Genomic DNA, 144,179 nt, shown 5'->3' with positions numbered 1-144,179 from the left:
AAACAGCAAGTAATACCATTTTTAACCATGAAATTCCACCCCGAATCAAGTGCAGTCAAGGATTTTATAATTTGGGCTCAAAAAAAAATTTGGCCCCCAAAGCACACTTTTTTCTGACCGCGGGATCAGGAGTTTTCCTCCTCTGGGTGCAAAAAGCTTGATTTTTAAAAACAGCAAGTAATACCATTTTTAACCATGAAATTCCACCCCGAATAGAGTCCAGTCAAGGATTTTACAATTTGGGCTCAAAAAAAATTTGCCCCCCCAAAGCACACATTTTTCTGACCGCGGGGTCAGGAGTTTTCCTCCTCTGGGTGCAAAAAGCTTGATTTTTAAAAACAGCAAGTAATACCATTTTTAAGCATGAAATTCCACCCCGAATCAAGTTCAGTCAAGGATTTCCCAATTTTGGCTTAAAAAAAATTTGGCCCCCAAAGCACACTTTTTTCTGACCGCGGGGTCAGGAATTTTCTTTCTGTGATTGCAAAAAGCTTGATTTTTAAAAACAGCAAGTAATACCATTTTTAACCATGAAATTCCACCCCGAATCAAGTCCAGTCAAGGATTTTATAATTTGGGCTCAAGAAAAAAAAAGGCCTCCAGAGCACACTTTTTTCTGACCGTGGGGTCAGGAGTTTTCCTCCTCTGGGTGCAAAAAGCTTGATTTTTAAAAACAGCAAGTAATACCATTTTTAAGCATGAAATTCCACCCCGAATCAAGTCCAGTCAAGGATTTTCCCATTTGGGCTAAAAAAAAAATTTGGCTTCCAGAGCACACTTTTTTCTGTCCGCGGGGTCAGGAGTTTTCCTCCTCTCGGTGCAAAAAGCTTGATTTTTAAAAACAGCAAGTAATACCATTTTTAAGCATGAAATTCCACCCCGAATCAAGTTCAGTCAAGGATTTTACAATTTGGGCTCAAAAAAAATTTTGACCCCAAAGCACACTTTTTTCTGATCGCGGGGTCAGGACTTTTCCTCCTCTGGGTTCAAAAAGCTTGATTTTTAAAAACAGCAAGTAATACCATTTTTAAGCATGAAATTCCACCCCGAATCAAGTCCAGTCAATGATTTTACAATTTGGGCTCAAAAAAAATTTGGCCCCCAAAGCACACTTTTTTCTGACCGCGGGCTCAGGAATTTTCCTTCTGTGATTGCAAAAAGCTTGACTTTTAAAAACAGCAAGTAATACCATTTTTAACCATGAAATTCCACCCCGAATCAAGTTCAGTCAAGGATTTTACAATTTGGGCTCAAAAAAAAATTTGACCCCAAAGCACACTTTTTTCTGATCGCGGGGTCAGGACTTTTCCTCCTCTGGGTTCAAAAAGCTTGATTTTTAAAAACAGCAAGTAATACCATTTTTAAGCATGAAATTCCACCCCGAATCAAGTCCCCTCAAGGATATTCCCATTTGGGCTCAAAAAAAAAAAAGGCCTCCAGAGCACACTTATTTCTGACCGCGGGATCAGGAGTTTTCCTCCTCTGGGTGCAAAAAGCTTGATTTTTAAAAACAGCAAGTAATACCATTTTTAATCATGAAATTCCACCCCGAATCAAGTCCAGTCAAGGATTTTCCAATTTGGGCTCAAAAAAAATTTGGCCCGCAAAGCACACATTTTTTTGACCGCGGGGTCAGGAGTTTTCCTCCCCTGGGTGCAAAAAGCTTGATTTTAATAAACAGCAAGTAATACCATTTTTAAGCATGAAATTCCACCCCGAATCAAGTCCAGTCAAGGATTTTACAATTTGGGCTCAAAAAAAATTTGGCCCCCAAAGCACACATTTTTCTGACCGCGGGGTCAGGAGTTTTCCTCCTCTTGGTGCAAAAAGCTTGATTTTTAAAAACAGCACGTAATACCATTTTTAACCATGAAATTCCACCCCGAATCTAGTCCAGTCAAGGATTTTACCATTTGGCCTCAAAAAAAATTTGGCCTCCAGAGCACACTTTTTTCTGACCGCGGGGTCAGGAGTTTTCCTCCTCTGGGTGCAAAAAGCTTGATTTTTAAAAACAGCAAGTAATACCATTTTTAACCATGAAATTCCACCCCGAATCAAGTCCAGTCAAGGATTTTACAATTTGGGCTCAAAAAAAAATTTGGCCCCCAAAGCGCATTTTTTTCTGACCGCGGGGTCAGGAGTTTTCCTCCTCTGGGTGCAAAAAGCTTGATTTTTAAAAACAGGAAGTAATACCATTTTTAAACATAAAATTCCACCCCGAATCAAGTCCAGTCAAGGATTTTACAATTTGGGCTCAAAAAAAATTTGGCCCCCCAAAGAACACTTTTTTCTGACCGCGGGGTCAGGAGTTTTCCTCCTCTGGGTGCAAAAAGCTTGATTTTTAAAAACAGCAAGTAATACCATTTTTAACCATGAAATTCCACCCCGAATAGAGTCCAGTCAAGGATTTTACAATTTGGGCTGAAAAAAAATTTGGCCTCCAGAGCATACTTTTTCTGACCGCGGGGTCAGGAGTTTTCCTCCTCTGGGTGCAAAATCTTGATTTTTTAAAACAGCAAGTAATACAATTTTTAAGCATGAAATTCCACCCCGAATCAAGTCCAGTCAAGGATTTTCCAATTTGGGCTCGAAAAAAATTTGGCCCCCAAAGCACACATTTTTCTGACCGTGGGGTCAGGAGTTTTCCTCCTCTGGGTGCAAAAAGCTTGATTTTTAAAAACAGCAAGTAATACCATTTTTAAGCATGAAATTCCACCCCGAATAGAGTCCAGTCAAGGATTTTACAATTTGGGCTGAAAAAAAATTTGGCCTCCAGAGCACACTTTTTTCTGACCGCGGGGTCAGGAATTTTCCTTCTGTGATTGCAAAAAGCTTGATTTTTAAAAACAGCAAGTAATACCATTTTTAACCATGAAATTCCACCCCGAATCAAGTGCAGTCAAGGATTTTATAATTTGGGCTCAAAAAAAAATTTGGCCCCCAAAGCACACTTTTTTCTGACCGCGGGATCAGGAGTTTTCCTCCTCTGGGTGCAAAAAGCTTGATTTTTAAAAACAGCAAGTAATACCATTTTTAACCATGAAATTCCACCCCGAATAGAGTCCAGTCAAGGATTTTACAATTTGGGCTCAAAAAAAATTTGCCCCCCCAAAGCACACATTTTTCTGACCGCGGGGTCAGGAGTTTTCCTCCTCTGGGTGCAAAAAGCTTGATTTTTAAAAACAGCAAGTAATACCATTTTTAAGCATGAAATTCCACCCCGAATCAAGTTCAGTCAAGGATTTCCCAATTTTGGCTTAAAAAAAATTTGGCCCCCAAAGCACACTTTTTTCTGACCGCGGGGTCAGGAATTTTCCTTCTGTGATTGCAAAAAGCTTGATTTTTAAAAACAGCAAGTAATACCATTTTTAACCATGAAATTCCACCCCGAATCAAGTCCAGTCAAGGATTTTATAATTTGGGCTCAAGAAAAAAAAAGGCCTCCAGAGCACACTTTTTTCTGACCGTGGGGTCAGGAGTTTTCCTCCTCTGGGTGCAAAAAGCTTGATTTTTAAAAACAGCAAGTAATACCATTTTTAAGCATGAAATTCCACCCCGAATCAAGTCCAGTCAAGGATTTTCCCATTTGGGCTAAAAAAAAAATTTGGCTTCCAGAGCACACTTTTTTCTGATCGCGGGGTCAGGACTTTTCCTCCTCTGGGTTCAAAAAGCTTGATTTTTAAAAACAGCAAGTAATACCATTTTTAAGCATGAAATTCCACCCCGAATCAAGTCCAGTCAATGATTTTACAATTTGGGCTCAAAAAAAATTTGGCCCCCAAAGCACACTTTTTTCTGACCGCGGGCTCAGGAATTTTCCTTCTGTGATTGCAAAAAGCTTGACTTTTAAAAACAGCAAGTAATACCATTTTTAACCATGAAATTCCACCCCGAATCGAGTCCAGTCAAGGATTTTCCAATTTGGGCTCAAAAAAAATTTGGCCCCCAAAGCACACTTTTTTCTGACCGCGGGATCAGGAGTTTTCCTCCCCTGGGTGCAAAAAGCTTGATTTTTAAAAACAGCAAGTAATACCATTTTTAACCATGAAATTCCACCCCGAATCAAGTCCCCTCAAGGATATTCCCATTTGGGCTCAAAAAAAAAAAAGGCCTCCAGAGCACACTTATTTCTGACCGCGGGATCAGGAGTTTTCCTCCTCTGGGTGCAAAATCTTGATTTTTTAAAACAGCAAGTAATACAATTTTTAAGCATGAAATTCCACCCCGAATCAAGTCCAGTCAAGGATTTTCCAATTTGGGCTCGAAAAAAATTTGGCCCGCAAAGCACACATTTTTCTGACCGTGGGGTCAGGAGTTTTCCTCCTCTGGGTGCAAAAAGCTTGATTTTTAAAAACAGCAAGTAATACCATTTTTAAGCATGAAATTCCACCCCGAATAGAGTCCAGTCAAGGATTTTACAATTTGGGCTGAAAAAAAATTTGGCCTCCAGAGCACACTTTTTTCTGACCGCGGGGTCAGGAATTTTCCTTCTGTGATTGCAAAAAGCTTGATTTTTAAAAACAGCAAGTAATACCATTTTTAACCATGAAATTCCACCCCGAATCAAGTGCAGTCAAGGATTTTATAATTTGGGCTCAAAAAAAAATTTGGCCCCCAAAGCACACTTTTTTCTGACCGCGGGATCAGGAGTTTTCCTCCTCTGGGTGCAAAAAGCTTGATTTTTAAAAACAGCAAGTAATACCATTTTTAACCATGAAATTCCACCCCGAATAGAGTCCAGTCAAGGATTTTACAATTTGGGCTCAAAAAAAATTTGCCCCCCCAAAGCACACATTTTTCTGACCGCGGGGTCAGGAGTTTTCCTCCTCTGGGTGCAAAAAGCTTGATTTTTAAAAACAGCAAGTAATACCATTTTTAAGCATGAAATTCCACCCCGAATCAAGTTCAGTCAAGGATTTCCCAATTTTGGCTTAAAAAAAATTTGGCCCCCAAAGCACACTTTTTTCTGACCGCGGGGTCAGGAATTTTCCTTCTGTGATTGCAAAAAGCTTGATTTTTAAAAACAGCAAGTAATACCATTTTTAACCATGAAATTCCACCCCGAATCAAGTCCAGTCAAGGATTTTATAATTTGGGCTCAAGAAAAAAAAAAGGCCTCCAGAGCACACTTTTTTCTGACCGTGGGGTCAGGAGTTTTCCTCCTCTGGGTGCAAAAAGCTTGATTTTTAAAAACAGCAAGTAATACCATTTTTAAGCATGAAATTCCACCCCGAATCAAGTCCAGTCAAGGATTTTCCCATTTTGGCTAAAAAAAAAATTTGGCTTCCAGAGCACACTTTTTTCTGACCGCGGGGTCAGGAGTTTTCCTCCTCTCGGTGCAAAAAGCTTGATTTTTAAAAACAGCAAGTAATACCATTTTTAAGCATGAAATTCCACCCCGAATCAAGTTCAGTCAAGGATTTTACAATTTGGGCTCAAAAAAAAATTTGACCCCAAAGCACACTTTTTTCTGATCGCGGGGTCAGGACTTTTCCTCCTCTGGGTTCAAAAAGCTTGATTTTTAAAAACAGCAAGTAATACCATTTTTAAGCATGAAATTCCACCCCGAATCAAGTCCCCTCAAGGATATTCCCATTTGGGCTCAAAAAAAAAAAAGGCCTCCAGAGCACACTTATTTCTGACCGCGGGATCAGGAGTTTTCCTGCTCTGGGTGCAAAAAGCTTGATTTTTAAAAACAGCAAGTAATACCATTTTTAATCATGAAATTCCACCCCGAATCAAGTCCAGTCAAGGATTTTCCCATTTGGGCTCAAAAAAAAATTCGCCCCCAAAGCACACTTTTTTCTGACCGCAGGGTCAGGAGTTTTCCTCCTCTTGGTGCAAAAAGCTTGATTTTTAAAAACAGCCAGTAATACCATTTTTAACCATGAAATTCCACCCCGAATCTAGTCCAGTCAAGGATTTTATAATTTGGGCTCAAAAAAAAATTTGGCCCCCAAAGCACACTTTTTTCTGACCGCGGGGTCAGGAGTTTTCCTCCTCTCGGTGCAAAAAGCTTGATTTTTAAAAACAGCAAGTAATACCATTTTTAAGCATGAAATTCCACCCCGAATCAAGTTCAGTCAAGGATTTTACAATTTGGGCTCAAAAAAAAATTTGACCCCAAAGCACACTTTTTTCTGACCGCGGGGTCAGGACTTTTCCTCCTCTGGGTTCAAAAAGCTTGATTTTTAAAAACAGCAAGTAATACCATTTTTAAGCATGAAATTCCACCCCGAATCAAGTCCAGTCAAGGATTTTACAATTTGGGCTCAAAAAAAATTTGGCCCCCAAAGCACACTTTTTTCTGACCGCGGGGTCAGGAATTTTCCTTCTGTGATTGCAAAAAGCTTGATTTTTAAAAACAGCAAGTAATACCATTTTTAACCATGAAATTCCACCCCGAATCGAGTCCAGTCAAGGATTTTCCAATTTGGGCTCAAAAAAAATTTGGCCCCCAAAGCACACTTTTTTCTGACCGCGGGATCAGGAGTTTTCCTCCCCTGGGTGCAAAAAGCTTGATTTTTAAAAACAGCAAGTAATACCATTTTTAACCATGAAATTCCACCCCGAATCAAGTCCCCTCAAGGATATTCCCATTTGGGCTCAAAAAAAAAAGGCCTCCAGAGCACACTTATTTCTGACCGCGGGATCAGGAGTTTTCCTCCTCTGGGTGCAAAAAGCTTGATTTTTAAAAACAGCAAGTAATACCATTTTTAATCATGAAATTCCACCCCGAATCAAGTCCAGTCAAGGATTTTCCCATTTGGGCTCAAAAAAAAATTGGCCCCCAAAGCACACTTTTTTCTGACCGCAGGGTCAGGAGTTTTCCTCCTCTTGGTGCAAAAAGCTTGATTTTTAAAAACAGCCAGTAATACCATTTTTAACCATGAAATTCCACCCCGAATCTAGTCCAGTCAAGGATTTTACAATTTGGGCTCAAAAAAAAATTTGGCCCCCAAAGCACACTTTTTTCTGACCGCGGGGTCAGGAGTTTTCCTCCTCTGGGTTCAAAAAGCTTGATTTTTAGAAACAGCAAGTAATACCATTTTTAAGCATGAAATTCCACTCCGAATCAAGTCCAGTCAAGGATTTTTCCATTTGGGCTCAAAAAAAATTGGCTTCCAGAGCACACTTTTTTCTGACCGCGGGGTCAGGAATTTTCCTTCTGTGGTTGCAAAAAGCTTGATTTTAAAAAACAGCCAGTAATACCATTTTTAACCATGAAATTCCACCCCGAATCAAGTCCAGTCAAGGATTTTACAATTTTGGCTCAAAAAAAATTTGGCCCCCAAAGCACACTTTTTTCTGACCGCTGGGTCAGGTGTTTTCCTCCTCTGGGTGCAAAAAGCTTGATTTTTAAAAACAGCAAGTAATACCATTTTTTTTTTGAGCCCAAATGGGAAAGTCCTTGACTGGACTTGATTCGGGGTGGAATTTCATGCTTAAAAATTGTATTTTTTGCAACGGTTCTGTGGGTGTGGCTTGGTGGGCGTGGCAGGGGAAGGATACTGCAAAACCTCTCACTCTGGGGCTAGCCAGAAGTGGCAAATGCCAGTTCTCCAAACTATTCGAAATTTCCACTACCAGTTCTCCAGAATCTGTCAGAATTGCTGGATTTCACCCCCGTTTTGTACTATTGATAAATGAATGGTTTGTAAGTTAAGGACTTTCTGTTAACTAAACTTAGGATGTTGCTTCTCAAATTGCCTATTCAAGCCTGCAATGGGCAGTTGCTCTATCATAACATTTGAGGCTTCCCTGGGATATATAAATTAAAATGTCCTTATTAAAAGTGTTATGTTTATTTCTTGCCCAGCCCTAATATGTATGAACTCGTCAGTTTCATCTGAATAGAGGTCACGCAGATTCATTTACCATTTTAAGCATTTGCAATACTGCAATTACTATAAGCCACTGAATTAAGCGAGAGTCAGACGATTGGGACATGTAGAAATGTTGTAAAATAAAAATAAACAAATGAATAAAATATCATGGGGGTTTTCGTTTTTAATTTTATTTTATTTACTTATTCATTTCTTAATAAGTTGCAGAGAAAGAAATTGAATTATAAATTATTCAGAAAGAAAAACAATTCCTCAAAAAGCTACAAAACTAAAAACAAATAGCAAACTAAAAAAAGATCAGAAAAGGCTAAAAAATGATATATCAAATACTAATAAAATGTCAAGTATTTCCAAATCTACCTCAGGAATCATCATCCTGACCAAGGAAAATAAGGTGTACAATGTTGCATGTTGAAGCGGGGAAAAAGGGAATTAGAAAAATGTCTGAAGGACAGTGAAGAAAGTGCACTGGTATCAATACAATACAATACAATAGTAGAGTTGGAAGGGACCTTTGAGGCCTTCTAGTCCAACCCCCTGCCTAGGCAGGAAACCCTATACCATTTCAGACAAATGGCTATCCAACATCTTCTTAAAGACTTCCAGTGTTGGGGCATTCACAACTTCTGGAGGCAAGCTGTTCCACTGATTAATTGTTCTAACTGTCAGGAAATTTCTCCTCAGTTCTAAGTTGCTTCTCTCCTTGATTAGTTTCCACCCATTGCTTCTTGTTCTACCCTCAGGTGCCTTGGAGAATAGTTTGACTCCCTCTTCTTTATGGCAACCCCTGAGATATTGGAACACTCCTATCATGTCTCCCCTAGTCCTTCTTTCTCTTAAGCTAGACATTCCCAGTTCCTGCAACCATTCTTCATATGTTTTAGTCTCCAGTCCCCTAATCATCTTTGTTGCTCTTCTCTGCACTCTTTCTAGAGTCTCCACATCTTTTTTGCATCATGGCGACCAGAACTGAATGCAGTATTCCAAGTGTGGCCTTACCAAGGCATTGTAAAGTGGTATTAACACTTCACGTGATCTTGATTCTATCCCTCTGTTGATGCAGCCTAGAACTGTGTTGGCTTTTTTGGCAGCTGCTGCACACTGCTGGCTCATATTTAAATGGTTGTCCACTAGAACTCCAAGATCCCTCTCACAGTTACTACTATTGAGCAAGGTACCACCTATACTGTACCTGTGCATTCCGTTTTTGTTGCCTAAATGTAGAACCTTACTCTTTTCACCATTGAATTTCATTTTATTAGATAGTGCCCAATGTTCAAGTTTGTCAAGATCCTTCTGTATCTTAAGCCTATCTTCTGGAGTGTTGGCTATTCCTGCCAGCTTGGTGTCATCTGCAAATTTGATGAGTTCCCCATTTATTCCCTCATCCAAATCATTGATGAAGATGTTGAAGAGTACTGGGCCTAAAACAGAGCCTTGGGGTACTCCACTGCATACTTCCCTCCATGTGGATGCAGTTCCATTGCATTGTATCATAAAGATCTACTGAATATCAGAGCCCAAACTGTCTTAAAGAGCAAATGAAGAATAAAACGTAGATCTCATGAGGTAAAGCAAGATAAAGCATAACATGGTCAGTACATTTTTAAAAACATCAGTCAAAGCAGATAACAATAAGATTTGGTGATGGCTAGGAACAGGACACTGAAGAATGAGACAGACGGGTTAATTCTGGCTGCATAAGACCAGGCCTTAAGAACAAATGTATTCGAGTTCCTTCCGGTTCCGGCGGCTGACGGCGACGGGCAAGCTTTGCTCGCCCTGCGCTTTCCCGGTGGGCTCCCCACTCCTTGGGGGGCAGAGGATGCCCTATAGAGGCTCCTGCCGGAGGACTGGCACTGCAGGGGATCCCCTGGATCAGCGGCGGCCAGGGGGGGACCCCCGCATCGCTCTAGGCATCGGGGAGCATGATGGGGGACGCTCTGGCGTCTTCGCTGCGAGGCTGACGGAAAGAAAAAGACGAGCTGAAGGACGCAGCTGCGGTGCGGTGAGGCGACAACTCCCTCCTATCCCTTTCATCAACTTAGAAAAATTGCCAGCAGTTTAAACTTGATTTTCGGCTTGGCTGGAGAAGCGCGACTAGAGGGAGGGGGATTTCCCCCCCCCTCGGACTGGCAGCTAGAAACAATCCTGCTCTCAGCCCCAAGGGAAGGAGGAGGGGGGAGAGCCAACCAAGGATGCCACGCTCCTAATAATGGTGAATTTTTTGAACTTAAAGCTACAAGGGAAGGATGATCTGAAAAGTTATTGGGAACTTTGAAAACTTTATTATGCCTCTAAACCCAAAGCTGGCAGGGCAAGATGGCACACTTCCGTTGTCTTTATGAGCTTTGAAATTTGATTCCATCTTTGAAACTTCAGGCTTCCGGTCTTTGTCTCTGTGCTACTCAGACAAATCTCTTGTTGATTGCTACCCTTTGATCTCCCTGGAGTGGAAAGTTTCACTCTGCTGCCAGGCTGATTAGAAAAATCCTCTTCTGCCTGGACCTTCTGTCTCCTGGACTCTCCTGGCTGTTTCACCTTTCTGACTGATCACTCTCTGTACTGACTGATTCTCTTATTCTACAAACAATGTCTCCTAAAAAAACCACCTCCTGGAAAACCTGGCTTTGCTGCCTCTGCCCCGACATCTGCAACGTCTAGTCCCAGTACACAATCAATGATAACAGCTTTAATGCAACCTAAATCTACAGAGACTGACTTTCAACAAATGTTTCAACAACTTCTACAGGGACAAGAGGAAATCAAAAAACAACTGAAAGAGATGAAAGAAGAAATCAAAGAGAACCAGGCCCAAATTAATAAAAACTCACAGAGACTGGATATTTTGGAGGGTGGGACGGCTGAGATGAGGGAGGGGATGGAAGTGATGCAGAAGGGAAACAAAGATCTTGATACCCAGCAGATGAAAACAGAATTTGAGAGAATGTCCTTTTATCTTAGATTTCAAAATGTGGTGGAAGCAGATGATGAAGACATAAGGGACATTATGACAAGTATTTTGGCTGAATACATTCACAGAGAGAAACAACAGATGGGATGGGAAATAGACCTGGTCTATAGAGTTAACTCAGCGTATGCTAGAACACATAATGTACCCAGGGAGGTACACATTAAATTTCTCAGAAAAAGTACAAGAGATGAGATTCTGAGCACACAAAGGGGGCAAGAATTGAAATACCAGGACAGGCATATGACCATTCTAAAACAGAAGGGAAAAAAGAAAAAGTTACTCGCAGTTAGCAAAGAAACTATACCAGAAGGGGGTGTGGTTTAGATGGCAGATGCCTGAAGGCATGTTAGCATTCTGGGAGGACACAAGAGTTAGAATTAATACACCCATAGAGGCACAGGCCTTTATGGACAAAAACAAAACACTCTTAGAAAAACCAGATGACCCTATACCAGATACACATGACACGGGAGGGGCCGGAGCTCTGCCAGCGGGGGGAGATGGGGCGACATTGAGAAAACTCAGATTACAAAAATGAACAAGAAAACTTGATTGACATAAGTTGATCGAATTTATTAATTGAATTTACATGCTGACTATAAACTATTTAGTAATGAAATTTTTTGCAAATGTATACCTTGAGTATGGAGGGAGAGGACACCTACCACACATTGCAACCGCCAAAATTTGTATCTACCCACTACCTTTTTCCTTGTAAAAATTTTTAAAAAACCAATAAAACATTGTTTAAAAAAAAAAAAAAGAACAAATGTATTCAAAGCCAGAATTGGGAAGATAGCAACAGACAGTGAATGTTGCTTCTACAAATAAGATGAAGAAACTGTGGGTCCACCTAGTTAGCTGTTGCAAGAAGATTGCACAGATTATGACAGAGTGGCGACAATGGTGCATTGGAAGATCTGCAAGAAACACTGTTTGCCTGCAAACAAGACCTGGTGGGACTACAAAATAGACCAAGTAATAGAAATGAAGAAACTAAAGTGCTCTGGGACTTTAGAATTCAAACAGACAAGCACATAACCCCCCAAACTTAATAAACCCTGGTTAACAATACTATGGATCAACCACTGTGTTCAGTTCTTTTCATATCAGTGACTATAATGCTAGCACTGGACATCACAGGTACATGATGTGAAATAAGACTCAAATTGGGAGCCTTTTTCAGCAAAAATGCTGAATCAGGATTCCTGTACATAATATTTCATCTGAAGCTTGAGGAAGGATGTCTCTGGGGAAAATCCAGATTGGTACATTTTGAAAGATGTTTAAGAATACAGTCTTGCTGAAAATTCCTACTGGTACTGGCCTCATGTTAGGAACGTGGTGGCTCAGTGACTAAGACACTGAGCTTGTCGATCAGAAAGGTTGACAGTTCGAATCCCTAGCACCGTGTAATGGAGTGAGCTCCCGTTACTTTCCCAGTTTCTGCCAACCTAGCAGTTCGAAAGCATGTAAAAATGCAAGTAGAAAAATAGAAACCACCTTTGGTGGGAAGGTAACAGTGTTCCATGCACCTTCGGCGTTTAGTCGTGCCAGCCACATGACCATGGAGACATCTTCGGACAACACTGGCTCTTCGGCTTTGAAACGGACATGAGCACTGCCTCCTAGAGGTGGGAAAGACTAGCACATATGTGCAAGGGGAACCTTTACCTTTACCTGGCCTCATGTTATCCTATAGAGTAGAGGTGTTTTGTTTTGTTTCATTCTTTATCGGGTAGCACTTCAACTTATTTCTCTGCTCGGGAACATTCTTCCAATCCTTTTGCTCTTAAACGGCCAGACTTTTTCAGAGCTTTGGTGCTGTTGCTGCAGTCATCAAGTTGATGTTGTATACCTCACAGCTCCTTTGTTGAATCAGGTGTGGAATCTGGCCTGTTTGCAAGAGGAAAAGAATTTTGCTTTATCAAAATAGCCAGCAATACCTTTGCCAACCCTCACAAGTAAGTTTATATAGTAAATAGATTTTCTCTCCTTTGCATCCAACTATGTGACCTTTATCTATTTATGAAGCTAGATGAAGCAGTGCTTTAGGATTTCTTATCTGGAGAAAATTATTTATCTTAGAGTGTAATTCTCAAATATGGCCAAAGTGAGACTTCTCAAAGATCAGCAATCTATAGATTATTTCCACCTGAAACATTATAAGTATCTTTCATGTTGGATTGGTGCTCTCTCTTTAATAACACAAAAGTTGAGCCCGGCACATGAATTACTGCTGCTGCTGCTGCTACTACTACTACTACTATTACTACTACTACTACTACTACTTTTTCTTCTTCCTTTTATTATTTATTTCTTTATTTATTTTATTCATTAAACATGAAACTCAGTCAACTGAACATTCAAAAATGCATCACAAATACCATTGACTGGTACTGATGGTTGATACGGGTTGCTGCCAGCATCCTAGGTATCAACAAAGTACCTTCTTAAAATAGATGATGTTCCTAGTAGCGCATCTTTTTGCAGTTCTGCTGGTGTTATTGCAGGAAGCTGCAATTTCTTTATGTGCTTTGTAAAATTCTTGGACATGGTACCAAGTGCCCCGATGACAATGGGTATCACTGTTACATGTTTCATCCATAGCCATGTAGTTTTGATGGCCAGGTTGTGGTATTTCATGATTTTTTCTAGTTCTTTTTCTTCGACTCTGGCATCTTCTGGTACAGCGATATCACTAAACTGTACGCTTTGGCTCTTTACAACCACAATATCTGGCATGTTCCAAATGATGATCTGTCTGTATTCTAAAGTTCCACAAGATCTTCACCTTCTCATTTTCGGTAACTTTTTCCACTTTCTGCTCCCATGATTTTTGGGATACAGGTATTTTTTACATGATGACCAGTGGATTAATTTAGCAATTCGGTTGTGTCTAGCTTTGTACTCAGTTTGTGCAATTTTGCTGCATTCACATATTAAATGTGATTTATTGTTGTTGTAGCTGACTCACCTTGCAAAGTGTGATTGTAAAGATGAAAGTAAAATGTGGAGTACTGCTGCCACTGGCACCCTTGGTGTTTTATTTATTTGTTTGCCAGGCTGCTGTAATTGATGCTGATGAAGTACAGTTTATATAACTAACATATGGAAGCAGAGTTAAAACAATAAAGCTGAATAATGGAACAAACAAACAACCCTACCATGTGCTTTACATGCACCTGGGTACAATAATAATAATAATAATAATAATAATAATAATAATAATAATAATAATAATAATAATAATAATAATAATGAAATCAACAGACAATCCAAGTGAAGGAGGATATAGTTCAAAGCCTCTCTATCTCTAAGGCCTTTCTACATCCTGTTAAATTTCCAGGGGAATGCTGATCCATAGAAGGAGGCAGCGACTTTAAAGGCTTGTCTCCACAATCCTTTTATATTGCTTTTAGAGAATCTGTCTCTTCTGATCTTATTCCAGGGCAACCAAAGAAGAAACTCCAATCTTTAGCCTTGAAAGGTTTTAAAGATGACAACCAACTTTTTGAAATACACCCAGAAACCCAAAGGTTACCAGTGCTCATCTCAAAGTAAACGTGTTATATGAGGAAAGTGTGGAGACTCCTCAAATTGCTTCATCTGGACCTCTTGTACTTTCAAGGCGGTCTTCAGAAGCAGTCAATTGCAGAGCTCATTGCAATAGTCCAGATGAAATAAGTGACTGTAGGAGTGACTTTTGGTAAGGTCTCCTATTCCAGAAAAAGTCATAATTGGCACACAAGTTGGTGCTGTGCAGAAACTTGGGCACTGCAATTGGCATTTCAACCTGTTCAACTTGGGGATGAAATGTGTAGTTGAGTACCACTTGCATATTGGTGACACTTAATCTCATGCCACTATATGACTTTGCCCAGCAACTTCATACGGATGTTAAGAATGGGGAAAGTTTTGAGCCCTGTGGTACCTCATCACATAGGTCCCTAGGGCTTGAGTTTTCCTGTCATTATCATGATAAACTCCTATAGGAAGATCCCCGCCCTTCTCAACTCTCAGAGGTAGACTAGAAGGATGACAGAATCAAAACTTCTAAGAACAGGACCGAAAGGACATACCTTCTGTTTCTGGCAGGAGTCATCCACAAGCCTAATCAACAAAGGTATCAGTACTGTACATGGGTCTCTGGCAAAGTGATCTAGATAATTCACTTCCACCAAGATCCTTTGGAATTAAAAATCCATTTCCTTCTCAACAGTCTTTGCAAAAAAAGAAAAGGAAAGTTGGAGACAATATATCTATGTTGAAAAAGGGTACAACCTGCCTCCTTGATGGCTGATGGTGTCACACATCTTCCTCTCACCAATGGTGAAAGACAGAGATCCAAGACAGACAGAATTCATGTCGCAGAGAACTTTGTCCCTTTCTTCAGGACCAATAGAACTTGAACTTTCTACAGATAATTTTGCAAGAAATGACTTTCCTTAACCCGACAGTATTTGGTCAGCTGCAGATTTAACTCCAGAAGAATATGGATGATTTTTTATCCTCCAGCCGACTAGAAGAACCCTCACTTGAAGTACCTGCTCTTTCACGTTGAGAAAAACACCTCAAAAGGAAACAAGAAAATGAGACAACCACTCTGTTTTCAAAATTGCAGACAATGAAATTCCTACCTCATTTGAACAGCGTATTTGATTATTTGTTTTATTTGTTGAACGACAGAGAATCAACACTCCAAAGTTTAATTCTGATTAGCTATCGTAACAACTGAACCTTTAAAAAAAAACAGAGGGGGAGCATTAAGCATGTCAGAAAAATGCAATAAAGCACTTATTTTGAAAAATTTTAAAGGAATAAAGAATCCACCATCAAAAGTGGGAGATTTTAGACCAGATGCAATCCTTAGAACTCTTGTGTATATGTGGTTTAGTATGCACTTAAATGTGGCAACAAAAAAAATGCTGGTTTTTGTGGATAAACCATTTTTGGCTCTTTATTTTCTGATGGTGATTCTCAAGGCTTTGAAGAAAAACAGAGTGGATCATCCATGTCTGTCTAGCCTTAGATGCCTTATGAACTCACTTTTATATTTCAACTCAGGTAGATTGTCTCTTTGTCTAATGTCTTAAACAAGTGATAGTGAATTCAAATGTTGGGCAAAACCAGGAAGCTATGATCACTGCAACCTGAAGAAAATCTAAATTTGATCTGTGCTCCCCTGTTTTCTATTATTTCTTGAAATCCATATGAAAATATAGACTACAATCTATCATGACAAAATCTGAGGGAAGAGGAATGATGTTCTGGAGTTTCCCCGGGGAATAGGCTTCCGAATCCTACAATAAACAGTACATCTGCCTATTTTAAGCTTTTCATTTTGTGCACCTCTCCCAGAATTTTGAGAAGTGGGAGTAGGATTACTGATTGTAGCATTTAGATCAGCTCTTGTGTGGATTCTAGCAAGTCACGTAAACCAAAGCCATGGATCTCTTTGGGCACAGGAGCTACATGCATGGAAATTATCCAACAGACAGAAAGAGAATGTTGCAGATGCTAGCAATCTGTCTCCTCTTTCATAACTGAAGCTGTAAACAAAACCTTTGCTTTGCTCCTTCATTCAGCTGAATGTCATATCTTGTGTGAAGATAGCAGCAGTCCTGTTTTTAATTTATTTGATTCATGGGTCAAATCAAAAGTAGCACAAAACAGTTGCTGCTTTCCTACCTTCAGTACAATGGCTTCTGTTTCCCATCAGAAGGTCAGCTAGCTTGAACTTTCTCAAATATAGCATTCCTGAGAAGACCCACAGGTATGATTCAGACCAAATCTTGGTCTGGTGTAAAGCTAGAGGGAACAAATATTTGCTAGAGCTTCATTCCCAAGATATACCTGTCAGGGCAAAATTGCATTGGTTTGATAAGCAAAATACTTATAATCAGGAATGCTAAACACTGTAAAATCTTTTTTTAAATCATTAAATCAGCATTGCGTTGTGCAATTTTCCTTATATAGCTCTTTAATCTATTTAAACTATATCCTCTCATGGGTCTAGGCATCAGAGTGAGTGCCACATAGATCTGAAATATTTGAGGTGCTGTCACAGAGAAGAATGGGTGAACGTAGTCTCCAAGGCAGGACAAGAAATAACAGATAGAAGATTATCAAAGAGAAATCCAACTTAGATTTAAGGAGAAATTTCCTGACAGTACAATTAATCAGTGGAACAGCTTGCCTTCAGAAGTTGTGGGTGCTCCATCTTTGGAGGTCTTCAAGAAAAGATTGGACAACCATTTATGTGGAATGGTATAGGGTCCCCAGCATGAGAAAGGAGTTAGACTAGAAGATCTCTAAGGTCCCTTCCAACTCTGTCATTCTGTATACTACTAAACTTTAATGAGCCAGGTTCATTATACACAGAGGTAGATTCTGGATCTGCTTTTAGGGCTCTGTAAAACTTACCTCTTCCCCTGGGCTAGGTTTTTGCTTGTCTGCCTGTAGTGACAGAGTCAGCAATGCCGAGCAAAGCTCCCAGAGTTGACTCCCACCTCCAATAGATATGCATTAAAAGCAGAAATGTCATAAGACCAAACATTGTCCCGCTGATGGGCAGAGTCCTGTTTAGTTCTGTTGACAAGCAAGCCATCCAGATTCCACCACAACCACGCAAGCAATGATTCCAGTCTTAAGCCAAATCAACTACCCAACTGATCCATGAGCCTATATTGTGGATATGAGCAACTGAGCAGTAGAGCAGGCACCATCAAGAGTGCAAGGCAGTTGGAAACTGTTAGATATTAGCATATATCGTAGGAAGTCTCCTCTCTGGTCCGCTGCCACAGCGGGAAACAGGTATCGCTCTGATTGGTCGAGAGGCGTACCCGAGTCCTATAAAAGGGGAACCCTCCGGCCACAGAGCAAGCTGGATCACTTCTTCTACTAATAAAGAGCTGTTAAGTCACTTCGTGTCCGCAGTCTGTTCTCTCGTTGCCCAGATTCAACATTGGCGACGAGGGTGGGATCAAGAGACAGATAGGACGAAGAACGCTACTTCAGAATCCCCGGATTCGATCCAGCCAGGAATTCGGCAGAAATTCCGGCAGCCATCTCAGGACACCGCAGCACGGCAAATTCAAACGAGGGAAAATGGCGATGCACACTCCTCCAGCCCCATTCGACCCAATCGCTGAGCATTGGGAATCATACATGCTCAGGTTCGAGTGTTTTCTCGAAGCAAACGAATATACAGGAATACCGGACTCTCGAAAGAAAAATATATTCCTGAGCTACTGCGGCCGAGAAGTTTTCGAGACGGCCAGGGACCTCTCTGAACCAACCCCCATTCAGGCGGTATCATGGACGGCGCTGCAACAAACGCTGCAAACCCATTACGCGCCAAAACCTTCCCGCCAAGTTTGTCGCCAAGCATTCAACACGAGGAACCAGAAGGCGGGAGAATCTATCAACCAGTACGTTGCAGCTCTACGAAAAGCAGCCACACATTGTGGATTCAGAGACCTGGACGAGCAAATTCTGGATCGACTCATATGCGGGCTGAGAGACATTTCCCTACAAAAACGGCTGTTGGCCAAAACCAATTTAAGCCTGCAGATTGCACTCGACGAGGCAAGAGCTTCAGAATCAGCAGAAAGATCAGCGGAAACAATTCAACGCAGGTTCAACACAAGCCAGCCAGCGCCAAGACACACCAGAGTCCACTACGAGGACACAATTCCAGACTTCGAGGATCCCGAGCTCGAGGAAAGTCACCTGATGCGGAGCAGTCACGTGAGACCTGGGGGGGAGACCCGGATTCCATTTGCCGCCCTGCGCAAGCTGCGGAGGGAATCACCCCCGGTCTACCTGTAGGTTCAGGAACGTTGTTTGTTCGCACTGCAACAAACTTGGGCACATCGCACGAGTGTGCCGGAGCGAAGTCCCTGCCTCACGGCAGCCACCCATGTACCACCAACAGAAGCCCAACCCAGGGGCTTGGCGAAATCAGAAAGGGCGCCCAGAGAGAAATCCACAAGTGTTTACTCAGAGAGAAAATTCCCAAAGAGCTGAGCGAGCGTATTCCCAGAGAGATTACTCGCAAAGAGCTGAGAGAGCGTTCTATCAAGACGCTCAACGAGAGTATCTTCAGGATACAGATGCTGAGATAGAGTTGACCCAGAGAGAGGAATTGCGAACGTATCTCACCACAATAAGTCAGGTCCGCACCAAGCGGCCTAAAAAGCTGAAAGTCACTGTCCTCTTGGAGGGCTCACCTTGCGAGCTAGAAGTTGACACAGGATCGTCCCTGACGATCATTTCATGGGCATCCATGAAACAGGCTATCCCTAGCCTCAAAAAGAGCCAACTACGTGTTCCAGACATCCTGCTTCGAGACTACCAGGGGAACCAAGTCCCCATCGTGGGCCAAGGCACATTCCAGATCTGCTTCAAGGACATCGTAGCCCAGCTGCCCATGACCGTCGCCAGCGCACCGTTACAGAACCTTCTTGGACTAGATTGGTTTGAAGCATTGGGGTTAGAAGTCACCGGAATCAACGCCGTGGAAAACAGCAGCGCTGAGCAGATATTTAAGGAGTTCGAGGATGTGTTCAGCCCCGGTCTTGGTAAGTATGTGGGTAAACCAATCTCATTTAATTTAGACCCCAAAGTGGCGCCAATCCGACTTAAGCCGAGACGAGTGCCTTTTGCACTCCGCCCAAAAATAGATAAGGAGATAGATAAGTTAGTGGAGCAAGGAATCCTTGAGCCGGTGGATCACGCGCGTTGGGAAACTCCCATTGTGACCCCCGTTAAGTCAGACGGGTCAGTCCGCATCTGTGCGGACTATAAATGCACAATTAATGTCGCACTACAACAAAGCGCATATCCTGTGCCAGTAGTAGAGCACTTATTGCACTTGTTGGGGCCAGGAAAGATATTTGCTAAATTAGACATGGCACAAGCTTACCAGCAGTTGCCCGTAGATAGCGCCACAGCGGAGGCCCAAACCATAGTGACGCATAGAGGAGCATTCAAATGCAACCGGCTACAATTCGGTGTGAGCATTGCTCCAGGTTTGTTCCAGAGCGTCATGGAACGACTTTTGCAAGGGATACCGGGAGTCGTCCCCTATTTCGACGACATCTTAGTGTCCGCTGCAAACGAGGAGCAACTAAATAAAAGAGTCAGAACTGTTTTGGCCAGAATCAGAGAGAAGGGTCTCCGCCTTAAAAAAGAAAAATGCCAAATTAACGTGCCTAGCGTAGAATTCCTGGGTTATAGAATCGATGGTCAGGGAATACACCCCACTTCAAAGAAAATTAAGGCGATCCAGGACGCCCCCGCACCACGAAATCAGACCGAGTTGCAGGCCTTCCTCGGACTACTTAACTTCTACAGCGTTTTTCTGAGACAGAAGGCGACCGTTGCTGAGCCGCTACATCGACTACTCCAGAGGAATGCACCATGGAGATGGGGACGATCCGAAGCAGCAGCTTTTGCGGGGGTAAAGCGCCTGCTCACCACTGACTCGCTGTTAGTCCAATACAGCCAGACACTACCGCTGGTATTGACCTGCGACGCATCACCCTTTGGAGTTGGCGCAGTCCTTAGCCACAGGATGCCAGACGGAAAAGAAGCACCCATCACCTTCTACTCCAGAACTCTTTCATCGGCCGAGAGGAACTACAGCCAGATGCACAGGGAAGCGTTAGCTGCTGTAGCTGGAGTAAAACGTTTCCATGAATACCTCTACGGCCGTGATTTTGAACTAATTACAGATCACAAACTGCTGTTGGGACTTTTGGCGGGAAACCGCCCCACTCCGGTCTCCCTTTCTCCACGCATGACCAGGTGGACTGTTTTCCTGGCTGCGTACTCCTACAAGTTAATTCATCGACCGGGCTCCACTCTAGGACACGCAGACGCACTCAGCCGTTACCTACTACCGGACCTTTTGCCAGACCCCACTCCCGAAGTACCGGTGTTGCTCATTGACTGTTTGGACTCTGGACCGGTTTCTTCCTGCGACGTTGCAAGGTTCTCCTCTAAAGACAGTTTAATAAAGCAAGTTCAAACTTGGGTTTGGAGGGGGTGGCCGAAGGGAAACGTGGGCCCGGAATTCAAAGTGTTTTGGTCGAAACGGGACGAACTCTCAGTGTTACAAGGTTGTTTATTGTGGGGGGATCGAGTTGTTATTCCTTATGCGTTACGTAAAAATGTGTTAGATGCATTACATGTCGGGCACCCGGGGATCGTTAGGATGAAGGCGTTAGCGAGAAGTTACGTTTGGTGGCCAAACATGGATAAAGAGATAGAGGAGTGGGTGGCCACTTGCGATCCATGCCAAGAATCGAGACCAGCACCCCCGGAAGCGCCCGCCACAGAATGGGAAAAGCCTAAAGCACCCTGGTCGAGAATACACATCGACTTCGCAGGGCCAGTTCAAGGTCAGACGTTCCTTATAGTTGTGGATGCATACTCCAAATGGCTAGAAGTAGTCCTAATGACTTCAACCACGGCAGAGGCAGTCATTAAGGTTCTACGGCGACTTTTCGCCACTCATGGCCTGCCCGACCTCCTGGTCTCCGATAACGGGCCCCAGTTCACGGCCATGCAATTTGAAACATACTTAGCAGGTCAGGGAATTCGGCATGCCCTCGTCGCACCATTCCATCTGGCATCAAACGGACAGGCGGAGAGAATGGTGCGATCCGCAAAAGAGGCCCTCGCTAGGATGGGTCCAGGTGATTGGCAAACACGCATTGACCATTACCTATTAATCCAACACATTACCCCCAGCGCAACGATGGGTAGGAGCCCCGCTGAGCTACTCATGGGCCGCCGTCTACGGTCTCACCTGGACCGTCTTCACCCAAATTACTCTGCCACAGCACCCCCAGACTCCACAAGCAAAATTCGGAGTTTTAGCATAGGGGATTCAGTATACGCCCACAACTATGCAGGGGGAACATTGTGGATGCCAGCAAGGATCATTGACATCACGGGTCCATGATCGTATCTGTTAGAACTGGAAGACGGGCGGAACTGGAAAAGGCACATCGATCAACTTCGGGGTTGCCTGGCACACTCAGACCTACGAACCGAGGACGAGAGCTACCTACCAACGCATAGTCAGCCACTCGAGAGCCCCAACACAGAGAACTACGACACCTGCGAGCCCAGGTCAGAACAAGAGGCCGAGCACGAAACGGAACAACCCCCAAGCAACGTGAGCAAGCAGACCCCCGAACACCCGAGCAACGAAAGCATGCAAACCCCCGAACTGGAAACTGAGAAAGCAGCCGATCCTGCAACCACTCCTGACCAACCCGAACTGCGACGCTCCACTCGAGTAAGGCAAACTCCAACATACCTTAAGGACTACATAACCAACCGCAATGTTCCATCTAAGAGGGGAGGGGTGTTAGATATTAGCATATATCGTAGGAAGTCTCCTCTCTGGTCCGCTGCCACAGCGGGAAACAGGTATCGCTCTGATTCGTCGAGAGGCGTACCCAAGTCCTATAAAAGGGGAACCCTCCGGCCACAGAGCAAGCTGGATCACTTCTTCTACTAATAAAGAGCTGTTAAGTCACTTCGTGTCCGCAGTCTGTTCTCTCGTTGCCCAGATTCAACAGAAACACATCCAGCCACGTGTTCCCTTGAGCTGTGCTAATGGATTTCTCCACCTTCCACAGTTTTTGTTTTAGCTATTGGTATTCAGGCTGTTTCTGCAAAAGCTCACATTCAAATAGATGTGTGAGGTGTCAGTAGCCACCAGCTTTCAAAAGCCATTGAGCAAACACATGTAGCTGTTCATGTTTGAACTAGAGAAAAGCTCATCTTCTTGTATGAAGCCTATAAAAATATTCAGTCCAACCATGTCCCACTGGTTGATCTGCCAGTTCTCATATTGTCTAACATTGTTAGGCTCATCTGTCTGCAGCTTTTCCCAAGATAATTGGGGCATAGTAAAAAAAAATCTACATGTTTGTACTGAACAATTTCGCATCCTTTGCCCTATCAATAAATCCTACTGCAGTTAAAAGATCTTTCCCCCCCAAATAAACATAAAGAATTGTACAGTCAAGGATGAGATCACATCAGATTCTCAAGTCCTTATTTGTTCCCCTTGAGTTGCAGGACTGTTCTTTCAATTGTGCCAACTCATGGAATATATTTTAGGCAACTCTCCATAAATGCAAAGCAGAGGAAAAAAGAAAGAGACATTTATCACACACCAGCTGTTCTGTAAATAACCTACTATACAAACACTACTAAATTTAGCTTTCATGTTATATACCGATTCTGTAAATGATAGGAATTAAATAGGGCACCTGAGAGTTCTCATTTTATTTTTAGGTGAGTTTCCAACAAATCCCTTCTTCAGTGTGAATCATAGCAACTGAAAGATAACCTTGCTTACAACTTAAGTTTTATTGTAAAGAAAATAATATTTTGGCTAGGGTTGCAATCTTCAATCAATAACCTGGAGACAACCTGGAACTACACTGCCTACAGTCTGACCTAAGCATAGTACACAAAATTGTCTGCTACAATGTCCTACACATGAACGACTACTTCAGCTTCAACCTCAATAATACACAGGCAAACAATAGATACAAACTCAAGGTAAACCGCTCCAAACACGATTGCAGAAAATACGATTTCAGCAACAGAGTGGTCAATGCCTGGAATGCTCTACCTGACTCCATTGTTACATCCTCAAATCCCCACAGCTTCAACCTTAAACTGTCTACCGTGGACCTCACCCCATTCCAAAGAGGTCTGTAAGGGGGCGTGCATAAGCGCAACAGTGTGTCTGCCTTCCCTGTCCTACTGTCCCCATTTATTTGTACTCATTTTCTTTGTTTATGTCCATGTTTATACTTATATCTGTTATCATGTACTGTACATGTTTGACAAACTAAATAAGATAAATAAATAAATAAAAGGCTTGAAACTCACTCCTGATTTTTTCTGAAACATGTTTAACTTGATTACTAAATTAACCATTTTTCTGGTTTTGCCCAATATACTGAACTAACCAGACAACATACTTAGCATACATCATCTTCTAACCAAGATTATCCATAGCCACTTAAATGGTGATTGTGTGAACACAGATATTGGCTCGCAATCCTACTGCATAAGTGATGGGGTTAAGTTTTATTTGGGAAAAGGACCATTTTAAATGTCCCTTTCCACTTTCTAAAGAAGAGGAACATGCCTGTGTTAATTTTTCATATACTTCATGGGATTTGAAGACTGTGGGGAGCATATAAGTGTGAAGTGCCCATAATGCAGGATGTCAGCTTAATTGCTTGTCCATGGGAAGTGACTCCCTAGATTTGACCAATATCCATTTAATCTAACACCCATTCAGCTCCCAAATTGCATTAGTTCATTCTCAGACCAACACATATTCAGACGATTACAGTAGGTAAACAGACAGATATAAGCATTCAGGTTATCAGCAAAAAGACCTACTCCCTCTCAACATCATAGAAAAGCTTTTAGAAAGAAAATCAAAAAGCCTCCATTCTAAAGTGTTTAGAGCTACGTTTGTTCTACATGAGCAATAATTCAGTTGCTGGAATTCTTGAAGCTCCATACTTTTTCTTCTAAGCAAAGCTTGCTAAACTTCATAAGAATCGTCTTTGGGATGAGTAACCTTGAGTTTTAGGCATCTGCCAAAGGATCTGTCAAAAATCTGTTGAAATCTCGAAGGTAGATGATAGACATTGTGCAGGATTGTTGGGTTTTTTTGGCCCCAGCATTTGGCTTAAAAAAACCTATAGCAGTGAAAACGTACTGATGGACTTATTTTATATAAATTCTCCTTAATTGGTATATGAGCTGATAACCTGGCGTTGCCCAGGTATTTATTTATAGAGGGAAAATGTCTGGACCAAACATAATTTCTACTGTTGGATTTTTTCCTTGCCAGAGGGAGCCCTCTTGTGGAGTACTGTGCTGCTGTTACCATGGCAATTCTACTGCGCTGCACAGTAGAAGCCATTTTAAGGCACAACAGACTGTATCTTAACAGAACACACACACCAAGGGGTTTTAAGGGTGCCTTACCCCCACAATATTTTTTCCAGAGAGTAAGTCATCTGTGTACCAAGTTTAATTGAAATTGCTCAAGGCATTCCAGAGTTATGCTGTAACACACACACACAAAACTAGGTAGGTAGGTAGGTAGGTAGGTAGGTAGGTAGATAGGTCTTTGTACAGTTGTCCAGGCTACTGTTTTCCAGCCCTCTGAGGTAGGCCAACTCAGGAAGCAGATACCATGTTTCTCCATGGCTCAGCTCTTCCAATTGCCCATCAATTATTGCAACAGTTCTTCCAACTTTTCTAGTATGCCTCATTTTCCACTTCATCGGCAAATCTTTCCTGGAACTGGTCAATTATAGCAAGATCATTCCACTCCACATCACTGGTATGTAGCTGAAAATCTGAAACGTACTGGCAAATTTGCAACCATGAAGTTGTTGTTTCAGCTGACAAATCTCTCCATTTGCTATTGACTCCTAGCCACATCATCAAATGCGTGAAGTTGCATGAATTTGTGGTAATTATTCAGCCATGGATCACCGCCCTCAGTGACCTCCACTATCTATTTAGCTGCCCCTTCTTTCAGCAGACTCAGAACAAAAGTGAACCTGGAGCAATTTGTAGGAAATTCTGACTAACCCAGAAGAATTGTGAAAGTCAGAAAATGATACAGTAATCTCAGGCATCTTTGGCAAATCTCTGCGAGAATGAAGCACAATAATTTGGGCTGCAAGGCTTTTGAACTGCTCCTGGCTGAGGCAGGGTTTAAACGAAATGTTGTTTTAGTTATACCAAGGCATTGTGGTGATTTGTTATACATATATCCACTTGTTCCTGATGTTGTCACACACAGTGGTTCAGTGAGTTGTTCTGCAGACGAAAGGGTGCCCCAAGGAACTGATGCAATCTCCAGGATGAAAAGCAAGGTTCAATGCTTCTATGAATTGAGTGAAGTGGGGCACTTTCAAGTTTGATGTCAACCCCCCAGTGTAGGACAGGTCAGGAAACAGGCACCAGAAAGGCTACTGAAACTCTACTGTATTATTTTAGGTAAAATAACAGTAAAAATAACTGGAGTTTCTCTCTGACCCTTCTCGTACAATCAAGGTTGAGTTTTTGAGACTCGTTCTCATGCTCCCAACGTCTCCAGGGTTAGGATGTCTTTCCTGTCACTTTTATCTGCCAATGTTTCTTGCATTTCTATCAGGATGTAAATTAATTACAGGGCTATCTTAGTGTTGGGTTGCTAGCTGGTTTACTACTGGTTTGCTCATGCTCGTGTGCGTGCGCAATGCTTCTGCACATGCGCAGAAGCGTCCGGGTGGGTGGGCAGAGCCTCCCGCCACTGCCATTATCGGTTCGGCTGAACCGGGCTGAACCGGGAGCAACCTACCTCTGGGCTATATGTTGAACTGGAATCACAGTGCCTACGGTCGATTCTTTTACATAATATCCGTGGTGAGAAGAATAGTTTCCCTCATGAAGGTTGAAAATTTAATAAAGAACTAATCTCACAATTTCATGCTAATAAACATTTCATGCATTTTCAGTACCTTAACAAACTATCATTCCCAGAATCCTATGCTTACATGGACTACTATATCTGGACTGGAATCCATTTGCTCTCATTGAGTAGTTGTCTGTATTGTTGCAGCACACCTTTGGCAACAGCATCGGTGTCTAAATAGAGATGTGAAGGCCTTGGAGGAGAAGCAGAATGTTTCCCCCCCCCAAAGTTTCTATCCCAAGCCCCCAGTTTGGAAGATATACAATCACATCTACATATCTATTACTAAACACATTTTTAGTTTCCCTGTAGTAAGATGGATGGCCAATAAATTTAATCCATAAATAAATTTTCCCTGTAGACACACACAGACAGAACTTTGGTAAACAATTTAACAAAAGTATTATGAACCCAGTAGGACTTACTAAAATTACAAACTTTTGACTGTATAGATGTTGCCAAGGCAAGAAAGGTCTGCTGGCTTTGAAAAGAAGCCGCATTACACTAGAAGTCTTGCAGAGAAAAACAAGGACAATTGTTCAGAGATCGTTGGCAGTCTTGACAAGGTGGCAAAGCCAAACAACCTGTGGCAAGAGATGTGTGAAGAGAACCAATGCCTTACACTTCCTTTGAATCTGGAAGCAGTGTTTTGCTTGTGCTGAAATGGAATGGAGAGATAACCATGGACCCAGGAGTGGTTTTCACTTACTTTCCCTACCGGTTACAAATGTGTGCACGCACATGTCCACGTATGCGCCAGAACTTCCATGCATGCATGTTGCTCAAAAAAACCTTCCATAAATAGGACAATATAGAGCCAGGGTGGATGGGCAAGGATTTCCGCTACCAGTTCAGGCAAACTGGTCCAAAGAGGCAGAATAGCATCTCTGCATGGACCCGTCTAAAACTGCTTGGGCAAGGTCAATTTCTTACCCTAATCTTGGTATAACACATCAGCTGTTTGTTTGAAAAATCATTTGAAATAATTATTTTGCAATAGCCATTATAAAACCACACCCAGAATGTCACGATGTTAAAAAGTTTGCTAGGCCTGAACTGCCTAAACTGACATTCAAGAGTTAAACTAAGAAAGCTTTATTGCGCAGGTCATAAAACAAAAAAAGGTTCTTATCTGAAAGTGATTTATTGCGCACGCGTTACACATTCCAAAAATTCCTCTCTTTTTTGTTCGGCAGCCAACTTTGGCAAACGTAGCTTTCATTATCAAAATGTAACCAATTAGTTATTTTCTGTTTTCATCTACTTTTATTATTTTATTATTAAAGTTTGTTTATTAATTAGAATACTTTTAAAGACTTATTTTTCTCAATATCTCAAAAGATATGCAGAAGGGAATCAGCCACGGTTCATCGATCTCTAACAGGGTGTTTTTTTTTCCCTGACAACTTGGTAGCAGAGTTTTGGCTTTTGATGATACAAGCTGAGATGACTACAATTTATGGCTGTATTTTCCCTTCATGCTATCTAAAGATAACCGACTAAGCCTAATTAGCAATGTCGAAGAAGAGAAAGAAAAAGAAAGATGGGGCGAACACAGATGAATCAGCTTCCTCTGACAAAGAGGCTCCCTCGGACACAGAGAAGCAAGATCAAAACGTGCTTCAGGAACAACAAATTCCTTCAGGTGCCGAGCCAAATATGGGAGAAGGAGCTACAGGACGCGACATCCACGAAACGAGGTCAGTGGTTCCTCCTTCTAAAATATCTCCAGGAGATTATGAATTTTTGGGGGCCAAGCCAAAACTTCCCACTCTGCCAGAGCCACTCCATTCCCAGACCCTCGCAGATTATCAAACGATTGATGAATGGCAACTGCCGGCACAGAAAATATCCTCCCACGCAGAAAGCAGATTTTATAACATCTCCCCAGATGGTGAGCAAGAAATGCAAAGCTATCTATATCAAATAGAACGTTTAGAAAAATATGCTAGGGAGGCGAGAGTGTGTTTTGACGAAATAAAGCGAAGTAGAAGAAGCTCCCCCACTCCCAAAATGTCTGAGGACGCCATCTTGTCTTCTTCAAAACAACAGCCTAAGACACACCCCACAGAGTTCATTGGTCAATTAGAACAAAGAGACATGTACACGTCACCGAGGTCACGTGGTCCCTTTGAGCCCATTGAACTTCAGCATACGTATAGAAAGGAGAGGCAGCCAAAAAGTGAAGCTGCACTGCCATCTGCTGGCGGAGAAAAATTATTACAACAAAAGGTGATGAATTTTAAAGAATTAGCTATGAGTCCTTTAGAAGCCAAAACTTTGTCTCCAAAGGTTAAGTCTTCAATACCCCCTGGCGGTGTGGAATTCTCCCTAGATGGAAAAAGGCAAAGCCAGAGGCAAATTCGAGGAAGCCAATTTGATGTTGCCACGCAAAGGCCAATGATGCAACCCCAGCATCCCCTGGTTCAACAACCAGCTTTGCAACCAGAGCAACAAATTGTTCCTCAGCAGGTATTCACAGTCACCCCCTTGACTGGTGAGTCCAAATTAAAGGAGTCAGGAGAGAATTATAAAGCCTGGGTCAGTGAAATTGCGCTCTTGCTTCGAAGAGAAGGCACATATTCCATGTTTTTTGATCCTCCCCGTCAACCCTGGACACCTGCAATAAGAAACCTTGAAAACAGAGCTATCACGACTTTACTCATGTCAATGGAAATTGAGATCCAAGGTATCTTTCCACCTGATGCAACTGCCCAAGAAATATGGGCTATTTTGGAAGATTGCTACAGGCCCGTTTCAATTGAATCCTCATGTTTGCTCATGTCTGAGTTCCATGGTTCGAAGTTGAAACCTGGTGAACGAATTGGTGGACATTTGACCAAACTGAAAAGAATGAGAAGTGAATTGAGACAAAATGGCCATGTAATCGATGATATCCAAATGATTAGCATCATCATTAACTCATTGAATTATGAATGGAAAGATGCTGTTGCAAAGATTAACTACGTGCCTATTGCTCAACGCACAGTTAACCACGTTTGCAGACTTTTAGTGGAAGACGAAGCTATCAGGTTAGCTACCCCACATCTGCAATGGCCTCCAGCACCAAAGGCTCCAGCCAGACGTCCCTTCCGAGGAAGAGGCTACGCTCCAAGGATGCCAAAATGCTACACCTGCAACCGTGTGGGACATGACACCCGGGATTGTCCCCAACGAGTTCCAGCTCCCGCCACGTACCAGCCCAGAGGAACAGATTCCAGAGGCAGAGGTAGAGGCGGAAGACAAGGTCGTCGTGGTCCAAGGCGTGATCCACAAGCTCCGCTTGCAACACTGGCCATAACCAACGTTCCACAACCTGATCCAAAGTTCGACAGACGTCTTTTGTGGACTTTAGACAGTGGAGCAGCTGTGCACGTTACCCACAGAAGGGAACTTTTCACAGAGATGGGCGAACCAGAGCCCGAGTATCGAGAACTGTATTCCTTCACCAACCACACTTGCAAGGTTATGGGAAAAGGAACTGTTTACATTGAAGAGCTCGATACACACATCCCTGATGTTTATTACATACCTTCAGCAACCAGTAATTTGCTTAGTCAAAGTCACTTGTCTAGAGATTTAAAGTTCCAGGTTCACCACCTCGAAAAAGCAAGTTACTTAGTTAAAGATGGTGATATTGTTGCTGAAACCATGCTGATTGGTGGTGTTTATTACTTAAAGCCAAAGCCTAAAGGGCAAGCACAGGCAAGTATGCAAACTCCAAAAAGGCACAACGCAGACCCAGAGAGAGTTGTCCCAGAGAGAGAAAGCGTTACTGTGCCAAAGGCTCCTAAAGCCAACAAACAGAGAAAACAGAAACAGATTGCTCAAAGCAAGCCTGAGGGTCCTCATGAAACTGTTAATGTTGAGAATTCACTAACTGGTAAACCTTTGCATTCCAGGTGTATTCACAAGTGGCACAGAAGATTGGGGCATGCCAGTTTCCGTGTTCTTAGAAAGATGCCGGAGTTCGCAAAAGGTTTGGATCTAAAGGGGTGTAAGGTGTTTTTGGATTGTGCGGTTTGCAAAAAGGCTAAATCCAAGGCGGCTGCAATTCCCAAACACGCTACACGCCGGTCAACACGCATTTTTGATTTGGTACACACTGACATAGTGGGTCCTTTCCCACCAACACTTGGTGGCAGAAAGTATTTTTTAACAATTGTAGATAATCATTCTAGATATGGATTTGTATATCCTATGAGAGAGAAATCTGAGACCTTTCAGATCTTTAAAGACTTTGCAGCATTTGTTTCTACACAATACCAAGTTCGCATCGCCAGAATCCAGAGTGACCGTGGTGCAGAATTCATGTCTCAGCGTTTCCAGGACTGGATGCGTAAGAATGGAATTCTTCATCAGACATCTGCTCCATATACACCGGCTCATAACGGAGTCGTAGAAAGAAGACAAGGGGTTCTACAAACCATGATGCGTTGTCTTCTAGAAGATGCCAATCTCAGTAACGCATACTGGGGTGAAGCAATCAAATATGCAAATTACATTGTCAACCGTACTTGGAGCAGTGTAATCAATCAAACTCCTTTCTACATGCTATATGGCTACAAGCCTAATCTCAAGAACCTCCATATTTTTGGTTCATATGCTATGGTGAACACTCCCTTAAGTCAAAGAAGAAAGGGAGGTACAGTAGCAAAGAGACTGAGATTTATGGGTATTGATGATAATTCAAAATGGTACAAATTCATTGATACTAAACATGTGATTGTCATTTCACAATCTGCTAATTTTGAGGAAGACATTGACTGGTCCAGGATTCATTCCAATGATCCTGAAGTTTATTTTCCTAGAGATGGTGTTCCAGATGCCACGCAGCCTGATGACAATTCGCAGGCAGATATTCCTTCTACCAGTTCTTCACAACCTGATGTTCCGTCTTCTCAAGCCGCGGATGCTGATGCTAGCGACGAACGTGAGGACGAGGATGATGAAGAAGAAGAAGAAGAAGACTGGTCTGTTGTTCCTAGACGCTCCAAGAGGGCCACAAAAGGAATCCCTCCACAACGTTATTCATGGCAACTGACAAAAACACCATTACCTTTGATTTGCAACGTTACTCTTCCTCCAGAGACATTCACACAAATCAAACAGCTTCCTGATTCAGAACAAGACAAATGGTATGATGCAATGCAGGATGAAATGGACAGTTTGAAGAAACTTAATGTATTCACACCTGCAAAACCTCCAGCAAACAAGAAAGTCATTGGCACCCGATGGGTCTACAGAATCAAGAAGAAACCGAATGGTGAGTCTTTATACAAAGCCAGACTGGTAGCTCAGGGTTTCGCTCAACGTTATCCTGAGGACTACACAAACACTTACTCACCAACAGTCAGAACTGAAAGTGTAAAAATTGCTTTAACCACTGCAACTATTCTTGGTTTAGAAGTTTTTCAATTTGATGTGGACACAGCTTATCTACATGCAGACCTAGATGAAGAGATCTACGTGAGAAGCCCTCCAGGATTCCGAAAGCAAGAAGGGGATACCTGGTTCCTGAACAAAAGTCTTTATGGTCTGAAACAGTCAGGTTTAATGTGGTATTTATGTCTTACTGACAAACTAAATTCAATGGGCTTTATTAAGTCCGAAACTGATGAATGCGTGTTCACAAAAAGATCTAACAATGCATATGAGATAATTCTTGTTTATGTTGATGATATTGTTTATATTGGTCCAAATAAGAAAATGAGTGAGATTTTTGCTAAAAGTTTGCAGAGATACTTCACACTAAAATCTTTAGGACACATTAGCACTTATTTAGGTGTTCAAATTGAAAAGACACAGAAGGGGTTTAGTCTTTCACAAGAGGAGAAAATTGACCACATTCTACATCATTGCAACATGAAAGATGCTAGCACAACAAAGACACCCATGCAAACAGATTTTCACAACTTAACACATGAACCAAGTCCTGAGTTCGAGGATCAAACACTTTATCGTTCAGTCATTGGTTCACTATTATACATTAGTAGTTGGACCAGACCTGACATCGCACTTAGTGTTAATCTTTTATCACGACACGTAGGTAAGGCAACACAATTTCATTGGTCATGCATTAAGAAGTTGTTGAAATACCTAAAACACACTAAGCACATGAAGTTATTGCTAGAACCAACACACACTGATCAACCAAAGCTGATTTGTTTTGCCGACGCCGACTGGGCGAGCGACAAGAAGTCACGCAAAAGCACTTCTGGTTACATGATGTTCCTAAATGGTTGTCCTGTTTACTGGCAAGTGAGAAAACAGAGTTTTGTTTCATGTTCATCTACTGAAGCTGAATATGCTTGTGTTTCAGATGCTTGTAATTCTCTAACGTGGTTTGATGCTTTGATCACAGATATCTGGACACGTCCGATTCGACCAATCACTGTGATGGAAGATAATGTATCTGTTGTTTATATTTCTGAGTCACATTTTACAGGTTCTAGGTCCAGACACATTGACATTCGTTATCAAAACACAAAGCAATTAGTTAAGCAAGGTTTTGTTAAATTGCAATATGTTTCTACACATGATCAGATCGCAGACATGCTTAACAAACCACTCGCCGCAAATCAACACGAATATCTGCGAAAGAAGATGTGCCTTAATTGATGATTTGATGACGTCAGCCCAGACTAGCAAAAGAAGGGGTGTCACGATGTTAAAAAGTTTGCTAGGCCTGAACTGCCTAAACTGACATTCAAGAGTTAAACTAAGAAAGCTTTATTGCGCAGGTCATAAAACAAAAAAAGGTTCTTATCTGAAAGTGATTTATTGCGCACGCGTTACACATTCCAAAAATTCCTCTCTTTTTTGTTCGGCAGCCAACTTTGGCAAACGTAGCTTTCATTATCAAAATGTAACCAATTAGTTATTTTCTGTTTTCATCTACTTTTATTATTTTATTATTAAAGTTTGTTTATTAATTAGAATACTTTTAAAGACTTATTTTTCTCAATATCTCAAAAGATATGCAGAAGGGAATCAGCCACGGTTCATCGATCTCTAACAGGGTGTTTTTTTTTCCCTGACACAGAACGTAGATTGTGATGATTTTTTTTGGTGGGGAGAGGTGGGTGTATCCCAGTTTCCAGCCTGGAGCTTCAATGTCCACATCAAAGTGGTTCCATGGTGAAATTAACAACCCATTTAAACAGGTGGGGAGGGGTACTTCCTGCCTACCACTCTTTCCCATTGTGTATGAGTGTATCTGGTGTTAATAAAGAGATCAGTGAAAGGTACAGACACACATTTCACCGACTATAAAAACAATTATCCATGGCGCTGGCCAGAGATTAGGAAAGTAATTTCCCTTCATTAGAGCTCCTACTTTTTCCCATTAAAAAGCGGCATTGCAGTACGTAGAAATGGGAATCATCAAATGCATGGCTGAGGCAAGCATGGAAGGGCAAGGAGAGAGTTTTACTGAATTCACAGCATTTACCGTATTTTTCAGAGTATAAGACACACCTTTTTCTCTCAAAAAAGGCTGAAAATCTGGGTGCGTCTTATACACTGAATACAGCATTTTTTGCCTCCTGAAACCCCGCCCCTTCACCCAAATGGCCGTGCATAGCTTGTAGCAGGCTTTCAGAGAAGTCCTGGGGGGTGGGGAGGGCAGAAAGTTGCCCCCTTCAGCCCCCAGGAGGCCTCTATAAGCTTTTACAAAAAAAGGGCCCGTTTTCGCAAAAAAAAAGATTGTTTTTTGCTCATTTTTGGCCTCCCTGCCCCCCAGGAACACTCTACATGCCTCCTAAGGGCTATTCATGCCCTTTTTTTGAAGAAAAAAAAACGGTCCCGTTTTCGCAAAAAATGGGCCATTTTGGGGAGGTTTGCAGAGTGGGAAAACTTTTTTAAAAAATTTGCCTCTTCAAAACCTTGGTGCGTCTTATACTCCGGTGCGTCTTATACTCCGAAAAATACAGTACTTCTCTTTGGCATTAGACAGGCCTTCATAAACACTTTCTTCTTCAATGCTCAAGACATCCTTCAACAATGGTTAAGGATGTTGGGGGGAATAAGTAAAAGGGTTTTTTATGTTCTTATATTTTTTGGATTCTAAAGCAAGGTAAAGAGAGATGGCCACTATTGGAAAAGCAGTGGAAGAAGGGACGAGGAGATCGCTGGCAGATCAATCAGCTGGGATGACCCATGAGGTTCTGCAGAAGAAAAAGATGGGAAAGACTGCCACAGTCTCAGCTGTGGCTGTGAAAGCATTACTAAAGGAGAAATTGGTGAATCTGGAGCGGGATGGGATCCTACCGGTTTAACAACTGGTTTGCTGAGCATGTGCTCAGTCACTCTCCACTCAATCCACTCTGCCATGCCGATCAGCTGGGCTTCGGTAAAGGAAATATAGGTGAGTATTGCGCGGGGGCGGGCGAGCGCTAATCCACTTCAAAGTCGGAACGAACTGACTCGCTCCCAGCTGATAGTCAGAGCTACCAGTTCACTCAAACCGGTAGAATCCCACCCCTGATCTGAAGGGAGGAATAAATAGAAAGTTTGAAGAATCTGTAATACAGGTGAAAAGGGAGGTTTAACAAAATAAGGAAAAAGTAGACATTCTGGAAACGTATGGTTGGTGTGTGACACCAGACATAATGTCTAAAAAGGTAAAAGTACTTCTAATTATTGCTGGAAATTGAATTGACATTCAGGAATGGTGCTTCTGATTCAGAAAGCCAGGTTTTCCCAAGAAAATCTCCATTGGGGGAGGTAGGTTAGAACAGAATCTGGCAGGTAGAAGAAAACGTAAGAAGGGCTATTTGCTTCAGTTTGGTTCCTCTTATTAGGTGGAGTTGCCCCAGCAACAGCTACAGCAGGGAATGCTGCTGACCTTCAAAGCTACTCCATCCAGGTGCTACACCATTGGAAATACTTCTTAGTCCTGTGTCTATTTGTACTTAGATACATATAGGTTGGCAACCACTCTGATGTAGTGATTAAAGCATCAGGCTAGAAACCAGGAGACTATGAGTTTTAGTCTATCTTGGACATGAAGTCCATTGGGTAACCTTTGACCAGAGGTGCATTCCTACCAGTTTGGTCTGGTTTGGCCAAACCGGTAGTAGTATGCCGGCCTGGATCACAGAATCGGCAGCGACCCAGACTGGCCACACCTCCGAACCAGTTCCCCAGTCGCCTCAATTTCTATTGAACTGCGCATGAGCAAGTGAACTGGCAGTAACGCCTGCTAGAACCCACCCCTGCCTTTGACCCATCACTTTCTTTCTACCCTAGGAAGGAGACAATGAGAAACCACTTCTGAAGAACACAAACAAACCAGGAGGGGAAAAAAACCATACTGTAGGTTACTCACATATACTGTACATGTGAATGGATAACATCGGGCAATGTGATTACAGGATGTGATGGGAATATCTTTCAGTTAGTAAGCCCTGTTGTGTCTTCTCAGCAACTTCACGACAATGCTAAGGCATTGCTATACCATCACAGGTGAGAACAATGCTGTTCCAATGGCAGCTTACAGCTCTTGCTTGTGCTGTGGGCATATTGATTTTTCTCCCTGCTGTTCTAACTTGGCAGGTGTTTATTGAACAGTGAAACTATCTGAACCTCAGAACACTGGAAATGCCACATAAAGGTGGCATTTCCTCTGATGTCTTGAAATATTGCTCTATCATCCTTTGTAGTAATAAATGTGTGGAGCTGATCTGGAACAAAATGTGATGGGCGGTTTTATCAAGTAATCATGCTACTTATCCACAAAGACCCAGATAACTTTGGATTCCCTTTGTAAACCTCTCAGGTTTTCCCAATGCATTTTTTTTCTTACTTAGAAAAAAAAAAACCAAAATCATTAAGAAGAAACAGATGGAACAGTTTCCTTTTGATAGGTAAAGTTACAGTTCCTCCATCTGGGAACACCCAAAATCTGCCTCAGGAATAACAACATTTTAGAGCTTTAAGGCTGTAACCCAGTAAAGTTAATTGTTCTTAATTTTGAGAGGGAAAAGTAAATTTTATGGGATGTGCTGTTGAAACGCTTATCTGACAGCTGTTTAATCTTTGAAAAGAAAAGGGCTTCTGCACCTTTGTCTTGTGTGAGAAATATGCCTTTCGGTTTTTAAAAGACTGTATCAAGCCATAATCATGTCTGCATGTTTGTTGCATGGATGTATGCATATGGGAAACAATACTAGCTGAGACGAAGACCTGGAATTGTTATCACCTGCCCAAGATCATATTGCTTAAAAAGGTATCCTATAATGATGTTAAGTTGGAAGACTGAACCCCTTTTCTTTTCTTCTCAGAAGGTGAGATCTGTGATCTCTTAGAAAACAGTTCAACCATGGTCCCTGGAAGGATGACCAACATCCAGGTGTGACCCGAAGGTCCTCTCAAACATAAAGTTGCTTGTTGCTTCGGGCTAGAAGATTGTTTAGAGTGACATTGATTCACAACACATCTAACTAGAAGCTAAAAGAGGGTTTTTTTGTGTGGGTTGGGGAGAAAACCTGTTGCTGGACTGGCTAGGTTGAGAAAAATATTGACTTTGCCATCAAGAGGTGTTGTAGAATGTTTGTATGGCAAGACTTGTGTGGAGAGAAAAGAAACTCTACTTGCAAAACTGAACAGCTGAAGACTGAATTGTGTCTGTAATGGTTGGGAAGATGATGGTTGTGTTGTGAGGACCTCTAAAAATGGTTCACAGGGCATCTTTAGGATATTGGCAATGGGATTCCATCTCTTCCTACTTTTTCATTCCTCATTTCAACATCTATCAGAATTCTGGAAGCTTTGAACATGCTTCCTTTATATTATGTTATGTTTGAGTCTGAGAAGATGGATTTATTGAACAACAACTGATGACCTCCTTTTACTGGTCCACAATAGAAAGCGTCCTCACTTACTGCATCATGGTATGGCATGCCGGTTTGACAGCCGCGGATAGAAAAACATTACAAAGGGTGGTGAGCACAGCCCAAAAATCGTGGGCTACCCCCTGACACCATTAGATGAGATAGCTAGAGCTCGCAGCCTTAGAGGAGTGAGGGAAATGGCACTTCTTTACCCTCCTACCATCGGGAAGGAGATGTAGAAGCATAGCCAACTACACAAACAGGTTGAAGAACAGTTTATTTCCATGGGCTGTCAGATTCCTGAATGCGAACTACATAACTACATAGTACGATGGACTTGCAGGGCCGGCACAACGTGCAACATGTTCACACTGGTGTAATGGGACTGGGTGTTGATTAATATGATTTATTAGGTTAGGGATTTTCTGTCTTCACTGTGAGTTGTATTGTGTTGGGGGGGGGGGTGCACTGAGGGAACTCAACCAACCTCATTGTACATATGTTGTGCACTGACAAAATAAATAATTCAATTCAATTCAATATAGATACTCCCCAACCTATGACCACAATTGAGCCCAACATTTCCACTGCTAAGCAAGACCATGTTTAAGTGAGTTTTGCCCTCATTTTACGATCTTTCTTGCCACAGTTGTTAAATGAATTACTGCAGTTGTTAAGTTAGTAACACTGTGGGTAAGTGAACCTGACTTGCCCAGTTGACTTTACTTGTCAGAAGGTTGCAAAAGGTGGTCCCATGACGCCCTGGGACACTGTAATTGTCAGAAATATGAGCCAGTTGCCAAGAGTCCAAATTTTGATCATGTGACCATGGGGATGCTGCAATGATCATAAGTGTGAAAAATGGTTCTACGTCACTTTTCTCAGTGCCATCATAATTTCGAACTGTCACTAACCGAATGGTTGTAAGTCAAGGACTACCTGTAGTTGCTTTCTTAGCTGATTTTTCATAGCACTCAGTGAGTTAAGAATGGGAACACATATTTCAGTCCAGTCAATGTAAATGAAAATCAACGTAAATGAAAATCTTCCATTTCTCCATGGATACACCCTGGGGTGGGTTCCGGCTTCTTTTACTGCCGGTTTGCTCTGGGACTCACTTCGGGTGTGCTTGTGCTTGATGCGTGCTACACGCGCATGCGCAGAAGTAAAAAAAAAACAGAACCAGTTTGGGTGCGTGTCCGGCCGAGTTACTACCTACTCAGCTGAACTGGTCCAAACCGGTAGGAACCCACCTCTGGATACACCTGAGGATGTTTTAACATAGTTTCTTAGCACAAATCAGGAAACGAAATATTGAGACCTTGAATTGAATCGACTTGTCCCTTGTTCATGCTTGTGCACTATCCAGAGTGCACCATAGAGGGCGGACTAGCTCCACACTCATAAGACTTGATGGCATTCTATATAGGGACATCTGTGGCTTTTCCCACAGTCACCATGCATTTAGGCATTGCATTTGGGCAGGTCCAGCACCGGTTGAATTCATACTGCTGCTCAAAGTGCTGTTTGTTCTCACTGAAGTGATATCTATTTATTTACCTGCATGTAACATGCTTTTTAGCCATGCCGGCCACCCGACCATGGAGACGTCTTTGGACAACGCTGGTTGTTTAGCTTTGAAACGGAGATGAGCACCATCCCCTAGAGTTGGGAACGACTAGCACATATGTGTGATGGGACTCTTTACCTTTTTAACATGCTTTTGAACTGCTAGATGGGCAGAAGCTGCAGTCAGTAGCGGGAGCGCACTCCATATGCAATGCTGGGACTCGAACTGCTGGAGTACAGACCTGCTCCAGTGTCACCAGTGACGTGCAGTCAGGTGAGGCAGGTGAGGCACAGCCTCACCACTCTCATCATGAAAAAAAAAAGTAAAAGGAAAAAGCTGAGCTAGTTGCTGCCTCACTGTGGATGACTCTGCTTAACCTCACTGGTGCTCTCCCTCCCCAAGTGTAGTGACTTCCTCCCCAGGCCCCCATTCATTTCTCTCTCACACACACACAGCTGGATAAAACTATATAAAAATCTAGCCCAGCTTCACTGATTACAAGTTTGAAAAGGCAACGTGGCTCCACCTGCAATCAAACTACACTTGGGGAGGGAGAGCACAAGCAAGCACTGAGCAGACCACAGGAGGAGGCAGGAAGCAGGCAAAGAGCCATGCTGTAGTACACACACTTCCCCCCAGCCTCTTTCTTTTGGAAGGCTCGGCTCCCCTCCGGCTTCTCTGCCTCTCCTCTCACCCCAACCTGCCAGCAGGAGGTGGTGGGTGGCCTTTATTGTGTTCCAGGCATTTCCCACCCACACAGCAGGCTGCATTTGCAATGGTGGAGGTGTTTGGGAAAGGCAGCAGGGGAATGGGGGGGATGGCAGAGGAGCTGCTTTCAAGCCACTGGAAAAGATATCCAATCCAACTTTTGTGTGTGGGGGGGGTTTGTTTGAGAGTGAGTGAGAGAGGGAAGGGGTAGGAGAGATAGTCCAATCCAACTTGTGTGTGTGTGTGTGTGTGTGTGTGTGTGTGTGTGTGTGTTTGAGAGGGGGAGGAAGAGAGAGAGGGAGGAAGGAGGGGAAGGAGAAGAAAAAGAAAAAGAAAGAAGGAGCAAAGGAGAAAAACAAATGCTGTCGCTTTAAATTGGAACTGAGCATGCCTGGCTGTGGAATTCTGGGAGTTGAAGTCCACAAGTCTAAAAATATTTGAAACCCAGCACTGTGTCAGTGCCTCACCAGTCATAAACCTCACCGCACGTCACTGAGTGTCACTAAGTCACTGAGCCACCAAACCTCTTCACCTGGAGTTTATTTATATTATTAATTCAGTGCTGGCTCAAGGGTATATAGTGCTCTATGCCACCTTGCCTGGTAGTGTTACCTCTCATCAAGGCAAATATTTGCATAAATTAAGCTTGATAAATTAGATCTGCTTTCATCCAACAAATGTTACTATTGTGGGTGACTTCTTCAAATAATGATAAGTTGCTCCTACCATTGAAATGAGCTATCATTTACACTGTATTGCCAAATCTTCCACCTGGAGCGTTAAAAGATGAAATAGATCTCCTTGACAAAATAGAAACTCCACATAGAAATAGATCATAGAAAACCATCTGAATTTCAGCTATAGAGAAAAATGAAGTGAAAAATGACACCTGAATCCTAGCTCTAAGTGTTTTTCTATTGGGTGTTATGCATATATATTGGTCTAGAAATCTATCGTGTTTCTGATTAAGGCTGTTCCTGTTTTTTCAGAAGGTGGAGTAATATTTTGGGAGCAAAGCTACCATGCTGATCATATCATTCTTGAAACAAAGCTAAGCACTGCTGTTATGTGAACATTCTGAGACAAGCCCACAAAAACAATATAATTTACACTTCAGAGAGAAAATCCCAGGAGTACCATTCCAAGATTTTTTTAAAAAAAGAAACATTATTGACAAGATAACTTTGCTTTATCCTGTTGGTCCATGTGGGAATGGGATAACTTGCCACAGCCAACGCGCTGCGACAAACTCACTGTGGCCAACTCGCCACAGCCAACTCACCATGGGCAACTTGGCGCAAGGCAACTTGCCACAGCCAACTGACCACGAGGCAACTCATTGCGGGACAATTGAATAATTCTGCTTAATTATTTAAAATAAATAAACATTATTTTACTTTTTGCCATTCACATTTCATTCTGTCTCTCCTTTTGCATCCTTTCTTTAATGATTCTATGCGACCATTTCTTTGATATTAATGTAACTCTTCTCCTGCAGTGAGTTAACCTGTGGCAAGATTGCTGTGGCAAGTTGGCTGTGGCACATTGGCTGTGGCAAATTGTTATAGACCCATCCATATAGACCAGGAATGACCATTCAGATATGCACAAGCTTTGAGTGACATAACAAGGACCGCAGTTCTCCACATAGAACAAAACATTAGTATAATGTAATGAATCGGTCAACAAAATTTAATTCTAGCTAAAATTAACATGATTTCATGCATGTGTATTTAGAATGGTCTCCCTCTATTGCAGAGATGTCAAACCCCTCGGCCCATGGGCTGGATGCATCACATGCTCCCCCCCTAGTTTAGTGAAGGGGGGAAAGTTCCCGATACGCCATGTGACACCGCCGTGACACCCCAAGTTTGACACCCCTTCTCTATGGCATTAAATATCACGATTCAGAAACAATTTTTGGAAGTGCTCTGAAGCCCATCTCAGGGGCTTGGAGATTTTTATGTGGCACCGGTTATCAATTGCTACTGTTTAGGTCTCAACCAAAAGCCATTCTCAGTCCTTGGATATCCCGTTAGCAACAAAGGCACTTATCCCAGATTTGTGAGCATCCTATAAAAAGATTATTGCAGTAAGTTATTACGGGGATTCTTTTTTTTTTTTTCATTTGCAGCCTTGCTTCTTGTATTTATCAAGAGGTTTATCTCATGCAGTTAAAAGCACCAATATACCAAACATGTTTAAATTACAAAACAGCTGCTTTCTTGCACTTAGACTTTATGCTGTGTGAGATCATACATCTTCATCTAACTGTCACCACCCCAGCAATACTGCAAGAAGATGCTCAGAAGCTGTTGCTCCCATCGTATTATTATTTTTATTAACTAGAACTTTTTGGATCATCTAAACGCAATACGCTGCATTTATAAAGCTGTCACAGGCTTTGAATGTGATACTCGGAGCTCACAAATTGAAACTGGAAGAGCTCGCAAATTGAAATCTTCCTTTTTTAAAAAATTGCAGCTCTGCTCAAGAAGGAAATAGGATGGGATCCTATGAAACCAACCAACAATAATCATTTGTCATGTTTGAATACTGCCAATGCATATTAAAGGTGGTAAGCATCCACTAGAGAATTGTTTCCAGTGAAGGATATCTTATACTAACAGGGCTTCAACTATTTTATTGAGGGGGAAAGTAATATAACATAATACACTTGGGGGGGAAAGACACCTACCTTCTGCCTCTCTCAATCATATAAAAAGAAAGCAAAAAAGACCTGTACTATACCAGAAACCATGTTGGGTTTGTTACATTATAATACAATTATAATTAATATAATTAAGGTGATTTAGAAATATTTTCTTTTTTCTTGGAAAATGGCTAAGTGGTCCTTGAAAAGTGCTTCCCATTATCACAAGCATGGGAGGGAGGTGTGAGGAGAAAGTCAAAATTGCCAAGAAGGTTGAACTATCCACAACCACAACACTAAATGCATACAAGCATACATATACACTTTTCACCTAATGCAACTTATCCTGGACCACTCTTACATCTTTGGGAAGGTAAGCAGTAGTGGGATTCAGCCAGTTTACACCTATTACGGACAACCAGTTGTTAACTTTCTAAGCAGTTCAGAGAACCGGTTGTAGGAAAAAATCTTATTTTGTTTTTTTCCACTTTACAGGGCTAGTCCTGGAAGGAAGGCAGGAAGGAAACATTCCGGTGTTGTTTCTAGCCTAATCTTTATTGCCCTGCTTACAGAAACTGCCTCTCTAGTTAACCCATTGTAACAGCTAATGCGAAGTGCCCATCGACATGAGTGATGTTGAGTTGGCCATGCCCTCCCAGTCACATGACCACCGAGCCATGCCTACCCAGCTGGTCATTAGGTCAGAGAACCGGTTGTTAAATTATTTGAATCCCACCACTGGAGCTAAAGGTTTGGAAAGTGAAACTGAACCATAAAGTAAGTTGGATGAAAGTTAGAAAGTTGCAACCATCGGGAACTTTTCTTGGGAATCTTTTTCAAGATTGTTGTAATGGTAAAGGGAAAATCAGGGTATGGAAGGAAAGGTGGAGTACAAATACAGGTCGTCCTTGATTTATTACTGCAATTGAGCCCAAAATTTCTGTTGCTAAGCGACACATTTATTAAGTGAATTTTGCTCCATTTTACAACCGTTCTTGCCTCAGTTGTTAAGTGAATCATTGCAGTAACAGAATTGATAAATGAATCTGGTTTTCCCATCGACCTTGTTTGTCAAAGGGGACCTCCAGGACTCTGCAATCGTCATACATATGAATCAATTGCCAAGCATCTGCATTTTGATCGCATGACCCTGGGATTCTGCAATGGTTGTAAGTGTAAAAAACAGTCATAAGTCACTTTTTTCAGTGCCTTAGTAACTTTGAATGGTCACTAAATGAACTGTTGTAAGTCGAGGACTACCTATAATAAATGCAATGGGTCAGTTCAGCATTTTAGTTAAAAACAAAGTTAAAACATTGAAACATTGTTCTGCTAGATTGAGCCCATCAATATTAGACTAAAATATATTGCCACGTTATGTTCTTAGAATATAATTATTCTGTTCTGCATATAGGGATGTGGGACGTATATAAATAATTTAATGGCGAGAAAGGTAGGAAGACCTTTTAAGGAAACGGACTGAAAATACCCCTTTTAAAATTCTAGTTGTTGATATTTTTCTGCCTTTGATTTGGGTTTGCTTTCTTCCATCACTCATGAATTCAACTCACATGACTTTAGATACAGGACTCTAAGAAAATCAAGAGCTTCAAGGTAGGTCAGGCCAATGGCATCGTTTTTCAAAGCAAGCGCAGAAGAAAAAGTAAGACACAAAACAACAGAAGGCAATTCGATTGGCTGTTTGTCTTGCAGGGGTGAGGTGGAGTTGGTCTTCTCAAGTGACCTCTTGAAAGGACTGTGCACTGAGATTTGAACCATTTCAACAAGGAGAAGGCTCAGTGAAGAGATGGCAAGGAGAAAATTTGCTGTCTGAATGCAGCCTTAACAGGTGAACTGACTTTGTCTCTTTTTTACTTTAAGGAATGGGACTTCTAAGGCGTGAACAGTTTTGATTGCAAAACTCAGCTTGTGGAATTGGGCCCAGAAACTCACTGTAGTGTACTATACACAGTATAGCTAGTCCTCAATTTATGACCAAAAATTGAGCCCAAAAGTTTTGTTGCTAAGTTAGACAGTCGTTAAGTGCCCCATTTTACGGCCTTTCCTGCCACAGTTATTAAGTGAATCACTTCAGATGTTAAGTTAGCAACATGGTTGTTAAGTGAATCTGGCTTCCCCATTGACTTTGCTTGTCAGAAGGCTGTAAAAAAGGGTATCACGTGACCCCAGAACACTGCAACCGTCACAAATATGAGTCAGTTGCTCAGCGTCTGAATTTTGATCACATAACCATGGGGATGCTGCAACGATCATAAGTGTGAAAAACGTGTTGCAAGTCACTTTTTTCAATGTCATTGTAACTTTGAATGGTCACAAAATCAACTGTTGTAAGTCGAGGACTACCTGTAGATGAGCAACCTTTGGTGGGCATGTTTGGAATTTTGTGAATGTCAAAATTTTAAATTTTGAGAATGAGGAACGTACCATATCATACCATACTATACCATACCATACCATACCATACCATACCATACCATACCATACCATGGTGTTATGTACCAAGAGCGTCCACCAGCAGGTGGCGCTCAGTAGCTCGACCAGCAGCTCACCCCTGATTGGCCCAACCGAGCAATCTCTGTGGCGGGACAAGCCTAGTGCTCTTATTGGTTGCCGGTCTGACAGCTGTCAGTATAAATAGCTGTCAGCCTGGTATGTTCTTGTTCTGTTGTACTAGTGTTCAATAAACAGTTAACCGTTTCAGTAGCCTCTTCGTCATTTACCTCAGAATATAAAACATACCATACCATACCATACAGTACAAAAGGAGAGTTGGAAGCGACCTTGGAGGTCTTCTAGTCCAACCCCCTGCCTAGGCAGGAAACCCTATACCGTTTCAGACAAATGGCTATCCAACATCTTCTTAAAGACTTCCAGTGTTCACAACTTCTGGAGGCAAGCTGTTCAACTGATTAACTGTTCTAACTGTCAGGAAATTTCTCCTCAGTTCTAAGTTGCTTCTCTCCTTGATTAGTTTCCACCCATTGCTGTATGTTTGACCACAAAATACTTTTAAAGGAGCTGCTGTACTTCTTCTTAAAATACCAGATAGACTGAATAGACCTAGCTTGTCGCAAAATATCTATTTATCAAAAGATAAACTTTGAGGATATTTCCAACTACTGCAGTTTGTCTTTTTTTTTTCCTGGGCAAATAGGCATATTTCTAAAATAACCATTATCAAGAATGCCTCTCTGGATTACATGAGCACCAGAAAACTCTCTGAAAATACAGATGATGCCAAAGACTGGGGTTTGTTTTATAGCCTGCCTGCTTCCCACTTAATTAATTTTTTAATTAAAAGCATTTTATTTAAAAAAGAAAAAAAGACAGTTCAGTGAAGGAATGAAGACTGGGGCCTGTCCATGGCCTGCAGCTATTGTGGATAATTACGGCCAGGAGTTGATTGAGAAATGTAGGCATATAAATACCATAGCATCCCACATTAAGCAAAAAAATACTCCTAGCTCATGGTTTTATTGACGAATCACTGCTTAGAAAAGCTAGATCATAAAGTTTAGATTGAATTACCAGACATTTTCCCTTTGAGGATTAAAAAAATGTCTGCAATCAAGTATCTCTTTGGTTGCTGAATATCTTTGCCTGCTCTTACAGAGGGAGGGAGGGAGGGAAGGAGAGAGAGAGAGAGAGAGAGAGAGAGAGAGAGACAGACAGACAGACAAACAGACAGACAGACAAAGGTGATGACGATAGGATCGATTTTGTGTGCTTCTTCAAAATGCATTTTCAATTCCATGTCCTGAAATAGAGTTATGCCTTCCAGAGCTTGTGCCCATAATCAAATCATAGTGTCTGAAAAGTTCATCTAGACCAAAACCTCCAATCTTCTGCTCTTGTACTGAGATTCTGAGCTAAAACATTAGTAGCTGGACATTCAGAATCATTTTATGTGTGGAGATAACACACCAGCAGGAGTTTTAGAATAGAAAGACATTGATGGGGGAAAGCAGCAGCATCTTGATAGTCACCATATAATATGTTCATGGAGGACAGAAAAACAATGCATTTTGGATAGTAGACAGGTACAACAATAAACAAAAGGGAGCTCCATGACCAGTGCCCTGGGAGTTTGGGTTAGAAGGAGCCTTAATGGGCTCTCAGGTCTAACTAACTTATCTGTCTCTTCGCTATAAACAATACAGTGGTTAGCAATCATGACTTGATGGTGGGCCAAGAGCTGAGTGCCAAGATCAAGCTAAAGAACAAAATGAAAGAATAATTTTGGCTGCTGGATTGGTGGAAGTCTCCACCTGCCCACCCACCCCACCCCATTTTCTGCTCTACCCCTCCAATTTTCTTTTCAGTCATCATACATGTATACAGTAGTTGTATTTCTCGTTCTATTCTTTTTTCATTCTGTACACACTAATTTTCATTTCTTCCTTTTTATTATTGTGAGCAGCACAGAGCAATGGTGGGATTCAATTTTTTTTTACTACGGGTTCTGTGGGCGTGGCTTGGTGGGCGTAGCAGGGGAAGGATACTGTAAAATCCCCATTTCCTCCTGACCAGCTGGGACTCAGGAGGCAGAGAATAGATGAGGATGGGGCCAGTCAGAGGTGGTGTTTACCGGTTCTCTGAAGTACTCAAAATTTCCACTATCGGTTCTCCAGAACTGGTCAGAACCTGCTGAATACCACCTCTGGCCCAGAGTAACTCTCATGGCGAGATAGGTGGCAAATAAATATGTATTTATACAGTGTGTGTGTGTGTTGTGTATACACTCACACACACACACACACATATACAGTATGTATGTATGTGTGTGTGTATGTATGTGTATGTATATATGTATATGTATGTGTGTGTGTATATATATACATACACACACAGACATATTTGTGTTGTATTTGTGCTGATAAATAAATAAAGGGAGACTAGTATGGGCATACCAGGGGTTGTAACACAAATACATATATACATACATACATATATACATACATACATACATACATACATACATACATACATAACCAAACTTGGTACATAGATGACTTACTCTCTGGAAAAAAGAGGGGTAAGACACCCTTAACACTCCTCGGGGGTGTGTATTCTGTTAAGATACAGTCTGTTGTGCCTTTAAATGGCTTCTACTGTACAGTTGCCATGGTAACAGCTTCGCAGTACTCCACATGAGGGCTCTCTCTGGTAAGGGGGAAAATCTAACATTAGAAATTACATTTGGTCCACAGATTTTCCCCCTATAAATAAATACCCGGACAACGCCAGGTTATCAGCTAGTTAACAAATAAATAAATTGTTGGTGGTATCAGAGTCATTTTTTCTCCACCGCTCCCCTCCCCCTTCAATTTCCTCTTCTTTCTTTTATCTTCCCCTCCAACCTGAGGTTCTAGGTATTTCGATCACAGTTGGGAAATGGCTCTAGTGAGACAATTGCTTGTATATGTTGCAGGTATAGCAGGGAGAAAAAGATGATAGAAGAGAGATGAATAGACTTCTAGAGAGAAGCAGACTGACAATTGAGTTTTTTGTACTTTGAAGAAAAAACTCCAGCCCCAAGGCTTAGACTTTCAGTAGTTAATTACTGTTTCTCTATTTCTGATTTTGTTTCTAACCCACAGTCTCATCACAAACTGATTTGAAAAACTCTGCTTTAAAGCAGCTTATCAGTATTTCACATGGTAGAGCCAGTACAGAAGCCTTGTAGAACAATTGATGTTACTTCAGAAAAATGAACTTTTGATTTTTAATAAAACACCTCATTAATTTTTGCATCTTTTATTCCCTTTACCACTAGTCTAGATGGCATTTTCAAGGAAGAGTAAGACAATGTAATACATTCATTTGTTTGTAAAAAATATATAGTTCTATTCCACATTACTTAGAATCCAGAAGTAGTTTATAATTTCTTAAAACAAAATAAAAACTAGAAGGGGAAAAAAACTACATTAAACAATCCAGTATAAGACAAACAAGTGAGAGATAGACTAGGGAGGGCCAACATAAAAACATTGTGTAACACAGATAGGAGATGTCACCTGTTTATCTTGGAATATCTAAAGGTAGGAGATGCTTTTGAAGATAATGTACCATTCTATTCTGACAGACTATGGGACTTGAGGTTAGAAGGGAATATGATGGCATGCATGCAATGAGACTTCTTGTCACATGTAAGCTACTAGATCCACATGGATAGAGTTCAAGTTAACTACTTTATTATAGTCTGCCTACAATACGGGAATTCTCCCCAGACTGCTTTGCCTTCTATAAGGAAGAGATATGTAGATACCTCTCTATGAAGCTTAGGTGGGTGGATGCAGAGGTAGGTTCTGACCAGTTCTGGAGAACCGGTAGCAGAAATTTTGAGTAGTTTGGAGAACCAGCAAATACCACCTCTGACTGGCCCCGGGCCCCATCTAGTCTCTGCCTCCCGAGTCCCAGCTGATCAGGAGGAAGTGGGGATTTTGCAGTAACCTTCCCCTGGAGTGGGAAGGGGATGGAGATTTTACAGTATCCTTCCCCTGCCACGCCCACCAAGTCACGCCTACAAACTGACAATAATTTTTTTTGAATCCCACTACTGGGTGGGTGGTGTCAATTCTGGACTCTTGTAATTGTGCATTGTAAAAAGGTAAAGGTTTCCCTGTCAGTCCTGCCCAACTCTTGGTTTCTTGGCTGAGGGAGCCAGCATTGTCCGAAGACAACTTCTGTGGTTGTGGTCACAGAACCAAAGCCACATGAAGCACTATTACCTTCCCACCCAAGTGGTACCTATTAATCTACTCACATCCGCATGCTTTTGAACTGTTAGGTGGGCGGGAGCTGGGGCAAGTAACAGGAGTTCACCCTATTGCGTGGAGCTTGGGTCTCAAATTCAAGCTGTTAGCTCTCCAGCTGACAAGCTCAGGGTTTTTAACCACTGAGCCATTGCTCAATGATTGAAAGCTAATTCCTCACTTGAATCCTCCTCCCTACCTGGCTGGGTGTTTGGAAGTGGAAATAGTTTTCATCCATTTATCCATATGTTGTTAAAAAAAATTAAGTAAAGCTCAGTTCTGGGAGCCCTGTTGAATGTGGCCACGTTGTTTTCTTCACAATGCCACAAAAGAGGTTAGCCTTTGCCTCCGTTCACAATGCTTGTTCAGCTTCCCTAGCCTATAGCTCTGGGATTTTAGCCAGGCTGCCCCAGCTACATTAGTTTATTTCAATGAATATCAGCAAAGTGCTTGTATTTCAGATCAAAATTTATTTGGGGAGGGGGGGGGAGAGGACAGGAGATGGCAGTAAACAAGACTATTAGGTTAAAAAAAAATCCGAGAAAAACAAGAACAAATGGCAAACCATTTCTCTTTAATTCTCTGTAGAAAATTACAGATGTTTCCAGGAATCGAGCTATTTTTACAGTAAATGGACAAAGAACATTTCTGTTTGTCACACTCCATGCATGTCACCCTGTTCCTTCCCAACTTCACCTCCCAGTGATGCAGTGATTATTAAGCTGCCAGGGCAGAATTATACATTAGCTTTAGAAACATCTCCACATTTGGAGATAAAGAGATGGAACCTCCTGTCTTGAAGTTATGGGGATTGTAGTCCAGGATGGAGTGTACGTCTATCTCATTGTAAAATTCCTAAGAAATTCCCATTCCATCTTAAAAAGGTATAGCCTGTCCCTTGTGCTTTCCATCTATATCCAAGTATATAAATGCAATGATTATAACCTTATTGCTTCTCCTATAAAAATATATGTTGTTTATATTATTCTTCCATTGTCTCTGGTTGATTTGTTAGACTGTCCGGTGGCTTGAATAACCCCCAAACCTATTCCATAATAAAATAAAATTAACATCGTTTAATCACTCCGCTAAATTATCTGCAGAAAATTATTGTGTCACCATAATAGAGTCTCTCCTTGAAGAATCGCACTGTAGAAGAATACTTCCAATAATTCCTCCCCTACAAGTTATGTGATGTGCCATAATTTAACTAATATGGTCACAGAACAGATAAGAGCATCTCTTTAATATTTCATACTGCTTTTTCAATACCTTGAAGCATCCATTTTAAAACCAATTATGACTAGGTTTTTATTAGTATTTATCTTCCTCACTCCACAGCCATGTCAATATTTTTAAGTCTCCAAAATTAAGCACCTCTGAAATTCTCAAATGAACATCTTGTCTTTTTCTTTCTTTCTTTCTTTCTTTCTTTCTTTCTTTCTTTCTTTCTTTCTTTCTTTCTTTCTTTCTTTCTTTCTTTCCTTCCTTCCTTCCTTCCTTCCTTCCTTCCTTCCTTCCGTCTGTCTCTCTCTTTTCCTTTTTATGGTATTTCTGCCTTTTCATTTGAGAGCTGAATATAACATATGGGTGCAGGGGAACTTCCCAATTTTTTAGTCCTACAAAAGTCATCTATTGTATTTCCCCCAAAATAAGACCTAACCAGAAAATAAGCCTTAGTATGATGTTTCAGGATGCTTGTAATGTAAACCTTACACCCAAAATAAGCCCCAGTTAAGATTGCCTGCCAGATGGATGCATTTAGTTCTGTATTTCCCCCAAAATAAGACTGTCAATGTCCGAGACAGCATGCCATTCGAAGTGGCCACAACGTACAATTTTGGAGTTGCCACACACACGTAGGGGGATGCCTGGGGCCACAGATAGGTGTCGGGTGATGGGACTCATGCAGGGAGAGGAGCCAGGAAGGAAAGCCAGCTGCAGTTGGTTCAGAAGTCATCCAGGCCTGAAGATGTGGTGGCCCTCACGGACAGTGAGGAGGTTGGGGAGGAGCACAGGCCAGTCCTGGAGGCTGGGGAAGGCTTGGACGAGGGCTCTGCATCGGAGACAGAGATGAGGCCGAGGCCGTCTGGCAGTGATCAGGTGCCTATGGCGCTAGACAGCAGTGAGGTAGAGGAACAGCTAGAGCCTATTCCCAGTGTGCGCATGCACAGAGCTGCCAAGAGAAAAGAACAACTCAGAAATTGGGAGTAAAGTCACAGGTGGAAGGTGATTGGCCCCTCCCATAGACAATAAAAGAGGAGTGAAAGGGGAGTGGACCTTTGCAGGACCTTTGCAGGAAACAATTCATTTGTTCATTAGATCCGTTTCAGGAGTGTGACGATCTGTCCCTGAATCTCAGAGACTCTGTGCCCAGTCTTTCCTTGCACAGCACCTCATTTGGAAAATATTTACATGGCAGCTTTCCAAGATAGATAAGGTCTGTAGTCATAAATATTCCTTTGAAAGATTGTTTGCCAGGCCTTGCTGAATGTGAATGAGAGGAATTCACAGTCGTTTAATAAAAGGGGTTTTGTTGGGACCAGGACTCTGCCTCATGCTTTTTGGAGAAGCCTAGGTCAGAACAGACACAAGCCAATGAGAGAGCAACCAGGAACAGGAAGGCTAGCAGAAGCCAGTAATGCTGGCTAGAAATCCTTTTACTTGTATTGTTCACCACGTGCCAAGCTGAGACTCCATTAAAGAGACCTGTTCTGCTCATAGTGTGGCCTCTTCTTTTGCTGGCCTGGTTTGGTGGCAAAGACCTTACCAGAAAATAAGTCCTAATGCGTCTTTTGGAGCAAAAATTAATATAAGACCCAATCTTATTTTATACAATACAATACAATACAGTACAATAGTAGAGTTGGAAGGGACCTTGGAGGTCTTCTAGTCCAACCCCCTGCCTAGGCAGGAAACCCTATACCGTTTCACATAGATGGCTATCCAACATCTTCTTAAAGACTTCCAGTGTTGGGGCATTCACAACTTCTGGAGGCAAGCTGTTCCACTGATTAATTGTTCTAACTGACAGGAAGTTTCTCCTCAGTTCTAAGTTGCTTCTCTCCTTGATTAGTTTCCACCCATTGCTTCTTGTTCTACCCTCAGGTGCCTTGGAGAATAGTTTGACTCCCTCTTCTTTGGGGCAACCCCTGAGATATTGGAACACTGCTATCTTGTCTCCCCTAGTCCTTCTTTCTCTTAAGCTAGACATACCCAGTTCCTGCAACCGTTCTTCATATGTTTTAGTCTCCAGTCCCCTAATCATCTTTGTTGCTCTTCTCTGCACTCTTTCTAGAGTTTTTTCAGTGAACTAGGGTAGTGTGCACTGTGATCATGTATGAATCTGGACTCACTGGCTTTTATTTTATATTTTATTTTACACATTAAAGAAAAAAAGTAGGCCCTAGCTAACTGGTCTGAAAAACAAAGAACGGATGTAAAAGAACTGATGCAAAAATCCACCAGGCAAGGCATTTCAGCTGGTGGGATTCAGAAGAGGAGCTTCTTCTATGTGGCTCCTGTCCTTTAGAACATCATAGCGCCCCGAGAGGTGAGATCACTGGTGGCATTCAGCTGGCTCTCTCCGGTTCAGGTGACCTGGTAGCAGTTGCCCACCCACCCCAACATAATGTGTGCACACACTCACATTTGTGAACTGGTAGGGAAGGTAAGTGAATCCCACCACTGGGTGAGATACATTCCCACTCTTCTGATCTTCTGTAAAGGTCTGAAGCCTTGGTTCTGACACTTGTCCTGAGCCCCCAGTGGGGATGCATCACCCTGGAGGTGGCTGGTGTAATAAGAGAATAAGAGAAGACACCCACCTCTCCCCGTGCGCATCTTGTTCCCTTCCTCCCCAACGTTTAGTTGTAAATTATTACTGTTATTTATTGTGTAATGTTTTGCTGGATTTTAATATTTTAATGTTTGAAAGTCACCCAGAGTTGCCTTTACGTGAGATGGGCAGCTTACAAGTCAAACAAACAAACACACCTCTAAATAAATAAACAAATATATTTTTTTTGTATTTTGTGATATTATTATCATCAATCTTGTATTTATAATTCTTTTCCTAGACGAAGGAGAATCCAGGCTTATAGTTTAGAAAGAACATACTCTTTTTTTTCAGAATTTTCTCTGATATGTGTGCAATCGCATTAATATATATGCCCTTTTTGTGAGCAAGAACAAACTCAGTTACCCAAAGCTACCAAATCTCTTCCCATGTCCAGTGGTTTATATTTTATTACGGAAGCAAGCACAGGGCAGTTGAAAAAATAATACAGGCAATATTTTCAGCAAGACGTGGAGATTTGTTACTGATATACTCAAGGTCAAACCGTGAGTGATTTGCTTAGTTAGAGGTTGCAAACACAGGAAGAGAATTTTCTCCTTCTGCTGTTTAGATTTTATAGCAAAGTGCTTGGTGCCTTTAGTTCATAGAGTTAATTCAGGGCCTATTTTGCTTTTTTATAACAAGAGTTAAGAAGAATAGAATAAGGGAGGGCAAATTTCAGTGGCCACGACAGCTGCTTTCAATCTTACATGACATATTGAGTTAGAAAAAGTGATTGTGAGCAGGAAAAAGTGTGCAAGGTGTAAAAGGAGAAAGTGGATGTGGAATGATGTATATTTCAAAGGACATGGTATTTTCAAGAGGACAGAACGAAGGGCATGAAATTAAACTCCTTAGGAGACAAGGCTGCATGTACTTGCTTATATTTTGTCCTCCACCACTGCCCAGTATAATTTTTCTAAATTGAAGATTTTTTTCAAACCAATTATATACATATGCACATGTACATGTACATATATCCATACCCATACCTATGCATTCTCTTCAGTTCTCATTATTTCTGAGTGGTGGTTTTCTTATCTTGTCATTCTTTGTGTTCCTAAGAAACATCTTGAAATATATGAGTGGGGGGGAAATTATGATAGTAAATTGATTCCATCACACACCAACAAAAGACAAGAGTTATATTTTTTGGAGGAGTATAGATTTATTCTTCATTTACCTAAGGTGATCGTGTAGCTCTGGGCCCTCCGAAGTTATCAGAAGGAGCAGTAACTGTTCAAACTATTTCCTTATTTGGTATAAAATTATGCCCCGCTTTCTATTAATTTAAACACTCAAAGGGGTGAACAATAGATTGATCAATCAAAACTCAATTCAAAACTCAAAAGCTGTCAAATCATATCAAGTCTATTCCACATAGAAATCACACCACTCTCTCAATGGAATACTACCTTGGTTGGCCGATTAAGAAGCCTCTTGATGTAATACATGAAAACAACTGCAAAAAAGTGCATTATTATTTGTGTTGGAAATGTGGCTTGGTTGCCATTAGTTCTTTATAATGAGATGTAGTTTCATTATATGTAAATCCGAGGATTATTTTACAGCATAAGGCAGTACATTTTCTCAAAAGTAAACCATGCTGAGCTTAGTGCTCACACTGTAGGATTGCATGGATTAGACCTATGGTTCCCATAAGTGCTTGCTAATGACAGAATGCCAATTATGTGAATTAGGGACAATGGAGAACTTGTTGCAGTATGTTCTTATTGCTCATGTTTACCTCAAAGCTCTAGGAAAATATTGCATGAAACATGAAACATATATCAAACATGAAAACTCAATTCATTTTTCCTATTGCCAACACATATATGAATATGCCCATGACTACCTGGATTGATTGTGAAATTGGGCCAATCCTGCTCGCTCTTGTCTGCATTAGAGATATGCATTCAACTTTTTTTTTTTTGCTTCATTTCTGAATGAAAAGGAAAAAAGACGTAATGCTGACTAAAAGGCGCAGAACTAAATTGTTCATTGAAACACTGCACATACCAAAAGATAGTACCTACATTTTTGGCAGATATTAACAGCAACCTATTGAAAATGTATTTATCACAGCTGCTATCTGAAGCAGCTGTAGCGTTAACACACTTTGAGGAACTGTCTTGACTTATTTGGACTCATATTTATAACCAAGCGATAAAGTCCTTTAAATGTGAACTTGGCATGTTGTTTTATAAAATGCTACTTCTGCAGCATAACAAAAGCCAGGCATCTAGCTGGATTTTCAGATTTGTGCTGGAACTCGGGAAGAAGAAGAAGAAGAAGCACCAAAAGATGAACGCAGTCTTGAAGGTCTTGCTCCTTAAAAAAATAATAATAATGTTAGGGATAGTATAGATGGATTGATAAAGAAAAAAAACCCTGTATTTAACCTTCATAGATTAGCCCTGAAAGCCCCCACTCTTTGCCTTTTAACTATTTTTAACAGCATTTTAATCATTCTTGCATCTTTTTTAAATTTGTAATTTTTAGGTGAGGTTTTTATGGTTTAATACGTTCTTGTATGCAGCCTAGAGTTCCTCTGTGAGAGAGATGGACGGGTTCCAAAATGTGATAAGAAAGAAAGAAAGAAAGAAAGAAAGAAAGAAAGAAAGAAAGAAAGAAAGAAAGAAAGAAAGAAAGAAGTTAGACAATTAAAATATAGACACATGGCAGGAAGGATGCTGCACCAGAAACCTAATCTGTATCACTTTCTTTAATCTTTTTATCAAAATTTATCCTTTCTAGGAAATTACACTGGCTCACTGTTGCAGAAAGTTTGCAAAATATAATATTGGCAATTAACAGGGAAAAGTGAAAATAATAATAATAACAAGCTTCTGGTCCTATAGTGTAGAAGCATATGATTAAAGCTATTAGTTCTCCTTTATTCTTACTTTTCAAAGCTAGTTTAATCTCACAAGGGATACATAAAATCAAACTTTATTGGAATATATGTGTGTGCGCGTGTGTATTTCTATGTATGAATACAATGCAATTTAATTGAATTAAACAAAGAAAACAAGTTGCAACTGACCTGTTCCAAACAATCTACACCTTGTTTTTACATGCACAAAGACTTTTCCAAGGAAATATTATGATCTCAAGAAGAAAAACTTATCCTAATGCATATTTCTTTCATCAACTGCATTTGCAGAGAGAAGAGAGAGAAGACAAAACTGCAGTTCTTGGCTAAAACGTCTAGATCTGGGTTCCAAAAAGCCAAATGACCACTACATGGAAGAGGACAGGAAACTTTATTGTCATGTGTTGATCATCTGCATTTTTGTAGCCCAGATCCGGTAACCATATTTTCAATAGTACTGCCATGCACAAAGGAATACTTTGATACTAAATCAAAATGTAAGAAGTTTCTATGGGTTTAGTACAGTGAGTGGAACAAGCCATTGTGTCCAATTAAGCAAACCAAGGTTAAATAAACTTGTCAACCCACTATTATTCATATCATCTGAGGGAAACACCACACACTACTTTAAGATTTAAAATGTGCATGAGGATATTTTCTCAATTTAGCTAATTTAAGACCCATGAAAAATATGCAAATGTTTGGTATTTTTAATCTCATCAGGTAAGACATTAAAAGAAACCGTTCTAGGAGACCAGAGATGGAAAAGTCATATGGTAACAGAACTTTTTCCCACTGTTTGAATCTCAAGATATGCTTGAGGGAGGAAGAGGGAGAAGAAGAGACTACAAATATTTAAGCTGCATTCAGATGAAAAAAAAAAAACCAAACATTTCTTAAAGTTCTGAAAATATGATGTCAGGATAGAATTCACTGGATTACTAGAATGTTTGCATTCTACTTGGACATTTCCTTAAGGTTGGTTTTTCTCTCTGCCCAACTGATTTTTACAACAATTAGCTGGATGAAGTCATTTGGAGATCTTGAAAGATTGCACGTTCTTGACCTCAAGATGGATTTTTGCAGCCTAGAATCTAGCCAACCTACTGTGATAAAAGGTACTCCCCCCATACACATGTAAACTATATTCACTACCAAACCTATGAGATTTCCCAAACTCTCTTATGTATGGCCTGCTTAAATTGCCATTGTAAGAGAACATTCATAATACGCTGAATTGACCCTGAGTGGTGACAGGGAGAAGACTCACTCAGGAACCTGTGGCTCAATAACCAAATTGTTTCTATTCACTGACCGTATCTCAAAGATAGAATGGTTAGCATGACTTGACCTTAATGCTATTTTTAAATGTATCATAGTTGATAGGTGCTGTAGAAAAATAATGTTAAGAGAAACAAGACTAAGGATCTTAGAAGCCAGCATGACAAGAAAAGGCAAAATGGGAGCCCAGAAAAAAAATTAGACAGTAAAGGTAGTCACACTTTCCTTAAATAATTAGGAATTGTTAAATAACATTGAGGGTGGGAGCAAAGGAATAAACAAACCAGATAAATAGAATTTTTAGGTAAATTTCAGAATTTCTGGAAAGGCCATCCACTAGCATAATAACTAATTGTGGGTATTACTGATACATTTATATAAAAACATCTTTTAGCTGTGATTTATAAAGATCAAGTTGAGAGATTGCTTCTTTAATGGATTTACAATCTAAAACAGGCAAATCTAAAGAATCTAAAACAATCTAATCACACTTGGCCAAATAAAGCTATCCTATCCTACCGTATCCTATCCTATCCTACTCTACCCACCCCACCCCACCCCACTCTGCTCTCCACGCTCTACTCTCTACAATCCACTCCACTCTCCACGCCATTCCACCCCACATCACCTCATGCCATCCTGCATTCCATTCCATTCTGTTCTGTTCCATTCTATTGTATAACAGATTTGGAAAAATTATAATAACCAAACTTTGATCTTATACTTAAGGGCATAAACTAGAATTTTTATTTTGAATTTAGAAAAGTTGAATATTCAACTTTCTTCTTATTCTTGTAAAGGTTTCTAAAATTCAACTCTGTTTACTTCAGCACAGTAAAACGAAATTGACTCGATTGATCAAATGCCAAATTTGCCACTCTGGAAGAAGCTAAGAATACACTCTGAAAAGGATCTGTCAGTCTTTCAAATAAGCTTTCTTTGCCGCTACTAATTTGTTGGACTATTTTTCTTCATACAATGGATCCTAAGCAATGGAAAGAGAGATTGAGGACTAGGCTTCGCAACAATGCAGCTGGAAAGCAGCATATTGTGTTCTACATATCTCAAGTTTGGAAAGAGCTTGCTAAGTAAAACAGCAGCTCCATAATCTGTATGAAGAACAGAGAATTAGCAGCTCCTTTGTTCTCACCTTTTCATCACAAGTTCTCTGTACAGAAAAAGGAAGGCGTTAGACCATGCCGAAGTAAAGGTAGGAATGATTTATCTTATCTTCTGTAGATTAAAAAGACTTTTCATTGTTACCAGCAGAACTGTTGCTGAAGTGACAGAATTAGAGCTACCCAGATGCTGCAGACCTTTAAAGTAAAGTTCTATGAAATCAGTATAGTTTGGATGGTCTGATAATACTGAACAGTTTGCTGCAGGTTACTTTCTTTCCAACCCACGGTGGGATTGGATCCAGTAATCCAGTCACCTGAAGTAGGTTACATCATTCATAACATGCCCTCCAATAAATTCTGTAAGGCAATCCAAATGATGCCTCTCTTGACACTGAGTTACCTTCATAGAGTCCTCAGATTTGTCCTGATTCAATTTTCATTTGCATGCAACTAATCAGACATAAGAGCTTAGAAGATCCACAAGTGGCATGTCACAAACTGATGTGGCATGAATAACTTAGGCATGGATATAAGTGATTACTTAAGAGCAGGAGCACGATTGCACCTGTCTTCATGCCTCCCCCACTTGCCCATTTCAGATCGGTGAAAAATGGGCTTGCATGTGTACATTTATATGGCTCTCCCTCACAGGTTTCCAGGTCTTAAATTTACCTCTTGGTCCAAAACGCTGAAGATAACAATGGGTGCAATAAGGCTTGTCATCATGCTGTGAAAGAAGACAAGAAACAAGATCTATTATTACTATTACTATTACTATCATCATCATCATCATCATCATCATCATCATCATCATCATCATCATATGGCATTGTTACATTAGCAATTTCAGAGTAGTAGTTTGGCTGCCAAGGTACTAGCTCCATTGAAGGAAACACTCGCATGCTTCCCATGGTTCATCACAAGAGGGCGTGATGGTGTATTTTTATGTTTATATGTATGTATGTATATTTTATTGTACGCCGCCCCGAGTCCCTTGCGGAGAGGGTGTGGCTAACAAATTAAATTTCTATTTCTATTCTATTTCTATGGCTTTGCACCAGAAAAAAAGACAAGGGGCTCTTCCTATAGTGTCATCCAAGGTTCCCTCCCTCCCCAGAGCCATTTTGAGCTTGGATTATTTTGAATCCAAGCTGATCCATATCTGATAATTCCATACATTACATACAACCAGGAAGGTTCAGAGGGCAGGAAACTGACTACCAGCACAGAGCACCAACTCATTCCCCCCCCAAATGGTAACAGTTTATCTACTTGCATAGAATATGCTTAGGTGGACGGAAGCTGAAATGAGTGATGTACCACCCAATGCTAGGACTTGAATCTCTGGAGCAGAAATCAACTCCAACATCATTAAGCCACTGAGCCTCCGCGCCTCTTACAGGATCCATTGTTGCATATTTATTAAAGATATTCATGGACTGTTAATCTCATGGAGGCTGTTGTACCGCATGCTGATAGTGCATAATATCTGAGGATAGACAATAGGATCCTGATCATAAGTATTCCAAATCATTGGAATTTATATCACATCCCACTGGGCTAAAAGCAAAATTGCCACATGAAGGCAGAAAGAGAGTATGAATCAGTCTGAATCTGGAACAAACACTGTCTGTGATGTAAGAGATGCTCCTGCTGGAGTTCTGGCAAGAAAGATTGGTACTAGTATTATCCATGCACACACTTGCTATCCATCTGCTCAACCTGAGTAGGATGGATACATTTGTCAAGTCAGTTTCTCACCGTTCCACATTTCCATTTTATTTCTACAGCAGTATGAAGGTTTCTCTTTTTAAACAAAACAAAACAAAAACTCTGCAAAGAGACTGTGTACGCTATAATGCACATTTTTCTAGCAGACACTACTTGAATGTTTTTCCTCTGAATTACTCATATACTTGCCAAAAGATGCTTGGAAGTTTAAACTGAATCCTCCTATTCCAGACACTTTGAAGTCCACCCAAGTTTTATTTTCTCTTTCAAGTCTATTTTCCTTAAATCAGGTGCTAATGGAAAATTAAACATATGTGCCAGTCCAACATATTTGAGTGTTTTGAAAAAAAGAACCCCAATCAATAAATTAGCAAGACACCCCTTTCTACCATTTCTTATTATTAACATTTTCACAAATTCCTGCAATGTACCTTCAGTCTAAAACCATTTCCATGTGGGGGATAGAGGAGATCTGCCATTATGCCTCCCCCAAATGTTCTTGTTAAGGAGATTTAAATTCTGGCAAAGATGTGGGTGTGATCATGCAGAGTAAAACACATGGCTGTTGTTACATGGGGAAACAGGATAAAAGCAGAGAACTTAGTAAGAAATCCCATGTAGAGAGTTCAAACAGTTATGACTGAGAGTTTGGAGTTGTACTTTAGTTTTGGATTTTATTTTCTCTTTATTAGGAGGGTTTACTCTGAGATTAGCACAATGTTAAAGTCATTGCCAGTTCAGCCCCATCCTTTTTGCCCATTCAGGATAACCTATTCTTCTAGGCTGAAATGCACTGGAGCAACTATTAGCACCCGGGTATGTTTTGCCCAGAGAAATTGTGTTGGTGCTGGTAGAATGTAGTGCTTAATTTATAAAATGCTAACCAAGACTGAATCTTGAGTTAAAGTCTTACCATCATCTACACTACTTGCAAATGCTGAAATTTCTTATTGATGAAGGAAAAGTACTGTTCACAATCTCAACAGTACTGGGTTGATGATTGTAAGGGGTTGTGAGAGTAACCTTGAGGGACAGGAGGAAGTAGCCAAGGCAAGACATTGGTCAGATAAGATAAATCCCAGTCCGAAGCAGAAATATAATTTGAGAAAATACCTCAGGCTTGACCCTCCCTAGTTCTCCTTGGGATAAAGGCAGGGTGGGGAGCGGTATGTTCAGACTGGCAAGGCTGATATCAGTCCTTCAAAGTAGGCCATAGAAGGAAATCAAAGTTATAATTGCTAATAATAGATTTATTATAGGATTACAGTAACAAATCTTACCAGTCTGAATGTGCCTTTTCCCAGCCTTCATATCCCTTCATGATCATGCTGATGATCAACAGAATCAATTTTGTCTGGCAACTAAGCCAACTTAGTTCCATGTCGCTGCAATGGAAGAGGAACGGTTCCTGTGTTTCATTTGGAAACCAGATTGCCTTGAGGAAGATTTATTTACCACGTCATCTCTCCATAGTGATATCTACCCAGCCAGTTTGATCTGACAGGTGAGGCAAAATTCAAAAAATTTAGCAACAGCTTCGCTGCCCGGTTGCTGGGTGCGCATGGCCCAGTGGTGGGATTCAGCCAGTTTGCACCTATTCAGGAGAACCGGTTGTTAACTTTCTAAGCAGTTCGGAGAACCGGTTGTTGGAAGAAATCTCAATTTATTTTTTCCCACTTTCCAGGGCTAATCCTATAAGGAAGGCAGGAAGGAAACATTCTGCTGTTGTTTCTAGCATGATCTTTGTTGTCCTGCTTAGAGAAACTGCCTCTCCCGTTAACCCTTGCTACATTGTAACAGCTGAAGCGAAGCGCCCATTGACATGACATTGAGTTGGCCATGCCCACCCAGTCACATGCCCACCAAGCCCACCTACCCAGCTGGTCATTAGGGCAGAGAACCGGTTGTTAAATTATTTGAATCCCACCACTGGCGTGGCCCTGTGGTGGGATACAACCCACCACTGGGCTGCCAGGTTGCTGGGTGGCATGGCCCAGGTACCATTCCAGTATGGTGCTCCGGAGGGCCCACCCCCTCTCCTTACTGCTTTTTGAGCCAATCGGGGCTTTTGCGCAAAGAGCGTACGGCGCCGAGCACCTGGAGCATCGCAGGTGGTAAGTACGCATGTGTGTGCTGTGTGCCTGCTGCGCGCATTCACATGGTGGACGCCGGGCCCCATTGCAGCGTACGCATTCATAATTAACAGGATCATATCATATGAATTTAACCCTTTCCTTCCTCACTGCAATCTTAGTGAAAATCCCTCCTCTGAAACTGATATTTGCATTAGGGGAACCTCCATCAAAAGTAGAAAAGATACTCTCCATATAAACCAACAACTTCAAAGGAGTCAATCTCATGAGCAAATCAAAAAGTCCAAGGTATAACCAGTGAAGCAACCAAGATGGCAAAGGGCTATCTATCAGCATCCCAAAATAAGCTAAATTCTCTTCAGAGACATTTATAAATTGCTTGGATCACTACTAGCACTGATGATGTTACCTAGTTTGGGTAAGAAAACAACCAAGTTCAGGGAGCTCTAAGGACCCCACATTTCAACCCTGAGCTACAAATATTCTCCTTTATTGATAGTCACTGTTTACCCAAACTTGGACTAACAGTATCAACAGACTTAAATAGTCTACAGTAAGGAAATAAAGGAAGAGATCAAAGGGTGCACCTTTGCATTTTCAGGCCTTCCAAATAGATGTGCTATGAGTCCATGAATAATATCAATATTAGAATTAAACCACGGTTTCTCAAATCTGGCAACTTTAAGACATGGGGAATTCAACTTCCAGAATTCCCTAGCCAGCATGTTGGCTGAGGAAAATCTGGCAGTTGAAGTCCCCATGTCTTAAGTTCACCAAGTTTGAGGAACATAGGTTTAGAGCTTTTCCAATGAAGAAAAAAGACTTAAGGGAAGGCTGTGAAAAGTAAATTTCAGGAAGTGGGTCTTGCAACTTTGTGCTCAATGCGCATATTTTTGCTTCTCTTCCCAAAGTATTTTAAATGTGGCTGAGATGATACTTCTTTCTCCTCTTGCTGTGTCAGGGCCATTTTATATTCTGTGAATTGTTCATGCATCCCAGGCAGAAAACTTGATTTAATGCTGCAAACTGGATCAGATATTCTTAAGGAAACCACTTTACAGTGACAGTAAGCTTAATTTGATGCTTTGAATTCACCCTAAAAGGAAGTACATTGGAATCGATTCTCCTTTCCTGTTACCCTACAGAAGGAGTCAATCCTTCACAGTTCCCTTTCCTGAAATGGAATGATGTTGTTTCTTGGCTCTGGCCTCTTTTCTGACAAACCAATAAGAGATAATTTACTGCTGCTGCATTGAAACTTCTGCATCATTGGCTCCAACTTAGCACCATTGAAAACAACATAGTATTATCACTAACTTGTGCCAGTTCCAATAACTGTGTCTTAACCCAACAGGATAATTTAAGAGGAAGACATTAAGGTTTTCGTGGGTGCAAATGCCTCTCTTGCTAGAGGCAGCATGGAACTATCTGTCCTTATCCCAGGCATCTTTTCCATTTATTATTGTTATATTCCATTGAGGTGATGTGGAAGTCCAACCTTGTCTGGGTTTGGAAGGTAAGCAAGATTGAGGTGTCCTTAGTGGTCTCTGAGCATGGTTGTTTCCTTGCAGATGTTTCATTTCCCAAATCATCAGTGCAAGTAAGCAGGTAAGCATTAGTACTTGGATAGAGACCATTAGAAAACCTCAGAATTGTAGTCAGATGGCAGTTTCTAAACAACAACAGGAAAAAGGCAAACCATGTGCCTATTACTATCAAGGAACTGTATGGATGTGTCCATTTAGTCACCTGGGGTTGACTAACTTGAGGGTATCTTTACCTGGTTTTTATGGCATTCTGTTATTTGTCATTGCAGAGCGATTGGATGCAGAAGTGGAGCTATTTCAAGTCCTCCCTCTGCTGTCAAGCTTGGTAGGCCTTTACTGTAATTAGTCTCTTTCTCCGTGTAATCAAGTGCAATCTACATTCCATCACAGAGTCCACCTGCCCACTGAGCCATAACTAAGCGACATGAATCACAGGGGACGGGGGAGCTCTATGAAGGAATGAATTGGACAAAACATGGGGAGTTGCCATAGTTCTCTAGACATCCAGTTGCCTTCCAAAATCCAAAAGAAACAGAGAGCCTGAGAGCTACCTAAGGGGGAACAAGGCTTACATCTCACCACACTTTCTCATATGCAAATGACTGAAAGAGAAATCTCTCCAGAAAACATGGCATCTTGACTAAAACTGACTGAGTCTCTGGGTGACATACATGAAGATGCAGTGTATGTAGCAGGGGTGAAATTCAGCAGGTTCTGGAGAATTAGTAGTGGAAAATTTGAGTAGTTTGGAGAGCAGGCAAATACCACCTCTGACTGGCCCCAGAGTGGGGAGGGAATGGAGATTTTGCAGTATCCTTCCCTTGCCACGCCCACCAAGCCACGCCCACAGAACCGGTAGTTAAAAAAATGAATTTCACCACTGGTATGTAGAGATATAAACAAACCGAGGTTTCCTTTGCAATATGTTCCTCTCTCTCTGTCTCTGTGTCTCCCTGTCTCTCTCTCTCTCTCTCTCTCTCTCTCTCTCTCTCTCTCTCTCTCTCTCTCTCTCTCTCTCTCTCTCTCTCTCTCTCTCTCTCTCTCTCACACACACACACACACACACACACACACACACACACCACTGCACACACACGTTCCATTCTGCTGGATTTAAGTTAACTCTAGCCTATGTATATTCCTGCCCTTTCCCTCTCTCCAAGTCAAAAGATGAAAGCGATATTCGCAAGCAAACCAATCCCAGGCAGCCTTTGAAAGTGGAGCCCTCTCTCAGGGGAGATTGCTGTCAGGGTATCACAAGTTACGGAGGGAGACAGATGGAATGGTTTTCTCTGTACCTCAGCATGCTGGCCAGGAGTGAGCTGCCGTTTGCAGTGGTGGCACTTCAGGCAGAGGGGATGGTAGTCTTTGCCGAGAGAACGCCTCTGCTCAGCTGTTAAGAGAGGGGAAAAGGGATGAATAATTGTACAGCTCCAAGCCCCTCATTAATAGGAGAAGGTATGTGGAATGCAGCTTTGATCGGCAAAATTTCTGCCTGGAATTTCAGAATAGAAGGAGTTATAGAATCTTTTGATACAGAGGCAATTTGCGTTTTTTCCCCTGTTGAACCCTACCCGTTTCTCTTTTATAATTCCTATCTTTGGCTTATAATATATGAAGATATCATTCTTACCTTTAACTCATAGGCATATTAAGATGTAACTGTTTAATGCACTTCATTTAGGTTGTCTATTTTTCCCCCTTCCATTCAATCATTTCTGATTCTTGGAGACAGCCTGGAGGAGTCACTGCAGTTTTTTTGGCAAGGTTTTTTCAGAAGTGGTATGCCTATTGCAGGACTAGAACTCACAGTCTCCCAGTTTCTAGTCTGATGATTCAACCACTACACCCAAATGACTCTTCTGTCCAATTTAAGGGCATGTAAATTTTTGAAAAAGGATTCAGTGGCTCAATGGCTAAGACGCTGAGCTTGTCAATCAGAAAGTTCAGCAATTTGGTGGTTTGAATCCCTAGCACTGCATAACGGAGTGAGCTCCCATTACTTGTCCCAGCTTCTGCCAACCTAGCAGTTCGAAAACATGTGAAAATGCAAGTAGAAAAATAGGAACCACCTTTGGTGGGAAGGTAACAGTGTTCTGTGCGCCTTCAGCATTGAGTCATGCCGGCCACATGACCACAGAGATGTCTTCAGACAGTGCTGGCTCTTCGGCTTTGAAACAGAGATGAGCACCCTAGAGTCGGGAATGACTAGCACGTATGTGCGGAGGAAACTTTACCTTTATCTTAAACTTTTGAGACTTTCAAGGACATATCCCCACCTGCTGTAAGAGAGAAATAGCTTTCTCTGTAGAAGAAAAGAAAAAATGTGTAGGCAAAATTTTAAAAGGACTGCTGAATTTTACACCTCTGCCGTTCCTCCTGTGTGCAGCTTAGCTGTGATAGTCTGCCAGCAACTCAGATTGCACAAAATGCCAGTCTGCAGGAGCAGGAAAGGGGCCGTTTGCAGCAGATCCTGGGCCAATGCCTCATTCCAAGAAGTCATAAGAATATGGGAAAGTCCCTGCTAGCTCAGTCCACCATTCTGTGTCACAAGGTTGTCAATTTTGTATATGCAGGTGGAGTAAAGGCAGGAGGGAATAACTTTCTCTTATAGCAGGCTAGAAAGCCTTCCCAAAAGCCTCCAGTGTTTGGATGATATAGCTCAGGGGGGTCAAACTCAAGGCCTCTGGGCTGGATTTGGCCTGTGATGTGGTTGGATCTGGCCCACAGGGCCATCCTGGAAAATGTAAGGGCCGGACTGCGTCGTTTTGGCCCGGTCTACCCAGTGCGAAAGAGGAAACATGCCAGCAGTTTGGGGAGTGGCATCAAGCTGGCCATGCCCACCCAGTTGCCCCCCCCGCCCCCCCTAAGTCAACCACAGCCCTGATGTGGCCCTCAATTAAATTGAATTTGATACTCCTGGTATAGCTAGAAAAAAAATTAATAATTTTTAAATTTCATTTTAATGCAAACATCACCTTCCATTAAGCAGTGTGTCGCCTGGGTACATATACTTTGTGCAAATAACAATTACAAATTAGAGCCATATTTATTATTTTATCTATTCTTAATACTAATGCTAACATATACCATACCTAATGCTATAACAATCCTCTTCTTAACTTATTCAACTTTGTTAAAACATTTTCTCTATTTCACTCTTCCGCTTTTTTCAATTTTTCATACGTATTCTCTAATCATTGATAAAATAATTCCCATATATTATAATAATCAGATTGTTCCTTCTCTTTAATTTCAAGTGTTAACCTATTCGTTTCTGCACATTCTAATATTTTCCTAATCACATTCTCATCCATAGGGCTATCTTCATTTTTCCAATTTTGTGCAAATACAATCCTAGCTGCAGTTATTACATGAATTATCAAATATACATTTTCTTTACTATAAATTTCTGGTAAAATCCCCAACAAAAATAATTCAGTTTCAGATGAATATGCTGTTGTATCATCTCCTCCATCAATGTACATATTTTTATCCAACATTTTTTTGGCTTTTATGCATATCCACCACATATGATAATACGACCCTGGTGTCTGGCAACATTTCCATCATTTTCACTGTTTGTTTGTTTGTTTGTTTGTTTGTTTGTTTGGATTTATATGCCGCCCTTCTCCAAAAGGACTCAGGGCGGTGTACAACATTAAAAAAAACACACATCCCAAAAGTTAAAAAAAATTAAATCCATATCCAAAAAAACAAACCGAATTTAAAAGACAATACATTTAAAATAAGTTAAAATTAACAGGCCAGGCCGGCTTGCTGGAAAAGCCAACTTTTCAGCGCACGTTGGAAGGACCGGAGGTCATGGATTATGCGAAGCTCCGGGGCAGCTCATTCCAGAGGGAAGGTGCTCCCACAGAGAAGGCTCTCCCCCTGGGAGTCACCAGCCGACACTGTCTGGCCGACGGCCACTGTTCTTCCCCCTTCCTAATTTTTTTCCCTATAACTGCAGGGTCCACTATTTTTCAGATTGTTTTCAATAAGAACTGACTAACCAGTTTGTCATTTGAGTGTAATGGCATGAACTGAGCAAGTGTAGCTAGCCCAAAGTCACCCAGCCAGCTTTCATGCCTAAAGTGGGATTAAAATTCACAGTCTCTTGTCTTCTAGCCTTCTCACCACCATGCCAAACTGGCTCTTGTATTTAACCATTTCTATCTAAGAATTACTCACAGTCAGTTTCTCCATCCTGGTGCCATGTAGGAGTATTAAGCTACTAATGCCAAGCTCTCCATTCATGCTTCTTGCAATTTTAGAGAGGAGAGGGGGGTAGGGTTGAATCTCAGAATGAAGTTTTGTATTTGAAGCTACCACTAACAGAATCTGCAGTAACACTTTTAATGTAGTTGTAAGATGACTGTAGGAAACCTAGATTCAAACTATTGCTTGGCTAGTACTAACCACAGAAATGTGGTTTATATGATACATAGTACTTTCAATTTAAGAACAGATTCTGACAATAGCATTCATACATTGCATCATTTCAGAAGTTCAGAGAAATGTATTTTGAACATATTCATTATGCTTTTGAATGTAGATTTTGATGAACTAAATTTAAGTATGCATCAACATCTTTTTTTAATAGTAAGGAGAGTAGTATTATATGCAGTATCTATGAATGATCACACTTTGAAGTCTATGAACTGGTCAAGCCACTTTGGCACTGCAATGCTTAGACTCCACCTAACTGATCTCTGAAACTCTGCAATGGATAACTGTGTCCGGATTTAACTCTAGCTAAAAACCATTGTTTCCATTGGAAAGGAAAGTCCTGATTTGTACATACAAAGAAACCATAATGGTAGCCATTTCTAATTCAAATTTTGGGCAATGTTCATTAGAATGCTCAATGGATGAAGGTGCAAGGAGTGAATGAAAGAAACAAGAGCAAAAGTATGAAAAGCACAGCAAAGTCAGGAGCCACTGCAAGAGCCAAGAGTAAATTGTGTTTGCAAAAGACTTAAGTTCCAACCACAACCCACAATGCTTTTCACTTTGTTTAAGTTGACTGTATTATGTATGTGCAACCAGCTTGCAAACACCGAGACATTTATGGGGCAACAGTGCTATCCAGAATTTATTCTTACCAAGAATAAAATACCTACATCTTTAGCAATCCAAGCAATTCGCGTTCTTCATAAAATCTATTACAGATATTTAGGGGATCCTCTGGATCATCTTCTGGGCCCAGTGCCTTTCAGGTAGGCTGTGTTGGACACCAACTTAAGCCAGCTGTTCTACAATGTTTTGCAAAGCTGTATATTTGGGACTAAAAGCCATGGTGGTGCAGTGGTTAAAATGCAGACTTACAGGCAATTCTGCTGACTGCCACCAGTTCGATCCTGAACAGCTCAAGGTTGACTCGGCCTTCCATTCTTCCAAGGTCAGTAAAATGAGAAGCCAGATTGTCGGGGGCAATATGCTGACTCTGTGAACCACTTAGAGAGAGCTGTAAAGCATTGTGAAGCGGGATATAAGTCTAAGTGCTATTGTTATTGCTATTATGCCCTTGTAGTTTATCCTAACTCAGAAGATTTATGTTCTTTGTCTCACTGAACCTCGGGGGGGGGGGGGACACGGCAGAATATATATGTGTAATGTATACGTTCTATCAGGTAAATTATATGCTTTGATTAATGAGCTTGAGACAAAAGTAGGACTGCACCAGAGGTTGGGAAGGAGATCTAAAGGTTGTGCCTGATTGGTCTCTGTTTATCACCCCCAGCACACATCTCACCTGCCTTTAGCCAATATATTAAAACATACATTTGAAGCATAGGCAAGCTGTTATTGACAATTATTTTTCATAGAGTGGTAAAACCTTAAAGAAAAAGGTGAAAGAAGTTCCATCTGTTTCCTTCCAGGATATTTTTAGCTTTCATCCTATGTGCCTTCCCTTGGTAGGTACTGTCTCTGATTAATAATGGAGCCATCTGATACTGGAAATAAATCTGTCAGCGTTTTGTCCCATCACCTCCCTGCAGGATGCACTGGGACTTATTAAATGCATGATGCATCAGTCACACTTTAAAACAACCCCCCCCTCCCCCAATTCGCTCAATTGCAGGGAATGCTGCAGTCCTCTATATTCAGCACCACGCATTCTCGCCTTTGGGAAAAGGCTGTTCTGCACAAGCTAAATGTTGCACTGCCCTTGTCGAGGTGAAGCATTAGTAAGCATGCGAGCAAATGCCCTGGAGAAATGCTCTTTCGCATTGAGAGTCTGCAGAGGGCTCCACTTCCTATCAAATAAAATCTAATTCAGAAAGCAGTGCAGCAGCTTTGCTTCTACAGTACCCACAGACACCCTACCTTGATCCCAAACCGTCTCTTCTGGCAACAGGGAGAGAGGCTGATCTGGGATTGTTGAACTGTTTTCAAGTCTGACTGTGAATTTTTTTTGCAAAACGAAGTTACAATGCAATTGGAAAGAACAGCACTTTGAGGAAGGGCGTAGGTGTGAGGACGGAGAACCAGCAAGTTATGTATGAAAGTGAGAGCATATCAAAGAACTGCCTTATTTACCATTTACCTGATCCCTGGAACTATGGAATTCCTGGATTCTATTGCAGCAGAATGGGAAAATAACCCTGTGAGAGAATCTGAAATTGTTCCCATCAGCCTTTTTAATAGACGAGGGAAAACAAGACTCTGGGCGCTATTTCTGTACCTGAATCCCTGGTGGTTATATCTTCACCTTGCTTTACCAACTTTCATCAGCTGGTTTGTTTTAGTTCAGTACTGTCCTTACTGAATTTGATTAAATGCCATAAATTTTAGACCAAACCTTCAGAAAATGGCACTCTCCAGAGAAGTTAGATTTTAGAATATAGAATTCACACTTTCCTTTTCAAAAGCAAATGATAGATAGATAGATAGATAGATAGATAGATAGATGGATGGATGGATGGATGGATGGGTGGGTGGGTGGGTGGGTGGGTGGGTGGGTGGGTGGGTGGGTAGGTGGATCGATGGATGGATGGATGGATGGATGGATCAACAGGTAGGTAAGTAGGTAGAGATAGATAGATAAGATAGATAGATAGATAGATAGATAGATAGATAGATAGATAGATAGATAGATAGATAGGGCTATTGCTCATATCACTTAATATTGGTAAAGAAAACTGTTAACCAAAGAAACTGCTGCAGAGGTAGGCTGAAGTTTGCATCTGTGTAGACAAATGATATCAAATGGCAACAATAATGAAATGTGCAGATGACTTTACAAAAATCCTAATTAATAATTGCACACTGGCCCCTTTATTTTGGTGTTGCTGTCAGCCAGAACTTGAACAAGCTGCCATTTTGGTTATGTGGGAACTGGAATCTAAATTTATAATTAAATGCCCGTTAAATTGAATAAAAAATAAAGTCTATTTAAAGTTTGTGTGATACAGGAACCCAAAATAGTTAAGGGGCTATGATGGATATATATTACATACTTATTAATGAGCTTTATGTTTTAGTATATTGGGCAAACACAATGTATAAAGACGACAGAAACAACATAGGGATACCCAGAGCTACAATGGGACAACCTGGACCATACCATGCTTAACATTCTTACGACATCTACAAATATTGTCCCTAAAAGTTGCTTTTTCAATCAGCTTTTTCCAGGATAAACTGGTCTACAAAAAAAAAATTAAAATCTCGAGACTGAAATAGGAAGAGATGTTCTATTAGCACTATACCAAGCTGCTGTCCTTTTTGATGCATTAAGACTAGAAGTGCTTAAGACACAAGAGAGTCAGCATGACACAGTCACTGCCAGGAAGTCAAACTATCTCAGATCACTGATTCTTCTAATTCATGATGGTCTGTCAAACCTTCCAAGGTCTTAGGCAGCAGTTTCTTCTTTTGATTCTGCTACTTGAGCGCCTGCTACTTTCCCACAACCTAATTAAGGCCACAGTCCTAAAACCTAACTAGTAGGGCTGTGTGATTTCAATCTGAAGATTTAGTGCAAAGGCAAATGATCAAATTTTCAAAGCATCTTCTGAAGCAATATTTAGAGCTGTCCGATCAAATCAGGCACCTTCAAATGGATTTTTATTGAATGTCTTTCAAAATTGAATTTGTTTGAATCCAATAAACCTAATGCAGATCTATTCCAAGTGTCAAATCAAAATCGATTCAGTGCTTCAAATCAACACAATGATCGCAGTAAATTAAGCACAGGAGACCCACCCCAGCTGACGAAGCAACATGGCCCCAGGGACAACAGTGTCAATATTCTTCTATAAACAGCAGTGAAATTTGATTTGTGAATATGACATTATTTAAAGGAGGTTGGGACATTCAACACTATTTCCCCCCAGAAACTTTAAGGAACTTGACTGTCCATCTAAATACATTCAAACAAATAAGAACATATATGCTGTCAGAGAACCAGTAGGGATGTAAAGACTACTCAGAATATTATACTAAAGCCTTAGGTATGCAATCCATGAAGTGAACTTCTGGGTCTTAAGAAATAAAGTCCTTTCTTTAAATCCAGATAGCTAGTTTGGAAAAAGCTGGGAGAGGCAGAGACGGGCCTTTGGAATTCAACGAGTAGCATCCCACTCAGTTGTAATACTTTGACAGTCTTTGAAAATAAAACTGATGATGTCCCAGAAGCTATTCTCCCAAGTTCGGGAACAGAGTGAAAGCAGATCTCTTGCTGGATTGATTTTCTTTGATTATGTGTTGTTGTTTTTTGGAGGGAGGGCATTCATATGTTTGGTTTTTTTTTTTTGTTAACTTGTAATTGTTTGCAATCTAGGGTCTCTGGGAAGTGGGCAGCCTATAAAGTGTACAAAGAAATAAAGCCCTCAGGATGTCTCAGAAGGAAGAGGAACTGTAGGAAGCATTATGTCTTTGAGGGATAAACAAATATCCTCTTATACTAAAGATGTTCCTCTGAATAAGGAGGTGCACCTAATATTGAGTTCAACGTTTACTGAGCTCACCTTAGCCATAAATGCCAGTTGGATGACTTCGGGCCAATCACTCTCTTTCTCTCTCTCTCTCAGCCCAACCCAACCCACCTTACAGAGTGGTTGTTACTCCCAAGTAAAATAGGAGGAAGAAGATGTGTTGGATATGTTCACTGCCTTGATTTATTTGTAAAAATAATAAAGTCAGGAAATAAATATATAAATTAATAAATACTGGGGGATTTGATTATTCAAAGCATGTACTTATGAGTATGTGAGGGGTATTCTGATCGCCTCATGACTTGCTTGTATGATGCAACGTTTCAGACATCACAGAGTGTCTAGACAGCCTGGTAGGAGATACTGGGAATAAGCCAATGGATGTTGGCATCAGTTATATAAAGAAAATAGGTCATTCTGAAAGGAAATTGTTAGGCTGTTTATTAGGGTGCTGAGATCCAGGGCTAACCAAGCTGGTTTTCTTAGAAAAAAAATACATGTATAGCCTGTGGACACCGGTTAGAGGTATAAAACCTCACGAGGGACTTTTGAGGCAAATTAGGTTTGAAAAAATTAAATGGATTGCTCTTGGATCAGGGAGGTACTAAATGGCAGGTGTGCCTTTAAAGAAGGGGTCCCCAAACTTGGCAAATTTAAGACTCGTGGACTTCAACTCCCAGAATTCTCCAGCCAGCTAGTTGGAGAATTCTGGGAGTTGAAGTCCATGAGTCTTAAAGTTGCCAACTTTGAAGACCTCTGCTTTAAAGGATCGTACAGCAGCTTTTAAACAGATTCGTGAGGATAGGGAGGGCAGGAATCCATTTAAATCAGGACGCAAGCCCTTGATTTAAACTGGTACAGAAAAGAGGGGGTTAAAGTATGTGCTTTTCTAACTGGTGTCCCAAGGTAAGACAATGTAAATCTAAGAAGAAAGTGTGGCTGAGAAAGGGACCCTCCCCCCCAAAAAAAATCACAAGGGTAAAAAAGTGCAACGCCACAGATCTAGCCACCCCTGCAGAATCTGGATTAATAGAAGTCATCAACTGGACCAGGATTATCTCTGGAAATAAACTATAGAGGAAAGACTGGAAAAGAAGTATTAGAGGTACAATACTTCAAAGAGTACATAGAATCCAATGAAGTAAAAAAACAAAATAAAAAACAAATGGAAGGAACTCTTCTGCTGAATCATTGCAGGTATCTATATTCATCCTTCAAAAGCAAGCTAGTATTATTGATAGTACTTTTCACTACTTGGGCTGAAAAGGTAAAGGTAAAAGGTAAAGCTGACCACAAATGGAAAGTGAATTCACCTGACATGGAAATTAGTTGATGCTAATCAACCTCATACAGGTTGGAAAAATGAATGTTCTGAATGGGGCAAACAAAGTAAATCTCCACATAGCCTATGAGTCAATAAGGGGAGATATAAAATGAGATTTAATCCTAAGTAATCTCCAATTGGGAGGAACGCAGTGGCTCAGTGGCTAAGACGCTGAGGTTGTCGATCAGAAAAGTCGGCAGTTCGGCGGTCCGAATCCCTAGCGCCACGTAATGGAGTAAGCTCCCGTTACTTGTCCCACCTTCTGCCAACCTAGCAGTTTGAAAGCACGTAAAAATACAATACAATACAATACAATACAATAGTAGAGTTGGAAGGGACCTTGGAGGTCTTCTAGTCCAACCCCCTGCCTAGGCAGGAAACCCTATACCGTTTCAGACAAATAGCTATCCAACATCTTCTTAAAGACTTCCAGTGTTGGGGCATTCACAACTTCTGGAGGCAAGCTGTTCCACTGATTAATTGTTCTCACTGTCAGGAAATTCCTCCTCAGTTCTAAATTGCTTCTCTCCTTGATTAGTTTCCACCCATTGCTTCTTGTTCTACCCTCAGGTGCTTTGGAGAATAGTTTGACTCCCTCTTCTTTGTGGCAACCTCTGAGATATTGGAATAATGCTATCATGTCTCCCCTAGTCCTTCTTTCTCTTAAGCTAAACATACCCAGTTCCTGCAACCGTTCTTCATATGTTTTAGACTCCAGGCCCCTAATCATCTTTGTTGCTCTTCTCTGCACTCTTTCTAGAGTCTCCACATCTTTTTTACATCGTGGCGACCAGAACTGAATGCAGTATTCCAAGTGTGGCCTTACCAAGGCATTATAAAGTGGTATTAACACTTCACGTGATCTTGATTCTATCCCTCTGTTGATGCAGCCTAGAACTGTGTTGGCTTTTTTGGCAGCTGCTGCACACTGCTGGCTCATATTTAAATGGTTGTCCACTAGGACTCCAAGATCCCTTTCACAGTTACTACTACTGAGTATGGTATCACCTATACTGTACCTGTGCATTCCGTTTTTGTTGCCTAAATGTAGAACCTTACTCTTTTCACCATTGAATTTCATTTTATTAGATAGTGCCCAATGTTCAAGTTTGTCAAGATCCTTCTGTATCTTAAGCCTATCTTCTGGAGTGTTGGCTATTCCTGCCAGCTTGGTATCATCTGCAAATTTGATGAGTTCCCCATTTATTCCCTCATCCAAATCATTGATGAAGATGTTGAAGAGTACTGGGCCTAAAACAGAGCCTTGGGGTACTCCACTGCATACTTCCCTCCATGTAGATGCAGTTCCATTGAGAACTACACGTTGAGTGCGGTTGGTCAGCCAGTTACCAATCCATCTGGTGGTGATGCTGTCTAACCCACATTCTTCTACTTTATCTAGTAGTAGGTTATGGTCTACCTTATCAAAAGCCTTACTGAAGTCCAAGTAAACTATATCAACGGCATTCCTCTGGTCCACTAATTTTGTCACATTATCAAAGAATGCAATAAGATTAGTCTGGCATGATCTGTTTTTGACAAATCCATGTTGGCTTTTGGCTATTACTTTGTTTGCTTCTAGGTGTTCGCAAATTCGTTGCTTGATTATTTTTTCCAGAATCTTTCCTGGTATTGAGGTTAGGCTGATAGGTCTGTAGTTTCCTGGATCTAATTTTTTCCCTTTTTTGAAGATGGGAACCACATCAGCTCTTTTCCAGTCCTCTGGTAGTTCCCCGGTGTTCCAGGATCTCTGAAAGATATAATTCAGTGGTTCTGAGATCTCGTCTGCTAGTTCCTTCAGAACTCTGGGGTGTAATCCATCCGGTCCTGGTGATTTGAACTCATCTAGGGTAGACAGGTGCTCACTTACCATTTTCTTCCCTATTTCAATTTGTGTTCCTAATTTTGTGGTGCTGCTTTTGATAGGTTGGACTGTTTTATCCCTTTGTGTAAAGACAGATGCAAAACATGAGTTAAATAGTTCTGCTTTCTCCCTGTTGCTTGTCACCTTCTTGCCACTTTCTCCTAGCAATGGACCAATTGTTTCCTTAACTTTTTTCTTGTTTTTAACATGTTGGAAGAAGCTTTTTTTGTTAATTTTTACTTTTGTGGCAAGCCTTTCTTCATTGTGAGCCTTAGCTTTCCTCACTTCATCTTTACAGGCTCGGGCTATTTGCTGATATTCTGCCTTAGTTATGTCCCCCTCCTTCCACTTTTTATACTTACTTTTTTTGTCTTTCAGTTTGTCAGATAGTTGTTTATGCAGCCATGCTGGTTTCTTTTGGGAGCTGTTGTTTTTCTTCTTCATTGGTATTGTGTTAGACTGGGCTTTTCTAATCTCATTTTTCAAAATTTCCCAAGCTTCTTGAGTTGTTTTCCCCTCGAGGATTCTCATCCATGGAATTTTTCCCAAGCTCTCTCTAAGTTTATTGAAATTAGCTTTCTTAAAGTCCAAGACTCTAGTTTGACTTTGTTCTACTACTTGTGTTTGGATAATGTTGAATTCCAATATTGCATGGTCGCTTGCCCCCAGGGTTCCTATGGCTTCAACACCTTCTATCATTTCCTCTCTGTTAGTGAGAATTAAGTCCAGTATGGCTGATCCCCTTGTTTCCTTCTCTACTTTTTGGAAAACAAAGTTGTCTGCTAGGTTTGTTAGGAACCTGTTGGATCTTCCACTTGGTGCAGAGTTTGTTTCCCAGTTGATGTCAGGGTAGTTAAAATCTCCCATTACTATTGTGGTGTGCTTCCTACATACCTTAGTTAGCTGACTAGCAAAAAGTTCATCTTCTTCCTCTGCTTGGTTGGGTGGCCTGTAGTATAGACCTATGGCAATGTCATTTCCCCCACAACCTTTAATATTGACCCAAATGCATTCAAGATAGTTCTCATTATTGTTGTGCTCTATTTCTGTAGAGACATAGTTATTTCTTATATATAGTGCAACTCCACCTCCTCTTTTATTTGGTCTATTTCTTTTAAATAATTTAAATCCTTCTAGCTGTATGTTCCATTTGTCAGTTTCATCCCACCAAGTTTCTGTAATGGCAATAATATCATATCTGCCCTCTTTTACTTGAATTTCTAATTCTCCCTGTTTATTCCTCATACTCTGTGCATTGGTATATAGACATTTGAGTCCATTTTGATTGACCTTGTGTTTACTGTCTACATAACCTGTATTATGCCTGACTGCCCCTATTTTCTTGCCACTTGTGTGATTCATGCACATGGTATGACAATCACTATTACATGCTTGGTTTTGCTTGACAGCAGGAGTGATAATCTTACCCACACACACATCTATGTTACATGCATTTATAACCCTATGAATTTTAGTTTGCTGGGGACAGAGATGTTCTGTATCTATTAATTCTCTGTCCCCGCTCTTCAGTTTAAATGTTTATCAAGAAAATCTGTGAATTTAATGCCAAGTAACTCAGTTCCTTTCTTGGATGGGTGCAACCCATCTCTTTTGTACAGTTTTTCATTGGACCAGCTACAGGCTTCATGACTAATAAAACCAAAGCCTTCCCTTTTACACCACTCCTTTAGCCAAACATTAAACTCTGCTACACGCTGGCCCTTCCCTTTTTGTTCCTTATATACAGGTAAAACCTCTGAAAAGATAAGCCTACAACCTATACTATTAAGTTCATACCCCAAGTTCTGGAAATCATTCTGCACAGAAAGTACATCTTTCTGGGATAGATCATTAGTGCCAAGATGTATAATAGCATCAACGTCACAGTCCTTACTTGCATTCTTGACTATCTTAAGAATACGCCTCTTGTCTCTGCTGGCAGTAGCACCTGGCAGACACCTGACCTCTTTTAAAACCTCCTTATCCTCTCCTAAATTAACATCTCTTACGATTGAATCACCAACCAGAAGGTGACTTCTCTTTTTACATACCTTGATCTTCTTCTGCGACTGATGTGTGATACCTGGTTCCCCTTTTCGCCTTTCCGAAGAAAGTTCTTCGTTTTGGACCACGATCCCCTGCTTATTTGAGTCATCATTATCACAACTGCCTTGACCTATCTCTTTAGTGTCCCCATTAAGGTCAGCAAGGGCACTATATCTGTTTTGCTGGGTCACAGCAAAAGCTTTGGGTTTATGGTTCACAGCTCTCAACCTGCCAGATCCCACAGTTGTCCAGACAGCTCTTCTCCTGCAAGATCTTTGTGGCAGAGGGGGCTGATAGTGTGGCTTCACCATAGAGTGGAATGGCTGACGTAGACACCTAGTTTCTGCTTGGAGAGCACAGATTACAGATTCTAGATAGGTAATCTGCCTATGTAGACTCGTAATTTGTTTACAAAGGGGACAGTATCCAAATTTGAAAAGAGTACTGCGAAAGACAGGTGCAAATAGAAAATGCAAGTAGAAAAATAGGAACCACCTTTGGTGGGAAGGTAACAGTATTCCATGCACCTTCGGCATTTAGTCATGCCAGCCACATGGCCACGGAGACATCTTCAGACAGCACTGGCTCTTCGGCTTTGAAACAGAGCCTCCTAGAGTTGGGAACGACTAGCACATATGTGTGATAGGAACCTTTACTTTTAATGTCCAGAATCTTGTTCAAGACTTTCTAAGATAGAATGGCAACCAATATTCTGTATCCCTTAACAAATCACATTTTACTTCAAAAGAGTAAACTCCTCCCTCACTCCCCCCAAAAAACTGTGGATTGAAACAAAGGAAAGTTGCAGTTGTAATGTTGTTACCTTTGACTGTGCCAAAGAGAGTAGGAGGTTAGTACCTTTTTTTCTTTCTCCCCCCTCACATTACACTATACCCCCTCTTTTTCCCTTCCTCTTTTTTTACTTTTCCATGTTTTTCTTCCTTTCTATTTTATACTTCGATAAACTAATAAAAAGTTTTAACTTGAAAAAAAGAGAAAAAAGGAAAGTTAAAAGAGAGATTCAAGAAAGTCCATTTGTTTCATAATGGTCAAATATTATTGAAAAACACAAGAACAGAATCTCAATTAGAAATTACTGTATATCTCAAAACAATAAATATTCACTAAAGTCCAAGAAAAAAAAAACCAGAGTCCAAAAAAATACCAGAATGATTAATGAACAAGATCAGAGAAGTCTGCTCAAACAAGAACAGAAATGACCATATGTTCTGGCAAGTTAGATATGCAAGCAATGCTAAAAGATGCAAAACTAATAAACAAAATCTATGAGGAGCCCATAATAGAGTCTATTAAGAAAAACGAGAGAGAGAGAGGGGGGGGGGAAACTTGGAATAAAAGGAGGGGGGGCAGAGAGGTCATTTGGCCATTGCATGTTACAGGCACTTAAAGAAGAATAAGGAAATAATCGAGAAACTGAATTCTTTGCCTCAGGCTTCCTGCTGAGGTTGTAGGATGGATGGGTGTGCCTGAGTTGGCTTTTCAGGAGGAAGTCAGATGAACTGAGGCAAATAAAGGTAATGAGAGCTGAGGTTCTAAGCCAAATTGACAAACTAAAAATAAATAAAACCCTGGATCCAGGCAGTTTCCACCCAAGAATTTTTGAACAACTTGGATATGAAATTGCTGATCTTTTCATAAAAATATGCAGTCTCTTTTGAACCTTGGAATTTGTTCCCAAGGGCTGGAAAATAGCCACGGCAGTTCTGATTATTATTATTTTTTAACACAGAGAAGAAGGGATGAATAATAAAGCAAACTGTAGGTCAATTCTCTTCTGGAGAAGAATGGTTGAAAGTATTACAGTAATAAAGAAAAACAAATAAGCAAGTGCAAAAGAATATGTCTCACTAGAAAGTACTAACATAGATTCTGCAAAGATAAGTCTTGTCTTCTAGATCAAGGATGTCAAACACTCAACGCATGGGCCAGATGCATCATATGCTGGCCCCACTCCTGCCCAGTTTAGTGAAGGGGATAAAAGTCCCGATACGTCATGTGATGCCGCCGTGACGATGTGAGTTTGACACCCCTGTTCTAGATGTTATTGAGAATGTTGACTAGCAAGGAGACAGTTTGGAGACACAAGGGTGAACCAACAGATGTTGTACACTTGGACTTTCCAAAAGCCTGTTGTAAATTTCTTCATCAAAGGCTTCTGAGGATACTCAATTTTCATGAAGCCCAAAATAGAAACAAATGGACAATCCTCACACTGGAAAGATATGCAAGGTGGGGTCCCTGAGAGATCATTCATTGTTTTCTGATGATATACCAATCAGTTCAGGATAGTAATCTTAAAAGAAATTGTAAAGAGTTCCAGAAGGATCCCTTCAAATTCAGTGATGGCAAATGCAGTTTAACTGAAAGGAGGTAAAGTTCATTTATATATTAGTGGATTCTGATTTTGGACAATTCAATGACAACATCAATCCAGAATGCAGTTGCTATGTTGGAAGAAATGTCCATCTGGGTTCAGTTCCAAGTGGGGGGGGGAAAGAACTGGATTGGTGGAGGTTGCTTGGAAAGGTTTATTGATGGTGGACAGGACCACATGGTTTGAGGTCCTTGGGGAAAAATGGGAAGAGATTCTGAAAGTACCTAGGTTTTATGTCCTCTCTGGGCTTTTGAATTTGAGCTTGTATTCTGATTGGTTGTGAGACTCCCATGGGGCCATGCTTGGTTGAGCCTTGATGGGTGATGTAATCTTCCCACGTGCCATGTGGTGAGATGAGTACTGGGCTAATTCTATCATGTCCTGAGGGCCATGTCCTAATCCCATTACTCTAGAGCTGAAGGGGGAGGGCAGGGAAAGAACGTTGGTCTTACCTGAACGTTTTTTTCTGGAGTAGTGGAGGGAGGGGTCACAGCAGGGTTAACACAGCCTGATTGGTCCATTTGACTGAGAGAAAACTTCTTAACCTTCGCCTTCTCCCGTTGGTTCCCAGTTTCCGCGATGTCACGGCCAGCAACTGCAAGTCAAACACAAACAAGAACAAGCCCCCCCCCCGGGGCCTCCCGATTCTACACCTCCCGGACCCTGTCTAACTAACTAACTAGGGCGGGAAATGTGACCCCTCCCTCCACTACTCCAGAAAAAAACGTTCAGGTAAGACCAACGTTCTTTTTCCAGTAGAGTGGAGGGAGGGGTCACAGCAGGGACATACCCACGCTACGTCCCCGGGCGGGCAGACTGGGTCCCAGGTGAGGAATCGGCCACCACCCTCTGAAGGACCCTCCGGCCAAAGGATGCCTCAGCCGAGGCATAAGCATCCAAACGATAGTGCCTAATAAAAGGTGTGGGGGAAGCCCAGGCCGCCGCCCTACAAATATCCTCGAAAGGTGCTCTGGTGGCCCAGGCCGCCGAAGTAGCCGCACTGCGGGTGGAGTGCGCAGTGATCCCCGATGGGGGAGTCTTCCCAGAAGCCCCGTAAGCCTCAACTATGGCCAACCTAATCCATCGTCCGATGGTGGAAGAAGACACCTTACATCCTAACGAGCCTGGACGAAAGGAAACAAATAACGCTTCCGTCCTCCTAATGCCCTCAGTTCGCTTTAGGTAAATGCGAACAGCCCGGCAAACATCCAGCTTATGCCACACCAACTCCCGCTCTCTCGAGGGATTGGGACAAAAATTCGGGAGCACGACCTCCTGGGCCCTGTGAAACTGTGAATTCACCTTCGGAATGAACGAAGGATCCAAGCGAAGGACCACCCTGTCCTGGTGTATTACACACAGGTCACTGCGTGAAGAAAGGGCCCCCAACTCTGAAATGCGCCTGGCCGATGTAATGGCCACTAAAAACACCACCTTAAGGGTAAGCAGACGCATGTATACCGTCCTAAGTGGTTCGAACGGGGAGCTCGTCAGAGCCTTGAGAACCAGGGTCAGATCCCAGGTTGGAAACCTATGAACCGGAGGCGGACAGATGTTAGCCGCCCCCTTCAGAAAACGCTTAATCAGTGGAGAACGGGAAAGGACGGGGGAACCCTCCCCCCCCCGAATGGTGGCCAAGGCCGCCACTTGACGCCGGAGCGTATTATGCGACAAGCCATCCTCCAACCCCTTCTGGAGGAACTCCAACACGTTTGGAACGGTAGCCCTAGAAGGATCCAACCCCAAAGGAATACACCACTTCGCAAACGCTTTCCATGTGGCATTGTAAATCCTAACCGTGGACGGCCTCCTAGACGCCTCTAAGGTGGCTATAACTCCTGACGAAAGTCTCTGCCCCCTCAGGATCCTCCGTTCAAGAGCCAGGCGGTCAGATGGAGCCACTGAGGCCCTGGGTGATGTAAAGCCCCCTGACTCAGAACGACCTCCCCGGGGGAATCCTCCAGGGGTCTGCTACCGACAGCTGGACCAGGTCCGCGAACCAGGGTCTCCTCGGCCAGTATGGTGCTAACAGAATAACGAGAGCCCTCTCTGTGACTATCTTCCCTATCGTACGGGGAACGAGGGGAAGGGGAGGAAAGGCATAAAGGAGGCCCGGGGGCCACCGGCTCCTGAGAGCATCCGCTCCTTCCGCCGACGGAGACTGGAACTGGGTAAAGAACCGGGGCAGCTGAGCGTTGTCGGGGGAGGCGAACAGATCCACCCGAGGTGTGCCGAACCTGCTGCATATCTTCCGAAACAACTCCGGGCCCAGTTGCCACTCGCCATCGTCTAGGGTTGTGCGACTCAGCCAATCCGCCTGAAGATTGGACACTCCTGAGATGTGCTCCGCCACTATGGAGGCCAAGTGTCTCTCCGCCCACAAGCCCAACGACTGCGCCTCTCGCCAGAGAGAACGTGAGTGGGTGCCCCCCTGGCGATTGACATGGGCCTTCGTCGCCACATTGTCCGTAAGCAGGAGGACATGGCGCCCCCGCAGGTGATGACGAAAAGTCCGTAGGGCAAGCCGCGCGGCTTTCAGCTCCAGCCAATTGATGTTGTGGCGGAGATCCGAGGCAGACCAACGTCCCTGGGTCATGTCGGAGTCCATCACGGCCCCCCAGCCGAAGAGGCTGGCATCCGTCGTCACTGTGACTCTCTCGGGCTCCCAAAAACAAGCCCCCTGTTGCAGCGCTGGGGACAACCACCACCGAAACGAGAGTCTCACCTCCACCGGTAGAGGAACTGGACGCAAGGAGTTGCTCATCATCCTTCTCTGGACCGGGATCAAGGCCCACTGGAGAGGTCGCAGGTGGAGCCGGGCCCAGGGCACTATCCCTATGCAAGAGACCATCTTCCCCAGAAGTTGAGACAAGGTCAGGATGGAAACAGACCGTCTTTTTTGTACGGAGGAGACCAGCTGGCGAAGGCTGGACAAGCGCTCTGGAGACAGGCGGACCCTCCCTGACTCGGAGTCTATCACTGTCCCTAGGTGTAGGATCTGCCTGGATGGGGACAGGTGGCTCTTGGGAAAGTTCACTGAAAACCCCAACGCCTGAAGCCAACGGATCGTCAGCCGAAGATCCGACTTGGCCCTGGGGAGGGACCCTGCCTGAACGAGGACGTCGTCCAAGTAGCACTGAAGTCTCACCGGAATGGAACGCAGGTAAGCCGCCAGTGCTGCCAGGACCTTGGTGAACGTCCGCGGAGCTGAGGCCAGACCAAACGGGAGAGCCCGGTACTGGTAATGCCTGCCCCGGTGAGAGAACCTGAGATAACGCCGGTGAGACTGAAGGATGGGGACGTGGAGATAGGCCTCCGTCAAATCTACTGAGGCCATGTAATCCCCCTTCCGAATACCCTGCAGAATGGATTTCAGGGACGCCATCTTGAACCGCCTGTATACTAGGTAGCGGTTTAGGCGTTTCAGGTTGAGGATTGCCCTCCAACCCCCCGAGGATTTTGGAACTACGAACAGATGGGAGTAGTAGCCCAGACCCCTCTCCGGCTCCGGAACGACCTCCACTGCCCTGATTTCTAGAAGATGGGCGACCGCGAGGTCCATGAGACGACGCCGCTTCGGGTCCCGAGCCGGGGGAAAAACTTTGAAAAAACTTGGGGGTTTGGAGAGGAATTCTAACCTTAGGCCGTGGCGAACGGTCGCCCTGACCCAACCGTCTGACGTGATCCGATCCCACTCGTCCGCATACAGTGCCAGGCGGCCTCCGATGGGATGACTCGGGTTCGAGTCATTTCCCTCTGCGGAAGGGGCGGCCGCCCCCCCCACGAAAGGGCCGCTTGGACTGCGGCTGATATCTAGAACGGTCCTGAAAACTCTGTCTATTAAATGACCTGTCCTGCCTGTACGGTTGGTATCGCTGGTCCTGATCCCTGTCATAAGACTTGAACTGGGGCCTGCGATAGGGATGACTACGGGACTCCGCCTTCTTGGTGGATGTAGGCATAACTTTCTTTTTATCTTTGTTTTCCACCAAAATCGGGTCTAAGGAAGCCCCGAACAAATTTGGACCCTCAAAGGGGGCAGCTACTAGGTCCCACTTGGCTTTATAGTCCATCTGCCAGTTCCTGAGCCACAAAAGTCTACGAGAGGCCACAGAGGTGGCCAAAGCACTTGAACCAAATCTAACTGCGTCTAGGGTCGCATCAGCCGAATACTGACACGCTGCCATTATTTTAGCCAAATCCTGGTGTACGCGCTCCTCCTGGATCGGAATGCGCTCCTGGAGCTGGCGGAGCCACATGACCGTAGTGCGGTTAAAGTACGAGGCAGCAGCCGCTGCCCGCACCGCCCATGCTGAGGCTTTAAAATTTTTACGTAAAGTGAGCTCCGCCCTCTTGTCCTCTGCCTTAAGTTTGTCAGCCGCGTCCCCCGAAACTACTGGAGAGGAGGAGACTAAAGCTGCTATGGGCTGATCTATAACTGGAAGCTGAATAGCCTGCACAAAAGACTTTTCCATGTTGTAGGCGCGACGGTCGTTGCTGCCAGGTGGGGAAAAGTTAGAAGGACGGGCCCATTGGCTAGTAGCTACCTCTAAGAAAAGAGGAGGGGCAGGAATCTCCTCCTTATTGGTGGCCGTCGCTGAGAACATGACCATGTCCGGATCCGTGGGCGGTGGGACCGTGGGGTCCCCCGTGCCCACCTTGGTGGTCCTCCTAGCCTTCTTAAGCAATGGTTTGAACATGGCCTGGAGGAAAAGATTGGAAGAGCGAGGCGGCTCAGGAGCCGCATCCTCCTCCTCAGAGAACCCCCAATCGTCCCTCCGTGCCTCCCCCCTAGAGGAGACCTCACTCATGAGGGAAGGCGAAGAAGCCCTAGATCTGGACCTACTAAAGGGAGTAACTCGACTGTGGTGGTAAGGTCTGTCCCTTTGGGAAATGCCCCTAGAAATGGCTGCAGAAATAAGCCTTTTGAGATTCTCAGGGAGGTTTTCGAGATCCTCCTCATCTCCTTCTGAATCATAGTCTGGTGCCACATAGGCCCTGCTGGACCTCCTACCCCTAACTGGACCTGCAGAGGTACCTTCCAATGGATCCCCCCTATCTTCTTCTCTAATCCCCGGGAAAGCAGAAGGAGAGCGAGGCGCCCCCCGCTCCTGACTCCTAACAGATCTGCATGGGGAAGCAGAGGAAGAGGAAGAGGAAGGGCTGAACCCCCTAGCCACCGGTGGGGGAGGGCAGGAAGCCACCGCGTGTGGGGATCTGGATCTGGGCCTAGGATCCCTGGCCTGTCTCTTCTCAGCCCTTTCAATGACCTTCTCGATGGCCCTGGATCGCCTGAGCTCATCCCTTTGCAGAGCTCTCGAAGGCCTGTCCTCAGCTGAAGGCCTAGAAACCCGAGGCCTAACTGGGGGAGTGGGCTCAACCTGATCTTCGCCTGCCTGAGCTGGCGCGGCCTGCTGGGACTCAGTTCTATCTGCCATCCCCACTCACGTGCTCCAGAACGAAGTTTTTGGTAGGAATTGCCCTTCAGCTGGTGAGAATCGCCTGCTCCGGGCCTCCGGTAAAGTTGCAAACAGCACAGCCACGTTTTTCACAGCCTCTCCGTGTTGCAAGCCCCAAACACGTGACTCAAAATGGCCGCCGGCTTCTTTTGGGCGGTGCTTTCAAAAGCGCGCCTAAAAATGGCCGCTTACCTCGCCCTTAATTGCCAATGCCTGCAGCTGCAAGCTCGCCTTTCCCAAAACACTCTCTAGATCACTGCTGAGCTCCTAAGCCCCTAGGAGCCTTCGAACACCAAGAAAAACGATTCCGCGCTGCTGCCGTGGGCTGTAACCGGCCCGGGAAGCTAGCGGTTCAAATTAGAAGCCGAAAAGCCGCTTTCGCGCCGAAAAGCCCCAGCGCGCTGCGAGCCTCACCGGAAAGTTTTAAAAAGACAAATTAAAGCACGTAGGATCGCCCGGCACACCCGAGACCCCAGGCACCAGTCCGGAGCGATCCCTTAAGAGAGGGGGAGGAAGCGCCCCCCCCCACTGACTATCTCAGCCTCCTGAGGGCAGTCGAACAACAGCCCTGCAAGGCGGACCACTACAAAAAAATTTTGAAATAAAAAAATCCAAATTCAAAGTGCCAACAACACTAACACTGACTAATAAAACCCACTAAAACTCTACTACTAGGAACCAAACCTGTGTCTTGGACCTTGACTGAGAGGAAACTGGGAACCAACGGGAGAAGGCGAAGGTTAAGAAGTTTTCTCTCAGTCAAATGGACCAATCAGGCTGTGTTAACCCTGCTGTGACCCCTCCCTCCACTCTACTGGAAAACTGCAGGGAGCTGCTTTGTCTTTAAAACATGTTTCTCCTTTTCTCATCTAGGGAAACATAATATTCTGCCATTTTAATATTTCCTAGAATATTTCATTTTTCTAGGAGATGGGTGAGTGCTAACTTCCTACAGCTATAAAAGGGGAAATTCCATGCCAGGAATCCTTAGAAAGGATTGAAAACAAATCTAACACTACAATAATCCTTATACAGCTCTGTGATAAGATCAGTCTCGGAATTCTGTGCATAATTTTGGCCACGACCTTAAGAAGGATACTGCGTGCATATCATAAGAGGTAGAAAGGGTGGAAAAAGTTGGCAACTAAAATAATTAGGGGGTTGAAGCAGTTCGCATAGAAGGTAAGAATACCGCAACTGGAACTCTTTAGTTATAGATAAAAGAAGATAAAGGAAGACCTGCTTGATGTATATACAATTATACATGGCACAGATAATGTGAATAGTCAGTTTCACTCTCTATCTCTCCCAAGTTAGATCTCAAGGTTCATCTATTGAAAAGAAATGCAGGGAGATGTGAGAACAACAAAAGAAATATTGTTTTTTTACATAGTGCATACTTAAACAGTGCAATTTGCTGCCATCCATTGTGGTACTGGCAGCCAGTTTCAAAGGTTTTGAAAGGGCAGAGGACAAATTCATGGAGATCAAGCAATCAGTGGCTATGAATATTGATAGTGGTTTATTATCTCCTGAACAATAAGCTGGGTTGTTCCAACAGTGGAACAGAGCAATCATTCTCCACTTACAGGCATCTGAACTTCCCAAATATGCTAGTTGCCCATTATGTGACATTAAATTCTGCATTGGATGGGCTTATGGCCTGATCCAAGAGAACTGTTGTAATTTTATAATGATTCCAATTGGGTTAGACCCAATTTGCATTGCTCTACTAAATACACTCATTAGAGATATGTCCCCTAACACAGTGTTCCCTAACATCAGTATTCTGTCAGCCTACATCATGTTCTCTCTCTTTCTTTCTCTCCCTTGACAATGTGGAACGTTGTGTTGTAAGAATTACTGAGATTACTGAGAAATTTTTGAATGCTTGACATAGTTGGTAAGTTATTATGTGTGATAACTTATCGTCAACAGCAGTAAGTAACTTCAGACAGCAAATTTACATATCATCCTTAGATGCTTTTTAACACACGTAAGAATATTTGAAGGCTGCAAACTCTTCTGACAATTGGTCCCATTAAGTGTAATAGAGTTCATTTGTGAGCATTTATTTATTTATATGATTTATTTATTTATAAAATGTATTGGCCACCCATCTTACCACAGGTAATTTATATAATACACATGTACATACAGTTTAGAGATTAACTGACTCCAGATGATTCTGAGTGACTTACACTTAAAAAAACCAAAAATGATAAAAAATAAACCAGCCATTCAGCTCTAAGAAGACGACGTCTGTTTAGCAAACAAGACCAGGGACTCAGCCACCACTCTGCCCCAAGGGAGAATAATCATGTTTTCAGTGACTTTCTGAATGTCATCATTGTAGGAGCCATACTGATCTCTGGAGAGATGCTGTTCTGACATCCGGGCAGTCCTTGAGTTACAACCATAATTGAGCCTGGCAATTACAGTCTTAAAGTTATGACTGAGGTAAAGAAGATTATCATCCAATTGTATGACTTTTTTTCTGAAGCAATAATTAAACAAATGTGCCTTGATCTGTCTGTCAAGACTTAACACATAACTGCAGGGCTCAATTACAGTCATAACTTGAGGACTATCAGTACAGGATTACTCTGGAGGTCTTCTTAATACTACTATGGTTTTTTTTTAAAAAAAAATTAGGATTATTTTTAGGAATACATACCACACTGACTATTCAGGAATTAGAATGGACTGAATCCCTGTCAGGATTACACGAGACAAGAACGGTCTCTTGTAATCCTGTCAGAACTGAAGAAGCTTCTTGGATAAGAAGTGAAAGATCTTCAAGGAAAAACAAAGTACAGTTGCCTTTTGAAAAAGCATCTTTGGGACAGCCATGACCTGGATGACTGAGAATCTCCATAAACACAAGAGAAGAACCTCTTGTAAAAAAGAGTTTCTTATTCCAGAAGTCACCAATTGATTGTGGACCACTGGTGGTCCGTGAGAAAATTTTGGTGGTTTGCAGAAAAATTGTTTGCATTTTTTATGTTGCACTAAATCAGGGGTCCTCAAACTATGACCCCTAGGCCGGATACGTGCAATGAATGTTTGTGTTGCTGCAGAGAGTGTCCCCCTTCTGGGTCTTTTTGTGTGGGTCGGAGGGGGGCAGAAATTCTGACTTGGGTCTGCTTCAGCCTCCTGGTGTGGAGCTTTGGCTGAAGACTGGAGGGAAGTGCCACTGGTGGCGAAGAACCGGAGGGCCTCGTTCTAGTGGGACTGCATCATGGTCTGGAACTGGCTGACCATCTCAGCCCGTTGAGCTTACAAATGCTGGCACCTGGCCCTGCACTCCTACAGATCTTCCCTCTGTTTGGAAAGCCTATGCTTGTAGTCCTCAGTGAGATGCTTCTGCTGAGCCGCCTTCTTGGTCAGATCCAATTGAACTGAGCCAGCTGTTTTGCAACTCTTTCTCATGGTGCTGCTTAGCTCCAGCAACTGTTTCCTGTTGGGGCCCTAAGGAGCCTGGGTGGACAGGTGAGAGGTGGCAAGTAGAACCTTGACATGAGTGTCATCGAGTTGGCCATGCCCACCCAGTCACATGACCATCTTGCCTCCCCCAGCCAACCAGTCATTAGACAGATCATATTAGTGGTCTGCGGGATTTAAAATTATGAATTTAGTGGTCCCTGAGGTCCGAAAGCTTGGTGACCCCTGTCTTATACCATTATAACCAAATGCTATTCCTCAACATACATCACCCATGCCCTCCTACTTATGTTGAATGCACACATCACTAAACTAGAGATAATTTATGTACTTGCTGTTCCAGATCCTTTCAGACATCGCACTGGTTTTAATAATATATACTGTTCTAAATCATGTTAATTGACAATGTTTATTTATAAATTTCAAATTTCGCTTAGAATTTGCAATATAGGCTGAGAAAAGCTTGGCTGAAGATTGTAACAAAGAAGCTCTATAGAATAATTCAGCACTCAGGTTTTCACTGGCTAATCACTTTTCTTTTAATGACATTGTCAACTTGGTATCCTATTGAAAAAAAGTGCCCATGGTCATAAAATACTGAAATGTGAAAGAGACAAAATATTATAAAGGAAACAAGTTTGACATTTTCAAACGATGAAAAGAAAGTGTTCCCTGAGTGCATTTTCCTGCATTCAAATGGCTAATATCAATGGTCAGTTCAGTTAATCTCTACTTCTTTTCACTCCTCGCCACCCTAAATATTCTCCTGTCACTTTCCTCCTAGTAAAATCAAAATATTGGCAAGCCAACAAACTTCTTGAGGTCATGTTGTGCCCATAAGCACTTATTAATGGAAGGGATTTCACAGCCAGTGCTCATATACACACAATCATTTGTGACAGCATTTAGAATACCATTAGTAGGACGTCAGTATTAATTACTCCTGCTCAGAGTGTTTACTTGACCAGACAACATAGCAGTTATTAAACAGGGGTAATGACTACTGCAATGCTAGAGAACACATGTGTGGGGCTAGTGATATGAAAATACTGCTGGTGGTAGCCATTTCTGTAACCATCAAGACTGAATTACTGCCAATGATTTAGGAACTGACTCATTAATTTCCATACCTGCAAACAGGTGAATTCTATTAGTTGTTATCCTAGCGATATTTCTTCGTATGCTGCACTTTCATAACTTTGTGAGGTTGCTCTCAATACATTTGTTCGAAACAGAATAATGGAGTTGCAAGGGACCTCAGAGGTCTTCTAGTCCAACTTCCTTCTCAAACAGGAGACTCAAAGGTGGTATTCAGCAGGTTCTGACCAGTTCTGGAGAATCGGTAGCGAAATTTTGAGTTCGGAGAAGTGATAAATACCACCTCTGACTGGCCCCGTCCCCGTCTATTCTCTGCCTCCCGAATCCCATCTGATTGGGAGGAAATGGAGATTTTACAGTATCTTTCCCCTGGAACGGAGAGGGAATGGAGATCTCACAGTATCCTTCCCTTACCATGCCCACCAAACCATGCCATGCCCATCAAGCCATGCCCACAGAACTGGTAGTAAAAAATTTGGAATCCCATCCCTGAAGAGACCCTGTACCATTTCAGAAAAAATGACTGTCCAATCTCTTTCAAAAAGCCTCCAGTGATGAAGCACCTACAACTTCTGAAGGCAAGTTGTCCCGCTGGTTTTTTGTTCTCACTGCCAGGAAATTTCTCCTTAGTTCTAGGTTGCTTCTCTCCTTTAGTTTCCATCCATTGCTTCTTGTCTTATCTTCTAGTGCTTTGGAGAATAGCTTGATTCCCTCTTCTTTATGGCAGCCCCATAGATATTGGAACATTGGTATTGTGACACCCCTAGTCCTTCTTTTCATTAGACTAGGCATACCCAATTCCTGTAACCATTCTTCCTATGTTTTAGCCTCCAGGCCCCAAAGGATTTGTAAAGATGAAATGCAGATACTGGAAAGAATTATCCTGAAGAGTCCATCAAGGGAACCATGGTATGTTACTGGGAAATGGTTCATCTACCAGGAGTTTGTAAGGATTTAGTGACATCTAATTTAAATAAATATCATCAACATATAGCCTAAATGCAAATCTCTATCTGATGAATCCTTTCCGATTACCCCATGTTGTCTTTTCCAGTCCAGTGCCTTCCATCATTCTTGATAAGAATTCAATATATCTGAAGGACATCAGAATAGGAAAGCTGATGTACTATAATTCTTTACCAATATAATTTGTTTTATTTTATTTTTACTTATTTTGGTTTGTTAAGCACGTATGAGAAAACAAGTATAAGTATGAATATAACATATAAACATAAACAGATATAGGTATATACATAAGAAATGAGTACAAATAAATGGGAACATTAGGACAGGGACGGTAGGCACGCTGGTGCGCTTAAGCACGCCCCCTTACAGACCTCTTAGGAATGGGGTGAGGTCCATGGTAGATAGTTTAAGGTTAAAGTTTTGGGGGTTTGAGGATGTAACAATGAAGTCAGGTAGAGCATTCCAGGCATTGACCACTCTGTTGCTGAAGTCATATTTTCTGCAATCGAGTTTGGAGTGGTTTACTTTCAGTTTGTATCTATTGTTTGCCCGTGTATTACTGTGGTTGAAGCTGAAGTAGTCATTGACCTTGTAGCAGACAAGTTTGTGTACTAAGCTTACGAAGAATCTATTGTGATGTAATTTCCACTACATCACAATAGATTCTCCATCTTGCATGTTGAATTATTGATCCTGCCATATGGAAACTACAATGGAGAACCTAAGTGGCAACTCTTCCTTTCCAGATACCTCAGCAGAACCTCAGTGTTAGCAACAAAAATTACAGGAAATATAGAACCAGAATTTCAATAGTAGTAGTAGTAGTCATTGAGTTACAACATGCATTTAGTAACAGCTTGAAGTTACATGTCACTGACTTATGACTGGCCCTTGCACCTAGTACTTTTTAAGGATCTCCATGATCACATGATGAAAATTCAGGTGCTTGGCAACTGGCATTTGTTTCAGTGTGCCAGTGTCACATAATTGCCATTTGTGATCTTCCCAACATGTTTCCAAAAAGCAAAGACAATAGGAGAAGCCGAATTCACTTCACAACTTCATAATTCGTTTAACTTCAGTGCTTCGCCTAAAAACCGTGGCAAAAAGAAAGTCGCAAACTCTGGCACAACTCACTTAACAACCACCTTGCTTAGCAAAAGAAAACCTGACCCCCAATTGTGGTTGTAAGTTGAGGGCTACCTTGGTATGGCTCAAGGAGAAAGCACTACCCTGTTTATTGCTGACTATTAAGAAGCTCTCGGTTTCTCTGCCACAGCCGGTCTAGGGTCAGACGTATCATGTAGCAGAGAGAAGCCGATTTTGCCTGTCATGAAAGAGCAGGAAATTGTTCGTGATTTAATGTGTTAATCATCCAAATTTATGGCAAGGAGAGGAGGATGTAAGATTTTCTACTGCGAATACAAAAATGAATCTTATTTTGAGTAGAAGGGGTTCTATTGCCTGCTCTGATGCAGGCAGCCAATGTCTTAATGTCTATTTCCTGGAGTGAGAAACTATATGTTATTGGGCTGCAATTCTCCTTGTTAATGGGGCCAATAGTTAGTAATTATGGGAGTAGTACAACATCTATCATCCATCTATCTATCTATCTATCTATCTATCTATCTATCTATCTATCTATCTATCTATCTATCTATCTATCTATCTACTATTACTTACTTACTTTACTTTATTCATATTTATAGACTGCCCCCTCTCCCAAAAGGGACTCGGGGCGGTGTACAGTCAATACATAAAAGATACATAGATAAATCGATACTCAAATATTTAAATACATAAATAGTTAAATACTTAGATACTTAGGTGGAGGAGGTTAAAAGAACTGTACATTAAAGTAAAGTGTTTAAAATACAATCTTTAAAAGACCCCAAAGAGTTAAATTTAAAATGGTTCCCCAAAAATACCAATTAAAATATATCGGCCAGGAGGTAAAAGCTATGAGTGTGCCAGGCCAGCTAATCGAAACAGGTGAGTCTTTAGTTTTTGACGGAAGGAGCGGAAGTCGGTGGTGGTTCTAATGTCGGGGGGGGGGGAGGTCATTCCAGAGGGTTGGGCCCATCACAGAGAAGGCCCTACTCCTAGGCGTCGCCCGTTGGCATTGCCTGGTGGACGGCACCAGGAGAAGTCCCTCCCTGTGAGAGCGGATTGGTCGCTACTATCTATCTATCTATCTATCTATCTATCTATCTATCTATCTATCTATCTATCTATCTATCATCTATTTATCTATCTATCGATCTTCTATCTATCTATCTATCTATCTATCTATCTATCTATCATCTATCTATCTATCATCTATCATCTATCATCTATCTATCTATCTATCTATCTATCTATCTATCTATCTATCTATCTATCTATCTATCTATCTATCTATCATCTATCCTATCTATCTATCTATCTATCTATCTATCTATCTATCTATCTATCTATCTATCTATCTATCTATCATCTATCATCTATATAATCATACCCATCCATCCATCCATCCATCCATCCCCTGCCCAACTCAACCAAATGATCTGAGCAACTTAGAATTCCTTATGTTTCTGGAGATCTGAAGCGGGTCTTTGCTTAGCTAACTATGTTAAGCCAATCTAAGGGTTACACTATAGTTTGTGTGTCTTTCCTTTCTCAGAATAACGAGAAGTCATGGGGTTGATTTTTAAGCAATTGTAGTTATTTTCCAAGGGGGTCATGGAAAAGTGATTCAAGAATCTGTAGTTGCATGTTGTTAACCCTACCAGGAAAAAAATGCTTGAAAAGAAAACAAAACTGTGCTTTTGTTTCAAGCACAAAATAAAAACATCTCATCTGGAGCACTCCAGTCAAACACTTTAAACTGGCTATCTCTTGATAGAAGGAAACTCCGATCTGTTTGTGCGTTACGCGTTTCGCTGAAACAAGGCTCAAAACACTTTGAGTATTTTGGCCATAAGAAACCATGGAAACACAGAAGTATCTTGCTCCCTTTCTCTCTCTCCAGTATTACAAGAATAGATATGGTAGCAGTTCAGTCTGAGTGCAGCCACCAAGCCAGCTTGCAGAAGAATTGGCAGAGAAAAAGAAATAAAATATTTTTGAAAACACTCATCACAAAAGCATGTTTTTTTTCAGTCTCCTATTTCGCTTTCCTTGAATCCAAATATGCGGCTATCTTTCTTCCTTTGTCCACCAGTATACTAACTGAAAGAAACATGCAAAGAGATTACTAAACTGGTTCATCATTAAAAAAAAGAGAAATAACACACAGAAGCTGTAATTTCTCTCTCACACCTTTCAAATCAATTTCCTCCTCCAGGGCAGGAGGATATCCCGGCAGAAAATGAATTCCAGTCAGTTCATTAACCCAAACAAGATTTCTTTTTTTTTAAAGCAGTCATTATAATATCTATAACTCTACAGCTCTATATAGCACTTAGTGCAATAGCACTTAGATGTACTGTTTATACCCATGATGGCGAACCTATGGAAGTTCAGGAATGGACTTCCGGTTTATGCATTGGGCTGTTTTTTGCCCTCCGGTGGGAGAAAAAAGGCTCTACGGGCAACCTGGAAGTCCATTCCTGAACTTCCGGTTTGCGCATTGGGCCATTTTTCGCCCTTTGGAGGCTTCATGAGGTTTCCCTGAAGCTTCCGGAGGGTGAAAAACGGCCCAACGCACAAACTGGAAGTTGGAAAACGGGCTGCTTCCAGCCTCCAGAGGGCTTCCGGGGGGCGGGGATGCAATTTTCGCCCTCCTCAGGCTCCTAGAAAGCCTCTGGAGCCTGGGGAGAGCGAAAAATGGGTCCACTGTGCCATCACGCGCCAAAAGCAGGGGGAGGGGGCATGCACGCATGCATGTGGTGGTCATGTGCATGCATGGGAGGAGGGCGCATAAAATTATGGGTGTGGGCACGCACACACACGACCCCGATCCATGCTCCCACTGCTTTTGGCACACAATGGCAATAAGGTTAGCTATCATTGGTATATACCACTTCATAGTGCTTTACAATCCTCTCTAAGCACTTTACAGAGTCAGCATATCCCCCCAACAATCTGGGTCCTCATTTTACTAACCTCAGAAGGATGGAAGGCTGAATCAATTTTGAGCCAGTGATAATCGAACTGCTGGCAGTCAGCAGAATTAGCCTGCAATACTGCATTCTAACCACTGTGCCACCCTAGCGGCAAAATGCTTTCGGGAATAACTTTTTTTTAAAAAAGATCCATTTTTCTGAATGTACTTAAAAAGGATCATTCCTGAAGATCACCACTGATCCCCAAAAGTAGCACTTCCTTACTTCAGCTTCTTCTAGTGACCGATGGTGGATCACTAGGAGTAGGTTTTTCCAGTACGATACAATAGCTTGTGCCAATTCAGAGTGAAGCAGGCAGTCCTGCAGATACCCAGGCGCTAAGCCATAATGGAAGCAGAGTAAGCCTTCTCTTAACCTAAGCTGGATGAGCGCAAACCTATCTTTGCTGATAGAAGGATCATGATGTCATTGCAATATTTAAAGATATACCTGCAAATTTAGTTGGGGGAGGGAGTTCTCCCCTTTTTGGCAATCTGGTACAGGCTGGCTGCCCAAACTTAATGCAATTTCCGCTTGGTAAAAAAAAGAAATTGTCCACCCAAGAGAGAGCACCCCCTTCCAGGAAACAGTAATAAATTAAATCAACCCTATCAGACATTTTATATTTTAAATGTAAGTTATATTTTCATCCTCATCAGCATGTGGAACACAAAAGTAACCATAGGTCACAGACAAACTCTTACTCAGCAAAACAACTCTTAAAAGAAAAAAAAAACATGTTTAGTGGTTGAGATGCATACAGGCCAAATCAACAAATCTGAACATGCCCTTGCAGCAAAATGCACCATATCAATAATATGCAAGAGTGCACTCTGGAGGTTCCCCAGATTTAAAAAAAAACAACGTACAAGAGAATGCAGAGTGCAATGATCAACAAAACCCAGCAACTCTCTTCCAAATCAAACAAGAGTTGCTATGCTTTTTCAAACAGACCCAAAATACAGAACTCCAAAAGAATTAATGTTTAAGCAGCTGAATGAAGCCAAATAAACAAAAATGTAACATTACTGCCTTGCTAAGCTAAAGTGTTTGCGTGCACTCTGTACATGTCTTCAATCTGCTGATTATTACAATTTCAAAGTACCTGGAGGCTCGCTGCGTTTATGAAGCCATCTCCAATCTCAAAATCACCAGGCGCCGGCATCAAAAGTAACCAGGCAGGCCTAAAGCCAATGTTCCATTCATTGTGACATGAATGAAGGGTGGCTTGCTGCCGGTTTTACTACTGGTTCGCAACCGCGCGCTAGACATGTGCTGCGCACATGCACACTGTTCAATGTAAATTGCTCTTCGCGCAGAGCAATTTACAGTGAACTACGCACGTGCAGTCACTAAAATCCAAAATGGCGGCGGCCCAGCAGAGCGAGGGAACCAATTTGGGGGCGTGGCAGGCCCGGAACACTGCCGGTTCTGCGAGCCAGGCCTGAATTCCACTACTGGCTTGATCGAACGGGGCAACTCACCTCTGATTCGACACGACATCTATTTTAGTTCTGAAAGCTATGTGTGCAGATAGTCGACTTACAATTATCCACTTAGCCCCTGTTCACAGTTACAACTGCACTGGGGGGGAGGGGGGAAAGGGGGGACTTACAACCCATCCTTGCATTTACGACCATCCCATCGTCCCAACAGTCACATGATTAAAATTTGGGCACTTGATATTATACATGTATCTAAATGAAAAGACTCTAGAAAGAGTGCAGAGAAGAGCAACAAAGAGGATTAGGGGACTGGAGACTAAAAGATATGAAGAACGGTTGCAGGAACTGGGTATGTTTAGCTTAAGAGAAAGAAGGACTAGGGGAGACATGATAGCAGTGTTCCAATATCTCAGGGGTTGCCACAAAGAAGAGGGAGCCAAACTATTCTCCAAGGCACCTGAGGGTAGAACAAGAAGCAATGGGTGGAAACTAATCAAGGAGAGAAGCAACTTAGAACTGAGGAGAAACTTCCTGATAGTTAGAACAATCAATTAGTGAAACAGCTTGCCTCCAGAAGTTGTGAATGCCCCAACACTGGAAGTCTTTAAGAAGATGTTGAATAGCTATTTGTCTGAAACGGTATAGGGTTTCCTGCCTAGGCAGGGGGTTGGACTAGAAGACCTCCAAGGTCCCTTCCAATTCTACTATTGTATTGTATTGTATTGATTGCAGAGTCCCAGGGTCATGTGATCACCCTTTGCAAACTTCCCAGCTGGCTTCTGATAAGTAAAGTCAGTGAGGGAAGCTGGGTATTGTTAATGACCATGTGATCCATTTAGAAAAGGCAGTGAGTCACTCAACAACCACGGCAAAAAAAAGTTGTAAAATTGGGCACAATTCAGTGCACAACTACCTTGTTTAGCAATGGTAATTCTGGTCCCATTTGAAGTCATCAGTCAAAGTCTGTCTGTCTGTATACTTCTTCTTTATTTTAGTTCCTTTGATATAGTTTTTGACTCCTGGAGACTGCCTGGACTAGTCCCTGCAGTTTTCTGGACAAGATTTTCAGAAGTGATTTGTCCTTGACTCCTTCCCAGGACTGAGAAGGAATGACTGGGCCAAGATCACCCAGCTGGCTTCGTGACCAAGAGGAACTAATTTGGATTTGTTGACTCCTTGTTGTGCCATTCTGCCTGAATCACAATCAGAATAGAGCTGGCGCTTAATTGTCCTTGCTGTTAGGAAGTTTCTCCTTAATTCCAGGTTGCCTCTCTCCTTGATTAGTTTCCATCCATTGTTTCTTGTCCTGCCCTCCCCTTTATTTTAGAAAATAAATTGACACCCCTCTTCTTTGTGGCAGCCTCTAAAATACTGGAATACTGCTATCATGTCCCCTCTGGTCCTTCTTTTCTCTAGACTGGCCAAACCCAAATCCTGCAGCCGTTCTTCATATAAACTTATGTCCATGTTCTTCGTGTAAACATAGTCTCCAGGCCTTTAATCATCATAATTTGGAACCTGGTTTGCTCCAAAGCTCCACCTCTTTCCAGTTAAGCCAATAAGGCAGGGGTGTCCAAACTTGGGAACTTTAAGACTTGTGGACTTCAACTCCCAGAATTTCCCAGCCAGCCATGCTGGCTGGGAAATTCTGGGAGTTGAAGTCCACAAGTCTTAAAGTTCCCAAGTTTGGACACCCCTGCAATAAGGAATACATATGCATAGGCATTCTGCCATACAGCCCCAGTTCCTCAGGCAGGAAACCTCAACTCAGTGTAACACTCCAATAGCAAGGAAAAATTTTCTAATGGAACCTCTAAAACCCTTCTATTGAACGCACCATGATTGTTTTCAAACAGTTCAACCTGTTTTGAATCATTTTTGCCCCACCCAGACACATGTAGCACAAATCACTTGAAGCAGCTCTTTTAAGGTTGAAGCGTTTCAAATTGTTTTGCATATTTCTATTGACTGTCATACTCTACCTGCTGATGGTTTGCTACCTTTTCCTCTCCTGCTCTTTTCCAGACCATACTCATCTCATCTTCAGATTACGTATCGGCGGCAAGAGATGGTCCCATAAATATTGATCTATCTGTCCAAGTTCTATTTCTCTAACCACTTTTTAAAGTGAACATGGACCCTGGGAATAATTAGAAGATGAAGGGCCATTCAGAATTTCTAATTGGAAATCAGTCTCATAATTCTCCTTAACCATTTTCTGTTTTACTGCCTGAGAAGAGATTCTTCACTCCATGCAGATATTATACTAAACAATATAGGTGGTGCCTGTGAAAATTCCAACTTGTGCAATAATTGCAATTGATTTCACCAAACACAGCAGAAGGAAGGAAGAAGGGTAGGGAGAGAAAAGGAAGAAGACAAACAAGCCCTGGGAAACCTATTGTATATCCATATTCTGGAAAGAATTTGAAACAGAATTAGAATACACAAAGTGCCAGTTTTTTAAAAAAAACTGCTCTAAACAGAATATATATATGGCATCACATTGCTCTGAATGGAAAGTTCAACAGTTGGGGTGTGTTTGCCCTGAATCTGAGGCAGTTCTAATAACAGGATAATAGAATAACAGTTGAAAGGGATCTTGGAGGTCTTCTAGTCCAACCCCTTGCTCAGTCAGGAAGCCCTAGGTACCAATTCAGATAAATAGTTTTCTAATCTCTTCTTAAAAACTTCCAGTGTTGGACCATTCACTACTTCTGGAGGCAAGTTGTTCCACTGATTAATTGTTCTGTCAGGAAATTTCTCCTTAGTTGCTTCTCTCCTTGATTAGTTTCCATCCATTGCTTCTTGTCCTGCCCCTAGGTGCTTTGGAGATCAGATTGACTCCTTCTTCTTTGTGGCAATCCCTGAGATATTGGAACACTGCTATCATGCCACCCCTGGTCCTTTACATTAAACTAATCATCCATTAAAAATTAAAGCTGGTTAACATGGATGCAAACCAGGTTTTTTTGGAATAGTACTATGTGCTACTGACTTCATTAACCTTCCTGCAGATATGTAAATAGGGAAGGATAAGGCTCTGAGTGATTCTCTGCTGGGAAAATTTTCCCAAAATGATAGCATAATGAAAGAGCAACGGCAAGCTTGTCATCCACAGATCCATTTCTCCCTTATCTTTTAGGCAGGTCTCCCGTTGCTCACATTTTCTAGCATGTTTGTTTCTTGAGCTACAGCAGATTGTAAACTGGTAATTTCCTTTTTGGATCTGTACTTCCTGTTTATGTGGCTTCCTCACTGCTTAAACCCCAATGGTTTCATTGCCTTTAACACCTGACACACAATTTATTCCTACTGCAATTAAGTTCTTTGCTGCTAAAGCTCAAGCACAATTGCTATAAGAGGCTCAGTTAGGACCATATAGCAGTGTGATCACCTTAAGGGAGTACAGATCATAAAAAGAAGGGGAAAAATACAGTATGATCACCTTAGAAAGGATTCAAACCAGAGGTGGTATTCAACAGGTTCTGACCAGTTCTGGAGAACCGGTAGCGGAAATTTTGAGTAGTTCTGAGAACTGGTAAATACCACCTATGACTGGCCTCGTCCCCACCTATTATCTGCCTCCCGAGTCCCAGCTGATCAGGAGGGAATGGGGATTTTGCAGTAACCTTCCTCTGGATTGGGGAGGGGATGGAGATTTTACAGTATCCTTCCCCTGCCACAGCCACCAAGCCATGCCACACCCATCAAGCAATGCCCATGGAACCGGTAGTAAAAATTCAAAACTTTCTGAATCACCACTGATTCAAACAAAACTTCTAAGAAGTATCTTCCAGGTCACCCATTGTGTTCCAGATGCAGTACTCAGGGCTCAGTAAACTTGAATCTGATCTCTAGATAAATACCTTTATTTACTGGCTGAAACTACATCACAACCTAGCAGACTGACCCATAGAATAGAATAGAATAGAATAGAATAGAATAGAATAAATTTAATTTGTTAGCCGCTCCCTCTCCAGAAGGACTCGAGGCGGCGTACAATAAAAACCCATACAAATATACATATACATACAATACATATACACATACATACAAACACATACACGTACATGTACATGGAGGAGGTAACAATCGTTAAATGCATACACTAATAATAATAGAATTAAAATTAACAATTAAAATACCCTCAGTTAAAATTCCAAATTTAAAAAGACTGTCAGGAGCAATGGGATAAACTATGGTTGAGCCAGGCCAGCTAATTGGAAGAGGTGGGTCTTGAGCTTTACACGGAAGGAGCAGAGATCGGAGATAATCCTGATGTCAAGGGGGAGGTCATTCCATCTAATATAATACTGGGAAACAGCAATCCCAAAGAAGCTGAGCTTCCATGGTTTCTCCAGTGATGCCATCTTAACCTTAGTATCAGATCAAGTTAGGTCAACACTACGGCAAGGATCATAGATATGGAAGGTCAAACAGAAATGGGTGTTTTCTTCCTTAAGCAATAATTGCAAATAACCAAATGTGGATGTCTAAACTAGCTTCATCTAGGAGGGACCAAAGTTGGTAAAGTCCCCAATGCTGAACAAATTCAGTGCAGTATTTCTATGGACCTCTTTAAAAGTGTTTGCCAGGTTCAGCAAAGCCTGCACATATGTTTTTTTTTATTATCACAGTCCCTTCTCAAACTGGTTTCACCTTCCTTGCACATGTAATTTGCCAACCTCACCACATAGTCATGTTCCTTGTCAAGAACTTCAGAGTACCCAGCAAGTTTTAAGATAGTCATCTGAACAGAGAAAAATGACTTCACACAACTCACTTCCCTAGAGCCTTTGAACTGACCTCTGAAAGTCCTGTGCAAGAAAACTGGTGAGAACTGAAGAGTAATCACCTGCTCAAGAGAAGGCCAGGTGTTTGAGGAAGTATCAGAGAAAAACAAGAGCACATATGTTCAGGAAATGGGGGTGTTCAGGAAGGAGGAGAGTCTGAGGCCCCAACAACTGCATTTGAGGAAATGAAGGTGAGAGCAGAAAAGTTTTTTTTTTCATATGGTTTAAAAATTCTGAGATGCATTTTCATTGTTGAGGGGGGGTGTGAAGCACCCCAGGAAAAGAAGCAGCTCAGAATCCAGACTCCCAGTTTCTAGAACAAGGGTGTCAAACTCACGTTGTCATGGTGTCATCATGGCATCATCATGTGATGTATCACGACTTTCCCCCCCTTTTTCTAAACTTGGTGTGGGCGTGGCCAGCACATGATGCATCTGGCCCGTGGGCCATGAGTTCAACAGTCCTGTTCTAGAACTACCTCTGGGAGAAGAATGTTGAGTCAGTGTGGATCATGATTATACAGCAGGAGTGTCAAACTGGCAGGCCTCAGGCCAGATGGATCCCATGCAACAGGCCATGCCCAGCTCCGCAAATGAAACATCATGTGACGGCAATGTGACACGAGTTTGACACCTGTGTTGTAGAGCATTTATTAACGAAATGCATGGCTTCCTAGTCTAGGCCTCTGGCAGAAGGAAAAGAACTGTTGTTTTGAGAGTGGTGGGTTGAAGGACAGCAGTCTCTTGCCTCATCTATCAACCAGGAATCCAATTGTCCTGAAAAAATGCATACCATTGCTTCCCAGTATATCCTGGCAACAGGGAGACTGGCCCATCCCACGCATTGGCATGGTGGGGAACAATGGCTCCACTGCTTCTTCTCATCTTCCCTCCACATTTATTTTCCTTTTATGCCACTTCATTTATTTACCAATTTAGACAGGTTTGTCGTATGACCACAATTGAACCCAAAATTTCTGTTGCAGTTGTTAAGTGACTTTTGCCCCATTTTAGGACCTTTCTTGCCCTAGGTGTAAAGTGAATCACTGCATTTGTTAAGTGAATCATTTGATCATTATGCAAATCTGACTTCCTCCATTAACTTTTATTTATTTACTAGCCAATAACCTGGTGTTGCCCAGGTATTTATTTATAGGGGGGAAATGTCCAGACCAAACCTAATCTCTAAAGTTGGATATTCCCCCTTACCAGAGGGAGCCCCCTTGTGGAGTACTGTGAAGTCATTACCATGACAACTGTACAGTAGAAGCCATTTTATGGCAGTACAGTTGAAGCCATTTAAAGGCACAACAGACTGTATCTTAACAGAACACACACTCTGAGAGGTTCTAGGGGTATTACCCCCACAGTATTTTCCTCCAGAGAGTAAGTCATCTGTGTACCAATTTGGTTGAAATTGATCAAGGCATTCCAGAGTTATGCTGGAACACACGCACACACACACACATTTTTATATATATGGATTTATTTTAGAAAATTTATATTGCCGCCTATTCGCACATGGCGACTCAAGGCGGCTTACATGAATATTAAAATATTATATATAAAAATAAAAAAATAATAAAAGAAAATAATCAATTAATAAATTAATGAAATAAAAGCCCCTTTCCCCCCAACCCCAGCGACAACACATCACACAAGCCATTTAATGGGCTCCAACCCGCTCTAGGTTCCCCAGGCCCGCTAGCAGAATCAGGTCTTAGAAAATAAGGAGTGTTCGAGTTGGGGCCAATCTAATCTCTGGGGGAACGATATTCCAGAGAGAGGGAGCCACCATGCAGAAGGCTCTTTTTCGGTGTCCCACCAATGTACCTCTCCAGGGGATGGGACCCGTAAAGGTCCTTCTTCCCTGCTCTAGTGAGTCAAGTAGCTGTGACCAGCAAGAAAAGGTCCGTCAGATAACTTTGCTTGTTGGAAGCCAGGAAGCTTACAAATTGCGATCACATGACCCCAGGACAGTGCCATCCATACAAATTTTGATCATGTGACCATGGGGATGCTACAATGGCCATAAGTGTGAAAACTGGTCATAACTCACTTTTTCCAGTGCCAGTTGTAACAGTCACTAAATAAATGGCTGTAAGCCAGGGACTTATGTGTATGACTGCCTATTCTAACCGGAGAACCTGGGCAGCTAGTAAGCAATGAATCCACAATGTGTTGTGCTGGTTGGAGAAACGGGACCAAAGTCCAACCCTTATGAAAGCCATTGGTAATGGATATTTGTTTTGCAGTGTCTGTCCAATACTATCACAATGATTTCCCCAGCCACAAAATAACTGCAGTTTCAAATAGAATAAATACGATACCTTCAAAACTAGTCTTGGAGCAAAAATTCGAGGTATTGTAAAGGCTTCGTCTTGATAGAAACATCCATGAAATTTTGGAGGGGGTAGACTGGCTTTACTGTGACCTTTAAAGTTACTTTTAGTGTGGTTTTTTTCATGATGTTAATATTTCAACCATGTTTTCTGCTTTTTTGGCTTCATTGTTTTGCTTTTGGGGAAGGACTGCGCTCTCTGCATGGCTTTTGCAGCTGTCATGCTCATAAACAAATAATCATAATGAAAAAAAGTGTATCAAGAGACAGGGAGAAGAATGGAGGGGATGCACATCTCTTCCCAATGCCGAAAAGACACGGTTGCCTTTTTTGGGAAGGAAATGTGTTTAGATTCCCTGTAAATTTGGAACCTCTGCAACAGTGGCAGCTGTGCCTCCATGAAGCCAAAGGTGATCATTTGGAGTCCATGATTCACATGGACAGATTTTTTCCCTCCAGTTTTATTGGAAATAGATCCAGATCCATTTAGAGATACCTCTTCTGCTACCATAAATAGGAGAAAAAGAAGACGCAGGGGCTATTTTCTCTCTCAAAATCAGAGGTGGGTTCCTAGCAGTTTGGACCGGTTCAGCCGAACAAGTAGTAACTTGGTGGCCTGGGTCGCTGCAAGTTCTAGCGACCCAGGCCTGCCATGCCCCGGAACCAATTCTCTCGGCAGCGGCATAGGCACTGCCATCTTGTTTTTGGCTTCTGCGCAGAAGCATTTTTTTAGTACTGTGCATGCGCACCAGTGACTGAGTGGCGGTGGCTTGGCAGTCATGTGACTGGGTGGGCATGGCCAACTTGTAAAATGTGGTGAAACTCACTTAACAACACTCTTGCTTAGCAACCAAAATGTTGGCTCAAAAATTCTGGCATTGAAGCACGCAAGTCTTAAAGCTGTCAAGTTATAAGATCCTTGCACCCCTAACCCTTTAGAGAAAAAAACCCCAGGGGTGTTCAAACTTGACAGCTTTAAGGCTTGTGGACTTCAGCTCCCAGAATTCCTCCTCTCGCTCTTCATCTTGATGATGTGCAGACGGGCGGGGGGAGGGAGCTGGAACTGGTTCTAAACGGCACTGGTTTGCTACAAGAACTGAAGATAAAAAAAATACTTATAAATTAGAAAGAGGAAAAGTATTTCTATAAAACAGGAGCTGTTTAAAATGAAGGTGAAAGAGATAATAGAACCAAAACCCTAACACGGAAGAAAATCTACCCAAGATACATTTCAGGATTTCTCATGTCAGGCAGAAAAAATAAAACCACTTAAACGTAATTCCAAGGGTTATTTCATTATTTTGGGTTTCAGAACTAGGATGCTTCACTAGCCAAAGAAAAGAAATAGGGAGAAAAATCACTTTAATGTAGGATACAATAGGAAGAAATGGAAAGGAGGGATAAGCTCAAATGTCTGGTCCCAGTCAGTTTCTAAAAAGCCTTGACATTGAAAGAGAGAATTTTGGCCATGTTTCTTCTCTGTCCCCACTGAGCTTTCTTCCAGGTCTTGCTGAAACATCTGTAAAATCTATACATATAAAAATGGGTGTGTTTGTGTGTGTTTGTATGTTCCAGCATATCTCTGGAACTCCTCGAGCAATTTCAACCAAACTTGGTATACAGATGACTTACTCTCTGGAAAGAAATACTGTGGGGGCAGTGGTGGGTTTCAAAATTTTGTAGAGCCTCTTCTGTAGGTGTAGCCTGCTTTGTGGAAGTGGCTTACCTGCCATGTGACCGGGTGGGAGTGGCTTGCCTGCCATGTGACCAGGTGGGAGTGGCTTGCCTGCCATGTGACTGGGTGGGCATGGCCAACTTGTAAAATGTGGTGAAACTCACTTAACAACGCTCTTGCTTAGCAACCAAAATGTTGGCTCAGAAATTCTGGCATTGAAGCACGCAAGTCTTAAAGCTGTCAAGTTACAAGACCCTTGCACCCCTAACCCTTTAGAAAAAAAAACCCCCAGAGGTGTGCAAACATGACAGCTTTAAGACTTGTGGACTTCAACTCCCAGAATTCCTCCTCTCGCTCTTCATCTAGATGATGTGCGGATGGGCGGGGGGAGGGAGCTGGAACCAGTTCTAAACGGCACGGTAGATTTGTGGAACCTCTTCTATAGAAGAGGTTGGAACTGGCAGGAACCCAGCCCTGTGGGGTGGGGGTGGGGGTAAGACACCCCTAACACCCCTTGGGGTGTACGTTCTGTTAAGATACAGCCTGTTGTGCCTTACTGCCATACTGGCTTCCGCTGTAGAGCACAGTGTAGTTGACATGGTAACGACTTCACAGTATTCCACAAGGGGGCTCCCTCTGGTAAGGGAGAAAATCCAACATTAGAAATTACGTTAGGTCCGGAAATTCCCCCCTATAAATAAATACCTGGGCAACACCAAATTATCAGCTAGTGCTGCTATAAGAAAGCATAGTGCAGCACACATTCTTTAGTTAGTTCCATCACAAATGTTTGTTGGGAGTGGATAGACCAACAGAAGATACCTCCATTTTGTTCATCCACCATGGGGGGGGGGGGGGTGGATGAATAATGGGAACCAATAATGGGAGCTCATCTGAAAGATACTAGTTTAGGGGAGACTGTTTCATACAATTTAATTTAAATGATAGCTAACTTTCATTTAATTTCTTAAAGGTATAAAAAAAAATTCTCCCAAGTTCTTTTGGCCTATGGGGACAATTCTAGGGAACAGTTTTTAAAGGAACTGTTTTCAAACTTACAGTAAAATGGGAAGAAAAGGAACCCAACGGTGATAAATCTGAACAAAATTAAGACCATGTGTCAAAGGAACATAAGAGTCAAACAATTAGGATGAAACTGTGTATAATTAATTTGAGGGACAGTCATGTGGAGCTGTTTCTTAGTTTGGACCTCCTTTGTGCAGCATGTCTAATTTCAAGCTCCAGCAACAGAATTTGCACAGTGGCTTTGGCCACGGAGAGGCAGGGCTCGGAATTAAAAGGACAAATATTTCCTAAATTAGAAGGCATCTTAAATATTTCTGAATCCCTCTCTTTTACAAGAACATTGTGTTAGAATTAATGATCCTTTTGTAATACAATTCAGGCCTATGAAGTCGACTTTCCAAACCAGCACACCCGAAAGCCATTTTCTAGGGAAGTTTATACTTTCTTAGCTGTTCAAATAAAATAGTTTCTTTCTATATAGAATGAGAGAAAACCCCACTTGTGAATTGCACTGGTGATGTTACCTAGTTTGGGTAATGAAACATCTGCAAGAAAATAAGGGAGCTGAGAGAGCACTCAGGATCCCTCATTTCAACCCAGACTTACAGATGTTCTTTATTGACAGTTTCTTCTGTCAATAAAGTTCTACAAATGGGATCTTCAGGCTACTCATCATGGCTAGAGCATAGCAATAGCCCTTAGACTTATGTAGCATTTCACAGTGATTTACAGCCCTCTCTAGGTGGCTTACAGAGTCAGCGTATTGTCCAGAACAATCTGCATCCTCATTTTCCTGACTTTGGAAGGTTGGAAGGCTGAGTCAACTTTGAGCCAGTCAGGATCGAACTCCTGGCAGTGGGGATGCAGAGTCAGCCTTCATTACTGCATTCTAACCATTGCGCCACCATGGCTCATTCACAACATCTAGTATTCCCACCTAAATTTTGAAATGGTCACAAGACGAAAAGACTTACCAAAGTAGACTGGCTTTCCACAAATGGGACAATAGGAAAGCATTGTCTGTCTTCCTTTAGGCACACTCTCCAACTAAAGCTTCTTGAATGAACAGACTTTTGTTCACATGAGCAGACAGGAAAAGCAGGGTTGGGTGAGCAGGGTGGTGCTACATTCCGCTTTTTCAGAGAGGATGTTGTGGTCGCTGGTAAATGTTGTGTAGTGGCAGCGTGCTATGGACGGAAGGAATCAAGCATTTCTTATTTTAAAACAGGATTTTGTAAACTCTCTAGGTTCTAATCTGGCAATCTTGGGCCTTTTCCCCTCTGCTTAGTTGTTATTTATTTATTTTATTTTATTCCTTTATTTTAAATGGTATGTTATTGTTTATTAGCATCCTACTTTCTGAAGGAAACATGTGCGGGACCTAAAACAAAACAAATAGCCAAAACCTGAAGATAACTTTCTTAAAGCAAAAGAATTTAAAAAGTTAAAATATGATATTTTAAAACACAGCTCTTCAATTCCTCCTACTCATCCTTTGCCACTTTTTAAGGACACTGGTCACATAATTATGATTTTTTTAAGGGGCTTTGCTGGGGGAAGCAATGTTAAATAAATCAAGATGATCACAACTGTCTAATTGAAGTTCCACTCTTTTAAGATGCATCATGTGTAAGGTCACATTTTAAAAAGGAGTGACATTTTGATCATGGAATCAAGGCTGCCACTTGGACTTGTTTTTAACCAATACATCCATACATCCACTCACCCACCCTGAAAAAGTCCCTTGTCTCTTTCTTCCTCTCCTCTTATTCTAGTTTCTTCTCCTTTTGAGGCACATTCTAAAACAAGTTCTCTTAAGCTCTGCTCCAATGCAACAGGATGTCAGGCAGTACATGAGAGCAAGAAACAAGGTTTTAGCCTTTATCAGTGAAATCTGAAAATGATGAGACCTCTCTTGACCTAGTCCTGGTTTCTCTGAAGCCACCTTGTGTTGTGTGTCCTACTGAAGCTTATGCAAACATGCTCAGGGGCTGTGGTGGTGCAGTGGTTAGAATGTAGTATTGCAAGCTAACTCTGCCCACTGCAAGCAGTTCAATCCTGATGAGCTCAAGGTTGACTCAGCCTTCCTGTCATGCCTGAAAGACGTTTTCTTTTTGGACTTCAGGCCTGTCACACTTTCTATTGTGGGAAAATGGGAGGGGGGGATTATATGGAGTTGGGTTATATGTAGCCATAACGACATTCTTCTTAGAAAGCCAAGGTCATCTTTGTCTCTGCACCTGGCTGGATCTGGATGGGAGGAATCTGTCTTCATGGCAGTGGAAGATTGGACCATGTGATGAACTTGTGGATGTTGGGGCAGGATCTTGAACTTTCAACTGGATGGGAAAAACTCGAAGCTTTCAGATTTGAGTTTTCCCAGATGTGTCAATATGGCTCTTTTAATAAATTTGAATTTTGAGGAAAGATTTGCCTCGGATTCTTATTTTAGTTTGGATGCTATTTGGAACCCTGACACTTCCATCCTTCTAAGGTTGATAAAATGAGGACCCAGATTGCTAGGGGGCAATATGCTGATGTTGTAAACTGGTCAGAGACTGCGGTAAAGCACTGTGTAATGTATATTAGTCTAAGTGCTATTGCTATTGCTCATCTTCTAGACCACAGCTGTTCAACCTTGGCACCTGGCTGGCTAGGAAGTTCTGGAAGTTGAAATCCACAAGTCTTAAAGGTGCCAAGATTGGTCACCTGTGGTCTAGACCAAGGTAGGCAATTTCTAGCCCATGCAGCTCCCAAATTCTCTGGAAGATGGTGACAAAATGCAGTGGGTTCCCATTCTTTCTTTTTTATCACCTCTTTCCTATTTATGTGAGTATCAGTTGGACTAGAAAACCTCCAAGGTCCCTTCCAGCTCTGATGATATTCTATGCGTGTTGCCTCCCGATGTATGAATATACATATGAATAATAAAAATTTATATGAATAAAAACACCATTTACATAAGGTCACATTGTCACTGTACTATAATCTCACCTGAAGCACACGTCCATTCATACCTCCATTCTTGAGTGGTGATGACTCCAATGTTCTGCTGTTAACATCACCTAAAACCTATGTGCTTAACCACTGGTAAGACCTATGAAATATTTTCCTTCATATCTCCATTCTTGAGTGGTGATAACTGAAATGTTACCCTGCCAACAGCACCTAAAGCCAATATGTAAATTTATACAAATGTAGCCACTGGTAAGAGCCAATGAAATATCTTCCTTCAGTGCCTTCAGCAGTGCATGCTTCTCTACCTCATAGTTACCACAGTAGCTGAAGGAGACCCCCTGTAGAACCTTTCTGTTGTGACCTAGGCTTCCCCAAAAAGCATGAAGCAGATTCCTGGTCCAGACAAAACCCCTTTTATTAAACGAATGTGAATTCCTCTCATTCACATTCAACAAAGGCCTGGTAAACAGTCTTTCAAAGATGAATTTATGGCCACAGACCTTATCTAGCTTGGAAAGCTGCCATTTAAATATTTTCCAAATGCAGTGCTGTGCAAAGGAAGACTTGGCACAAAGTCTCTGAGATTCACAGATAGAGCTTCACATTCCTGAAACGAAGTAACGAACAAATGAACAAATTGTTTCCTGCAAAAGCCCGCTCCCTTTTCGCTCCTCTTTTATTTCCTATGGGAGGGGACAATCACCTTCCACCTGTGACTTTACTCCCAAGTTGACCCTGATTTCTTTGCTGTTCTTTTCCTCTGGCAGCTCTGCACATGCGCACACTGGGAACAGGCTCCAGCTATTCCTCTGCTTCACAGGTGTCTAGTTCTGAAGGCTGCTGAGAACTGCCAGACGACCTTGGCCCCATCTCTGCCTCCGACACAGAGCCCTCATCCGAGCCTTCCCCAGACTCCAGGACTTGCCCATGTTCCTCCCCAACCTCCTCACTGTCTGACTATGCTGCCAGCTCTGCTGGCCGCTGACAGGCCACAGCACATTCCCCATCTTTGTGGGATATGGAACCTGGGAGACTATATGATGTGGCTAGAGTCTCTTTCCAATGCATAATTGTCTTTTTTTTAATTCATGGAGGGCTTCTAAGTTAGCATAAAATGTATCAAACATTATGGAAGACCAATTAAAGCCTTTCTTCCTCACTGATTTACCAGAGCAGCCTGACAACCTAGGTTTCATACCTTGTCCCCATGAAGCTACCCTTGTCTCGTTGCAGGCCCTGAATTACACAGCCTTATCCTGCCGTTTTCCACGCTGCAAAACACAGAGTGGAAGGAGTCAGGGCAACGTGTAATGATGCCAACAGTTCTTTTATGATGCTACAGCAATGGCTGGGTTCCCGCAAAGTTTGCTGCTGTGGAAAGATTCTTCATACATTGCAGCAGAAACAGCCAGGTGTTTTCTAGCCACATAAAGGTGATTAAATAAAACCTGGAATAAATTTTATGGACAGCCTAAGTTATTTTTTTTTATAACAGATTCACCCAGGGTCCATAAATGTCATTATACCCAATACTTAGTTTAGTAAAGAATATAATTCTCCTCCATGCAACAAAACTCTATGCAGGTAGTTCTCAACCTGTGACTGTCAGGGTTCCAAGTAACACCCCCAACGAAAGAAGCCTCTGAGGCTTGAGTTTCCTCAAAGTTCCATTTTATTAGAGATGTCATATTGGCACATCTGGGAAAACCCGAATCTGAAAGTTTCCAGGTTTTCCCTACCCAAAAGAAAGTCCAAGTCCCTGCCCCAGCATCCACATGTCCATCATATGGTCCAATCAAACACCATCCCAACTGGAGATGCCTCCCAGTTACAAAACTCCAGGTCCAGGGCAAGATGTCCTTGACTCGCTGAGAAAAGGATGTTATTTTGACTATATCTACCCCCACTCCATACAGTCCCCCCCTCCCAATTTCCCACAGCAATAAATGTGGCAGGCCTGAAGGCCCAATGTAAAAGATGGCTTCCAGGTTTGACAATGACTGCAATTGGGACCAGAATTTCCATTGATAAGCAGGGCGGTTATTAAGTGAGTTAAATCCAGTTTTACAAACTTTTTTTTTGGGGGGGAACACCTGTGAAACGAATCACTGAAATTGTTAGGTGGACGTTCAACAAATAGCTTCCCTCATTGACTTTGCTTGTTAAAAGCTGGCTGGGAAGGTGGCAAATGGTAATTGCATAACCCCGCCCAGGATGCTGCATCCATTTTAATTATAGGGCGACTGCCAAACTCCCAAATTTTGATCAGGTGACCATGGGAATGGTTGTAAATGCAAAGGACCAGCAGTAAGTAAATTTGTGCAGTGCCATTGTAACTTCAAATGGTTGCTAAACAAATTATTGTATCTCAAGGACCATCTGCAAGTAGCTATACAGGTAAGTCCTCAATGTACAACAACCACAAGTGAGCCCAACTGACCTTCCATTGCTAAGCGAGACAGTTGTTAAGTGAGTTTTGCCCCATTGTACAAGCTTTCTTGCCATAGTTGCTAAGCGAATCACTGCAGTTGTTATGTTTGTAGCAGGGGTTGTTAAGTGAATCTGGCTTCCTTGTTGACTTTGCTTGTCAGAAGGTCGCAAAAGGGGATCACACAACCTCAGGATGCTGCAAGAGTTGTAAATATAAGCCAGTTGTGCCAAGCATCTGAATCTTGATTGCATGACCATGGGGATACTGCAATGGTCATAAGTGTGAAAAACGGTCCTGAGTCATTATTTTCAGCATTAAATGGTCACTAAATGAAAGTTGCAATACTATCTGCATTCCTCTTGATCGGTAGTCAGCTGTAGCCATTTTACTTGTGGGAACCAGACAAAGGGTAAAACTGACCAATCGGATATTGCTATCCTGCAAGGAGCCAATAAGACACCAAACATAGTCCTGTGATTTGCATATGCTGCAATGAGAGCAAAGCAGCTGGCTAATGAACCATAGTTAGTTAATGACAATCTGTTTGCAGAAGTCAAACTGAACTTGCCTCTTAACTGATTTCTATTTTCTTCTTTCCTTGGTCTTGACCAAACATTTATTTTTTTCCAGATATAAAAGGCTGCTCTAAAAAAAAACCAAAGGAGATTGGGCATCAGAGATTGGTAACCAATTGCCTCTTTTAATGCGATGGCACATGGCACCAAAACTACCATATCTCAAGTGCGGAAAATCAGGAGTCAAGGTGGTTCAAATGAGTAGAGGTTTATTGCATGCTATCACTCTCTAAAATAATTTGAACTACTAACAGTCAAAGCAAATAGGCAGTACAGAAGAGTCAATGGAATTCAAAGTGGGCTGGACTTAACGTGTTTCCCCCAAAATAAGACAGGGTATTATTTTCTTTTGATCCCGAAATAAGCGTTTGGCCTTATTTTTGGGGAGATCTTATTTTTGAGGTGCAGGAGGCGGCGAGCATGGTCACCTCATTGCTGCTGCTGTGTTGCAATATTTTCGGGAGGAGGGCTTATTTTCGGGGGAGGGCTTATTTTAGCGCATACGCGCAAAAGTCCAATTGGGCTTATTATCAGGAGGGGGTTCTTAAACAGGAATAAATACTTGTATTAAGGTCATGAAAATCATACTGCCAGGGGCCCAAGGGTTAATCAAGCCTGTGGGGTCATAGTTTTTGTAAGAAATGACTAGCCTGAGCCTGAGGGAAGAGTCGATTATATCAGTCTCAACTCCCTTCATGTCCACAAGAGATCTACCCTGTTTTTCCAAAAATAAGAACCCCCCCCCCCCCTGATAATAAGAAAAAGTTGCTAATTGTCTTGAAGAGGATAACAGCAAATTTGAGAGGGAAAGCAAACATTTCATTCTGGTTGAAGAGGAAGTTAAATGGACAAAGTCATGATTCAGCTTCTTCTCTCCCATGCTCATTGGGAAGGGTTGATCACATTAATTGATCCTTTTTTATTCTGTTATATATGTTGCTATATAATTTCCTATTTTGTCATATTTAGGTAAAACTCTTTTTTTCCCCAAAAAGGTTTTTATTTTTAGATGGACATAGGCAAACAAAACATAAAACATAAAACCATCTTCAATTACATACAGTGTATCGATTGGTTACAAGGTTTTTGTGCATCCTTTCCATAGTCCTCACTTACAATTTATATAAAATCACATATTATCTAATCAAATATATATTATTCATTACTATCATTGTACATCATTTATTTGACTATAACTATTATTCCTTCATTTCAAACAAGATATTCTAGGTATTGGATTCATTTATATTATAAAATAAATCCCATATCTTATAAAATTGTTTATCTCCTTGTTCTCTACTTTCAAATATCAATTTACTCATTTTGGCACATTTCATTATTTTCTAAATAAAATCCTCCTGCGTTGATATTTTCTCATTTTTCCAGTATTTTGCAAATACAATTCTAGGTGCTGTTAACACATTTACAATCAAATATTTCAATTCTCTACTATATATTTCCAGTAAAATCCCCAATAAAAATATCTCTAGTTTAAAGTCTATATGTTTTTCTGTCATTTAGGATCTTTATCATATCTAGAATGTATCTGCACATATGAAAACCAATTTATCCGTATACCTTGTTCTTCCAGTTCTTGCATAGATTTAAGTTCACCCTTTGCATTTAATATTTCACCATATCTGAGTGTTTGTTCCTTTTTGTTCCTTGTTGGATATAAAAATGCTTCAAAAGATGATAACCACACTGGGATTTTTAAATCATAATGCCTTTTAAGCATTATTTCTGCCAAGGTTTCTCCCTTTTGTTCTTCTATATTTTGAAATCTGAAATGGAATTCTGATCTGTCAATCTCCCATCCTAATATTCCACTCTTATCTTTTTCAATCTCACTCAGTCTGCTGTCAATGTCTCCAATTTTCTTATCTCTTTGCTAATCCTTTTCTTCAATTTTTGGGGAATCTGTCCTCATATTTCATCGTCATTTGGTAGATATTCTCCATTTTTCATCTATTTTTTCTGTTCTTTGTTCAATGTTTTCTATTCTTTGTTCAATATTATCTGTGCTTACTTGAATTTTTTGAATTCCTTGCATAATCATCTGTAATGTCACTTCCTTTTCCTTTTTCTGCTGCAACATCATCTGTATTGATCTTTGTCCTCCAGATGGTGAGGAAGAAAAAATTGGTATTGAAGAGCCCATGGCCATTTTCTTTTTACTCATTTCCAAACAATTAATATACTATGTGAAAGCTGAAAATTACAAGGTCTTCAGGTTCTTCTATACCTAAATCCACTTATATGAAGGGGAGAAGAAAAGTAAGGGAATAAAAAAATGGAAAAGGAAAATACTGCCACTGTATAAAATTCAAGGCTCTTATGTTAAGTTCCAAACAAAGTTAGCAGTTCTCTTTTTCAAGGTCACTGCAATCTTCTTTCTTTGAACTCCAAGTTTTCTTTCAAAATTCAAACTCACACACTGATAGTATCCCAAAAGAGCACCTGCATAAACAATCCATGCTCATCCCTATATCATTCAATAAACAGACTCAGAGTCCTTGAAATGTAACACCAAGTCTTAACTTTTCTTTAAACACTCATACAAGAAAAACAAAACAATGTTCCCAAGCCTCTGGGTGGCAGTGTTACTTATTTTCTTTCACTTTTCCTTACTTTCCTTATACTAAAAAAAAAGGCAAAAGGGATTCAAAAAAGAAATACAATAAAGCTTTGGGAAAAGAAAAAAGAGTAAAGGGAAAAGAGTCTTAGTCCATAAAAATTGTTATGCAAGTATTTAAAAAAAGAAAAAGAAAAAAAACCAGTCCAGTTTAAAAAATAGAAAGCGTTTGTAAAAGTCCAGTCAAATTCCAGCAATAAAAAGGAGGGGGGGGAGCACTCAGTTTGATTCTGGCTTAATCTCACCGCTTAACCTCTTCAGTCTTCAATTTTAACTTTATTTTTAGTCTTTTAGGGCGTTCTCTCAAATAATAATGATGAAAAGTTCTCTCACCAACCAGACATACTTTCTCTCCAGCTTTGTCTTACATTACGGAACTGTCCCTGACTTCAGCAGCTTTAATACCTGCCTCTCCACCGCCAGAAAAAAGGGCTTTCCCTGGATCAATCAGGGACTTTGCAATATCCCTGGGATCAGCAGGATGTGCCCTTCTCTATCACCGTCTCTCCGGGATGGGTTAGGTCCAAAAGGAGCATCCAGCGGCAGAGATATCGACGGCGATCTTGGAGCTACAAGATGGCACGTCATACCACCGTGACGTCAGCTCTGCCCTCCTTATTTAGGTAAAACTCTTGTGCCACTTGGGCCAGTTGATGGAGTAACATGACCTTAATTTTCTTCAATTGATTATAATCTGTAGAAAATTACTGTTGCTTTGAGTTTTTTAAAATGATTATTCTTTTTCATTTCTTATAAAGTATATGTAATAATATTTGGGCAGTAGTGGGATTCAAAAAATGTTACTACCGATTCTGTGGGTGTGGCTTGGTGAGCGTGACTTGGCTTGGTGGGCATGGCTTGGTGGGCATCGCAGGGGAAAGATACTGTAAAATCTCCATTCTCTCCCCACTCTAGGGGAAGGTTACTGCAAAATCCCCATTCCCACCCCACTCCAAGGGAAGGAAACTTAAAATCCCCATTCCCTCCCCACTTCAGGGGAAGGATACTGTAAAATTTCCATTCCCACCCCACTCCAGGGGAAGGATACTTAAAATCTCCATTCCCTCTCCACTCCAGGGGAAGAATACTGCGAAATCATCATTCCTTCCCAATCAGCTGGGATTCTGGAGGCAGAGAATAGATGGAGGCGGGGGCAGTCAGAGATGGTATTTACCAATTCTCTGAACAGAACTCAAAATTTCTGTTCCCGCTTCTCCAGAATTGGTCAGAATCTGTTGGATACCATCTCTGATCTGGGGGTATACTCAGAAATATATTTCTGATGATATCCTTATTAATCTCTTACTTTAGTGTTTGATTGATAGAAGTGGGTCTTCCAAATTATTCCAAGCTTTTATGTTACCACTATATTAAGCATTTACCCACCCACTTTAGCAGATACCAAACAGATTGATGTGAAATTGCTGGGCCATAGGAACATTTCACACTTTATGCAAAGGAAACTTTTGAATTGTTACGGAATATACAGTTTCTAAAAAATCATCACTCAATTTTAGCTTTTTGAAGGATACCTGGAGTTGTTCAGAGACATTTTTTTCATGCAAATTAACAGTCTTTAATTCTAGCAGGGTGCTGCAATGCACCCCAAAAAAAATTAATAATCCTACTAAGTCAGTTCATGGACAGCATAGCCTAGCTTCTATCTTCTGGAAGTAACTTATCTTAGCAACTTTGGAAGGTCACAACCAAAAAAAGAAACGGGCATGATGCCTGCTAGATTTAGTCCAGCATTCTGTGATACAGTGTAGGAATAGGTAATCACCTTGACAGACAGGAGAAAGAGTCAATGGTTAGATGAGCAGAGCTTGAGCCTGGGCCGAAAAAATACCTTGAGAAAACGTCTCTGAGAAGTCCCTCCCTAGTTCATATGAAAATAAGAGGAAGAGGGGAAAGCATGTTTAGACTTGCAAGATTCTGTTAACTACAACTGTTTCAATAAAGCTAGTTGTCAGGTCCAGTTCAAGGATGACGTGAACAATCCAGCCAAAGTTCAGTTCTTTATTTGCTCATATGGGCAGAATCTTGCCAGATTAAACCTATACTTCTCTAAACCTGATGGATTTACCATGGAAGATTCTAAGGAGTGGCCATCCTAAATCTCTTTCTCTGATACAGCTCTGATTGTTTCATCTCTTCTTTTGCCTCCTTCCTTGGAATATGCTGCCTCCTTCCTGGAAAACTGCTACTTCATCATAATCCATTACACCAATCTTGACCTGGATGGCATCAGTTTCTTAGTCTGGTCTGCCTTGTACGGCTGATACATAGCATTCAACCTTTGCTACTCACATTCCCAGGAACTGTGTATCCCAGACAGACCTTGCTTTGACACTGCATGGAATCTATGGCTGTAATGCTTCCCGTTCTCTTATAAAGTTGCATCCTTCCTTTTCCTTCTTTCTTTTTCCTATAGGAAATGACTGAACAGTTATTTAACTGGTGCTTCCAGAACCCAACCAGGCAGAAGGCCTCTGCCTCTGTGGCACGTCTAGCTCTGAGCAGAGAGAGGCCAACTCAGACCCCTGTGGACTGGAGATCAAAGAGGAAGGTGACATTTTAGCAGGTAAATATTTTGCCAGGGAGAAACACTGAATATACATGGGCTGCCCCTAGCTTCTACCCTCATGGGAGTTTGGCTTGATTGATGTATGCAGCTGAGCAGAAAAGGCTAATAGCCTATTGCTTCACAATTTATGGTTGCCTAGAAACCTGCCCTTTGTTGTTTTTCCTTCCTGGCAATGCTCAGCTCTAGGACTCTTGAGCAGTCTACTGGATGCATGGCTGAGGGACAACCTGACAGCCTCTGAAGTGGCCTTTTTAAATACTTGTGCCCCTCCACCCCTTCCCGGTTTCGGCAGCTCCGATCTCTTGAGCAGAGCTAGAACTGGACATTTGGAATATTGTTAAATATTTGCTTGAGCTGCTCTAGTGGAGTATAAGGCATCCCTCTCCACTTTGCTCCCTCCTCTTGTAAACTAAGTACCTCCTATATTAATTTTAGATGAGCGAGGTTAAGGGTGTTACATTCACTTTCCTTTCAAACACCACCTCACTACATAATTCAATTGGGCTCAAATCAGAGGCCTCTCAGGAGAATGCAACTTATGTATTGAATTTTGGAGACAGGCCAATTTCTGCCAAAGTAGACTATGCATTAGGGTGTGTCAAATTTTCCAACTTTCAATTTCCAAACATTAGGGGTGCTCAAAAGTTGTAACGTGCCTTGGGGATTATAAAGATATTTTGGTTACTTTAATATAGTTTACATGTGGTTAGTAAGTAACTACTAAATATAAATATAACTTTTTAACATTTTATTTGTTTCATTTTATACACACACATTGTATAAATAGTATAGATCTATTTCAAGCTATTTAGCTCTCATCAGCTAGCCATACCTTTACTGGGATTCGAATTTAGCCTAGTTTTTACATGTTAGGCAGTTGTATTAGCCTCTAAGACACAAGCTCTCCTCCCTTATCTATATATATCCTTGCTTTATTTCTTCTCCCAGATCCAACCCATGCCTTGTTTGAATCTTTGCCTAAGGGAGTTTCTAAGTACCCAAAACTAAGAAAGGAATACGCTGTCTACCTTCTTCTCCAAAGTGAGCCTGCATGTTTCTTAAATAAATACTTAAATAAGGAATCTGCACCTATTCAGAAAAACCGATTAACAGTTGACTGAAGCTAGATTAAAGCCCAAGATGCTACAAATCACTGCTTCAAGTTCTTGTAGTCAAGTTGAAACTTTGTACAAACCAAGTCTCAAAACTCCATCCATCTTTCCTTGACCTATAATAATTGTTAAGAAATACTTGATTTATTTAAACAAATATCTAAACCAAAAATGTGAACTGACAATGCTGAATTGCTGAATTAATTGGAGTGGCCAATCCAACAAGAAAAAAAAAGTGGACTCCAATCTTTGTGTGCTCCCAACTGATGACCATTGGGTGAGGCATGTCTCCAAAATTCAATACGTAAGTTGAAGTTTCTTCCCAACTATCCAGAGCAGAAGACACAGTGCAACATTGTGTGGGCTTTCCCCCCACCCACTGGAGCAAATTGTGATGGTGCTCAGGTGTGGATTATAAGGAAGATATCTTGGCATTGTACTTCTAGATACCACTAGAATATGTTTTGAAATTTTAAATAATAATGAAAATGAGCTTTGAAATTCCTACATGAGATACCATCTTAATACCTTCCATTTCACCTGTTGAACTACATCACCCACCTATATCAGTTCTGCAGTCTTCAAATTGATTACTCATCCTTGCAACTGTGGTGAGATCTGTATTCCTTTTGGCACCCTCCCATTTCAAACAAATTAAGCTTACATTGGTGATCAACATAATCATACTGCATTCTCTTTTATCCCCTCATGTTAATATTTTTCCCCATAAAATAGCATAGACATTGCAGACTGAGAAGCATACTGGGGAAAAGATCGTGGTAGGTGACTAAAGCTTTGCCAGTTATTTGAAGGGCCCACCTGTTGTTCTATTGAAAAAAAAAAATAAAGAAAAAATTTCTTTCCCAAAGCTCATGGGCTCCAGTGCCAGTTTAACCATGCTGTGGTTAATATCAGGCTGAACAAAAAGAATAGAAAATCCTGTGCAATAAATTTATTATGATGTGAGTGCTTGAAAATAAGTACCCATTTATTCAGGCAGATCTCATAAAATAGGTCCCTTGGTTGGTAATTTAAGTTTTTTTTTAAAGACATACTTTCAAGTTAGCAAGTTATTAACTCCATTCATTGACTGTGATTCAGTTTCAGCTGAGACATAGGTAAAAAGTTTCTTTGATCGTCTCTTTTCCAATATGAACAATATAAAGACACAGTCACCCTTTATGACCAAACACAGCTCTGTAGGCAAGATGCCTATGGAAAGGACTTTGCCAAGCATCCTTCTACAGCAAGTTTGCAAATTAAAAAGAAAAAAAGTTGAGACGAACAATAGACTGCTACTGGGAAGCTCACCCATGGCTATTGTGAGCAATAGTTAATCCCATTACTGCAAGGGGGGACTGTTCTAAACTTTCTTTTTCCTTCCATGATAAATGAGCAAATAATACCCCTATACCTACAGCTACCAACATTATCTAATCTCATCAATCAGTTGAAGTTTGCAAGGTTCTAAAGTGTTCACCAACCCTCTGCAAAAGTTCTCAATATTTTTATGCCTATATGAGTTTGCATACAAGCTGCTGAGAACATTTGGCAGGAAGGTCTCAAAGCCAAAAACACAGCATTTGGTGCAAGACAATGTCCTCAGATAATCAGGTTTGTCCTTAGCGCAGTCTTATGGAAGTTCCCATTCAACCCAACATGTTTGGATCTTTAAGATGTGCCATAGACCTGGTCCTCACTGAAAACTATGTTTGCAGAAGAGTCCATTCATTTGAGTCTAGTCTACTGCAGCTCCTTAGTGTAACCTCCCCACTCTTCATTGGCTGGGAACTTGTGTTCGGCCACTAATGTCAGTCATGGGTGCCTATCAGTTACAACTGCAGGTATATCTAGCAAGGGTTTAGTGTAGAGAACAATGCAGGCTACTTAAATGTCCCATGAAGAAATCCAGATGACGTATGAGAAAGGGAAAGAAACATAGGAAGGGAATTAACTGCAGTGGAGTGACAAGTAAAGAAGTTGGTGAATCTAGAGGTGATGCATAAGGCAGGTTTGACCTGGGATGTTTGGAAGTTCAATATGGCCAACTTTCATTATTATGAATTTTATTCTATTCTTTCCATTAAAGACCCCCAAAACTGGATTTTAAAATAAGGGGAGGGAACCTACTGGTTAATTGCAGAACACAATAATGACAATAAAAGCAGAATGTAAAAATGAAATCTTTTTTTCTAATAAGCCAGAAAGTAAAACCTGGCTGTAACATTGAAAAGGAAAAAAAAAACCCACATTTTGGGAATGTAAGAGGAACCTCTTTCGTAGGTGGCTGACAAAGGGCCTTCTAGAAGTGCTGGGACTCTGGAAAGGCCCTTACTGCAGAATTGAATAACCGGACCCAAAATCCTAATATTCTAATAGTACAAAATCTTCTGTTCCTGCCTCATCCATGTTAAACACAGAAATCTTTTCTAAAGTGTGATGATATGCATTCATTGTGGTCGAAGGTACCTTGACATCTAACATGTTGTGGGCTGTCTAATAAATAAATATAAATAAATGATGTGTCTGCAAGCAGCTGGTAAGGCCCAAACAGGCACAAAATAGAATAGAATAGAATAATAGAGTTGGAAGGGACCTTGGAGGTCTTCTAGTCCAACCCCCTGCCTGGACAGGAAACCCTATATCATTTCAGACAAATGCCTATCCAACATCTTCTTTAAAACATCCAGTGTTGGAGCATTCACAACTTCTGGAGGCAAGTTGTTCCACTGATTAATTGTTCGAACTGTCAGGAAATTTATCCTCTAAGTTGCTTCTCTCCTTGATTAGTTTCCACCCATTGCTTCTTGTTCTACCCTCAGATGCCTTGGAGAACAGTTTGACTCCCTCTTCTTTGTGGCAACCTCTGAGATATTGGAACACTGCTATCATGTCTCCCCTAGTCCTTCTTTCTATTAAACTAGACATACCAAGTTCCTGCAACCGTTCTTCATATGTTTTAGCCTCCCGTCCCCTAATAATCTTTGTTGCTCTTCTCTGCACTCTTTCTAGAGTCTCCACATCTTTTCTACATCGTGGTGACCAAAACTGAATGCAGTATTCCAAGTGTAGCTTTACCAAAGGCATTATAAAGTGGTATTAACACTTCACATGATCTTGATTCTATCCCTCTGTTTACGTAACCTAGAACTGTGTTGGCTTTTTTGGCAGCTGCTGCACACTGCTGGCTCATATTTAAATGGTTGTCCAGTAGGACTCCAAGATCCCTCTCACAGTTACTACTATTGGGCAAGGTACCACCTATACTGTACCTGTGCATTTTGTTCTGTGCAATGTTTTGCCATATTTTGGGCAGACATGTGTGGGCACCATTGTTGCAGCATTTGCAGTTCTGGCTTTGCGGAGTGCTTGCTTCTCTTGTGCTATGGTTGTTTGTCTGTCCTCAGAAGTCTGGCAGCCTTCATGGATCAGCTGCGCCCTGTCGATCGATCTTGTGGCAGGGTTTCCCAGGAGGTGGTGTCGATATCTAAGGACTTGAAAGAGGCTTTCCAAAGTGCACTAAGAAATAGAAGGACAAGCATAAGAAGAACGTTAGGAGAAATTGAATCCAGGGATCATGGACTATTTCCTGCATTTTAGAATTGTAAGCCACACAGAGTCCCTTGGTCGAGTTGGACAGCTATAGAAAGAGAATAAATAAATATAAAAATTGTAACATCAAGAGACTTCAAAACACTTTCATCTTGCTAATCTTAGTGTAATATTTACACTATAGATCATCCAATGAGGCAGCTGGAGAGCTAATAAGATTTCACTTAAGGACAGAACTGTTTTTCTATTACTTTTAAATTGGGGATATGGATACTCAGGCCTTCCACACTACCATACCAAATGTGATGTAAGTAAGGTAGGACTTCTCCAATATGCATCAATCAAATAGTAACGAGTGTTTGCAAATCATATCTGTAATATTTATTTTAAGGAAGTTAAGGCTATTATTGCCAAATATAGATACAACAGGACAGCACAGATTTCCATATCTTCATGAAGCTATTTTCTCACAGCATGCAGTCAAGTAAACATTCTTTTTAGCAAAAAGGTTTGATGTTTCAAGCCTGCTTGCTTACCTTCCACTGGATTCTTGGCTTTCACTGTTTTTTCAGGACAGACAACATGGGTATCTTTGTCTTATGGCATCACTGCTACAAGGGGGAAAAACATAAATTATGTGATAGATAGATAGATAGATAGATAGATAGATAGATAGATAGATAGATAGATAGATAGATAGATCGTTCGATCGATCGATCGATAGATAGATAGATAGATAGATATCATAACTCTATCTCTGCTTAGGTTATCCACTTAATCTAGTTATTGAATTAATGCGTTTTCAGGGTTCGCACAAACCCTGAGTGGTAAGTCAGCAACAGAGCTGGGTTTGTGTAACACAACAAAAGAACAAACCAAGGTTAGCCAGTACATTGTGTGAATTTCAACCACTGGGTCTTTGATTGATATTGCTAGCCATACTGTGTGAACACAATCCTAATGTTCCTCCAATTTTATAGTTCAGATTTTAATAAGAGATTTGTAATTCATTCTTTCTTAGTACACTTTAGTAAAGATGCATAGGAGTTGGTCAGTTTCCTTCTTTCTGAACTACTAAAGTAAAGATAGTTCTAAACTGTTAGCTGCTAATATAGAAACTGCTTTAGGCTGGCTGGTTTATGCCTCACATTAATCCATTATTTCTTTTAATTATAGTTTATTGAACAACCTATAGTGATTGATTTTCCTATGATATCAAACCATAAACCATGTACTGTTCTTCCAGAGGAATCACTGTTTTGGGGAAACCAATAGGTTTTCTTCTTCATCCCAAAAAAAGAGAGGAAACATTCTGCACATTGTTTATCAACAGCAGGGAATCTACAGGGATTACCAAAGAATCTACAAATAAGATTCAAGAGATTTTCCTTTTATAAAATGTCTAGTTCCAAGTAGTTAGTCTTCGTAGATGGAATCAAGTTTTCTGGTAGCTGGTCACAGAAAGTCACAGGGTAAATATTTTGTTTCCCATCATTTGTTTCCATCTTTAACGTTGTTTGTCAGGCTTCAAACCTGTATCTAAGCTAGCTGGATTACTTTAGCTGTGATCAGAAAATTGGTCCTGTTGAGAACAAAAGTGACCTCAGGTAGATCTTTGCTCTCTGGATCCTTTCCTTGCATTCTTACACTTCTGTGCATTTCACCCTCTAAGCTTTTGGCTCACTGTCATTATCACAGTAAAGAGTCCCCAAGAATTCTCTAATTTCCTAACTAAAATCTAGGGCTCTAGCTACCCCAGTTTTCACATTTGCCCCCTTGGCCTCTGATTATTGGATCACCATAATCTTCAAGGCTTATACTAGCTAATTCTTATCCTTTGAGATCTTCTCCATTGAGAGCATAATGAACAATGTGTTAGGGTTCTAAATACCATGCAGAAATAAATCATTGTCCAAGGCAAAACATCCTTAAAGGTGCAATTTATTCCGCAGGCATGTTAGCACGGCTATGGAAAATTCCAACTCTGGAAGTACATCCTCTAAATCCACCCAGTTGAAAGTTCATGATTTATCCCCACACCCACAAATCCATCACATGTTCCAATCATATTCTTCCACGCTGGCATGTACACCCATCTTCTTCCGGCCAGGTGTTGAGATGCGAAGACAAAAGATGACCTTGGCTTCTACAAAAGAATGTCAACAATCCATTCTACAATCCTACTCCTTTCAATTCCCCCCTCCCAACTACTACACTATTGAAACAGCATAGAAAATTATAAGAAAGTGTGGCAGGCCAAAGATCCTAAAAAGAACATAACTACAGGCCTGACAGGCGGCCTCTCCTCAAAAGAAAAACGTTTCCTGCAAAGAGAATAACATAAAAGTTAATATAACAAAATTAACCACCTCTTCTCCACCCAGGGGAACCCTTTGACTTCTCGGGAAACTTCCCATTGAATTGCTTTACTAACTTCTTCACTTTTAGGTTCCCACTGTTCACCCAATTAGCTTCAGACCAAGGGTAACCCTTCCAATGCACTAAGTACTGTAAGCAACCCCTATTCAGCCTGAAATCTACAATTTTTTCCACCTCAGATTGTGTTTCCCCTTCCATCACTAAAGGAGGAGATTGAGCTTGGGTGGATGCTCTTCTGTTAGACCCAATTACTGGTTTCAACAAGCTACAATGAAATTCTGGGTCAATTTCCCCTAGACTTCTGGGTAGACTGAGTTGAACTGTAACTGGGTTAACTATCTTCACTATTGGGAATGGACCTAGAAATTTTGGACCCAATTCCTTGCTAAGCATTTCTAATCTTATGTATTTGGTAGAAAAAAAAACATTGCCCCCCACACGGTAGGGGTTTTGGAGCGAGCGATGTTGATCATCTTGCTTCTGGTAGGCTTCTGCCGCAACTGCTAGAGCCTTCTTCGTATTCTCCCATCCTTTCTTTAGCATGTCCATCCATTCACTCAAAGACATGAAAGAAGGAGGTTCTCTAGGCAACTCAGGCATTGCAACCACTTCCATGCCACTGGTAATCTGGAAACCTGCTAATCCTCTGCTGCTGTGTACCGCATCGTTGTACGCCACTTCGGCAAAGGGTAGCAAGTCCGACCAGTTGTCGTGCTGATAGTCCACAAAACACCTGATGTATCGTTCCACCACCGCATTGGCTCCCTCTGCTGCGCCGTTCATGCTGGGATGAACCTCTGAGCTCAGTTCTTGTGTGGACCCAATGGATCTCAGGACCTCTCTCCAGAACTTGGTTGTGAACTGGACTCCGCGGTCTGAAATGATCCTCTTGGGTACTCCATGCAGGCGATAAATGCGTTTCACAAACATTTTTGCTAATTCGTTGGCGGATGGCAATCCTGAGCAAGCAATGAAGTGTGCCTGCTTAGAAAACAAATCAATAACAGTCCAAATTACTTTATGCCCACTGCTGTCTGGGAGTTCCACGATGAAGTCCATTGCGACCTCTTCCCATGGCCGTTTAGGGCTCTCTGCTGCAGGTGCTGTAGGTTCTGGGCTCTTGGATTCAATCATCCACGGCTGGCCTTGTTCCTCCTCCGAGGCCTCCCCCTTGGTAGGACTCTTCGTCACCTGAAGTTGGGGGTCCTCTTCCAGAGGTCGGTTGGGCATTTCCCCCTCCGAGGCCTCCCCCTTAGTTGGACTCTTTGTCACCTTCAGTTGGGGATCCTCCTCCGGAGATTGTTTGCCCTTTTCCTCTTCCAAGGCCTCCCCCTTGGTAGGACACTTCATCACTTTAAGTTGGGGATCCTCTTCCAGAGGCTGTTGGCCCAGATGACTTTTCTGTGCCGGCATCTGGGGCCCTCTCTTAACCACCGTGGCAATTGGTACACACGTTTGTTCTTCGGCAATTCCCTCCTCCGAGGCCTCCCCCTTGGTAGGACTCTTCGTCACCATAAGTTGGGGATCCTCTTCCAGAGGTCGCTTAGACTTTTCCCCCTCCGAGGCCTCCCCCTTAGTTGGACTCTTTGTCACCTTAAGTTGGGGATCCTCCTCCGGAGATTGTCTGCCCTTTTCCTCTTCCGAGGCCTCCCCCTTGGTAGGACACTTCCTCACCTTAAGTTGGGGATCCTCTTCCAGAGGTTGTTGGCCCAGATGACTCTTCTGTGGTGGCATCTGGGACCCTCTCTTTAACGCCGTGGTGGTTGGTGCGCACGTTTGTGGCATTGGGGCTGGAGCCAAGCACTCTGACGCTCTGTGGCCAAGTTGACAACATTGGTGGCATTTAATTGGGCCCCACGAGGAATGGAACCTAGTTACATCTCTAATCTTAGGAACCGTTTCATCACACTGCCTTGCTCTCCAACTTGCAGCTGCCCCCTTGGTAAACCCTTCTTCCATGGTGGAGATTGCTTCTCTGTAGGAAGGTAGAGTAAGAACCTTTTGGGGCATTGCAGATGCACCTTGTCCCGCTTCCCATCCTGCAGGCCTGGCTTTGGTAATCCCTTCTTCCATGTTGGTGATTGCTACTCTGTAGGAAGGTGGGATAAGAACCACTTGGGGCCTTGCAGGCGCACATTCTCCCGCCATCCACACTGCAGGCCTCTGTTTGGTAATCCCTTCTTCCATGGAGAATTCTTCTCTGTAGGAAGGTCTGGTAAGAACCTTTTTGGGCCTTGCAGGGGAGACTGGAACCGGTGGGGAGGTCAATCCCTCGGTTGGCCACTGCCCAGCTTTCTGCCATGGTGCCATCTGCTGAGGGAGGGCAGGTGCCCACTGGCATCCCTCCCATCCATGACCTGGGGTTAAGACCCATCCCGGGGTTGCCTGCTTCACAGGTTGCAGCTCAACCAATGATGGCTGGCTAGGGGGTTTTACGTGCCAAGGACCCTCCTGCTGGCTTGGATGAGTTATGGGCCAAGTAGGTGCCCTCTGCTGGCTTGGAGCATTTCCCCATGCTGATGGCAAAGGAGTTGGTAAGTAGCATCCCTTCCATCCAAGTCCTGGGAGGAAAGCCCAATTTACTGCCCAATTTGCTTCATTTACTGGTTGCAGCCCCATTTGTGGTGGCTTGCAAGTGACAGATGCTGGAAAAATTCCTTCTTCCTGCCTCCTTTGAAATTCCCATTTTGAAAGGGAATCTTTCTCCCAGCTAGTTGCAGGGTGATAAGCCATTTCATTTATTGCCGTCTGGAAGGAGCCAAAACCTCTGTTCTAGGGATTTTTTTTCCAAGCCTTGTTTCCAAGCTGGGGGGAAGGAGGGGGAGCATGCACTCACAATTTTCCTGAAGAAATACGTCTGCGACCTTCCTTCGTCTTGTTGTGTCTCCTCCTGCATTCCTCCTGATGCAATTAAACTGGAAGCAGCATTCCATTGCCTTTGAAGTTCCGCACTCAGCTTCTTATCACCAAAAGCTTCTCATTTATTCTTTGCTGATATTTACGCTGTCCCGGTCAGCATTGGGAGTGCCGAGACCCCATCACCAGATCTTCCATCACCAGCCCTTCCCCCTTGATAGGGGGAGGGAGCTAGTGAATTATTTTAAAGTTGCAGAGTTGGAATAATGTTAGGGTTCTAAATACCATGGAGAAATAAATCATTGTCCAAGGCAATACATCCTTAAAGGTGCAATTTATTCCGCAGGCATGTTAGCACATATTGTTTGAAGCTGACCCCACCCCTTTACCCATCTGTCCGCACTCTCAAAACAAGTGCACACTAGGAAGCCAGACTCCATTTCCTTTAGTATTTGGAGAAGGCATAAGCACAAAGAAGAATCCATCTTAATCTGTGGCACACTGTCATCCAAAGACAAACTCACATCCCATACACAAAGCATCACTGGTGAGATTTAAATTGCTTGAATTTATTAATTGTTATATTCAGCAGTAACTCAATACTGGCTGTTTGGCATTTGGTTCTCGTTGTATGTATCCCTATTTTCCCCAGTTTCATCCTATCCTGTTCTTTCAATAAAGCATTCAGATCTACACACACAGTCTGTTTTATTGGAGGATAGGTGGCTTAGCTGCATGTTGAGCAGCACACAAACTAATGTGCAGTGAGAACAGAACATATGGGCTCATATATATTAAATCAAATTATGTTGTGAATACAACTTCTGAATCAGATCATTGGTCCAATACCACATACTATGTCCTCCAGTGACGTGCAGTCAGGTGAGGCAAGTGAGGCACAGCCTCACTGCTCTCATCATGAAAAGAAAAAAATGTAAAAGGAAAAAGCTGAGCTAGTTGCTGCCTCACTGTGGATGACTCTGCTTAACTGTTAAAAAAAGCCTCTAAAAAGCGCCCTCTACTATGAGGCAGGAGAACTGCATGCTTCATCTAGTCTGACTTTAGGCGTTTTATGATCACTCGAGCAGAGTTAAGCAAGCGTTAAAAGCCTAAAAATTCCTGACATAGGTGAGGCACACAGTTCTCCTGCCTCATAGTAGAGGGCGCTTTTTTAGAGGCTTTTTTAAACAGTTAAGCAGGGTCATCCATGAAAGCCAGGCAAAGAGCCATGCTGTAGCACACACACTTTCCCCCAGCCTCTTTCTTTTGGAAGGCTTGGATCGGCTCCCCTCCGGGTTCTCTGCCTCTCCTCTCACCCCAGACTGCCAGCAGGAGGTGAGTGGGTGTGCTTTATTGCATTCCAAGTATTTCCCACCCAGACAACAGGCTGCATTTACAATGGTGGAGATGTTTCGGGAAGGCAGCAGGGGAATGGGGGGGGGGATGGCAGAGGAGCTGCTTTCAAGCCACTGGAAAAGATATCCAATCCAACTTGTGTGTGTGTGTGTGTGTGTGTGTGTGTGTGTTTGAGAGAGGGGGAGGAAGGGAGAGAGGGAGGAAGGAGGGGAAGGGAGAAGAAAAAGAAAATGAAAAAGGGAAACTTATTTCGCAAAGGAGAAAAACAAATGCTGTCGTTTTAAATTGGAACTGAGCATGCCTGGCTATGGAATTCTGGGAGTTGAAGTCGACAACTGTTTGAAGTTACAACAACACTGAAGCAAGTGACCTATGACCCATTCTTGCATCTACAACTGTTGCAGCATTTTCACAATCACACAGTCAAAATTCAACCAGCAAGTATTTATGAGTGTTTGAAGCTTGTGTTTTGATAAGCCTATAGGCTAATCAATAAAGCAAATAATTACAATAATTTACAACAGTTGAAGCCTACCAGGTTCATGGAATCACCATTTGTAATCCTCACAGTTGGCTCCCGATCAGCAATGGGAAAAGCCAGATTTGCTTCATGACTGCATGTGTAAACTCGCAAAGCATTCCGGACCTGCTCTTGAGTTGCCATAGGCAAAGGGAACCTCGTAGCTGCAGCGAGGCAATCACACTTCAGTCAAAACAAAAGCATATTCCAGCCATCTCTATGGCAAGGCCATCTCCACGGATACCCACTGTGGCCAGAGGGAGGGACTCTACAACTCAAGAAATTGCTTCATTGGGGAATGTGGCTGATGATACCCCTTGGGGGGAGGGAGAAATAGAATCAGAGCCAGGGTGTGAATTAAGTGAGGTCAGAGTTGGGTTCATTTGGAACGTGTGGACATGAAGCTTCTAATAAATAACTGGATTTCTTTTGAAGCTTGGCTCGAGGCTCATGATTTAATCAGGACATTGGTCAGAACCCTGACAGCATGATTCACTTAACAACTGCATTGATTTGCTTAACCACTCTGTCAAAAAAACTTTCAGAATTAGGAGTGATTCATTTAACAACCACCTTGTTTAGCAATGGAAATTCTGGTTCCAGTTGTGATCGTAAGTCAAGGACTACCTGTATCCAAACCTTTCATCCATGGAGTATAAACAAGGAAGATGTATCCAAGGTTGTAAATAGGACTATGTGTCATTTCATTTCCATGTTATTTATAGGGTAGCCATATATGAAACTGATTATAAATCTCCCATAATTGGTATTATATTTTCATAAGGGCATTTCTGGTTGCCTTCATTAAATCTGAATGTGTTGCATACTGCATACGAACAACCCCAGTTCCCTTCCTGTCAACAGTAAACTATAAAAAGACCAATTGGTATCTATTTAGAATATAACCCCATGGAATTGTTGGTAGAGGTTACTGTTATTTGATTCTTATTTCTTGCAAGTCATAAACAGTTTATTGAATAAAAACTCAAGCACAATTGCAAATTAATCATTCCCTGTTTGTTTAGTAAATACTAAGCTGCCCAGACTGCTATTGAATTATTGCAAATGTTCCTTTAAGATAACATTTAAACTATGAGAATTGCCTTATTGGAACAGACCAATGTCTCTCTAATCATGCCTCTGTGAAGAATTCGCAAATAGGTTTTGAGTATTAACGAGTCAAGGGATTCCCCTTCTCATAAGAAACTTGATTTTTACGGCGAAGGAGGTTTGTTGGCATATATGCAATATCCCATGAATATTATACTTGAGTTTTTGCATTTGGAGCTGTCTGTTGTGGCCCGCCAATGGCCAGTGGAGCTGGCAGCAGAGTTGGACAATGAGGAGGTTGGGGAGGAGCACAGGCCTGTCCTGGAGGCTGGGGAAGGCTTGGACAAGGGCTCTGCATCAGAAGCAGAGATGGAGCCGAGGCTGTCTGACAGTGATCAGGTGCTTATGGAACTAGACAGCAGCGAGGCAGAGGAACAGCTAGAGCCTGTTCCCAATGTGTGCAGAGCTACCAGAAGAAAAGAACAACTCAGAAATAAGGGTAGAGTTGTGAGTAAAGTCACAGGTAGAAGGTGATTGGCCCCTCCCAAAGGAAATAAAAGAGGAGCGAAAGGGGAGCGGTCTTTTGTAGGAAACAATTTGTTCATTTGGTTGCTAGGTTTGTTTCAGGAGTGTGACAATCTGTCCATGAATCTCAAAGACTCTGTGCCCAGTCTTTCCTTGCACAGCACCTCATTTGGAAAATATTTACATGGCAGCTTTCCAAGATAGATAAGGTCTGTAGTCATAAATATACCTTTGAAAGAGTGTTTGCTGGACCTTGCTGAATGTGAATGAGAGGAATTCACATTCGTTTAATAAAAGGGATTTTGTTGGGACCAGGACTCTGCCTCATGCTTTTTGGGGAAGCCTAAGTCACAACACTATCTGTTATTTTCTTTCTGGACATTGAATTTGTCCAGCAGAATTCTATTTAAAAAAAAAACACACACAAGAGGAAACTAATATTACTGAGTTATTGTAAGTCACTAAAATGATTACTACTCACAATGTTAATGAAAATAGGCAGCTTTCAGTCTGAGCAACAGAATCCAATCCACTGCCCCCTTTGTGCCCACAAACACTAAAGCCTTTTGTCATTAAGTCATTTTTCCCCCCACAGAGAAACATAATGCATGGAATTCAAAGCCTCCATTCCCAATGGGTCTCTCTCATTCCAAGTCTCTTTCAAGAGTGACAAAATAAAATCCGTGTTTGCTAACAGTTTAGCCAGTCCCTCAATTTCTAAAATGAGAAATGGAGCAGAAACCACTGTGATGGAGGTAGCAAGCACACAAAGGAAACCTGTTCAAATAACAGACTTGCTGGACAGACGCCAAGAATTAGTTTATCATTTTTTGTTCCTTTTCGTCATGGGAGAAAACACAACATCCACAATATTTCACTGGGGGGGGGACGGACATAGCCCGATGTTGTGTTGAAAAATCAGACAATTGTGGAATGAAATCTAAATAACCTCCAATGGAAATGACTGAGAGATCACTTTCATTTTACTCCCTTGCAATCCTCTTCCCTTGTTTATTTAGATCCACCTTCCCTTAAACAGGTGCTCTCAATGCATTTTATTGGCTGGAAATAATAGGAATCAGAGCGCTTCACTTCTGAAGGGCGTCACATTGGGAAAGTGATTTAAATTGTAATTTCTTTCCAGTGGTTGAAAATGGCTTTCTTCCCTTCTTCCCTTTTTGTCCTCATAAATATTACTTCATAAAATTTCATAGACCAAAATAATTCATTTTATTGAAGCCAGATCATTTCCATACATCTTCTTAAAAACTGGTCAGGGACAAGCGGTCAGTACACCCTATGGCTGATGGAAGTCTCCAGTATTTTTCAAAGGTCAGTCAGGAATCATCCTTATCTCCGATACGGAAGACAATCCAAATTTATCTGACAACTTCCCTGCCTGTAGGAGACCCCAGATCAATCTTGACTATGTTCTGGAATTACTTTCCACACAACAAGCATCTAGGACCAGAATGTAAGTTACATTTCAGAAATACAATTTCAAGAGAGTTAGTGGCCTAAATCAGGGATGGGCTTCAAAAATTTCAGCAACAGATTCTCTGCCTGGTTGCTGGGTGGGTGTTGCCATGGTGGGTGGCCATGGTGGGTGTGGCCTAGTCAGCCTTCTGCACTGTGGCAGGGGGGATTTTTGCCTTCCCCAGGCTCCGGAGGATTTCTTCGAGCCTCTGGGAGGGCGAAAACTGCTCCCCCGGGTTCCAGAGGCCTTCCAGGAGGACTGTTCCCCTCCCCCCACCGAACCTCCGTGTGGGCCCTGCATCAAAATGGGCTGTGTGGAGACTTCTGGGAGGAGCAGGGTGGGGTGGGCAGGGACAGTCAGTGGTGGGATTTGGAGGTTCTCTGAACTGGCCATAACATTAGCTATGGGTTCTCTCGAACCTGTAGCAGTCCACCTCTGGCCTAAATAATGCTGATGGGTAACCACTTGCATGATTTGAATCTTACAAGGGGGTAACAACATCAAGATGTTCCCCTGTCATGCTACTCTCTCAATTAATTGAACTATATCCTTTATTTAAATAAAAACATCAACATCTTGCCTTTCCTAGATGGAAAACAAAATTGCACAAAAACTGTTCTCAGTATATGCTCCATATGGGCTCCATTAGATCCTGTGTCACTTAGCTTCAGATTGGTTGCTGCATCCGTTCTTACTATCCGCTGCGCGTTCCAAGCCTAATGATGGAGGTATGCAGTGGGGTACCCTGAGGCTCTGTTTTAGGCCCAGTATTCTTCAACATCTTCATCAATGATTTGGATAAGGGAATAGATGGACAATTCATCAAATTTGCAGATGGCACCAAGCTGTCAGGAATAGCCAACACCCCAGAAGGTAGGCTAAAGATACAGAACGAGATACAGAAGGATCTTGACAGACTTGAACATTGGGTGCTACCTAACAAAATGAAATTCAACGGTGAAAAAAGTAAGGTTCTACATTTAGGCAACAAAAACCAAATATACAACTATAGTATAGGTGGTTCCTGGCTTAATAGCAGTAACTGTGAGAGGGATCTTGGAGTCCTAATGGACGACCACTTAAATGTGAGCCAGCAGTGTGCAGCAGCTGCCAAAAAAGCTGACAGTCCTAGGCTGCATAAACAGAGGGATAGAATCAAGATCCTGTGAAGTGTTAATACCACTTGATAATGCCTTGGTAAGGCCACACTTGGAATACTGCATCCATTTTTGGTCGCCACAATGTAAAAAAGATGTGGAGACTCTAGAACAGCGATGGTGAACCTTTTTTGGCTCGCGTGCCATAAGTGGGGGGAGCGCAGGGGGGTTGTGTGCGGGCGTGCCGCACCCATAATGCAATGCGAGACCCCCCCAGTGCGCATGCACAAACTACAGGCACGATCCCCCCCATTTTAGGAGCCTGGGGAGGGCGAAAACAGCCTCCCCATCCCCCCCGGAAGCCCTCCGGAGGCTTCAGGGACCTTCAGGAGGCTTCCCTGAAGCCTCCAGAGCAGTCAAAACAAACCTCCGAGCAACTGGCTTTTTGCACTCCAGAGGCTTCAGGGAAGCTCATGAAGCCTCCAGGGTGACTCCGGCGGGGGGGAGGCTCTTTTCACTCTCCCCAGGCTCCTATAAAGCCTCTGGAGCCTGGGGAGGGCGAAAAATGGCTTTTAAAAAGGGTGAACTCAGCTGGCCAGTGCGCGCATGCGCGCTGGCCAGCTGACAGGGCAGTGCCTCGCGTGCCCTGACAAATGGCTCCGCGTGCCATCTGTGGCACGCGTGCCATAGGTTCGCCATCACTGCTCTAGAAAGAGTGCAGAGAAGAGCAACAAAGCTGATTAGGCTACTGGAGGCTAAAACATATAAAGAACTGTTGTTGGAATTGGGTATGTCTAGTTTAATGAAAAGAAGGACTAGGGGAGACATGATAGCAGTGTTCCAATATCTCAGGGGTTGCCGCAAATAAGAGGGAGTCAAACTGTTCTCCAAGGCACCTGAGGGCAGAACAAGAAGCAATGGATGGAAACTAATCAAGGAGAGAAGCAACTTAGAACTGAGGAGAAACTTCCCGACAGTTAGAACAATTAATCAGTGGAACAACTTGCCTCCAGAACAGAGGTGGGTTGCAGGCGGTACACCCCGGTACGCGTGTACTGATGCCTGCTGGAAGCAGCAGCCACCGTACCGGAACGGTGTTTTGGAGGGCCTCCCCCCTGCCGCCCTCGTTCCTTACCTGTATTTGAAGGAAACAGGCCATTTGCAGCATACGGCGCCTAGGCGTCGCAGTGTCGCAGGCAGTGGGTGCGCATGTGTGCGCAGTGTGCGTGCCCATGGTGCATGCCTGGCTCCCATTGCAGTGTTGCAACAGGAGCCAAAACCCACAACTGCTCCAGAAGTAGTGAAAGGTCCAACACTGGAAGTGTTAAAGAAGAGATTGGACAATCATTTTTCTGAAATGGTATAGGGTTTCCTGCCAGAACAGGAGATTGGACTAGGAGACCCCTTTCAGTAGAGAAATAAAATAAGAAAAGACTAGGAGACCCCCCCCCCCCCAATGTCCCTTCCAACTCTGCTATTCTGTTCTGATCAAGAGCAGAGCCTAGAGTAAATTTTAGGATCTTGAGTGCTTAAGAGCAACTTCCATGGCTGCACAGCAGAGGGGAGAGAGAGGGAGGGAGGGAGGGAGGGAGAGAGAGAGAGAGAGAGAGAGAGAGAGAGTGAGAGTGAGTGAGAGAGAGAGAGAGAGAGAGAGAGAGAGAGAGAGAGAGAGAGAGAGAGAGAGAGAGAGAGAGAGAGAGAGAGAGAGAGAGAGTAAATAGAAACACACCCTCTGATTATATTTTCACTGTGCAAGAACAAAAGGCTTTAGGTAAGTCTTATGATACTCAGGCTACCAGAAGCTGGCTATTGAACTATTGTGTGAAGGCATACATCCATTATTTAGAGAAAGGAGGGAGGAGTAAATAGATTCAATGGGTAAATATGCTCATTGAGATCATAGTAGGCATGAAAGGGAAGAATAGCTGATTCCTTGCTCTCCTGTGATCCACATGAAAATAGATCTCTAGGGGAAATCGTTTGCTCAGTGATAGACTTTCCCATTGGGGTTCCAAATTTACTTCCAACAGCTAGTAGCATCTGCAGAGATACAAAATGCAGACGATTGGATTTTTCACCTGATATTTATGAGAGTCCATTTAAAGGATGGTATTTGCAAGCATTACAAATGCAGATGCATTTAAGTGTCACATTGATCTCAAGCAGCTAATGAAAATTATCACACACAGAGAAATCACTTATTTGGGGTCTGGAGACAGATAGACTGGGTGAGCTCACACTCAGATTGCTAGCATGTTGTGGGAAAAATTGATTGCTCAACACATGTTAGAGATCAACTTTTTAAATTCTACAGGCCTCTTCTGGGGAAGAGATGTTCATTTAGGTGCATGTTTTTCAATCTTTGTCCTTCTAATTGGAGAGAGTGACTCTGCATTGTGCTATCTCTGTTTCAGACTTAGTCCCAAAATTGCAAATGACTGTAGTATGATTGATATTAAGGTTTGGTTAGCTAGATTTACTCCCCGTTAGTGACCCATTGAACTGAACTGTGATAAGAACCATTAGTATCAATGGTATTGCTTCTTGCATATCATGGACTTTCCCACACAACTCCAAATCTTGCCCCTTCAATTCAGCATCTTAAAAGGATTCAGAATCTTATTGTTTTCACACAAAGCAAGGCTGGTTCTATATCCCTTGAATAAAGGTATGGTGAGGGAAATTCAATCATATCAGCTCTCTGGTGAAAGGGCCATCAGCCAGGGAAATAAACGTCTGGTTCTCTCTAGCCACCTGTTCTGACTGAGGCTTCCCAAGAGCATGAAGCAAACTCCTTCTCCCGACAAAAATCCCTTTCATTGATTTACTGTGAATGCTGCACATTCACATCCAGCAAAGTCTTTCAAGAGAGGATTTGCAGTTACAGACCTTATCTGGCTTGGAGAACTGCCAGGCCGAGATCTGCAAAACCTGGCAAGGAGTCTTGGAGAGTCACGAACCAATTAAGTGAACTAATTGTCTCCTGCAAACTCCACTCCCCTTTCCTTCCTCTTTTATTTCCTCTGGGAGGGACCATTCATCGTCCACCTGTGGTCTTACCCCCAAGTCGACCCCTGTTCTTTAGCTGTTCCCTTTGTCTGGCAACTCTGTGCATGCACACACTGGGAACACAGGTTCATCTGCCTCACTGATGTCTGACTCTGAAGGCAGCTGATAACTGGCATACAACTCTGGTCCCCTCTCTGTTCCAACACAGAGCCCTCATCAGAGCCTTCCCCAGACTCCAGGACTGGCACATATTCCTTCCCAACCTCCTCACTGTCCGAATCTGCTGCCACAATGTTGGTGACACTTCAGATTAGGTTTTCTGTGTGAGTAGAATCCTTGATCATCAGTGAAGGAATTATCAGTCAAGAAATATACCAGAAACTAGCACTTGGTAGAATAGCATTGTGGTATGTCTATAATTACTAAGATCAATATAATGCAAGCACTGACATTCCCTGTGAAACTACAGACGCGAAACTCACTTGACAGGGAGATGAGCAACATATAAATTTAATAAAGAAAGAAAGTGAAAGTTGGACTCTGCAGAAGTAGGATCAAAAGAAGCACTGATACTTTTGAAATTTAGTGACGGAGAAGACTCCTTAGAACCCTGTTTGTTAAGTAAGTAAGCTCCCCATTAGGAGAGCGAGTGTGCAGAGAAGCGTAATGAGAGTGATATGGAAGAACACGCACAAACCAGCATACAGGGACACTGAATAGTATAAATTATAGTAGTTTACTATGTGGAAATATAGAGGTATTCAGAGTCCAGTTAACAGTCCAAGTCATACACGGTTCAGTCATTCAGTTATCAAATAGTCAGTCTAGCACACAAAACAGCTAACAGTAGCAAACCACAGTACCTCACAATACACCGATCAGCGTCTAACAAACAGAGAGCTAACAGTCATTCTGGCTCCCTCTTATGTCTGCTTGAGGTAACAAACCAATTACATCTCTCTAGCATTTAAAGTAACAGATACATTTGTTACAATCATAGCTTATTTACATTGCCAAGCCAAGACTAGGGTTACATCCCTAACATTGTGGACAATCAGTAAAACAAGCAAATGGATCATTGACTAGATGAACCCAAAGTTCTCACTTGAGGCACAAAAGACTAGGGTCAAATTATCCTGCTTCAGGCACATAACATCTAGCATTCTGGAGAAGACTCAAATGCTACAAGAGGTGGCAGGAATAAGGACAACCAACAGCAAGGTAAATGGGCTCAGTTACAGTGACAATGGGTACATCGTTAGAAGACCTGATTAAGTTAGGGTTAGGTCATCATTGAGAAAATCTATCTATGTAATTGCTAAGAGTTGATCCCCAACTCAATGGCACATAATCATTCAGATGCCTGGCACTGGGTGTTGAGTTTATTAGTTGGAAAGATTAGTTCAATAAGCACTCAGCTTAATCTGTCAATACGAATCCAAGAAAATCTGGGATTTCCCACAACACTGTTAAATGTATTGCATTGAAATCAGAACCTAAAATATACAACAAAAAGCAGCTTTCCTGCCCCGGCTATGGAAGACACTTATGCTGAATCTACAGTTTTAACCTCTATATCTGGTTTGAAGAAAACAGAAAATATACTGCAATGTGATATTTGACTGGAGGATTGAAAAGTGGCAGTAAAACAATTGAAAGCTGACAGATCGTGATGAAATCAATTCACAAACTGAATTTCACATCTGTTTAACCCCCTACTTAAAATTTGCACATCTATTTTAATTGCAGGGATGCCAGGGAATAAAATAGATAGGTAGATAACAAATACAACTACTATTACAATAAAAAGAGGTTGCTCCAGGATTTTTTCCTTCAGAAAGAACATTAAAATACGTTATTTGAATAAAATAAAAGCTGTTACTGGAGTATTTGGTTTTTGTTATTTATAAAATAACTTTTGGTCCCCATTATTTTATACATACTCCTTGCAGTAATGGAGGTTAGTGTGTGAAAAGCTATAACTCTCATAATTTACCATCAACTTGATAACTGTGGGAGGGATAGTATCAATTTGGGGAGGGCTATCCTAATACAATATAGCATTGTTAGAGACCCCGCACACCCACTTCACTGTCTGTTTCTGTTGTTCCCCTCTGGGAGGAGGTTTCAAAGTATTTCTAGTAGGACTACCAGATTCAGTAACAGCTTTGTTCCCTATGCCATCTGTCTGGTAAACTCACAAGATTTGTTTCTCTCGCCATGTATGTACACGTATACATCCAAACTAGACTGTGTTGTTTCTCCGTGTCATATAATATATGTGGGTATATGCATAATTTTGTATTTATTTATTTATTTTGTCATGTGTGTGTGTGTAGTGTTTACTAGAGGTGGAGATCCTTTGAGAACTGCACGCAACAAAATTTCATTTTAATGTATGCCAATTAGTGTACATTCAAAGTGACAATAAAGTTATTCTAAGCCTAGGTCATTAAGGTCTACAAGTTCATCGGAGTCCCCCCCAAAGGAGAATCAGGCAATATGCTGAACCTGCTTTTCAGGTTTATCTGCAGGCATTTAACTCAAGGTTGCAATATCCCTGAGTTCAATTTGGTTTTGCAGAATCAGGTGCACAGCTGCATTTGAAAAGCCAACAGGGAAAATTTGGCTGGCAGACTCTCTGCTGCAGAAAAATAGAGCAAGAAGAACAGGTTGTGGGAAGCTGAGCAAGTCAAAGATGCTTATGTTTGGAGGGAACATAAATAGCCTGCACAGTTCCCCTGGTAGGACCAAGAAGATAAAGAATCCATAAGAAGGTCCTTGAGGCCAGATTATTAGAGCCAATTGGCAATGGCAGTGAAGATCTATGAAGATCTTTAAAAGATTAGGGAATATTCCCCTCAAGAATTTGTCTTTTTCTGTGATTCAGATGAAACGTAAAAGTCGAAGTCTGTTAATGCAGAGCTTGCATGCTTTCAGAAGATGTTAATAAAGCAGCCTAATAAAGAAGAGCGCGTTCTGGGCATTTTATTTGATACAATAAATATTTTGCCTTTGTCCTACTTTGCCCAGAAAGAGAAACCTGGTACACCTGTAGATTGAATTAAATTATATTATATAATATTTAATTATGTCTAATTTTTTTAAAATGAAACAATAGAGGTGGAAAGCAAAACTGTAAGATCAAGGGAAATTCATGCATGAGGGACCAACAAGAATTATGCATGGTTGAATGGTTGGTTTTGAGCTGGAAAATCATGAAAGAGGTACAACTATGTCATTTTGGACTATAACAGACAAGACATAGCTAGGAGAGTATTGATACCCTTCCAAGAGTTACGGGTGAGGCTGCCGTTGACCAAATATGTTCAAAATCAACAGAATGAAACTCAAAGATGGTTGCTTTCCTATTTCACTCAATTCCTTTGCTTCTTGTGAAGTGCCAAGGAATGTTACAATGTAAGCAATTGCAGCGTGGACACTGCTCAAAGAACAAACCTTGGTTTAGTTTGTTTTGCAGATACCTAGTAAATAACATAGGTATTTCTAGCATTTTCAGGCCACATCAGTGGTGGGTTGCAGGCGGTACGACCCAGTATGGGCGTACTGGTGCCTGCACGGAGCACTGCTACCGTTGTGGTACGGTGCTCCAGAGGGCTCACCCACCCGCCTATCATCCTTACCTGTCTTTAAACTCTTCGGCACTTTCGCACACATGCATGGCACGTACAGCGCTCGTGCAACACTCCACCGAGCAGCTGGAGCATCGCGGAGGGTCGCGGAGGGTTGTGGAGGCATTGCTAGAGGGTACGACGCATGCACATGCTGTGTGCGTGTGCACTGCACGCATTCATGTGGAGGACGCCAGTACCGTTGCAATGGGATCCGGAACCCACCACTGGGCCACATAATGTATTAGGAGAAAAAATAGAGTCTCTCTGCTTGTCTGGTTTTTCTTTGAAGATGTTTCACTTCTCATCCAAGAAGCTTCTTCAGATTTGGCTGGATGGTGGGGAATGGAGCTGGAGAAGCTTCGTGGATGAGAAGCAAAATGTCTTCAACGAAAAAACAGAAAGTCCGGTTGTCTCTTGAAGAAGCACCTTTGGGACAACCATGACTTGGATGACTGAGAATCATCATATACATCCATCTTTCTGACCGACCCCCCCCCACTCCCACACACAGTTATCTTGGGAAATGATAGAGTACAAAACAGGAAGTTCTGGCAACAGAAATCCATCAGAGAGGATAAGGGCCTGGCCTTCTATGGTAAATAGCTTTACAGTCTGGATACAACTTAAGGATTGGCCTTTTCTCTTATCCTACTCATAACTCTGCTACGCCACAAATAATTTTTCTCTCAAAGGTATTTCTATATACATTTGAGATACAAACTACACCACAGCATTTCAAGATCTATACAGTAGATTTAAACATATAACTGTGTTCTGTCTCACATGTATGGGAGGAAATTAGAATATGGTCTCTTTGCATTTACTAAGAGATGAGTTGGTGTAGTGGTTAAGACACCAGGCTACAAACTGATAGACCAATTCTAGTTCTGCCTTAGATTTGAAGCTAGCTAGATAATTTGGGGCCAATTGTTCACTCTCAGCCCCAGGAAGGAGGCAAAGGCACATCCAAAATCTTGCCAAGAAAACTGCAGGAAGTTGCCCAGGCAGTCGCCAGGAATTAATACTGACTCAAAGAAACTAAAATAATTAAATATAATAAAAGATACAGTTGATTTAAGCATATAGCTGCATTCTGGCTCACATTATATGTGGGAAAAGTAAGAATATGGTCACTTTTCATTGCCCAAAGGAATAATGGATACAAATAACAAGGAAGCATCTTTTTTCCACATCAGGAAGAATTTCCTTATGCTGAAAGCCATTCAACAATTGAAGAGATGATCTCAGGAAGTGGGGAACTCTGTTTTTTTTGGAAGCATTGAAATCAAAATAGGATCACCATCTGTTGGGGACACTGTAGTCCTAGATTCCTGCTCTGGCCAGAAGGTTGAAGTAGATTATCTCCACAATCCCTTCCAGTCCATACATTCTTCTAGCGATCCAGGTAGCATTCACTCTGATGATGTTCAGAAAGCTATTCAAAGAATTGGCTATTCTCTCAGTCGCAGGAAAATTGAGTCCCTATTGGTTATATATTGTTTTCAGGGCCATTCTTGATTTTGTGTGTATGTGTTTTGTACTTTATTTTAAACTTTTAATTATAAACCTCCCAAAGTAGTTTGGAATTGTGGCCTGCAAATTGGACACATAAATAACATACTTTCATTGATTCCACAGTTATGTGATCTGAAGAAATCCCCCACACACTCCATACTTGAAGAAGACACAGAGCATTTGACAAGGGTCTTTTTGTGAAAGATCTATACACAACAACTGCTGGCCATCGTTTCAACCCCCATCTCAAATGTCATTCAAATGTGGGGTGACAGTCAACTGGACTGAACTAGATATTCTGAATCCTTAGTCATAAGACCAGCTGGTACTATTTAAAACCAAGAAGCACTATGAATAGAAACTATATAGCTTAATCTATACTAAAAGAGCTGTAGGTTAAAAGTGTGGTAACTAAAGGATCACCTTCTGAAAGATCGTGCAGCTAAAGAAAGATTTTTTTCTCAAGAAGCCTGGATGCATTGGTTTATTTAATATAACAGGCTTGGGATAATAGAAACTAAACTCCAATTAGTAAGTAATATACTGAAAGGATAACAGGGAGGCCTTGCTGTAGGGTTGGAGGACAGGGCTCGAAATTCAATTAATGGAAAAGGTTGAGATAACTAGGAAAATAGGTCACCCTGCTAGTGATTGAAAGAAAGTCATGACATGATTCTTCCACGCGCTTGAGATTTCTATAATGAGTTTAATATGAAAGGTTGGGAGGGTTAAGGGTCACAAGTTTGCAAATAATTGTCAAAAATTTAGATTAAAAAGACACTTGATTTAAGGGAAATCAAAGGAAAACTTTCTTAACATTTGCCAGAGAGCGCCAAGTTTGCCTTTCAATTTCTATCAAACCTTCATCTGTTCGTTTTCAGTAAAATAAAAAATAAAAAGTTAGAAAATTCACTCCTACAGAGTGGTTCCCACACACTCACGCATGTATGTTCGCGCCCACTTCTTTGTAAAAGATTAATGCAGAAAGGGAGAGCTTAAGATGAATCTAAAACTGTTGGTGAAATCAGAAGCTTGAAAAACACCAGCCATAAAGCCTGAGTTATTTTCCCCTCTGAGAATAAAACGGACCTAAAACACTTCCTCATGGGGAAAATCTATCTCTGTTGTTATTGAAAACAGCTTGATGGCACATAGTCAGTTAAAACACTTCTAGCTTCCATACTGATAATTGGGGGGAAAAAGATATAAGGATATTATCTATGAAGAAGCCATTTTGAGGCCCAAGAAATGACTGTCATATGGTCTGGAGTAAACAAGTAGCAAATTTATATTTTCATTTATTTATGTGTATGTATGTAAATATGTATGTAAACATTCCCAAGGGATGCAGTGCCTCAGTGGCTAAGATGCTGAGTTTGTCAATCAGAAAGGTCGGTAGTTCAGCAGTTCAAATCCTTAGTGCCATGTAATGGAGTGAGCTCCCGTTACTTGTCCCAGCTTCTGCCAACCTAGCAGTTTGAAAGCATGTAAAAACGCAAGTAGAAAAACCTTTGGTGGGAAGGTAACAGCATTCCGTGCGCCTTTGGTGTTTAGTCATGCCGGCCATATGACCACAGAGATGTCTTCGGACAGCACTGGCTCTTCAGCTTCGAAACGGAGATGAGCACCACCCCCTAGAGTCAGGAACAACTAGCACATATGTGCAAGGTGAACCTTTACCTTTATGTAAATATTCTACTCTATTCCATTCCATTCCAGGGGCCAAACCTTATCTCTGAACTTAATTTATCCCCAATAGACTCTTTTGAGGACAAAATGGGTAGGGTCGAGCATGAGCATGGAAATTATTTTTTCGCAGCCAAAGTAAAAATACCAATATGAAACAATTACTAATTTTTTTAAAAATATTGATTTTTCACAAGGCCAGTTGGTTTCACAGATGCAAAGAGATTTAAAATCTGATCCCCAGTTCCAGTTGCCCATTGCATTTGCTTTTGTCAGCCAAGCATCTCAATCAAATTCAGAATTTATAGAAGGAGCTGGAACATTACTGGAGGTAGACCTGTTTTGCTATTGCTCTTTTTTCCTCGATAAAGAACCAATTCTTTCCCTGCTCTGCCATGTTATCATTTCACGCCATGTTTTCATCCTTTCATTTGAATATCAGCACAGTCCTTGAGAGAGGAGAGGACTTGCTGGTGCACCCTGCCAAGGGAACAGCTGCTTCTTCACTCATAACTCACAGCATTTTAAACAAGTAACTTGTTTTTTACTTGTGCCATTTAAAATGTCACATCCTTAAACATAATCCAAGTGATTAACAATTATTCCTTGGGTGAACCTTTCTCTTATTCTTTTAAACTTTATTAGAAGAAATATTCCATCCTACACAATAAACTAGAGCATAATGAATGCAGGACAGAGCTCCCTTAATTGGATTTTATGTTGCATATAAAGCTAGGTGGGATCATCATGAATTCTTTAAAATAATAATGAAAGTAGATTCTCGGTGCATAAAAATAACATATTTATTATGGGGCTGCAATTATTCTACAGAATGTACAATGTGTTATCATATTTGAGCTTGGGGAGCAAGTAAACCCTCCAAACAGCCATAGAATATATAATTTCCTATGAGTCAACCCATGTATAAGTTGCCT

At 41.9% G+C, this 144,179-nt stretch overlaps 1 protein-coding gene across 1 annotated transcript; it reads right to left on the bottom strand.

Moving 5' to 3' along the window:
- Positions 1 to 53,912: 53,912 nt before the first annotated feature.
- On the bottom strand, positions 53,913 to 107,376 carry LOC309388008 (cysteine-rich protein 1-like). Its single transcript, XM_081944974.1, has 4 exons — positions 107,264 to 107,376; positions 64,680 to 64,774; positions 58,683 to 58,737; positions 53,913 to 55,064 (listed from the first exon to the last, which is right to left on the bottom strand). Exons 1-4 carry the CDS (start codon positions 107,304 to 107,306, stop codon positions 54,988 to 54,990), a joined length of 270 nt encoding a protein of 89 aa, XP_081801100.1. The 5' UTR covers positions 107,307 to 107,376; the 3' UTR covers positions 53,913 to 54,987.
- Between the last annotated feature and the right edge of the window lie 36,803 nt (positions 107,377 to 144,179).

Source organism: Natrix helvetica, assembly GCF_964273705.1.
Source record: "Natrix helvetica genome assembly, chromosome: 2".
NCBI classification, from domain to species: Eukaryota; Metazoa; Chordata; class Lepidosauria; order Squamata; family Natricidae; genus Natrix; species Natrix helvetica.
Note: the sequence above shows the minus strand (reverse complement) of the source record. Positions and strands in the feature narration are given on the sequence as shown.

Excerpts from the sequence above, each read along its gene's own strand:
- LOC309388008 (XM_081944974.1), bottom strand. The coding sequence starts at position 107,306 with ATGCTTTCCTATTGTCCCATTTGTGGAAAGCCAGTCTACTTTG. Across the intron at positions 64,775-107,263 it reads TGGAAAGCCAGTCTACTTTG|CTGAGCAGAGGCGTTCTCTC; the intron begins GTAAGTCTTTTC and ends CTCTCTTAACAG. Across the intron at positions 58,738-64,679 it reads CTCCTGGCCAGCATGCTGAG|CATGATGACAAGCCTTATTG; the intron begins GTACAGAGAAAA and ends CTTCTTTCACAG.